Source organism: Bombina bombina, chromosome 4 (assembly GCF_027579735.1).
Source record: "Bombina bombina isolate aBomBom1 chromosome 4, aBomBom1.pri, whole genome shotgun sequence".
Lineage (NCBI taxonomy): Eukaryota > Metazoa > Chordata > Amphibia > Anura > Bombinatoridae > Bombina > Bombina bombina.
In genome coordinates this window covers 748,009,898-748,154,076 of record NC_069502.1, presented here as the reverse complement: position 1 = coordinate 748,154,076, position 144,179 = coordinate 748,009,898, and positions in this window count along the sequence as shown.

The window sequence follows — 144,179 nt, the reverse complement described above, 5'->3', positions numbered from 1 at the left end:
GGAGTGGGAGTTCCTATAAAAGGTTACTCAGCCTATCACTACTTACCTGATACCTCTGTATGCTTACCTTGTTCCAAAGACCAAGCGTACTTACCTTATACCTGCGTATGCTCACCATGCTCCTGAAGCTGTTGTTACATGTTATCCCTTGACGGGACAGCCTCACCAACAGTGCCTTTACATTGCAGTCTATGTGAACTGTGTGTTATATATATTTATGTGTAAATATGTGTATATACATATATAAACACATAAATATATATATACATAAACATATATATTTACATTTGCTGCCCATCTCTGCACAACTTACCCCTTCACTGCGCTTAAGTTCTGTGCCATATATGACGGCATCAGAACGAGGCTCCCATTGGAAGCCTTGTGAGCGCAAAGCTTCCGTGCAATGCGAATGCGAGGTCTTATTCGCATTGCACCTAACTTGTAATACCAGCACATATTTGCGTGCGCTGGTATTACTAAGAATAGAGCAAATATCCACTTGTAATCTAGCCCTAAATGAGCAGATGCTAAATATAGCCACAGGCATTGGCAAACAGCTATTTCCTGCACCTGATTTATTATTGTTAAATTGCAACACACAAATATCTGTATTTGCACAGATATTTATGTTTTGCACTTTAACACTAATAAAACCAGCGTAGAAAATAGTTGAATGCCACTGCCTGTTGCCATATTCAGCATTTGTTTGTGAAATGAATTCCGAATAAGAAACTAATGCACATGCTTACTAGCCAACAAGATCAATACAATCTTACATGAGAAACACAAAAAAAGCCTGATTGGAGTTTGATAAAATGCATGTTGACAAGCCACAGTCCTTCTGGGAGAAAGTCCTTAGGACAGACAAAACAAAGAAGAGCTTTTAGACAAAGCACAACAACTCCATGTTTACAGAAGGAAAAAAGAAGCTTTGAAAGAAAAGAATGAAAGATGGAGGAGGCTAAGTGATGTTTTGGGGTTGCTTTGCTGTCTCTGGCACTGGGTGCCTAGAATCTGTGCAGGACACAATGAAATCAGAAGACTATCAAGGCATTGTGGAACAAAACATACTGCATAGTGTCTGAAAGCAGTGCCTCAGTTGCAGGATAATGACCTAAAACATACCTCAAAAAGCACCCAAGAATGGCATGAGAAGAAAATTTGGGACCGTTCCGAAGTTGCCATCTATGAGTCCAGACCTGTGGAAAGAGCTGAAACTCACAGTTGAGAAAAGGCACCCATTAAACCTGAGAGAGCTGGAGCAGTTTCCTCAAGAAGAGTGGGCCAAAATCCCAGTCAAAATGTGTAGAAATCTTATTCAGAGCTACAGAAAGTGCTCAATTGCAGTTATTGGGGCATATTTATCAAGCTCCGAATGGAGCTTGAAGCCCCGTGTTTCTGGCGAGCCTGCAGGCTCGCCAGAAACAGCAGTTATGAAGCAGCGGTCACAAAGACCGCTGCTCCATAACCTGTCCGCCTGCTCTGAGCAGGCAGACAGACATCTCCGGAAATCAACCCGATCGAGTATGATCGGGTTGATTGACACCCCCCTGCTGGTGGCCTATTGGCCGCGAGTCTGCAGGGGGCGGCGTTGCACCAGCAGCTCTTGTGAGCTGCTGGTGCAATGCTGAATACGGCGAGCGTATTGTTCGCCATATTCAGCGAGGTCTGTCGAACCAGGCCCGACAGACCTTGATAAATAGAGGCTATTGTCACTAAAGGCTGTGCTACAAAATATTACATTAAGAGTACCAATATTTTTGTCCTTGACATTCTCATTTATTTACTGTTTAAATTAATATGTGAAGTCATTAATCAAAAGTTTTTGTTCTATTACTTTTGAAATAAAGAATGGTGGATACCGAAAACGTTTGTCAATTTTTACTTAGTGGTGCGTTTTTCTAAAAAGTGGATGGTTAGATTAAGCAAATATGCCAAAACATTTTCCTACTGCTAGTATCAGGCCCTGTGCAGGGTGACAAATTGTAACCACACTATACGCACATACAAATTTTACACAATTATGAATTATTTTTATTAAGACATGTAGATGAATATCACATCACTTACATACTGTAAACATTTTTAATTAAGACATTTAAATAAGATGACAACATAAGTTTAATGTTAAGTCATTTTCCGAACACATTTAATAGGATGATGATACTGGATTCCACCAGACTCATATCAGATGTTTATATTCAGATGATTTGTTTTTTTAAAGAATACCGGAGATATGAATAGATATAAAGCTTTCAATTTTAAACAACTTTCCAAAATACTTTCATTAACAAAGTTTGCACATTCTTTTTATATTTACACTTTTTTAGTCACCAGCTCCTACTAAGTATGTGCAAGAATACACAGACTATACATATATGCATTTGTGATTGGCTGATGGCACATGATACAGGAGTGTAAAAAGACCTGACATTTAAATTTGTCAGAACTTTTTTGCTCATTTCTGGGAGTTGCATTGTCTTGTTAGCATGCATTTGTTGATTATGCAAATCTACTGTATGTACTGGTCCTTTAAAGAGACATTATGGTGAATATTTGGTGGTGGCACTGGTACATTAATTATTAACATGTTAACATAATTGCAAAAAATGTATCCTGAAAATGTAGCATGTCAGGTAATATATTTATGTAAATAAATATAGCAAGTGCATGTTAATGCACAAAATATACCTTTGTATACAAGTATTAATTGCCTCATAGGAGAAACGTCATCAAATAAGAACTAAGTTTAACTTATTTCAATGGCAATATTTTTAAAGTAAGGTAATTGTATTACAAATCCATAATGCATGGAACTCATGGAATTCTAAAGTACAATGTCTCTTTAATAATAATGAGTGCAAGTCAATTGCACTTGGTCAGAAAGGGCAAGAATCTACTGTAAAAAAATGGGGAAAAAAATATGGAAGTACATATATTACAAAGTGAATGTAGGCAAGTTTCAGAGGGGCGACAGCACCACTAGTGAGCAAACAATTGACCACCACCATTAAATACTTTTCATTTGACCATAGATTAGTTTTGTACAATTCATACAATTCATAAACATGTTAGCAGAACCACTTTATATAAAATTTTCCAAAGGATAAAAATGTAATAAACATCCGGCTTAAGTTGCATGGAATATATGTCAACTTTATTTGCAGGATAAGCCACTCATCCCCCATAGTCTGAGTTTAAACAAAAACACTCTATAATACATAATAGGAGGTTATTGATTTTTTTGAGCAATTAAAGACATAGTCCATGATGGTTAATTGCATGGATTATATATATATATATATATATATATATATATATGTAGGTATAGATATATATTGTACCACAATACCATCAGATATATGTAGAAATATGTATTTATAAATAAATAGAACATATTCTGCTATGTGAAGAACATTGGAATGTGAAATATTCATATTATCATGTCAGTATAGCGTACTTGAGAATATGCAATTGTGTTTGCGCGCGAGTAGGATGTTGCTTTTCCCACTTCTTTTGCTCCATTGACTTCTATGAGGAATACGTTATCGCGCTATACTAACTTTGGCTTTTTACCGGCATTGGGGCAAGCAAAACCAGTTTGCTTTCAACATGTAATACAATCGCTACCCGACACGCGCAAAAAGCTTACTTCTAGCGGAATTTAATACTGCTCCACTCGTAAACTGGCCCTAAATGAGAAATAGAATTTGGGGATTTGCATAAAGTTGTTGAATGTATTTAGCTAAACTGTGTGAATGAAGATGATTTGTATGAAGAATTTTGTTGTACCAAACTGTATCAAACTGTAAAATAAAAATGTTTCCCCCCCCCCCCCCAGTAACTACTGTATAATTTGCCAATTTTCATTAGTCTCCCTTATTTTCTTCAAAAAAACTTGGAAAACCTACTCATGGACATTGCTGACATCAAATGGTTCAACACATGATATTCTTCAGAGAAAAGAACCATTAGCAACATGGAAAAACTATAATTGCAACCACAATGCTTTAGAAACAGGTTTGCAAAAGTACTTCTGTAAATGCATGTGATTATTAAATATTTCCCTGTCTCTTTTGTTATGCGAAGGTCATGTAACTGGGTAGGACATCATTTGCCTTGGCAATCTCAAAGACATGAACAAGAGGATGACCTTGGGCATTTGGGGATGTTCCATAGCAATATCAAGGTGTGGTTGAAATTTTTAACTTATATTGTTAGAGTGGACTATAGAGAAAGTTGTTTTTTTTTACTTATTTTTATTTGTTTTACAATGTTTTAAAAACATTTTTGTGATCCTGGTATCTTTGACATTTGAAGTTGTTCTATTTAGTCGGAATATAATGGTTGCAAGCAAAAAGTGACTTCAAAATAATATACATAAAGGAATTTGAAAGCGTATTCTTAGAGTATTGCAGTTATAATTGTTGTTTTTCTGAGTTGCTATTGGCTCATTTGTGAAAAATGGTATTGGGTAGGCCAAGAGGGGCACCCACCTAGGGCCCCCCACTTAGTGCGGCCCCGCATTGTCAGGGGTGAATGCATGAGAAGGTACAATGTACATCCTGTATTTAGTTCATGAAGAAGTGTTTATGGTATCAGGAGGTGTGATTTATAGCGCTATTCTTTATATACGTAACAATGAATGTGGGACAGGGGTGGGCCATACAGGGAACAGGGCATACAGGGGCCCGACAAATTTGTCTTGTCCAGGGCCCCACAAATGCTAAGGGTGACCCTGTGTATTGGGCACTTAAAATACAATTAAACCATAGATGTATGTAAGGAATGCCCACTGTAAAGGTAAGATATATAACTATATAATTTTGCCAGAAAGATATTGTCATACTATAAACTTAACATATACAATAAAATTTAGGATTTATTTATCACTAAAATGTGTAGCATAAGGTAAGTGTATGCCAGTCACTGTTCTAGAACTTTAAAATGTAGGAAGACACAACACACATAATATATGGAGCGCACTGCCTGTCCTTCATTGTTCAACTGGGGTGCTACACATGTTTGGAGGTGCATAGCCACTAGTGTATACAGTCAGCCAGCTAGCTCACAACCCATGTACACGCAAGTCAGGCTTTAAATAGATCTCTTATAGAACCAATTCAAATATTAACACAAACATTTGTCAACAAGTTTCTTTTTGATCAAACAATCTTCACTACATTTGTACAAGGTCACTGAAGTGACACTTTTTTTCTAAATGAAAAATAATTTTTTTTTTGCTATAAAAAAAACTTTCTTTTATTTGAAACCAAAAACAATTTAGGTTGGTTTTGTGTGCTTTTTGGGATCATAAAGCACAGTAGAATGTCTTAAGCTGAAGTCCCGCACCTAAAGGAAATAGAATAGGAAACTAGAATTAGAGATTTTTTACAATATAAGAAATTCTACATATTTAAAAGAAGAATCTACGTTTTAAATACACACATATACACATACAGATGCACATACAAACACATATCCACATAAACACACACAAACACATGTACGAACACACACACACACACATATGCAGATATGCACATACACAAATGGATAAATACAAATACATATACACGTACATACACACATACACAAATGGACATACACAAACACATATACACGTACATACACACACACACAGACATATGCAGATACGCACATACACAAATGGACATACACAAACACATATACACGTACATACACACACACACATATGCAGATACGCACATACACAAATGAACATACACAAACACATATACACGTACATACACACATATGCACATACGCACATACACAAATGGACATACACAAACACATACACACGTACATACAAATACATATGCACATACACAACACATACACACATTTACATACATACACGTGCATACACAAGCACGTACAAACACAATAACTTACAGTTGGTAATTTTTTATTAATATTCTTTTTGTTGTTTTTAAACCTCAGTCGTCTGTCTATGGCAGCGACCTCTAGTTTGAGTGAAGAATAGTGTTTCTGGATTTCTTTCATTTTGTCCTCCAAAAATGTAACGCGTTCTTCACTTGTCATGTTCTCTAGGACAGCTAGAAATATATTACAGATCAGTTTACAAAGTGCCATTTTTCAGTATATAATATGTGTTTTTTAGTTTAAATATTTCCTTAAATTTTCTTTAGCACAAAACTGTATAAGCTACCAGGAGAAAAAGCAGAAAGAATGATACCTGTAACATTGACTGGAGGACAACAGATAGCAGTGTATAGGGTGTGCAGATAAACATGTTTACACTACCGCTGCTCTGAAGCTATTTTATATTTATTACATTAGGGTGTATGTCAGGAGGAAGTAAATTATCAGGGGTCTATGCAAATTACTAATAATATCTATGTAAAGACTTATTTGATGTAGGGGTTGATCACAATGGGACAATTTCTTTTAGCCAGAAAAGTGCATTCTCTTTTACATTATTAATATTGCGCATTTTCAGCTATTTCCAGAGCCGCAATCTCTTTTTTGGCTTGCTGGTTAAAACTCTATTTTTTAACATAGAGCTGAAAAGTTCTTGGCTATACATTTTTTAGATACTTTTCAACAGGTTTTTACTCATCAAATTTGACATCTTTGCAAGTATTGTAAGGCAATTTGGAATCATTCTATTATGTTGCACATGTGCAAGACACTAAAATATAGCCAGAGGATGCATGTTAGAGATGTATTTGTATACATGGTATCAATCACTTTTGTATAGGTCGTCTGCAGTGGGCAGGGCGCACATATACATATATATATTGACAAGGTACCTGGGCTTTTCCCATTTGGCCAGATGCGGTAACTAATTCTTCCATTGCTGCTTTTTATCTTAGTTGAGAGCTTGTGAGTGAGTGCTGGACTTTTTCTGTGTGTTTATATTAAAATATAATTTTTTTGTAATTTTCCCTGTTTGGGCCTTGCACCCAGGCCTGACTTGGGTTAACTGCCTGTGACTGTGGTGACAGTGCAGCTTCCTGAGAGTGCTGGTTTGCACCCAGGGCTGTGCATGTTGCAGGGTCATAGGATGTGTACCCGGTCCGGCCTGAGAGTGCTGACCCCACCCCATGTTTTGTATATATATATATATATATATATATATATATATATATATATATATATATATATGTACCGAACATGTGACATCCTGAACAGCTAAGGGGATCTGCATGAAAGGTGAGATTAAGATCCAAAAAACAATGGTTAAACAAGATCCCTTTATGTTTGGCTTTCAAATGGGATTACACCTTTGTGACCATAAAGTAAAAAAAAATTCACTAAAGTGTTTTTTCCAGTTCTTGCACGTACTTTATTGAACTCCCAGTCACAAAGGCGCAATGCCAAAACCAACTCAGCTGTTCTCCAATCTAGAGTACAACAATTCCACCAATAATCTCCAGTGCCCTTCAACAGGTAAAATAATCTGTATTATATTCATGGACTAAATGATCCTTAGGTAGAGAGCCATCCTCTTCCATCTAGGTCTATACCTAGTTATGAGGATTGTTCCCAAATTAACATATCTAAGAATAAATTAACAAATATATGAGATGATAAGATCACCCGGTGGTTTAAGGCAAGACCACTATGTTTCTTTTTACCTTATAGACATTAAGATCACTTGGGACAATGGAAGTAACTTTTTCTATAGATAATATATCAAAGCTTCTAAACCTATCTGCATTCCTTAAAGGAACATTACGGTCAAAATATAAATGTACATTTTTCTGTGCACATGCATGTGAAGCATAGTTAGATATTCTCAGTGCACCAGCATTTTAACTACTTCAGCTGTTCAAGGTCGCCAGTGGGGGCTTGCATTTTATTAGCAATTCAGGCTCGCCGGAAACAGAAGTTATGAAGACCACTGATCCATAACTTGTTCGCCTGCTCTGAGGCCGCGGACAGAAATTAACCCGATCGAATCTGATCGGGTTGATTGACACCCCCGAATCTGCAGGGGGCGGCATTGAACCAGCAGTTCACAGTTCACTTCGTATCATGTTCGCTCGCACATTGATAAATATGCCCCATTGAGTCATTACAGGATGATAAAAGTACATTAGGCTCACTGAGCAAGTTCTGTGTTGAAAATGATATGTACTGTATATTGCAAAAATGTTTCTCTTCAAAATTGAAATGCACCCATGTCCATTCCAATTTCGTCTGGAGCGTCCCTTTTATGGGACATTAAACACTAAATACCTTTCATGCACCTCCTCTCTATTATGGGTGCCACCATTTTGGAACCTAGGTTTCACTGCAGGTATCTGAAGGAGATTTTGCTGCACATGTGCAAACACATCAGCTAGATTGCAACATCTAATGCTTATAAAATGTATTTAGTGTTAAATATCCCTTAAAGATATGGAGAAAAGCTTTGCATTCTTTGAATTACATTAATGAAAGCAAAACATTTCATATGACAAATGTTTTTTTAACAGGGCAGATTAGAAAACTTACACTGATCAAAATTCCAGCTGTAAACCTTTGGCAGACTGTCCTCATCCGAGCATTGCTTGTAACCTAAGAAGTTAACATTGTCAGTTACCTTATGGAAACACATTATAAAACATATACTAAGAACTATTCTAACTAAATAAATTAAATGTTTGCCTGTATGAAAAAAACAAAAAACAAAGTTATAAAACAATTAAAATCTGTAATTTAGTTTTAGACACATACATTTTATATAAATACTGTGTTAACAATTTTTACCTTTCTCCTTTTTTATTGAAGATCTCTTTGCTTTTTTGACCGACCCTCCTTCCTCACCTGCAACAAATTAGCAAAGTCTGATTTATTATTATTATTAGTAGAAGTGGTATTAATGACAAAAAAATATTTGTGATTTAATTTTATATGCAAAACAAGTTAAAGAATTTTTAAGTGAGCTATACAATATTATTACACAGGATCTATTACCTTTATGTGATTCCACAAATGTAACCAAATTATAATCTTATAGGGGCATATGTATCAAGCTCCGAATGGAGCTTGATGCCCCGTGTTTCTGGTGAGCCTGCAGGCTCACCAGAAACAGCAGTTATGAAGCAGCGGTCACAAAGACCGCTGCTCAATAACCTGTCCGCCTGCTCTGAGCAGGCGGACAGACATCGCCGGAAATCAACCCGATCGAGTACAATTGGGTTGATTGACACCCCCCTTGCTGGCGGCCTATTGGCCGCGAGTCTGCAGGGGGCGGCATTGCACCAGCAGCTCTTGTGAGCTGCTGGTGCAATGATGAATACGGCGAGTGTATTCAGTGAGGTCTGTCGGACCTGATCCGCACTGTCGGATCAGGTCCGACAGACCTTGATAACTAGAGGCCATAGTTGAGCCAAAACTTTGACAAATAAACTGTATGTTCCTGGTACACACTTTATTGTGTCAGAGTTTATAATTATACTTAAAGGTACAGGAAGCCCCCAAATTTTCATTTATGATTTGTATAGCACATACAATTTTAAACAACTTTTCAATTTACTTCTATTATTAAATTTGCTTCATTCTCTTGTTATCCTTTGCTGAAGAAACAGCATTGCACTACTGGCAGCTAGCTGAATATATCTAGTTACCCAATAACAAGAGACAAATGTTTGCAGGTACCAATCAGCAGCTAGCTGCCACTAGCGTAGGATATGTGCGTATTATTTTTCAACAACGGATACCAAGAGAACAAAGCACATTTGTAAAGAGAAGTTAATTTAAAAGTGTCTTAAAATTACATGCTCTATCTGAATTATGAAAGTTTAATTTAGATTTTCCTATCCCTTTAAAGGGGCAGTAAACTTACAAATTTATGTTATATAATTCTGCACATAGTGCAGAAATATATAACATTAGCTTACCGGCACATTTATACTTTAAAGGATTGCAGAGAAATTGGATTTTACACAGCGCATCTCTGCAACACTGTGTGCCCAGTCGTGCCTTTTAAATTAATTTAGCTCGCTCCTGCTCTGGTCTAATAGCGGGAGCAAGCTACATTCATTTTAATGGCGCCACCGGGCACACAGTGTTGCAGATATGCGCTGTGTAAAATCCAGACCCGCTCAGTAGAGCAAGGAGCTGCGTTCTGGTAAAAGGGGGTTTTAGTTACAATTTCTCTGCAATCCTTTAAAGTATAAATGTGCCGGTAAGCTGATGTTATAGAATTCTGCACTATGTGCAGAATTATATAACATTAGTTTGTAAGTTTACTGCCCCTTTAGCCTTTATTAAAATTGCTTATCAAGTGTGATGCCACAATATGTAAAAAATACATTACGATAACATTTGTAATGTTCTATTTTAATTCTAATATTTAGGACACTTAACGCATAATGTAGAGAGATGGGAATTTCAATAACTTTTCTATAAGTCATGATTTTACGTAAAGGGGGAATACCGGGTTAATGTAAATAATATATTTGCTCATTGACTTATATACGCAATTTGTCCTTAGATTGATAATATTTACTACAGTTGTTATTACCCAGTAACTCTCCATAAAGTTTCATTAGCCCCAACTCGTATTCATGCTGATATAGGGCTAGATTACAAGTGGAGAGCTAAATTATTTTGCGCCCGCAAATAGGCAAATTTGCCTGTTTACGGGCGCACAATAAATAACTAGCCATTACAAGTGGCTGGTTATTGCTACAGCGAGTTTGTGGTAGGAATTACCAATCAGAAAATTAACTAGAGATTAGATCTCTTGTTAATTTTCTAAAAGTGCCCCAAATGCCCTCAAAATAGAGGGCATTATAGTTATTTATTTTAAAAAAAAGTAGCATTTTGCCGTTAACTATTATCAGCCCTTCTTTCTTTTTAGTTCTTTATAATATAGTTAGCCAATAAAAAATAATTAAGTGTAGTATTCTACTCATTCAGTTGCAGATACTGGGAGTCTACTGTTTGCCAAAGTGTTGGCTCAGGTAAAAGATAAGTTATACAAATGTATGTTAATTTCTAAAATCAGCATTTCATAATTTCTTGTAATGGTCTTTTATCTTAAAAAAAATATTTGTTTGCATATTGAAAGGTCCAGATAAAAAAAGCTAAATAATATTTTTGCATGAAAAAGGCCAAGTTAAAGAACCACTAAATACAGCAGAATATAATAGCTGACAAATACACAACAAAAAGACAATGCAATAGCACTTTGAATTTGAAATCAGCAGAATATTTTCTGGCAAATTTCAGAAGTTGATCCAAATTTTCCTCCCCCTATACCATGTGACAACCATCAGCCAATCACTAAATGCATATACACTATGCCCTTTTGCACATTCTCAGAAGGAGTTAGAGCTTCAAAATGTGCATAAAAAATGTGCATGTTTTGATAATGGAGGAATTTGTTTTAAATTGAATGCTCTGTCTAAATCATAAAACTTTAAAGGGATATCGAACCCAAATTATTTTCATGATTCAGATAGAGCATGACATTTGAAATAACTTTGTAATTTACTTCTATTATCACATTTTCTTTGTTCTCTTGGTATCTTTTGTTAAAAAGCAGGGTCATATGCTTAGCAGCCGGCCCATTTCTCGAGCACTATATGGCAGCAGTTTTGCAAGAATGTTATCCATTTGCAAGAACACTAGAGGGCAGCACTATTTTATTACCATTTAGTGCTCCAGATGCCTACCTAGGTATCTCTTCAACACACAATAGCATGGGAACAAAGCACATTTGATAATAGAAGTCAATTGGAAACTTTTTCAAATTGGTTTGCTCTGTCTGAATCACAAAATAAAATTTTTGGGTCTCATATCTCTGTAATTTGGACTTTAGTGGCCCTTTAAAGCTATTTAAACTGATCTGTAAAACTAGCAGCCACAGACATGGCCCCCAACAATCCTATCTGTGCTGATGGAGGAGAGATAAAGAGATCCGGGGTGAGGGAAGGGAGAGAAAACACAGGAAAAGATAACTGAGGGGAAAAAGACCAAGAAAGGAAAGTCTGAAGTAAAAGTGTAAGGATGTTAAAGCAACAAAGGGGGAATAAAAAAAGAGTTTATAGGGTAAGAAAAATGAATTAAGGTAAAGAATAAAAACAAGGCTGGGGTGTAAGGGGGTAAGTGGAGAGAGAGAAGAGGCAAGTACATGTTCTATTCAGTATAAAAAATAATATTTTTTTAATACAGTGGCCTCTAGTTATCAAAGTCTGGCAGACCTGATCCGACAGTGCGGATCAGGTCCGCCAGACTTCGCTGAATGCGGAGAGCAATACGCTCTCCGTATTCAGCATTGCACCAGCAGCTCACAAGAGCTGCTGGTGCAACGCCGCCCCCTGCAGACTCGCGGCTAATGGGCCGCCAGCAGGGAGGTGTCAATCAACCCGATCGTACTAGATCGGGTTGATTTGCGGCAATGTCTGTCCGCCTGCTCAGAGCAGGCGGACAGGTTATGGAGCAGCGGTCTTTCTGACCGCTGCTTCATAACTGCTGTTTCTGGCGAGCCTGCAGGCTCGCCAGAAACACGGGGCATCAAGCTTCATACGGAGCTTGATAAATATGCCCCATTATCTTGTAGGTGAAATCAAAATAGAAATGGTTGCAAGACCCCTGTAAAACCCACCTTTTATGTAGACATCAATACAAGGGATATTGAGCAAATCATGTGTTTTGTATGAAGCTAAGTGTGTTAGTCAAGTGTTATCAACATCTGTTAGAATGAGCCATGAAAATGAGCTCATTTATTGTCAGACAGAGAGTATTACTATCATTTTGTTACATTATAATATTTCATATGCCTGTATAAATATATGTATATAATCCTGATCTGGTAAATTACATGTTGATTTTCACATCTAAATGCACATTGTGTTTACTAAATTTACCATTGTTGTGAGTCACTGAAGGCTTCTTTCTTTTTGTTGCAGAGTTATCAGAAACACCTGCAACACTTCCTTCTTCTGATTGGGAACACAAGAAAGATATTGTTAATGTAAATTATATTGTATAACCAGGTCATCTATTACCCGTTGTCAGAAAATGTTAAAGCAAAAATGACACATAAAAGTAGCAATAATTTGTTATTATTATTACTATTTTGGTGTTCAGAATATTAAAGGGTCAGTAAAGGTTATAATTCACTTTTTCCTCAATACTATTCTTAATCGTATGAATTCTTTCTTTCACCAGTTCCACCCTATGCTCCCATGGTGGCAGCTTTTGTGAGCAGCGTCACCCAAACAAAAGGCGACCAATCACTGATTTACTACAGCGCACTTAAGGTGCTGTGTCCTTTGACAGTCAGAGTAAACCTACAGCGCATGTATGATAGCAGCTCCAGAAAATAAATTGGGAGGGCAGTGACAGACAAAAGAGTATTTTCAAATTAATATATATGTATGTGTTACGGTTAAAGTCAGAAATCCAGGTACTCCTAAGATTACCTAAGCAGCTCTGGGTAAAGCCCGATTTAGTGTAATTCCCCATCTACATTGTCTTTTTGGCTCTGACTGGAGGAGGTACAAGGAAGGCGCCCCTCCGATCCTCTGGCATCCACCCCAAGTGAACTTTGGGGAATGAGGTTTATAAGAGGGGCTTCGCCTCCCTTGAACCTGCCGAGTGGAGGCAAAAAAGATAGTGAAGAAGTGGGAATTACAGTGCATTGTATATATGTTTGATAAATGTATTTGTCATTGAAATATGCTGAAAAGCAGGTAATTTAAAAAAAAAAAATCAAATATATAGAAGATGTGGGAATGACAGTGCATTTTATATATGTTTGATGCAGCGACTCAATACACTGTGAGTAGATTTATGATGTTACTTCAGATTTTATCCACAGCACTCTGAGTAGATTTATGATGTTACTTCGGGCTTTACCCAGAGCTGCTTGGGTAATCCTAGGATTACACGGGTAATGTAAAGATTTCCCAATTTCTGACTTTACCAGCAAGATACAGTATATATAGCTTATTGTTCTTTTAGCACTAACAAAATGTGTTTGTTATTTACATTTTTTTTATAAGGAGATAATTATAGAGGTTTTTTTTAGTGTTAACTGCAGAACTTTGTTTAGCATGTTATATAAATGTGTATGGTATACTTATTTAGTTATGCAAGTTTAGTCCTAAATGATACAGAAAAGCCCTAGTTGATAAGGATCATTGCTTATTATCTGATAAAGAAAAACCCTCACAGCTTACCACAAGCCACCACATGCATGAAAATAGTGTTACTCAGGAGGTAGGTATCCACATTTAAAAAAATTGTGAAACTTATATAATTTAAAACGTTCCATTGTAGATGCAACAAAGAGAAATTACTTAAATGACCCTTTAGAATCCAACCATAGACGTGAACTGCATTGTGTTGTGAGTGTAGGGAGGGCAGAGATAACAGAATAAAAATTGTGTTTTTTATTACATTGATTAAAACAAGATTTCTACCTACCCATATCTATATTGCTTTCCATTTGGACAATATCACTCATGGAGCAATTTCTTATTGACTGTCTTGCTTCTCCTCCCCTAACAGACAGAACCTTAAATCTCCTGCACTACTATTAAGCCTTCTCCACTACTATGACATCATGTTCTACTAAGTTATCACTTTCGACTCTGTTCTGGTACATCTTGTTGCCAAGTTACAGGAGAGTACACAGAACTGCCAGATGATACCTTTAAAAAACAGCAGTTAAACGACAGTTGAAAATAAAATTGTATAGTTATGGACAAATAAAGGGTATTAATGTCCCCTGTTAAATGTTCTTAATAAATAAAGAGTTTTACACACAATCTTACTGATACAAAAAATTAAAAAGTTTAATAGGGTGACTCCAGATTGGTTAGAAATTAGTGTAATATAAGTCCTAGGACACATGTGCAATCTTTTCCAGGTTCCTAAATGAATTACCCTGATTGATAACACAGATACATTTTATTCTGAGATGTAATAAGTCATCTTAGTAGTAGACATTATATTACACAACTCATATTCATTTCAAGTTACCCCACATGATTCCTGCAGATTGACTATTGAAAGCGCTGATGACTTTAGCTGTGTTTCACAGAGATTACAAGTGTTACATTATGGCTCAATCTGGTGCGTTATGGCCATAACGCATACATTTCCATACCGCAGCCATTACAAGTTTGAAAAAAACACCATAGCGCAACAAAAATCCCCATTTACACACAAATCCATTCCGCTATCCAAGACCTGTAGTTATAGCTATATTGCAACCAAAAACCTTCACTAATCACTTCAAAAATATATTACAAAGTACACTTATACTCATATAAACACTGTCCAATAAAAAAAATTTTTTAAAAAAATATTGCACACAAAAATGATAATGGATCAAAGATACGAAATCTCGGGTGCTAGAAAAAAAATGCAGACAAAGGCATTTTACATTGACTGACATAGACAAACATGAAGATACAGTAATTTAGCTAGATCTCCGTACAAATATCATCACATACATACATAATTATCTACATACAAACAATATAGAGCTGATTACGTTCACAAAACATTCTTGCAATATGAAATATTCACAATTTCATGTACTATTTTAGAGAATGACATGACGTCATTCACTTTGCGCACAACAGCAGTGTTTAAAAGATGTTTTTTCCTATTTGTTTCCTTTATTGACTTCTATGGGGAAAACGTGCTTGTGCACGCGATCTGCCTCTTTCGGCTACAATCCGTAACGCAGGTGAAAGGGAACTAGTTTTTCAACTCGAAATACGGGAGACATATGTTTTGCGCAAAATTATAAATTCTTGCGTAGGTCCCGCAATGACAAGTAGATCACGAAATCTACTTTTTGGCACATTATTTTATTTACATGCTTGAAACATCAGGAGAATGTCAAAATCATTTCCGAAATTACATTAGATCAAGTATAAATCCCGATCTATTGTATTATGACAAATATGAAATAATTATCAATAATTTACACATATTTAAGATCAGGATTTAAACATAATATACCATTAGGAACTACGTCATATTCAAATATATCATTATAAAATATTATATATATATATATTTATCTTGTTTTTTGAAGCAACATCAATGCTATACTGCTTTCTATAAATGAACACATGTGGGAGATAATCACAACACATACATATATGTAGATAACACACATCACACAACAACAAAACACACATTTATATTTTTAATGATCACACATTAATAATGCTGCAAAGTATAAAAAAAGAACGAAGATTTTGAAAGTCGACAGGCATGTAGTTAATATGATTACATCATTCTAAGCTTTAACCATAGAGATTCTATCATTAGGACTTTACTGCCCCTTTAATCAGTTTCTCACTCAATCTTACATACGTAGACAAGAGATTTGGAAGATTTACATTATTATTGCAATTTCAATGTTACATGGGAAAATATTAAAATATCGCCAATAACTTATTGTCCAATGTGGATCCAGCACTCGCTTTAACAGGCAATCAACCTCCGGGGTGCACTCAAACCAACTTCTATATAAAATAACAAAACGAGGCACTCTTTGTTTTCAACTTAACGTGAAATTTACTAAGTGAATGTTTTCAGGGTTACATACAATAATGTGAAGGGGACGCAATTGCATATATGGAAATATTTTGAGCTGAATAATAGTATAAATCACTATTAATGTATAGGCAAAATAGCCTCAATTAAGTTTAACGATTTAGTGGTGCAGACCCTTGAAAAAATGTAGCATGAGTAGACCAGAGAGGCGGCCTCAGGAATGTAATCCTGAATAAAAGACAGGGAAATTCAGCACTCTTTTTTTAAAAAACAGCTCGTCTCACATAATTAAGTGAGGTGACAAAATTTGGACGGGTAATGACGTTCCCCCCTCCACTCCAAGAAAGGCACACACAGACTTAGTTTGTAAATTAATAAGTTTTTATATCAGTGATTTATAATAGAATACATAAACCTAACGAAAATTAATAAAACAGAACTGAAAATAAGCAAATCAAAATAAACCTGACCGGTCAGGGGTACATGCTTAGTGATAGGTGGAGCGTCAACAATACAATAGTGATTTGCTTATTTTCAGTTCTGTTTTATTAATTTTCATTAGGTTTATGTTTTTTAAAAAAAGAGTGCTGAATTTCCCTGTCTTTTATTCAGGATTACATTCCTGAGGCCGCCTCTCTGGTCTACTCATGCTATATATATATATATAATAATAATTAATAATCAAGAGAAAAAATCAATATAATTCAGCACAGAGATAAAAGACTATATATATATACTTATAGTTCTAAATTCTTAAGTCCCATATAGCAAAGATAAAAAATGAAAAAAAAAAAAAAAAAAAGTCATTATGACAATAATATGGCTGGTAAATGGTTTTCTTCTTTCCAGAGATTACCCCAATCATATGAGGTAATGTATGAACAGGAGAAAACCAATGCTGTTATGATCCTTGATCAGTAATAGTTCTCCTCTGTTAATCCTTAAGGTAGGGACATCTTCTAGGGCTCTTGGCTGGTGTGTCCCAGGAGGCTTTTTAATCACACTTTTCTGGTAGAAACTTCCAACTCTCCCTGCGATGATATATCTTGGTATCTCCCAGGAGTATGGTATTAAAATAGATATTCCTTGGCAATGGATATTCTCAGCAAGGTATAATGAAAAAGATAAGGAAAAGACTCATAGTGTAACTCTGTTATACAAATTATTTATTGTGTTCAAAGTAAAACGATTTGCACATACATTTAGTGCCCTTAATCCTTAATGAGGTAAGCATTCAAGCATGTACATGTAATAAATATACCAATAAATCACAAAGTAAATAAACGTGAAATAAATGTGATAACAGAAAAGAATGGATAAATAAACTAAAAGTTTATGGGTTCATTTAGAAGGATATGTTCGCTCTCCATAGAGTTGCCAGCCGTTTGTAATCTTCAGCTCGTTCTCAAAAGAAAAGAAACAAAATGCACAACATAGCGTAATTCTGTAGCCCACTTGAAGAAATTGATACACTTGTTAACAAGTGATTACTCACATTTGATGGAGCCAATCCAAGCTCAGGGTAATGCGCACACCTACTTTATACTGGTAGGTAAACAGTTTCTCTCACGCAAATGTTATAAAATATGATATTTATTAAAAACATATAAAAGCGTCACAAATGCCCAGCTAACACCATAAACAGAGGACTAGTGAGCAACAATACATAGGTTATCACTCAAAAGAGCAGTCCCAAACACTGGATGGATGCGGATAGAAAAGCAGAAGCTTAACCGCTAACCATCCGCACTCTAATAACAGCAGGAATGGCTCCTCCCCCAGGTGTATAGGCAGATGAAAGACGCGGTGGTGAGATTAGAAGTTACAGTTCCGACGTACGTTTTGCTTAATCAGCTTTATCAAGCATGTACATCGAGATAAAGTGATACTTTGCTGGTATTGTAAGTAGTTGTCCACTTCTCCAATTTGTAGGTTATTCAGACCCAATAATATTTACTTTTGGTAAAATTCATAGTGATTTAAAAATAGTTGTATAAAAATTGCACCATGTCATATGCTATATAAAAGTCTTATGTGGTGTCCTTTTACAAAAGGGGTGCAGGTATAAAAACAATAGGATGCACCAAGTTGTGGTCTTCCACGAGTCTGTTCTTAATCAATACTAATGCAGTGCACATGCAATATCGTGATACTACAAACAGTTACCCAGAGAGACAAAACAATATATACGGCTTAAAATCAACAAGTTCAATATAACTGAAAAGCCAAATACCACTATATACTGCCGGTATCAAGGGCTTAGAAATTAGCATATGAGTCTGTCTAGGTTTAGTTTCAACTAAGAATACCAAGAGAAAAAAGCAAATTTGATAAAATAAAAAGTAAATTGGAAAGTTGATTAAAATTACAAGTCCTATCTGAATAATGAAAGTTTTGCTGTCCCTTTAAGCATTTGTTACGCATATAAACAAACATTAGGAAGACTGTATATGTTATATTTTAGAATTTAACACTTTCACATTACAATTTATTGGTCAAAAACATAATTTCAACAAACAGACCAAAAAAATAACGCCCACTTTGAAAGCATTTGCGCCGCTCAGATACAATCAGGTGTATACAATCAGTAATCATAACAAACACGCTACTATTGTACATTTTGCACTATAAATCACGCAAACACTATGGCCAATACGTTCCTTATGATCGACATTGTATCAGATCGCTCTTGTGTGTTTGATTACATTGTTTATCATTGTGTGTTTACTTTGCTATTTGGCTAGTGCTGCTTGGCTCTGCAAATAAGGGCAACCCTCAGTTAGACTCAGACACAGACTCAGACGGGCCAGGCTTCTCCTGTTCATAGGGTAAGGCTCACCTTGGACAACATGAGCGATGCCCAGGTTTTTGACATGTATCAGCTTAATAGGCAGCAGCTATTGAGCCTTTACGATGTACTAAAACCTTATTTGGAGCCACGCAAGTGTATGCGCAATGCTATCCTTGGCATGTCCAAGATGCTTTGCTGCATACATGCTATGGCCTCTGGAAACTTTCAATCCACAGAGGGTTACTTGTCCGGCATGGCTCAAGGCACCTTCTCTGTGGTTTTTGACAAGTTTTTGAACTCCATGAAAATAACTTTTTTGTCAGCTTTTTATAGGATTCCCTCAAAATGAGGACAATTGGAGACAACTCAAGAGTGAATTCTATAATATAGCTGAAATGCCTAATGTTTTGGGAGCAATAGATTGCACCCATGTTGCTCTGCGTGCTCCAGTAGTACAGGAGGTTCATTACCGAAATCACAAACACTTTCATTCTTTGAACGTGCAGTTCATTTGTGGCGCACGGATGCAAATTATGAACGTATTTGCGAATTTCGGGGGCGTCAGTCACAATGCCCATATCTTCAGGCAGTCTTCAGTCTGACGGCAGTTTGAGGGCAGACAGTTACCCCACGGGTGGCTCGTTGTTGAGTCCTTGTGCACAGCACTCCTACGCCTACATTGGTTAAGAATTTAGACAATTGACACTGTAATGTTCTAAAAAAGTTGTGTTTGTGTAATGTGCAAAATGGGCAGATCTAGAATGTTTAGTCATTTCATTGTCTCTCTTTCTGCAAATGTGTAGGTTTAGCTCAAAACAGATATTTAGCAGATGATAGTCAAAATGTGCAGATATAGAATGATGTTTAACCATTTCATTGTCTCTCTTTCAGAAAATGTTTATACAATTAGACTTTACCCCCGAGTGTGGGCATATGATTTCCGTATCTTTGCCATGAGAACATAGGTACAAACTCCACCATAAAGACTTTTAGATCTCATGTAGGTTGTGGTATTATTCATGATGGGGGTATATTTTAGAATACAAGGGTATGGTGCCTTTTGCTAGACCATATATGTTAGGCAACTAAGATATCATTTATCTAGTATAGGGCTGGAATCAGGTTATGTAAACTAATATATTCAAGCCTAGAAAAAAAAGGAAATTCTTAAGGGATATTTTGGATTATAAGGAAGATAAAGTATATGAGTATGCTACCAGATATACTTCAGAATCCCCAGAATCAGAAAGATCAGGATCAGAAAGAGGAAGAGGGAGACGCCAACATAGAAGAAGGAATTTTTTGGCCTGGGGGAACCCGGGGGCCCCAGAAAAACCCATAGAGGGGGGAGGAAACCTAAGAAAGGAAAATGGGAAGAAGGGAGGTTACACATTACGCAGCTCACAGAATGTGGAGAATTAGGTAACACTCAGGAAGATGAATTACAAGTGATAAATGTATCTGATATAATCTTTGATTTTGCAATAGAAAGATAATAACACGCTCTTGATGATAAAAATTAGCATTTATTGTAACATGATTAAAAGTTAACCAAGCCACCAATACAAAGTCTGTGAGAAGCGCAGCACAATGGCTTACGCGCTTCGGGAATATCCCGTAGTCATAGCCTAACCTGTGCAAGTCCTAATTGTCTTAAAAGTACTATACAAGTAAGCAATTGGTCTAAAAAGGGGGAGGGGAGGCGCTGCTCTACAGAGAACACCTGTGTGTTCCACACATATCGTCTAATACACAAACGAGTTAAACTGTCAAAGTGATTGAACGGAGAAACAGACATAAGTATTTGGGGAAAATAAATGTACACAGTGTGGTTACAAAATAGAAAACTGTTAATAGCATACAAAATGTAACTTATCCTAGTATTGTATAGACATGCCCTACAAACGTTATACTTCAGTAAAGATAAAAAGTTAAATACATAGATAAAGTCACAGTTACAATGAGTAGCTAATTTACGAGTAAAGTCTGGAATCATATGCGCATATCCTAAAGAATATACATAGTGCAGTGTGCAACAGCAAACACCAAACAAAATGTGCATAAGGCCTAAGAGTGTACACATAGAATAATCACTATATAGATGAACAGCGAAAATATAAGGTCTATCTCACACTGTCAGCCATATATCTGGATGGATGATATGCATAAATAGAATAAATCCACACAATATCGCTACAGAGATGTATCACTTATTAGCATACAGAATGCAGTTCTGTCAGAAAGATAAAGGGATCATTGTACATATATATGAAATGTTCAAACACAATGACACTATAATGAATACAGGTAGTTAAAAACACAGTCAAAATGATGAATAATTATTTGCGAACTCTTGAATACCAGGACAGTACACATACATCTTGTGATTTGCATGTTGGACCGAAAAGCTACTGCAACTGCTGAAATGATTGTTACCAAGGACAACTACAAAATATAAGTGTATTCTAAAGAGATGTACATCCTTGGACTCCTGATTATAGTTGATAATATCAGTTGCGTGAAGTGTATAGCCTCCAGATTTAAGGCCAGTTACTCCCAATAATTAATGATGCCGTACCTAGTGTTCAGGCCATCTGGATATCTTGTCTTTAGTTTAAACATCCAGAAAATTTCCCTCTTGGCCAGGAGTTTGTCCACATCGCCTCCCCTGTTAGGAGTTTTGACTTGTTCAATGGCACACCACTTCATTGTGTTTAGATTGCCATTGTGGATCTCAGAAAAGTGTTTTATCAGGGGGTGGAGGATATACCTCGGAGGTAAGTCCAATATATTGTATCTGGCACTGTATGCATTTAATCATGTAGATTACATTTTTCGACATGCAATTCATTAGTGTTTTTATTTGGAAGATTTCTCTAGTTACACAAGAACTGAACTCTTTCATTCTGTTCAAGTATTCGCAAGGTTTGCATTTATTGTGCCCACAGCCATACATGCCAGTACTCCTTAACCAGGTACTATCGGTAGGTAAATCCTGCCTCAGTTGTGTTGGAGATAGGATGGTACCTAGAGTGGGGCTCTTTCTAGAGCTGCATCTGACCCCTTGTTTCACTAAGCCTATTAGTTTTTCATCCACTGCTAGGATGGGGAAGTGTTTTTTTATTATTTGAACTATATGTGGATACTGTGCACTATAGCTGGTAATGAAGTTGACACCTTTAAACATTTGCTGTGATTTATTGGCACCTTTCAAGAATGATGTTCTCTGTTTTTCATTGATTTGTTTCCTGGCCTTAGTGATAATGTTCCTATGATAACCCCTTTCTCTTAACCTTAGTTCCAATTCATCTGCTTGTTGTTTATACTCTTCAGGATTAGAGCAATTTCTCTTTTGGCCACTGCAGCTGGTGTATGTTTTGGGTGACAACTCTTCCCATGTAAGAGGGAATTCCCTCTAATGGGTTTTTTGTATCTTTTAGTCACTATTCTACCATCTCCCAGACCTGTGAGGGTGAGATCAAGATAATTGATGGTAGAAGACTGTACCTCATATGTGAAACTTAGGCAAATTTGGTTATGATTGAGTATATTGATAAACATCAGAATATCCTCCTGTGACCCTCTCCATATAAACAGGAGTTCATCTATGTATCTCCTGTACATTAAAATATCCCTTTTGTAGGGGTTTCTATCTCCAAAGATGTGGGCGTATGATGGGGCAAACTTGGCCCCCATCGCTGTTCCACATCTCTGACGATAGAAAACCCCCTCAAACTGAAAAAAATTGTGGGTCAACAAAAACCTAGTCACCCTCAAGATGTATTGCTGGAAATCTGTGGTATAATCAGTGCAGTATTGGAGAAAAAATCCCACCGCCCTTACACCTTCCTCATGAGGTATAGAGGAGTAAAGGGATACTGCTCCACAGTTACCCAGCTATACGATTCCTGCCAGAATGTTCAGAATATCTTTGATTTGCCACATTTAAAACTTTTGAAGAAAGGGTTATCTTTCAGTCCACTGAATAAATTAGATAGATTTATAGTTACTAAAGATCTACATATGTCTGCAAGAAGAGTTGTTCTAAAGAAAATTTATCAAAATAAACCAGACATTGAAAAAATGGATATGCATGACAAAAAGACAGTAAAAGATTTGTAAGCTTTACTATCAGAAAATGATAATGATGACAGCCAAGAAACTGTCTCTATAGGTTTCAGTACCTTAAAACCAAAATCTAACTATATGCCGTCTCTATCCATGGTTTCTAATGTCTCTAATTTTGTGAAATTAGTTGAAAGAGATATTAAATCTCTGGATGACAATTTAACTTCTAAAAATAACCTATCTAATGATGAAATTCAAGCTATACATGAATTAATGAATGATAACAGTATCATCATTAAGCCCTTGGACAAGGGTGGCAATGTTTATCCTTAAAACCCAGGATTATGTGAATGAATGTCTTAGACAATTAAATACAACAACACAATATGAAGTTCTAAGAAGTGATCCAACAATAAAATATAAAATATATTTAGATAGTATATTGCTTGAGGCATTTAAAGATGGCACAATTAACAATAATGAATATCGTTTTATGAAAAATTAATTCCCTGTAGTACCAAACTTCTACACAATCCCAAAAATACATAAAAACAAAATCCCCCCTAGACCCATAGTTTGTGGGATTAATGGCCACAGTGAAAACCAGGGTAAATATGTTTACTGGTGTTTACGTCCACATCTATTGTCACTACCTTCGTATGTACAGGACACCAGAGACGTCCTAAGAAAATTGGATAATATTTGTGTCTCTCCAAATGTTCTCTTAGTGTCAATAGATGTGGAATTTTATATTCATGTATCCCTCATGCACTAGGAATTGAAGCAAATATTTTCTGATGCAAAGAGCTCCACAATATGAGCAACATACCAACTTTGTTCTATTGTTGCTTAGGTTCTTATTAGAACACAATTATTTTACTTTTAATAAAAAATTCTACAGACAGTTGATTGGCACAGCAATGGGGGCATGTTGTGCCCCCACCTATGCCTGCCTCTATCTGGGTAAATGGGAAGCTGAAAACATCGTTGACATACCAAAGGTTTTTGGGAAGTTTATTGATTTCTGGATACGTTATATTGATGATGTCTTCCTCCTATGGGATGGCTCAGTATCTGAATTAAATAGATTTATGAAAACTCTGAATAATAATTCCTGGAACCTGAAATTTACATATGAACATAGTATAAATAATTTGACTTTCCTAGACTTGAGAATTAAAAAAATGGGAGATAAATTCGTTACTAAATCTTTCAGAAAACCGACTGCAGCAAATACATTACTGTAAGCTAGCAGTCATCACCCTAATACACAAATTGAATCTATTCCTGTGGGGCAGTTTCTGAGACATTGCAGAAACTGTTCCACATTGGAGGGGTTTAAGGCACATGCTATGGATCAGACCAAATGTTTTAAAGCCCGTGGTTACCACACAAAATGTATTAAACAAGGGTGTCGGAGAGCAAGGGAGATGGAGCGAGAAACCATCTTATAAAAAGAAAAAGACCCAAAAAACCCATTGTAAGATACATTTCCACATACAATGACAGATGGAACGATATCAGTGCCTTCCTCAGAAAGCACTTGGATTTTTTCACTATTGATTCGGATCTAACGGATATAGTGGGCAAGTTTCCATCCTTAACTGTGAGAAAAGCTGTCATTGGGTGATAAACTAGTTAATAGTCATTTTGTGGATCCAAACCCCAATACTAATTGGTTGGCTAAGAGGAAGGAAGAGAATGGTTCTTTTAAATGTGGTAAATGTGTAATTTGCAAATTCATGATGAAAGGAAATAAAATAAACAATTTGGAGGGGAAACAATTTAAAGTGAAAAGACATATTAACTGTAAAAGTAGTGAAGTGGTATATTTAGTGACATGTACGTGTCCCAAGTTCTATAGTGGGAAAACCTACAGGGAAATCCACAAAAGGATCAAGGAGCATAGGAGGGATATACTCAAAGAAAGAATCAAAAGCAGTGGAATATCTAGACACTTTATGGAATGTCATTATAGTGGGGACCAAGATTTAAGATGGATGGGCGTAAAGTGTATTGACCTGAGATCTAGAGGAGGTGATATTGACAAACTGTTATTAAAGGCTGAGTGTAAATGGATATATAATTTGAACTCACTACAGCTAGCGGGATTAAATGTGGAAATTAATTATGCCCAATTTTTAACTTAGCTCATGCAACTTGTCATAATAAGCTGCATATCTATTTTCTTTGAAATGAACATTTACTAAAATGTATCATATATACACTCCAGAAATCTCTTATAGTCCCATCATCATATACACCAATGCAATATTAACTTTTGTTTTACTGATTCCTATAGGTATGGGTAAATCACACTCATAAAAAAATAATCTCCAATTGGATTCATATTTTTTTTTAAATTGTCTTCTTTTTCTTCTTTGTTTACCTATACAATAATATAAAATGTATATATTTTTTTCAATTCTAGGTGTGAATATTAATATATATATATATATATATATATATACCTTTTTGAAAATATGTCTTTATTTTGTCAAATGAATTTATTTGGTGATATTCCCACTCTCTCCTAGATACACATTTGATTGTATAGAATATAAGTATTGTAAAGATAATGAAATGTGAACCTAAAGGTAATAGAGCAATCCGATTGGTTTATTTCGCCTACTCCATTATGTGAGGGTATAAATTCTGTTTGCACACTTATCAACTTATGATGCTTGTGAAAGCCCTACATGAATTCTAAGGGTGAAACGCCCACCTTTCCTGTCTGAAGTTGGCGTGCAACTTGTGGAGGAGAGTTTGATGAGCTTCAAGGAATAAGCTTTCTTTTGTGATATCCAAGGAGGCGCTTACAGACAAGCAGTAGTATCTCTGAATACTTTGGATATGAGTCAGCGCATCTATCAGCGAAGCCTGGAGGAATTCCATGTAACAGTAACGGTAACTGTATCAATCCGGTGAGTGGATAAATGCAGGGGTGGCTTTGGGAGGACTCGAGATTGACTTTGAATTACTTTGGGTCTGGGGAGCTAAGGGAGTGATACACTCCGGAATCGTCCTTCCCCTATACCCATCATCACTCTAGGAGGATTGAAATGTTATCTCTTAAAATTGGCTGGCTTTAATTATCCGCTTGCATTTTCCTGCATTATGCTTTGGTACTACAGTTCTTAACCTGGACTGCTTTTGCATTAACGTTTTCTGTGCCTAAAGCTGTATGCATATTTACTGACTGACTGTGCAACTGCTTCTGTACCTTATTGCATTATGCTTCATTGCTACAGGTCTTAACCTGGACTGCTTTGCACCACACGCTTCTTGTTGCGAATCCCTAATCTAAAAAATAAAACCCACCCAATACACCCTTAAAAAAACCTAACACTAACCCCCTGAAGATCGACTTACTGTTCTGAAGACCGGACATCCATCCTTTAAAGAAGCAGCAGAAGTCTTCATCTAACCCAGCCGAAGTCCTCAACGAAGCCGGGAGAAGTCTTAATCCAAGCCGGGCGAAGTGGTCCTCCAGACGGGCAGAAGTCTTCATCCAGACGGCATCTTCTATCTTCATCCATCCGACGCGGAGCGGCTCCATCTTCAAGACATCCAATGCGGAGCATCCTCTTCATCCGGAGTCTTCTTACTGAATGACAGTTCCTTTAAGTGGCTTCATCCAAGATGGCGTCCCTTAGATTCTGATTGGCTGATAGAATTCTATCAGCCAATCGGAAATTAAAGTAGAAAAAATCCTATTGGCTGATGCAATCAGCCAATAGGATTGAAGTTCAATCCTATTGGCTATCCAATCAGCCAATAGGATTGAGCTTGCATTCTATTGGCTGATAGAATTCTATCAGCCAATTGGAATCTAAGGGACACCATCTTGGATGACATCACTTAAATGAACCGTCATTCAGTAAGAAGACTCTGGATGAAGAGGATGCTCTGCGTCGGATGTCTAGAAGATGGAGCCGCTCCGCGACGGATGGATGAAGATAGAAGATGCCATCTGTATGAAGACTTCTGCCTGTCTGCAGGACCACTTCACCCGACTTGGATGAAGACTTCTCCCGGCTTCGTTGAGGATTTCGGCCCGGTTAGATGAAGACTTCTGCCGCTTCCTTGAGGATGGATGTCCGCTCTTCAGAACAGTAAGTCGATCTTCAGGGGGTTAGTGTTAGGTTTTTTTAAGGGTGTATGTGGTGGGTTTTATTTTTTAGATTAGGGTTTGGGCTGCAAAAAAGCTAACTGTCCTTTTAAGGGCAATGCCCATCCAAATGCCCTTTACTGGGCAATGGGGAGCTTAGGTTTTTTTTAGTTAGTATTTTATTTGGGGTGTTAGTTGTGTGGGTGGTGGGTTTTACTGTTGGGGGTGTTTGTATTTTTTTTTTACCGGCAAAAATGCTGATTTCTTTGGGGCAATGCCCCGCAAAAGGCCCTTTTAAGGGCTATTGATAGTTTAGTTTAGGCTAGGTTTTTTTTTATTTTGGGGGGGCTTTTTTATTTTGATAGGGCTATTAGATTAGGTGTAATTAGTTTAAAGATCTGTAATTTGTTTATTATTTTCTGTAATTTAGTGGGGTTTTTTGTACTTTAGCTAATTTAATTTAATTGTTTTTAATTTAGTTAATTTATTTAATTGTAGTGTAGTGTTAGGTGTTAGTGTAACTTAGCTTAGGTTTTATTTTACAGGTAAATTTGTATTTATTTTAGCTAGGTAGTTAGTAAATAGTTAATAACTATTTAGTAACTATTCTACCTAGTTAAAATAAATACAAACTTGCCTGTAAAATAAAAATAAACCCTAAGCTAGATACAATGTAACTATTAGTTATATTGTAGCTAGCTTATGGTTTATTTTACAGGTAAGTATTTAGTTTTAAATAGGAATTATTTAGGTAATGATAGTAAGTTTTATTTATATTTATTTAAATTATTTTTAAGTTAGGGGTGTTAGGGTTAGGGTTAGACTTAGGTTTAGAATAGTGGCGGTGACGTTGGGGGTGGTAGATTAGAGGTTAATAAGTGTAGGTAGGTGGCGATAATGTCGGGGGCAGCAGATTAGGGGTTAATAAGTATAATGTAGGTGTCGGCGATGTTGGGGGCAGCAGATTAGGGGTTCATAAGTATAATGTAGGTGGCGGCGATGTCCGGAGCGGCAGATTAGGGGTTAATAAATGTAGGTAGGTTGCGGCGATGTTAGGGGCGGCAGATTAGGGGTTAATATTATTTAACTAGTGTTTGCGAGGCGAAAGTGCAGCAGTTTAGGGGTTAATATGTTTATTATAGTGGCAGCAATGTCGGGAGCGGCAGATTAGGGGTTAATAATTTTATTATAGTGTTTGCGATGCGGGGGGCCTCGGTTTAGGGATTGATAGGTAGTTTATGGGTGTTAGTGTACTTTTTAGCACTTTAGTTATGAGTTTTATGCTACCGCGTTGTAACATAAAACTCATAACTACTGATTTTCAAATACGTTAGAAATCTTGACAGGACAGACCTTTAAAATCTATGTTTCATATGAATCCTCTTGATTGACACAGAATATTTAACAACATCAGGTGGTGATGTTTATGCACAGTTAGATGATTTATGTTAGTGGCCATATGCCAATACGCAGGTCATACACTGTGTATATATTCTTTATGTGAAAAATTTGCATAGGTATATTAGTCTATTGTAGTGATGCATCACTGATTTATCCAATGTTTTTTTATCTGACTTAATAAATGGTCTCTGCATTACAGCATTAGTATGGTCGCCATTTTCTGGTTGTATGCGGTGTGAATGCCTCTCCCTCTGGGAAACTGTTTTGAGCAATAAGAGTGCTGAAATCCCTCTCTTTCTAAATATACACTAGTATATTTCTTTTCTTATAGTATAAATAATCTTATATTAATGTTAGAGGATCTGGACCACTAACATAGGGCGTTTAAAAGTACGCAGAGTAGTTTGTATATTTATCCAAATTTATTTGGATTGTTTACATATACTCTCTTCCAATATTTGTATTACTGTTCTATTAATTTTTATAAATGTTAAAAATACAGTATCATGAGTTTCAAGATTAAAAATAAAATGATCTATACCATGAATCTAAAATTAAATAATGACAGATAATGTCTGACAATTGATATCAATGCAAGCATACATTAAATGACTCAAAGGAACAGTCAACAACATAAATTATTTCTTGAAAACATACATACATGATCCATTTATTTCTAAATACCATTTTATTTATAAAAGAACATTTATTATAAAATACTTTTTAACTCTGTGATTAGCTTGTATCTAAGCCATTACAGACTGACCCCTTAATTATTTATTTTGTAGAGGCTTGCATTTAGCCAACCAGTGCCCTCTCACTTGTGAATCTATGGGCGTGTTCACAATATTATCTGAATGGCACACCTTAACTTATGCCCTCTAGCTGTTGAAAAGTGCAAAATGCATTGAAATAATATGTCCATTTCAAGCATATTGATAATAGCATATGATCAGAATTTGATTTAGCTTTCAACAAAGAATAACGAGATTAAACACAATTTGATGTTACAAGTGAACTTAACATTATGTCACAATTGCATTCCCTATGTAATTAATGAAGGTTTGATTCTGAATAAACTGTCCCTTTAACATGAGGCACACTTCAAATTATAATAAAATAACATGTGAGACTACCTAGGATTATGATAAAATTCCTGATAGCAACATAAATACAAAAATAATTTTAATCAAATTCCATTTGCCCTAAAATATAGAAATCAAAATAAGGACTTGACTAAAAATATTGTATTATTTGATTCACTGTCAATTTAACACATGGGGTCATTGATTCAAACTTCTAGTTCTCAAACAGAGATTTAAAACATTGAATGAAATCGTAAATATCAATCATTCATAAACATATATACCATTTTCACAATAGTTGTGATGAAGTTATTACTTAATGGCAACTACAAACTAGGAAATCATCTCTGCTCATTTATAAATACATTTTACAAAACAATGAACTCACATGTATATTTAAGACAATGTTTTACCTTGTCAAAATCGAATAAAATGTATGATTGTTAGTGTCAAAGTTATGATTTTTAATAATGATATCCAATCTTTAATATTTTACAGATATGGATGTTGGTGTTGGACCCTCAACCTTGCATTTGTCACAGTCTGTTATGTCTAATTGTACTTCACTCTTACAAATTTGGGCATAACATTGCCTAATACATTCACATTGATCTATAAGAACATGGATCCTCTAATTAAATGTAAAGGGTATTTAAAAAGAAAAATCATGATTCTGATATATAATTCCATTGTAAGCAAAATCAGAATTTATTAGAATTCTAAGATATTCTTCAGAATCTTGCTATCTTTAGTTGAATGTAATCTTAGGGGCTGGCCCATTTTGGATTCAGCACCTTGCTAGTGCTTGACAGTTGGTGGCTACATTTAGACAAGAATAAGAAATGTATACACAGGTGCTAAATATAACAATACACATCTCATATGCTTAGATTTCCTATTCTCATAATTAAGATAGAAAGAAAATTAAATATTCATGATGATAGGAGGAAATTATATATTAGATTGAAATTGCATGCTCTATCTGATTCATTACATTAACATATGGAATAGACTATTCCTTTAGAGGGACAGTCTCAAATATTGATATTGTATTTATATAAAGATACAAAATATCTTTCTTACCCATTGATTTAAATACCATCTTTCCCTTTAGGATTACCTTTATATATAAGCATATTCTAACAGCACCATGATGACATAGTTTTAAATATATCTTATGTCTTGCATTGTGATCAATATGTATTGTGTCAGCAACAACATTACTGTACATTGCACATTCTTATCTATATATCCCACATGTATTATCCTATAGTTGTCACCAGTTGTTATTCAAAGTGTTAATTGCCTGTCTGTATTGATTTTGAAACAGGGCCAAATCGATATTTTGAAATGTTCGATAAATGAATATCATAAGAATCGTATGTCTAATATTTTAAGAAATAGTTCATTTTTAAAAGACATCATTTTCTTTCCACTTACCTTGATGAACTAATAAATGTAATTTTCATATTAGTGGTCTAGTCTTCACATTTCAATAGATATTATTTTGACTTGTTTACAATAAGTTTTTATTCATGCAAAATATGTATTTTTAAAGCAGATGTACAAATTGTTTTACATAATTTATATTTATATCATTAATAGTTGAAGTTACTTTGACAATCCCTGAGGGATCCGGCACCATTGTAGCAATGCCTGAGCAGGATGATGGTAAGTCCATTAACTCATTCATACATCATTAAATGTATATTACCCAAAGATTTGATGATCATGATTATGATGGAGCATTCAGTTTGAATAAACCTTATAATTTACTCCTCTAATTATATATATTTTATTAGTTTAATAATAAAATCTCAAAGCTTGTGTAAAATAATCTCAAAGCTTATTAGTCTACACTTTTGTGCTTCAGAACATGGATAGCACATGGTGATTTTTGTATAAATTTAGACAACAATCATGAAGCGATACACACATGATAAGCATTAAATGTTCCGTGTACTATGCTTTTGTTCCTGATTTACAAAATACAGATAATTACATTTAAATATTAATCCTCGAAAATGATATATTTGCTTAAAATTGCAGGCTCCATCTAAATGATGAAATTCATTCATTTTGTTCAGTATCTCTTTAATGCAACATTGATTAAGCATAAGGCAATCAAGCTGCAGCTGCAGAACCATGGAATCCTGCATCATTCCCAGCCGCTGATGGCAACTCAGCATGGTTCCCTCCAATATAGCTAGAGCCCCTAGCATCAACCATTTTGAGTCACAACCTAAAAAAAAGAATTAATTCAAAATTAATATAAATGACAGAATCAAAATATAGCAAAGGGACATTGTACTAATTTAAATACAAATCATGATTAGAATAAAATATACTATATAGAAGAAGAATTACACATTAAATATGTTCTTCATAGATAAACCATTAAGATATAAAATAAAATAAAAGACAAGAAAAAGAGAAAGATTTTGGTGCGCAAGTCCTACCCCTGCATAAACACTACTCTGTTCCCAAAATACAGTGTAAAAAAGAGGAATTAGTTATAGAATGTGTGTAAATGCGCTGTGCAGCAATGGGGATACCTAAAGATGATAGATTTATATACTGTGTATGGATAAATTGATTGCACCTTTCCTTAATACAGGGTAAAAAATATATATATATTTAAAATTTATAAAGAGTAACATACTATGTATGAATATATCTATTGAACCTTTCCCTTGAATTGGGTTAAAAAATATATATTTGGTACACTCAAAAGATAAAAATAAAATTGCATATAAAAACTGACATAAAAGGTAAGAGTGAATGGATGCAATATACCAACTGATATGATAACACAATTTATTTAATCTGACAGTATAGTCTAAAAACAAACAAATAAATGGATCAGGTGATAAATGTGACCGGTCACTTTTCAGAATAAGAATATATAAAAATATATAAAAAGTCTTAGAAATTCTTCTTATAACTGTGTGTTTGGATTTATATAACCTTATAGGTATTTTCCACGGTAGCAAATTAATTAAAGAATAAGCAATCCTTGTATCTTTCTAAGTGTTTAGAATCGACTGAGAAGGCAATTACTGAAGTGAAATTTAGAGGGAGCAATCTTCCGTTAATGTTTATTATAACTGTTAAAAACCTTTTTTCCTTTTGTCCCAGTTGTTAAACTCTGTTATTAAAAATCATATTGTGTCGTTCTTTGGATAATGTGAATAGTCTTTGTGATGTGCCGTGTATGTCTAACCACACTTCCGGGCTGATACACTCTTGGGTGCTTACCTGCTCTTTGATCGGCACTTCCCAAATGTTCCTCTGGTAGCACAAGTGTCTCTACAGCTCGCGACTAGTTGGTGACATCACACGCAACATCCGGGGCTTTGAACAAAGTAGATCCGTCCGATATCCTTGCTTTTAAACTCTGCGCATAGTGTTTGGCTTTTGAAAGTAGTCCCACTTTGTATCCTCAGCAATCCTCTGTTTCCTTTGGTCTGATATACCTGGAAAGTCCTTTATTCTGTCTTACACTTTACCATCAACGCGTTTTGCCACTCTAGGTGGCTTTATCAAGATGGTTTTAATATGATAGGTTGCTCCCTTATAAATGCATTAAAGGATCGTAATTGGTTGGTAGAAAATGCCTCATTTTCATCTATTTGTTACTTAAGGTGAAATTGATACATGTCTCTTAAGGTGGAATCTTCAGTATTGCACATCTCCCTCATAATACAGGTTTGCACATGATATTAAAGATCGTAAAAGATTAGCTATTTGTGTTATAAATTGCTAAAACATTAGAATAAATCAAAAAATAATAAAAATAATAATCATGTGAATTTAAAAATGCTTTTGAGTATATATGGATCCATGATTATTCGCTTCTAACATGAATTAATCATGTGGTAATATATTGCATTCAGATATTAGTACATACTGGTTATTGATAAACCAATGTTTTTATATAGCCTATTTTTACTAAATCCTAATATATTGGTTATGTTTCGAGTATACTTGCTATGTATCTGAATAATGTTCAAAAGTGTAAAAAATGTATGTAGGTAGACATACATATATATATGGTAAACGATGCACATATGAAATACACGTTTTAAAATATATATATAAAAATGTATAAAAGGGTTTGGGCTGCAAAAAAGCTAACTGTCCTTTTAAGGGCAATGCCCATCCAAATGCCCTTTACTGGGCAATGGGGATCTTAGGTTTTTTTTAGTTAGTATTTTATTTGGGGGGTTAGTTGTGTGGGTGGTGGGTTTTACTGTTGGGGGTGTTTGTATTTTTTTTTACCGGTAAAAAAAGCTGATTTCTTTGGGGCAATGCCCCGCAAAAGGCCCTTTTAAGGGCTATTGATAGTTTAGTTTAGGCTAGGTTTTTTTTATTTTGGGGGGGGGCTTTTTTATTTTGATAGGGCTATTAGATTAGGTGTAATTAGTTTAAAGATCTGTAATTTGTTTATTATTTTCTGTAATTTAGTGGGGGGGGTTTGTAATTTAATTTAATTGTAATCTAATTTAATTTAATTGTTTTTAATTTAGTTAATTTATTTAATTGTAGTGTAGTGTTAGGTGTTAGTGTAACTTAGCTTAGGTTTTATTTTACAGGTAAATTTGTATTTATTTTAGCTAGGTAGTTAGTAAATAGTTAATAACTATTTAGTAACTATTCTACCTAGTTAAAATAAATACAAACTTGCCTGTAAAATAAAAATAAACCCTAAGCTAGATACAATGTAACTATTAGTTATATTGTAGCTAGCTTATGGTTTATTTTACAGGTAAGTATTTAGTTTTAAATAGGAATTATTTAGGTAATGATAGTAAGTTTTATTTAGATTTATTTAAATTATTTTTAAGTTAGGGGTGTTAGGGTTAGACTTAGGTTTAGAATAGTGGCGGCGACGTTGGGGGCGGTAGATTAGAGGTTAATAAGTGTAGGTAGGTGGCGATGATGTCGGGGGCAGCAGATTAGGGGTTAATAAGTATAATGTAGGTGTCTGCGATGTTGGGGGCAGCAGATTAGGGGTTCATAAGTATAATGTAGGTGGCGGCGATGTCCGGAGTGGCAGATTAGGGGTTAATAAATGTAGGTAGGTTGCGGCGATGTTAGGGGCGGCAGATTAGGGGTTAATATTATTTAACTAGTGTTTGCGAGGCGGGAGTGCAGCAGTTTAGCTCTTCCCCGGCAAAATGGAGAGTGGGTGGATGCAGGGAGACTTGAACTGCTGCAGCTGCTTAATCAGAGTGTCTGCAAACACTCTAGAGAAATGTAGAAATCCAAAAGAATTAAGGAATAGCGCAAAAACAGTCCAAAGACACCTGCTCTTAAAAAGTGTAAACATTTTAACAAGTGCTGAGGCATGAAACATGTTTGCAGACCAGGGTCTCTGTACACACTGAGTTACTTTTTAACTCTTATTTTTGTACTACGATGTCTTTTTATCTTGGATTATATTAAAATGTATACACTTTTTAAGAGCAGGTGTCTTTGGACTGTTTTTGCGCTATTCCTTAATTCTTTTGGATTTATATATATATATATATAATTTTCATATATATGGTTGTTAAGACCACAGGATTAATTATATATGAGACTATTTGTATCAGTTCTATTTACTGTAGATTGCAGTCCTCTCTGCCAAATGGTCTTGGTTGGGTGAGATACCCCCTTCTTCCTAATTAACATAGCATTTAAGAGTTCAAAAGAGAACATCTATATCATTACCTAGATCACAGGAACCCCTTCGTTAATGGAGTCAATAGTCTGTGTTTTGGTGGAAAATATGCTCAGGAGCCCTTTGAAATTTCTCAATATACTTTCTGATCTGAGAGAAACATATGCCAACAGACGTGATAATTTAACACCATGGCTCACTGAATTTTGTTTAAAGCTTGATTGGGCTCCTGAAAAAACAGATTCTGGCACACTTGGGTGTGAACTTTCCCCTGCAGAGTTTCCAATATGCAACCCCAGGCAAATTAGCATTGCAAGTCTCTGTATGACATAAAAAAAGAATGACTCTTACAAAAGTAATTGTACCTAATCTTCATGTAAGTGTAAGATACTCAAATGAATATATATATATATATATATATATATATATATGTATATATATGTATATATATATATATATATATATATATATATATATATATATATATATATGTAGAAAAGGTGTTTCTAACAGCGCTTGCAAGAGACGTTCCTCATGTGCATATGTAGATGTAGATACAAAAAGATACACATATCCAAAATGAGTAAAACTGTGGCTTATCACTGTTTAAGCCACAGTTTTACTCATTTTTGATATGTGTATCTTTTTGTATCTACATCTACATATGCACATGAGGAACGTCTCTTGCAAGCGCTGTTAGAAACACCTTTTCTACTACTACTACACTACCCTATTTATTCTCACTAAGGAGGAAGTGAGATACTACTAAAGGCAGCATACTTTAGATTTTCTCATTAGGCTCCAGCCTTTAAACCACCCAGTTCAAAGTAGACAAACACTCCAGAGAACAAGTCACAAGTGCCAGGGTGCAACAGATAGGCAAATAGAATAGAAGAGAGAGTGCACTCGCCAGAACTTTTCAGAATTTTATTCCAAATATGTGAACGTTTTCTGGGGTTTAGCCCCTTCCTCAGACATACAAAATAACAATGTCACATTGTTATTTTGTATGTCTGAGGAAGGGGCTAAACCCCCGAAAACGTTAACATATTTGGAATAAAATTCTGAAAAGTTCTGGCGAGTGCACTCTCTCTTCTATTCTATATATATATATATATATATATATATATATATATATATATATATATATATATATATATATATATATATATATGTATATATATTCAGACAACATATTAGATATGAATATACAAATCTGGGAGATTATCTAGGCCTAGAAAGTTGAAAACCTGAAAGTTAAGATTCCAGCATGTCTTAACCCATGTACTTTTGGAAGCATAGAATGTTTTAAGAATTTAAAATGAACATTTTTAACAACATTATTTCTTTCATTTCAGGCACCTAGTAAGTACACATATAATTGGTATTTTAAATAAATCCTATGTGTTTTATACACTCAAGAAGAAATATACAGATGTGAAATATTAATCTGTATGGGATAGTAGTCCAATGTAGACATAGTTGTGTGAATATGACCTATATTTGCTGATCTCAAGGTATGTGTGTCATATTGAGATGATGACTAAAAAAGTAATTAAACCCATCATGAAGATATTATAATCCTTAAATCGTTTCATAGAAAATATGATTTTAAATGCATTTTAATATATTATAAGTGGAATATATTCACGTTTGGTCTTAAAATTATCAGAGGAAGTGACACTGTGTGGACCATATATGAAACATATGATTTATTAATACAAGAGATTATAATATGCTGAAAATAACAATATAAGGAGATGTTTGGAATGTAGCAAAAATGAATGATAAGACTGCATTTACTGTTGTCTGCTGCCCCCTAGGGGATTGGAACTGGTATGACAGCCAAATAAATTGTCTATTAAAACATGCAAATCCAGATAACCAATCAATGTTCAGGATCCGAAGGGCCAATCCGAAAATACAAGCAACTGTGGTGCGTAACCAAAAAGATTCACCAATGATTAAAATATATAAGCTGAATGCAAGAGGAGAAAAAAAAGACTGCAGACTTTTTGCTAAGGTGTGAAAGCTGGCTGACTTTTGCTGAACTCTGGACTGATAACTTGGCGTTGGGACACAGTAACTTTTAAGCAAATTGGGCTATTTTTTTTCTTATCCACTTTGCAAATACCCTTATTTTCATATGAGGTGAAACAATGAATATTGGAATATTAAATTGGCTCATGTTGGTAATGTATGAACTCTATAATTTGATATTTATAGCAAATACATTAATTATTGCTACATTCAAACTGCAGTTAACAGATTTAAAAGAGCATTTTGTATTTTAGTTTGCATTCATGGTCCTGTATAGTCTTAACTAGTCACTCTTGTATGCTAAGTAATTCATTTATTTTAGAATTTGTCTTAATTGTAGATAAATAAAAAAATTATTTCAGTTTAGATAAATTGGCATTTAAACTGACTGTTTACAGTAAGAATATATATAACTTCTGGTGTTTTAATTAGAGTGTATAAAATCAGTTAGGGCTAAATAGTTTAAGCATATTTGTCTGGAGGTTAACAAACCCTACCTTGGCATCTCATTGTGATATTTAAATGCAAATCTGATTTGAGAGATTATTGTGAATAAGGTAAATTTTATGATTTTTGCATAGCATATTATAACAGTTTAAATGTGTATAGTTTGATTCAGGTCTGGCTTTCTACAAATATATTTCAATGTGTCTATAAATTTTAACTAATATAAAGAATTTAGGAATTTACATTAATTTTATTGTTTTGTATATGCATTTTTATTGGGGGTTTATTTTAAAGGATAATTATTAAATATATTGTATTATAACCCAGCCATATACTGACAATGCTATTGTTTGTTCCCAGGTTGAGCGCTTCTCTCTTTTCATTTATGCAAATTATGACTCTTAGGGAAGTCTCCCTAAGTGTGATGCGGGAATCCAGACGTGGACCCGTTGCTCAGTGTGCCTAGAGGGATATGGCTGCACCTCACTGACGAGGCCCACACTAGGCTGAAACATACATCTGGGGTTTTGTCATTTCCCTTGTTCAGAGAGGGATTGCCTGGTATTACGGGGCTGAACTGTACTGTTAAGTCAGGATCAGACTGATATGCTACAGGAAAGTTCTTCTCTGTGAAAAGCACATGTTGAGCAAAAAGAGGCTGCTTCTTGGGTGGTAAATTAGCCATAGAACAAGCTATTATGCTATTGTTCGTTCCCAGGTTGAGCGCTTCTCTCTTTTAATTTACGCAACCTATAGTAGTCTCCAGTATAGTGCAGCAGTTAGCAAATTAAAAATTTATAGTTGCCTTCGGATGGGCTTTTTCATCTGTATCATTAGCTGTATTTGTCTTTGCTCGATGCAAGGTGTAAAAACCGATTTTGCAAGGATTAATCTTGAAGCTCGTAGCAACTAGCAATAAGTGAGCAGTCATGGCCGCCGCCCGGAAGTTCCCCCTGAATACAGCGATCTTGGATAGATTCTAACTAAGATTCTTGAAAAAATTTAATATGCCCCCAACAGAAGTACTGGATTGGGTGCCGCACCTTCATGAAGTTTTAGGGGCTAGATTAGGTTTCTTATATTGTTTGGATTTATTCCAATTTGAAGAAGGTTTCCAGGCTGAGCCAGGGGTTTTATGGGAAGGGAGCAATTCTGTTCTCTGTTCTGATGAAAGGAACGAAAACGGTTGGGAGCCTTTGAGGAATTATAAAGGATACCTTATAATTGTTGCTAAAAACAATAAAACGCATGCGATTATAGAGGGCAAACATAAAAGAGCATCTGATGCGAAGTTTAGGGTGCACGGAGGGGGCATATCTTATATAGAAAAAAAGAAAAGGCACGAAAAAAACAAAAGAGATGCGCACTAACGGCGCGGTAAGATGAAGCAATATCCTGACCATTAAAAGGTGCTTCACAGTGAGCGTGCTCGCACGCATAATTAAAAAAATATAAGGTAGGAAGTAAAGGTCTTTGTAACAGCTCCTTACTCTGATATACAGCCAATCAATGCTTATATCATTAGTCTCTTTTATTTGATATATAAAAAATTAAGCCTGACTTATAAAATTGCCCTGTTAAAGATACCGCAAAAAAAACTTTGTTCATAATTCAAAAAATATAAAGTAGGAAATAACGGTCTTTGTAACAGCTCCTTACTCTGATATACATACATTCAATGCTTATATCATTAGTCTCTTTAATTTGATATATAAAAAATGAAGCCTGACTTATAAAATTTCCCTGTTAAAGATACCGCAAAAAAAAAACCTTGTTGATAGAGTAAAAGTAATAAGAGAGATATAGAGCCTGTCCCTGGGCCTATATAAACATATACATAGAAACAAACTTTAAGAATGGTGCACAACCATAGCTGTGAGTGTCTCATAAAGGAATCAACATCTTTATACTTACCTTTCAGACACTCGTCCGCTGGGAGACAGAAGATGAATTCCTGCGACCGAATTTACAGAGAGTACATGAAAAGATTTCCCAGAGGCGAAAACATGGTGTCATGAGCCAGTACTCCCTTCACTTGCCTCTGACAAGCACTGTACCCTGAGGGGAACCGGGCTTCATTATGCTCGGAAGTGCCTTTCACAGAAGAAATCAAGCACATCATGCTTCAACCACGTACTAAGGAGGCAACGTTTTAAACTGAGGTATGTGTGAGGTGGGAAGGGTATTTATAGGCTTTGTGGTTTGAGGAAGAAAAACACGCTACTTGTGCAAACATAGTTTGACATAGTTAAACACTTGAATATTGCATAAATAGAATTGTTTTCAGCTACTTGACTGCAAAGGGCTCCAATGCACTTATATATATATGTTAAGGTTACACAAAAGATAGGGGGAGCAGAGTTGTATTGAGCAGGTAATTCAATTATATTACTTCCCTTTGATAGGGTGTAAGTTATACTATCACAATATTTGTGGTAAAGAGAATTAAACCTGTTGCAGATGCCCAAACTGAGAACAGATAACAACTAGAAACCTAATTGTAAACAAGTATACAACTTAGTAAAAAGAGTTAGGCTCTGTGAAAATAATTGTTTGTAAACTCTGCAACACTGATATAGGTTATAAAGGATATTATTCCATACCATTCATACTATTAATCTTTATTGAAGTAACTAGGAATAATCATTCTTACATAAGCTTAGGCTAAGTTAAAAACACTTAAACCAAGAGGCAATAGTAGCATGTCTATTAAGGTAATAAATACTGATATGGTCAGCCAGCAAAGTATTATAAAAGGTAAACTAAGCCCTTACAATCCCAGGGCTGATTTAAGATTACTCTTGTATTTGCATGGCTGCTAGGCTGAAACTAACATAAGTAATTGGTAACAGAGACTGATTTTACATGACCATGGTAAGCTGATTAAAAAAAAAACCAAGGAGAGACAAAGCTACTCCTAGGGACCCCTGACACGCATTTCACAAAAAACGCTTCCTCAGAGGGGGTCACCCCTATATCAGTGCTGCAGAGTTTACAAACAATTCTTTTCGCAGAGCCTAACTCTTTTTACTAAGTTGTATACTTGTTTACAATTAGGTTTCTAGTTGCACTTATTATATATATATATATATATATATATATATATATATATATATATACAGGGAGTGCAGAATTATTAGGCAAGTTGTATTTTTGAGGATTAATTTTATTATTGAACAACAACCATGTTCTCAATGAACCCAAAAAACTCATTAATATCAAAGCTGAATAGTTTTGGAAGTAGTTTTTAGTTTGTTTTTAGTTATAGCTATTTTAGGGGGATATCTGTGTGTGCAGGTGACTATTACTGTGCATAATTATTAGGCAACTTAACAAAAAACAAATATATACCCATTTCAATTATTTATTTTTACCAGTGAAACCAATATAACATCTCAACATTCACAAATATACATTTCTGACATTCAAAAACAAAACAAAAACAAATCAGTGACCAATATAGCCACCTTTCTTTGCAAGGACACTCAAAAGCCTGCCATCCATGGATTCTGTCAGTGTTTTGATCTGTTCACCATCAACATTGCGTGCAGCAGCAACCACAGCCTCCCAGACACTGTTCAGAGAGGTGTACTGTTTTCCCTCCTTGTAAATCTCACATTTGATGATGGACCACAGGTTCTCAATGGGGTTCAGATCAGGTGAACAAGGAGGCCATGTCATTAGATTTTCTTCTTTTATACCCTTTCTTGCCAGCCACGCTGTGGAGTACTTGGACGCGTGTGATGGAGCATTGTCCTGCATGAAAATCATGTTTTTCTTGAAGGATGCAGACTTCTTCCTGTACCACTGCTTGAAGAAGGTGTCTTCCAGAAACTGGCAGTAGGACTGGGAGTTGAGCTTGACTCCATCCTCAACCCGAAAAGGCCCCACAAGCTCATCTTTGATGATACCAGCCCAAACCAGTACTTCACCTCCACCTTGCTGGCGTCTGAGTCGGACTGGAGCTCTCTGCCCTTTACCAATCCAGCCACGGGCTCATCCATCTGGCCCATCAAGACTCACTCTCATTTCATCAGTCCATAAAACCTTAGAAAAATCAGTCTTGAGATATTTCTTGGCCCAGTCTTGACGTTTCAGCTTGTGTGTCTTGTTCAGTGGTGGTCGTCTTTCAGCCTTTCTTACCTTGGCCATGTCTCTGAGTATTGCACACCTTGTGCTTTTGGGCACTCCAGTGATGTTGCAGCTCTGAAATATGGCCAAACTGGTGACAAGTGGCATCTTGGCAGCTGCACGCTTGACTTTTCTCAGTTCATGGGCAGTTATTTTGCGCCTTGGTTTTTCCACACGCTTCTTGCAACCCTGTTGACTATTTTGAATGAAACGCTTGATTGTTTGATGATCACGCTTCAGAAGCTTTGCAATTTTAAGAGTGCTGCATCCCTCTGCAAGATATCTCACTATTTTTGACTTTTCTGAGCCTGTCAAGTCCTTCTTTTGACCCATTTTGCCAAAGGAAAGGAAGTTGCCTAATAATTATGCACACCTGATATAGGGTGTTGATGTCATTAGACCACACCCCTTCTCATTACAGAGATGCACATCACCTAATATGCTTAATTGGTAGTAGGTTTTCGAGCCTATACAGCTTGGAGTAAGACAACATGCATAAAGAGGATGATGTGGTCAAAATACTCATTTGCCTAATAATTCTGCACTCCCTGTATATATATATATATATATATATATATATATATATATTTATGTGTCTACAGTATATGTGTATAGATGTACAAAAATACAATCAGATATATTTAGAAATATGTATTTATGAATTAATAGAACATATTCTTCAATGTGAAGAATATTGGAATGTGAAATATTCATATTTTCATGTTGGATTAGCACACACGAGAATATGCGATTGGGTTTGCATGAGAGTAGGGTGTTAGGTTTTTTTCCACTTTTTTTTTTCTCCTTTGACTTCTATGAGGGAATAGGTGAACATGCACTCGATATTTTAATTTTGGCTTTTTGCGTAAGTAAGGTTAGCGCAAGAGCAAAATCTGTTTACTATCAACTCAACCCGACGAGTGCAAAGAGCTTACTTCTAGCACAATCACCGTTTGAGCGGGAGCGTTAAATAGCGCTCCACTTGTTATCTGGCCCTATCTCTTCTTATAAGTTTTCTGATTCTAGTACAATAGTTTATTCACTAACGGTTCCTTGTTACTGTTTATTGTTGCTCTCATATATTTATGTAGTCTCTTCCCTTTTTGACTACCTATGATATCACTTGGCATCTACTGGGAAATTGGTAAGAGAACCAAAAAGGTTTAGGGTTTAATTAGCACTCATCCCTAAATACGTAAGGGTTAAAAAATTGAATTTTTAATGAAGACCAAAGTAAAAACAAGGATATACCTTGATAAAGTACCCACACTAAAACTGTACACCTAGCCCCCCTGTTTCCTGGCCGATAGTAGCTCCCTCGGCTTCAGGTGTCAGGGACTAGGGACAGTGTTAAAACCAACAAATAGTGCACAACAAAGTGCTTACTGCAAGCACAAACGCGTTTCGGCTGTATTATTCAGCCTTTCTCAATGTGATCGTTCAAGCCGAGGCCCGGGTGCCACCCTCTTAAGTAGTGCAAGTGTGTAAGTTCTTAGCCAATCCCTATCCTGCATGACAAACCGCCCAGTCAGTAGCCAATGTGAAGCGGTATGTAATGGGCGTAATTGCCGTTAACCAATGTGTGTCATCCTGATGTGGAGGCTTACTGACGTATTATCATATGGTTCGTAAGAACCTAATTCCCACTATGTTAATCTTATTCCTTGTCCGTTACATTAGCACGCTGTATTTTACATTAGGGCTCACCCTCGTCTGTCATATGTGAGCTGTCGATAACAGATTGATGATTTATATGGAATCATGTCTCCAAAACACATTTTTTACCATCCCTCTCATAGGTCACCATAGCTTAATAGGATTTACATGAGCGTCAAGGGGTTTATATTAACTCAATATATGATCGCAACAAAATATATATATATTGTATGGACAGTGTGTTCACTTATAAGCAGTTATATCACATCCATTTAGTTCATACTTAGTCTTTCTTTCCAAAAGTCTAATATAACATATTTGTCTGCTCCAATAGACTCCAGGGTCATTACTCATAAAATGAAGTTACACAGTGCACTATGTAAGTTGCGTATATTGCACCCTATGTAATCACAATGATTATTAACCCTTGTGAGTACACTGCTTGGAACACTTATAAGTGGTAGCTATAGAATTGCATCCCCACATTAATATTTTTGGTATATTATGCAAGTTAATATTCCAAGTGTTAAAGCTCAATAGTATCCCATAGTTAAGAGTGTGGTGTATTATACATTCTTATACCATTGGTTCATTATATGAACCTAATATACAGAGTAAATACTCTAATCTTCTGGCTTGAGCCTAGTTAGGCAAGTTTCATGGTAGAGTGTGGCTCATTTAATTGCATTAGTATGAAAATACATATGCATTATTCATGAAACACATTATGTATGAGACGCATTATGTATATGTAATGGTATATATTGTATATCTGAGGGTAGTGATGTGTATAGGAGTCAATGGAAGTTAGAATCCAATTTTGGCTGATATGGAAAATGGCAACAAGAACTTATTAAAAATAGCACTACGGGCGGCACTTCAGACAATGACCTGTCAATGTGTTTAAATTCAAAGATAAATATTGATAAATATAAAGCCCTTGTGTAATTATGACTTTTAAATATTATCAAACATACATATCTTTGATTATTGTTCCTTGATATTTGCAACCTAAAAATGTTGCCTATCATAGATGACACAAATGAAATCATTATCAGAGACTCACTCATTTCTGATTTATCTACTTATATTAGAGGAATACCCAATAATTATTAGCTTCATTCATTCCGTGTGGCATGACTGAATTTAGTTTAAAAATCCAGCCTGTTTCCTTTTGTAACAGAACATTTTCGGTGTTACCACCTCTAATACCTGGTTTAACTCTTTCAATGCCCCAACATTTGAAGGATGTAGTTTTACCTGCGTGGTGTGACAAAAAATGTCTAGCTACGCTTGTTATTTTTTTGCCTTCTTTTTTATCCTTTTGGGCATTGCATATATTACATAAGTGTTCTGTTATTCTTGTACTCAATTTACGTGTTGTCATGCCTGTGTATATCAAATTGCACGAGCATGATAGACAGTAGATGACATTATCACTCTGGCAGTTAATATGTGTTTTAATTTTCCATTTTTTGAAAATCTGTCAGTGATAAATTCCTTTTTACTCATAAATGGGCAGGTTTTACAATGATCACAGGGTGTGGAGCCTTGATAAATTGGTTTTTTATTCCTGTTTCTGTCAAAGTGACTTTGAGATAAGTTGTCATTGATATTCCTGGCACGCCTAAAGGTGAAAGAAGGCTTATCAGGTAGTAATCCCTTTAACCTTTCATCACTTAGCAGAATATGCCAGTGTCTTTTCATTATTGAGCTTACATGTTCGCTTTGATTACTATAGGTAGAAATAAATCTTAGAGTGTTTGCCTCTGATACACATTTTTTGTTTTTGGGTATGAGAAGATCAGACCTATCTTTGTTTAGGGCTTTATGATATGCCCTTGCTAACAGTTTTTTGCAGTAGCCCCGTTGAAGGAGTCTATCACGTAGTTCTGATGCTGCCTTTTTGAAAGAATATATATCTGTACAGTTATTTATTTATTTATTTATACCTATATCAAGGCTCCACACCCTGTGGTCATTGTAAAACCTGCCAATTTATGAGTAAAAAGGAATTCATCACTAACAGATTTTCAAAAAAAATGGAAAATTAAAACACATATTAACTGCCAGAGTGATAATGTCATCTACTGTCTATCATGCTCGTGCAATTGAGTACAAGAATAACAGAACACTTATGTAATATACGCAATGCCCAAAAGGATCAAAAAGAAGGCAAAAAAATAACAAGCGTAGCTAGACATTTTTTGTCACACCACGCAGGTAAAACTACATCCTTCAAATGTTGGGGCATTGAAAGAGTCAAACCAGGTATTAGAGGTGGTAACACCGAAAATGTTCTGTTACAAAAGGAAACAGGCTGGCTTTTTAAATTAAATTCAGTCATGCCACACGGAATGAATGAAGCTAATAATTATTGGGTATTCCTCTAATATAAGTAGATAAATCAGAAATGAGTGAGTCTCTGATAATGATTTCATTTGTGTCATCTATGATAGGCAACATTTTTAGGTTGCTAATATCAAGGAACAATAATCAAAGATATGTATGTTTGATGATATTAAAAGTCATAATTACACAAGGGCTTTATATTTATCAATATTTATCTTTGAATTTAAACACATTGACAGTTCATTGTCTGAAGTGCCGCCCGTAGTGCTATTTTTAATAGGTTCTTGTTGCCATTTTCCATATCAGCCAAAATTGGATTCTAACTTCTATTGACTCCTATACACATCACTACCCTCAGATATACAATATATACCATTAAATATACATAATGCGTCTCATACATAATGTGTTTCATGAATAATGCATATGTATCTTCATACTAATGCAATTAAATGAGCCACACTCTACCATGAGACTTGCCTAACTAAGCTCAAGCCAGAAAATTAGAGTATTTACTCTGTATATTAGGTTCATATAATGAACCAATGGAATAAGAACGTATAATACACTACACTCTTAACTATGGGATACTTTTGAGCTTTAAAACTTGGAATATTAACTTGCATAATATACCAAAAATATTAATGTGGGGATGCAATTCTATAGCTACCACTTATAAGTGTTCCAAGCAGTGTACTCACAAGGGTTAATAATCATTGTGATTATATAGGGTGCAATATACGTAACTTACATAGTGCACTGTGTAACTTCATTTTATGAGTAATGACCCTGGAGTCTATTGGAGCAGACAAATATGTTATATTAGACTTTTGGAAAGAAAGACTAAGTATGAACTAAATGGATGTGATATAACTGCTTATAAGTGAACACACTGTCCATACAATATATATATATTTTGTTGCGATCATATATTGAGTTAATATAAACCCCTTGACGCTCATGTAAATCCTATTAAGCTATGGTGACCTATGAGAGGGATGGTAAAAAATGGGTTTTGGAGACATGATTCCATATAAATCATCAATCTTTTAATGACAGCTCACATATGACAGACGAAGGTGAGCCCTAATGTAACACACAGCATGCTAATGTTATGGACACTGAACAAGATTCACATAGTGGGAATTAGGTTCTTACGAACCATATGATAATACGTCAGTAAGCCTCCATATCAGGATGACACACATTGGTTAACGCATGAGTTGCAGGGTGGGTTTTACAGCATGGATTTGGTATAGCCGTGTAGCCTTTTAGCCACTTGGTTACGGCACACGCAGGATTTAGAGAGCCCATTTTAACCTGACACATATTGCGATAAAAGTTGTGAACACCTGATTGCAACGTATTAATCGGAGGTGTGCATATGATGCAAGGAGAGTATAAAGGTTCACAGACAATTCAGTAACTGATTGTTGATACCGATCTGCTATGTTTATATCTTCTAACGGTTAGTGTTTTACAAGAAATTGATTCACAATACTTCAATGAGCACTTCTCTAGCATTGCTGGCTTATGATTGGTGTTTGAAACAGTTGTTAGATCCAATCATACCGCAACCGGCAATTACGCCCATTACATACCGCTTCACATTGGCTACTGACTGGGCGGTTTGTCATGCAGGACAGGGATTGGCTAAGAACTTACACACTTGCACTACTTAAGAGGGTGGCACCCGGGCCTTGGCTTGAACGATCACATTGAGAAAGGCTGAATAATACAGCCGAAACGCGTTTGTGCTTGCAGTAAGCACTTTGTTGTGCACTATTTGTTGGTTTTAACACTGTCCCTAGTCCCTGACACCTGAAGCCGAGGGAGCTGCTATCGGCCAGGAAACAGGGGGGCTAGGTGTACAGTTTTAGTGTGGGTACTTTATCAAGGTATATCCTTGTTTTTACTTTGGTCTTCATTAAAAATTCAATTTTTTAACCCTTTACGTATTTAGGGATGAGTGCTAATTAAACCCTAAACCTTTTTGGTTCTCTTACCAATTCCCAGTGTATGTATATATATTTAGGGTCAGCACCGGATTACATATCTATCTATTCCTAATCCAACTATTTCTAGTGCCAGTTTCTTACTCTGTATAATTAACTATCACTTGGCATCTATCATTATGTTGGGCTAAAACCTAAGCCCTGCATTACTATTTAAGGTGGGGAAAGACAAATGATCAACTCATATGGACATAAGGAGCAAGGTTGTACCCACCTGACTCATAGTGAGACAGACATGAGCTTTAATGACCCACACACCTCTGGGTCCCTAAAAGATAATTCTAATGAAAGGACACGTTCATGATGAGTGAATAAATAAGGGATCAAGAGTCTGTCAGAGAATTACTTTGATTCAGAAGTATGGGTTGGTCTGTGTTTACAAAAATTGTTTACACTACTATTGACTTAAAATACTGTTTACTGTTTGTTATCGCAAACTTTAATAAAACAAAACATATTTAAAAAAAACAGGGGAAGTATATACATACTAACTTGTACAGGAAATAAACTTTTTTTTTTGGGGGGGGGGGGGGGGAATGAAACAAATGACCTTACAATAACATAGACATTTACTCATGATGATGAAACACAGTAATAAATGTGCTTAAAATAAGAACACAATTTGGAAAGGAAAATGCACACAAACATATGTGTATATACTGTATATATACAATCAAATAGAAAGTATAGACTTATGGGATGATTTCATAAACTAAGCATCACTTTGCATACATAGTCCATGTCTATATGAGGTGCTTAAACCTACAACACTACTATTAGTGTAGCATTTGTTATTCATCAATGAAAATGCCATTTAATGCTGTAAAATAATAAATGTAAAAAAATATATATAATTATACGAAGAACAAACAAGGTTGGAACAACATTACAACTCATTTATTAATCTATTATAAATTAACAGAGAATGATAAGAAATGGTTAACTTTCCGTGTTATAACTAATTTTACTGGTTCAGTTAAAAAAAATACACTCATTTACATTCATTAATATTTAATCAATTACCTATTATATTTAACTTTTTCATTAACACCTTGTTTTATGTAGTTTTTGACATGTTTACATAATTCTAGTGGTAAAATAGCAATTTCCCTATTGTATCAAAGTAGTTCAGGATGAATAATTAATTCAAACTGCAGCCCACCTAATGAATAAAAACGTAAAAATTAAACGAATTGGAATGGGACCTATATAGATCCATGAGTATGAGTTGTGTAGTACAACGTCATGTGAGATGTCTACAACTAAGATGACTTATTACATCTCTGAATAAAATGCCACTGTGCTGTCAATCATTTAATAGGCAATTTATTTATGAACATAGAAAAGATTGCACATTTGTCCTGGGACTTAATTTACACTGATTTCTAGACAATCTAGATTAACCTTGATTCACCATATTGAAATTAAAATTTTTCATCAGTAAAATATTTTCTGTCCGATCTAAACACCTCTTCATTAAGAACATTTAACAGGGGACATTAATACCCTTCATTTGTCCATAACTATACAATTTTATTTTCAACTGTCGTGTTTAACTGCTGTTTTTTAAAGGTTTCATCTGGCAGTTCTGTGTACTCTCCTGTAACTTGGTAACAAGATGTACCAGAACAGAGTGGAAAGTGATAACTTGGTAGAACATGATGTCATAGTAGTGGAGAAGACTTGATAGTAGTGCAGGAGATCTAAGTTCTGTCTGTTAGGGGAGGAGAAGAAAGACAGTCAGTAAGGAATTGCTCCATGAGTGATATTGTCCAAATGGAAAGCAATATAGATATGGGTAGGTAGAAATCTTGTTTTATTCAATGTAATAAAAAACAAAAATTTTGTTCTGCCCCCCACGCATACACACAGCAAAATTAGTTTCATGTCCATGGTGCTCTGATGGATTCTAAAGGGTCATTAAAGTAATTTCTCTTTGTTGCATCTAAAATGGGGCATTTTACATTATATTAGAGTTTCACAATTATTTAAAAAACAGATACTTCACTCCTTAATAACCCTACTTTTATGCATGTAGCCTCTCCTTGTCTTTTAACAGAGTTGCAGGGTTGTCTTTATCAGATAGTAAGCTATTTTAAATAAGCAAAATGCATTGCTTCATCATTTTTTTATTTTTTTATTTTCCTTCAAAAATATTTAACATATTTAATGGCTGCCCTTTCATATGCATGGTAGACCATTTTGAGTATATTGTCTTTTTTAATAACGCAGGGCTTTCCTGTAGCATCTAAGACTTAACTTACATAACTAAGTATACCATATATATTTATATAACATGCCAACAAAACCTATAGAAATATTTTATTTATTAAAAGAAATGTAAATAGTACATTTTGGTTGCATTAAAAAGACAATATGCACATATGTATTCATTTGATTTACCTTTTTTGTCTGTCAACCCCCACTCCACCCACCCCGTACCCACAGCTTTTTTCTACTATAGAAAGCAGTGGGTAGTTCCTCCTATCAGGTGATGCCCCCCCAATTAATTTTCTGGAAGTTCTATCATGCATGTGCAGTAGGTTCCCGCAGCCTATCAAAGGACACAACACATAGAGTGTGCTGTAGTAAATCAGTGATTGGTCCCCTTATGTTTATTGAAGCTGTTCAAACCTGATTATTAAAAAAAAAAAAAAAAAGGCTGCGACTATAGGGGCATATGATAGAATTGGTGTAAGAAGGAATTCAGAGTTACTTAAAACATACAATACTGCAATTTAGAATAGTATTGAGATAAAGTAAATTATAACCTTTACTGTCCCTTTCATTTTCTGAACACCAAAATAGTAATAATAATAATAACAAATGATTGCTAATTTTAAGTGTCATTTTTGCTTTAACATTTTTTCACAACGGGTAATAGATGACCTGGTTATACAATATAATTTACATTAACAATATCTTTCTTGTTTTCCCAATCAGATGAAGGAAGTGTTGCAGGTGTTTCTGATAACTCTGCAACGAAAAGAAAGAAGCCTTCAGTGACTCACAACAATGGTAAAATGAGTAAACAAAATGTACATTTAGATGTGAAAATCAACATGTAATTTACCTGATCAGGATTATATACATATATTTATACAGGCATATGAAATATTATAATGTAACAAAACGATAGTAATACTCTCTGACAATAAATGAGCTCATTTTCAGGGCTCATTCTAACAGATGTTGATAACACTTGACTAACACACTTAGCTTCATACAAAACACATGATTTGCTCAATATCCCTTGTATCAATGGGGCCTATTTATCAAAGGTCTTGCGGATCTGATCCGACAGTGCGGATCAGGTCCGACAGACATCGCTGAATGTGGAGAGCAATACGCTCTCCGTATTCAGCATTGCACCAGCAGCTCACAAGAGTTGCTGGTGCAACACCGCCCCCTGCAGACTCGCGGCCAATGGGCCGCCAGCAGGGAGGTGTCAATCAACCCGATTGTACTCGATCGGGTTGAATTGTGGCGATTCCTGTCCGCCTGCTCAGAGACCGCTGCTTCATAACTGCTGTTTCTGGCGAGTCCGAAGACTCGCCAGAAACACGGCCCACAAGCTCCTTACGGCACTTGATAAATGGGCCTCAATGTCTACATAAAAGATGGGTTTTACAGGGGTTTTGCAAAATACCCATCGTGATTCCGATTTCATCTACAAGATAATGCATTACAGGCTTTTTAAAAAGGATACTCTTATACTGAATAAAACATCTTCTTCTCTCCCTCTCCACTTGCCCCCAGCCTTGCTTTTACTCTTTACCTTAAAGGGATATGAAACCCAATATTTTTTGTGATTCAGGCAGAACTTACAATTTAAAAAAAAAAAAAAAAGTTCCAATTGATCAAATTTGCTTCATTCCCATGGTATTCTTTATTGAAGAGATATCTAGGTAGGTATTTGGAGCACTACATGGCAGGAAATAGATAATAAGAAATCAAATAAAATCTGATAATAGAAGTATGTTAGAAAGTTTATTAAAATTGCGTGCTCTATCTGAATCATGAAAGAAAAAATTGGGGTTCCATATCCCTTTAAATTCCCTTTTATTTCCCCACCCTTTCCACTCCTTTACCTTCCCAACTATTCCTCTAACATCCTTACACTTTTCTTCACCTCATTTATCCCTGATCTCTTGCTGGGAGGACGTGTCTGCGACTGCTAGTTTTGAGATAAGTTTAAAATAGCTTTAACTTGGCATTTTTCATGCTAAAATATTTTTTTACTTTTGTAAATAAACTTTTTAATATGCATTATAAAATAATAATACATGTTTTTAAAGGGACACTGAACCCAATTTTTTTCTTTCATGATTCAGATAAAGCATGCAATTTTAAGCAACTTTGTAATTTACTCCTATTATCAATTTTTCTTCATTCTCGTGCTAATTTTATTTGAAAAGGAAGGCATCTAAGCTATTTGTTTGGTTCAGAACCATGGAAAGCACTTGTTCATTGGTGGATGAATTTATCCATCAATCAGCAAGAACAACCCAGGTTGTTCACCAAAAATGGGCCGGCATCTAAACTTACATTCTTGCATTTCAAATAAAGATACCAAGAGAATGAAGAAAATTTGATAATAGGAGTAAATTAGAAAGTTGCTTAAAATTGCATTCTCTATCTAAATCACAAAAGAAAAAAATTGGGTTCAGTGCCCCTTTAAGATAAAAGATACATTAACGGCTAGATTTAGAGTTTTGTCGGTAACGACCCGCGTAGCTAACGCTGGCTTTTTTTCTGGCCGCACCTTTAAAATAACTCTGGTATTGAGAGTCCACAGAATGGCTGCGTTAGGCTCCAAAAAGGGAGCGTACAGGCATATTTACACCACTGTAACTCTCGATACCAGAGTTGCTTACGGAAGCGGCCAGCTTCAAAAACGTGCTCGTGCACGATTCCCCCATAGAAAACAATGGGCTGTTTGAGCTGAAAAAAACCCTAACACCTGCAAAAAAGCCGCGTTCAGCTCCTAACGCAGCCCCATTGTAAGCTATGGGGAAACACTTCCTACATCTGCACCTAACACCCTAACATGTACCCCGAGTCTAAACACCCCTAACCTTACACTTATTAACCCCTAATCTGCCGCCCCCGCTATCGCTGACCCCTGCATATTATTATTAACCCCTAATCTGCCGCTCCGTAAACCGCCGCTACTTACATTATCCCTATGTACCCCTAATCTGCTGCCCTAACATCGCTGACCCCTATATTATATTTATTAACCCCTAATCTGCCCCCCACAACGTCGCCTCCACCTGCCTACACTTATTAACCCCTAATCTGCCGAGCGGACCGCACCGCTATTATAATAAAGTTATTAACCCCTAATCCGCCTCACTAACCCTATAATAAATAGTATTAACCCCTAATCTGCCCTCCCTAACATCGCCGACACCTAACTTCAAACATTAACCCCTAATCTGCCGACTGGAGCTCACCGCTATTCTAATAAATGTATTAAACCCTAAAGCTAAGTCTAACCCTAACACTAACACCCCCCTAAGTTAAATATAATTTAAATCTAACAAAATTAATTAACTCTTATTAAATAAATTATTCCTATTTAAAGCTAAATACTTACCTGTAAAATAAATCCTAATATAGCTACAATATAAATTATAATTATATTATAGCTATTTTAGGATTTATATTTATTTTACAGGTAACTTTGTATTTATTTTAACCAGGTACAATAGCTATTAAATAGTTAAGAACTATTTAATAGCTAAAATAGTTAAAATAATTACAAATTTACCTGTAAAATAAATCCTAACCTAAGTTACAATTAAACCTAACACTACACTATCAATAAATAAATTAAATAAAATACATACAATTACCTACAATTAAACCTAACACTACACTATCAATAAATGAATTAAATACAATATCTACAAATAAATACAATTAAATAAACTAACTAAAGTACAAAAAATAAAAAAGAACTAAGTTACAAAAAATAAAAAAATATTTACAAACATTAGAAAAATATTACAACAATTTTAAACTAATTACACCTACTCCAAGCCCCCTAATAAAATAACAATGCCCCCCAAAATAAAAAAATGCCCTACCCTATTCTAAATTACAAAAGTTCAAAGCTCTTTTACCTTACCAGCCCTGAACAGGGCCCTTTGCGGGGCATGCCCCAAAGAATTCAGCTCTTTTGCCTGTAAAAAAAACACATACAATACCCCCCCCAACATTACAACCCACCACCCACATACCCCTAATCTAACCCAAACCCCCCTTAAATAAACCTAACACTAAGCCCCTGAAGATCTTCCTACCTTGTCTTCACCTCACCGGGTATCACACCGATCCGTCCTGGCTCCGATATCTTCATCCAACCCAAGAGGGGGCTAGACATCCATCATCCGACGGCTGAAGAAGTCCAGAAGAGGCTCCAAAGTCTTCATCCTATCCGGGAAGAAGAGTAGATCCGGACCGGCAACCATCTTCTTCCAAGCGGCATCTTCTATCTTCATCCGATGAGGACCGACTCCATCTTGAAGACCTCCACCGCGAACCCATCTTCTTCCGACGACGACTTCCCGACGAATGACGGTTCCTTTAAGGGACGTCATCCAAGATGGCGTCCCTCGAATTCCGATTGGCTGATAGGATTCTATCAGCCAATCGGAATTAAGGTAGGAAAATTCTGATTGGCTGATGGAATCAGCCAATCAGAATCAAGTTCAATCCGATTGGCTGATTCAATCAGCCAATCAGATTGAGCTCGCATTCTATTGGCTATTCCGATCAGCCAATAGAATGCGAGCTCAATCTGATTGGCTGATCGGATCAGCCAATCGGATTGAACTTGATTCTGATTGGCTGATTCCATCAGCCAATCAGAATTTTCCTACCTTAATTCCGTTTGGCTGATAGAATTCTATCAGCCAATCGGAATTCGAGGGACGTCATCTTTGATGACGTCCCTTAAAGGAACCGTCATTCGTCGGGAAGTCGTCGTCGGAAGAAGATGGGTCCGCGGTGGAGGTCTTCAAGATGGAGCCGGTCCTCATCGGATGAAGATAGAAGATGTCGCTTGGAAGAAGATGGTTGCCGGTCCGGATCTACTCTTCTTCCCGGATAGGATGGAGCCTCTTCTGGACTTCTTCAGCCGTCAGATGATGGATGTCTAGCCCCCTCTTGGGTTGGATGAAGATATCGGAGCCAGGAAGGATTGGTGTGATACCCGGTGAGGTGAAGACAAGGTAGGAAGATCTTCAGGGGCTTAGTGTTAGGTTTATTTAAGGGGGGTTTGGGTTAGATTAGGGGTATGTGGGTGGTGGGTTGTAATGTTGGGGGGGGGTATTGTATGTTTTTTTTTACAGGCAAAAGAGCTGAATTCTTTGGGGCATGCCTCGCAAAGGGCCCTGTTCAGGGCTGGTAAGGTAAAAGAGTTTTGAACTTTAGTAATTTAGAATAGGGTAGGGCATTTTTTTATTTTGGGGGTCTTTGTTATTTTATTAGGGGGCTTAGAGTAGGTGTAATTAGTTTAAAATTGTTGTAATATTTTTCTGATGTTTGTAAATATTTTTTTATTTTTTGTAACTTAGTTCTTTTTTATTTTTTGTACTTTAGTTAGTTTATTTCATTGTATTTATTTGTAGATATTGTATTTAATTAATGTATTGATAGTGTAGTGTTAGGTTTAATTGTAGGTAATTGTAGGTATTTTATTTAATTAATTTATTGATAGTGTAGTGTTAGGTTTAATTGTAACTTAGGTTAGGATTTATTTTACAGGTAATTTTGTAATTATTTTAACTAGGTAGCTATTAAATAGTTAATAACTATTTAATAGCTATTGTACCTGGTTAAAATAATTACAAAGTTGCCTGTAAAATAAATATTAATCCTAAAATAGCTACAATATAATTATAATTTATATTGTAGCTATATTAGGATTTATTTTACAGGTAAGTATTTAGCTTTAAATAGGAATAATTTATTTAATAAGAGTTAATTTATTTCGTTAGATTTAAATTATATTTAACTTAGGGGGGTGTTAGTGTTAGGGTTAGACTTAGCTTTAGGGGTTAATCCATTTATTAGAATAGCGGCGAGATTCGGTCGGCAGATTAGGGGTTAATAATTGAAGTTAGGTGTCGACGATGTTAGGGAGGGCAGATTAGGGGTTAATACTATTTATTATAGGGTTATTGAGGCGGGAGTGAGGCGGATTAGGGGTTAATAACTTTATTATAGCAGCGGTGAGATCCGCTCTGCAAATTAGGGGTTAATAAGTGTAGGCAGGTGGAGGCGACGTTGAGGGGGGCAGATTAGGGGTTAATAAATATAATATAGGGGTCGGCGGTGTTAGGGGCAGCAGATTAGGGGTACATAGCTATAATGTAGGTGGCGGCTCTTTGCGGTCGGCAGATTAGGGGTTAATTATTGTAGGTAGCTGGCGGCGACGTTGTGGGGGGCAGGTTAGGGGTTAATAAATATAATATAGGGGTCGGCGGTGTTAGGGGCAGCAGATTAGGGGTACATAAGTATAACGTAGGTGGCGGTCGGCAGATTAGGGGTTAAAAAAATTAATTGAGTGGCGGCGATGTGGGGGGACCTCGGTTTAGGGGTACATAGGTAGTTTATGGGTGTTAGTGTACTTTAGAGCACAGTAGTTAAGAGCTTTATGAACCGGCGTTAGCCAAGAAAGCTCGTAACTACTGACTTTTTTCTGCGGCTGGAGTTTTGTCGTTAGAATTCTAACGCTCACTTCAGACACGACTCTAAATACCGGAGTTAGGAAGATCTCATTGAAAAGATAGGATACGCAATTGACGTAAGGGGATCTGCGGTATAGAAAAGTCGCGGCTGAAAAGTGAGCGTTAGACCCTTTCCTGACTGACTCCAAATACCGGCGGTAGCCTAAAACCAGCGTTAGGAGCCTCTAACGCTGGTTTTGACGGCTACCGCCAAACTCTAAATCTAGGCCTAAGAGAATTTAGAAATTCTGAAATGCTGAATTTAGAAATTAACTGTAGACGCTCAGTACCTGCAACTGAATAAGTAGAAGATCGAAAGTGTATTATTTTTTTCAACTGGCTTACTATATTATAAAGAAATAAAAGCAAAGATGGGCTGTTAACAGTTAACAGCTGATATTTCAAAGTGCCCACTACGGCCTTGTTTCCATTGAGGTGGTAAAGTTTGGAAACTGGTGAAAGTATCCATAGACTTTAATGGAAATAAAGGTTTTTATCACTAGTTTCCACAATGTTCCACCTCAATGGAAACAAGCCCTATATCAGTGTAAATATCAGTTGGGGGAAATTAAACAATATGGAGGGTTACTGGGAAATAGTAAATACTATCAATCTTTATTGAGCAATAATTAGGGTGACCATATTGCCGCTTTAAAAAGGGACACATATGAAAAATACATATGTCAGGGTTCTTATACAAAACATTTCTTTCAACAGCCCTGACATATGTATTTTTCATATGTGTCCCTTTTTAAAATGGCAATATGGTCACCCTAGCCAACATTAACCCAGTATGTATTCTGCGTGAAAAGCACAACTGGGCTAAACGAGGCTGCTCCTAAGTGGTAACTCACCATAGAACAAGCTACTAAGGTGTTTTTCATTCCTGGTAAAGCGCTTCTCTTTCTGTGTGCATTAAACCAGTATTTCCCCGTACATAAAATTATGACTTATAGGAAGACAAAGTTATTTAAATTCCCATCTCTCTACACTATGGGGTAGATTTATTAAGCACCGGATGCTGCTATCTACCCCTGTAGTTTCCAACTCGCCGGAAACTAAAGTTAAGAAGCAGTAGTCGTAAGACCGCAATCATCCCGACCTGATCTGAATGATTGACACCCCCGGCTAGTGACCGATTGGCCTCAAATGTGCAGGGGGCGGCATTGCACAAGCATTTCACAAGAAATGCTTGTGCAATATTAAATGCCGACAGCACATGATGTCGGCATTTAGCAATGCCGGGCGGACATGATTCACTACAGCGAATCATGTCCGCTGGCCTTTAAAAAATTGAGCCCTATGTGTTAATTTTCCTAAATAATAGAATTACAACAGAACATTACAAATGTTATCTTAATGTAGTTTTACATATTGTGGCATCAGGCTTGTTACAACAGAATATTTTAAATTATTTTAATAAATATTAACTGTAAACTAAGACACAATAAAGTATGTACCAGGAACATACAGTTTGTTTGCCAAAGTTTGAGCTCAACCATAAGACTATAATTTGGTTAAATTTATTTTCCATATATAATGTATATCACAAACATTGTTATTATGGTTTAAAATTCTTAATACTACTACTACTGCTATTAAATAATAACAATAATAAATCAGACTTTGCTTTGCTTGTTTGTTTGTTTGTTTGTTTGTTGCAGGTGGGGAAGGAGGGTTGGCCAAAAAAGCAAAGAAATCTTCAATAAAAAAGGAGAAAGGTAAAAATTGTTAACACTGTATTTATATAAAATGTACGTCAACAATCTATATTAATTTTTTATTTTTTTTGCAGGCAGGTAAACTTTTAATGTATTTATTTAGAATAGCTTTCAGTATATGTTTTATAATGTGCTTCCATAAGGTAACTGACAATGTTAACTTCTTAGGTTACAAGCAATGTTCGGATGAGGACAGTCTGCCAAAGGTTTACAGCTGGAGTTTTGATCAGTGTAAGTTTTCTAATCTGCCCTGTTAAAAAAAAAATTGTCATATGAAATGTTTTGCTTTCATTAATGTAATGCAAAGAATGCAAAGATTTTCTCCATATCTTTAAGGGATATTTAACACTAAAAACTTTTTATAAGCATTGTATTGAGGTTATTCCCTGCATCATGGGTATCGCCATGTTAAAATCTATCACTGCATTCCAGTGCTGATGTGTTTGCATATGTGCAGCAACTGTTCTTCAGATACCTGCAGTGAAACCTAAGTTCCAAAATGGTGGCACCTATAATAGGGAGGAGGTGCATAAAAGGTATTTAGTGTTTAATGTCCCTTTAAAGAATTCAGACAGGGTTAGTATCTTTAATATACACTTCATTACTGCGTAAAGGTATTACTTACATTAACTCTTTGCTCCTGATACAGCATTTAACATTCTGCCAGTGGCACATGGTACGTCGCGGTCATTAAGGGGTTAAACAGCGAGCCAAGAAAAGAGATTGTGGCTCTGATAATAGCTGAAAATGCGCAATTGTAATCATGTCAAAGAGAATGCACTGTTCTGGGTAAAGCAAATCGTCTGCTGGATTGTGATCTACTCCTATATCAAATAAGTCTTTACATATACGGTATATTACCTAATACCCCTAATGTAAAAAACATGAAATTGCTTCAGAGCAGCGGTAGTGTAAACATGTTTATCTGCACACCCTATACATTTCTATCCATTGTATAAGCCGACCAGTCAATATTACAGGTATCTTTCTTTCTGCTGTTTCTCCTGGTAGTTTATACAGTTTTGTGCCAAAGAAAATGTAAGGAAATATTTAAGCTAAAAAGCGCATTTTAAAAAGGCACTTTGTAAACTGATCTATAACAATTTATTTCTAGCTGTCCTAGAGAACATGACAAGTGAAGAACGCGTTACATTTTTGGAGGGTAAAGTGAGAGAAGTCCAGAAACGCTATTCTTCACTCAAACTAGAGGTCGCTGCCATAGACAGACGACTGAGGTTTAAAAACATCAAAAAGAATATTAACAAGAATATACCAACTGTAAGTTATTGTGTGTGTATGTGCGCCTGCATATGTGTCTATGTGCATGTGTGTGTATGTGAATGTGTGTGTGTATGTGCATGTGTGTATGAGCAGTATGTGTGTGTTTTTATGTGCGTGTATGTGCATATATGTGTGTATGTGCATGTATGTGCGTGCGTATGTGTGTGTGTATGTGTATATGTGTTCATGTATGTGTATCTTAATGTGTGTATGTGTTTTTGTATGTGCATTTGTGTGTGTGCATATGCGTCAGTATATGTTTGTATTTGCATATGTATATTTGTGTGTGTGTATGTTTGCGTATGTATGTTCATGTGTACATCTTCCTGTGTATGTTAATGTGTGTATGTGCGTGTTTTTGTATGTGTATTTGTGTATGTGTGTGTACGTGTTTGTGTATGTTATTGTGTATGTGTGTGTATGTGTTTGTGTATGTCTATGTGTTTGTGTATGTTATTGTGTATGTGTGTGTACGTGTTTGTGTATGTCTATGTGTATGTTATTGTGTATGTGTGTGTTTGTGAGCATATGTGTTTGTATGTCCATCTGTATGTGTGTATGTGTATATCTTTAAAACCTAGATTCTTATTTTAAATATGTAGAATTTCTCATATTGTAATAGATTTCTAATTCTATTTTCCTATTTTATTTCCTTTAGGTGCGGGACTTCAGCCTAAGACATTCTACTGTGCTTTATGATCCCAAAAAGCACACAAAACCAACCTAAATTGTTTTTGTTTTCAAATAAAATAAAGTTTTTTTCTAAAGCATACCATGAAGTATTCCACATTGAAAAGTTTATTACATGACTCTCTCTTTATTAAAAAAAATATATTTCATTTAGAGAAAAGTGTCACTTCAGTGACCTAATATAAATGAAGTAGAGATTATTTGATCAAAAACTTGTTGACAAATTGTTGTGTAAATATTTGAATTGGTTCTCTGAGACATCTATGTAAAGCCTGACTTGCAAGTTCATCATGAAATAACCATAAAGCAAAAAAAAAAAAAATGGGCACAGCACTCAGGAGCAGCAGCACAAGGAAGTGGCTGACTAAGTCCAAGGGGCCTATCTATCAAGCTCCGAACCTGCTCCATAACCTGCTCCATAACCTGTCCGCCTGCTCTGAGCAGGCAGACAGACATCGCCGGAAATCAACCCGATCGAGTATGATCGGGTTGATTGACACCTCCCTGCTGGCGGCCCATTGACCGCGAGTCTGCAGGGGGCGGTGTTGCACCAGCAGCTCTTGTGAGCTGCTGGTGCAATGCTGAATATGGAGAGCATATTGCTCTCCGCATTCAGCAAGGTCTGGCGGACCTGATCCGCACTGTCGGATCAGGTCCGCCAGACCTTGTTAAATAGAGGCCCAAAAGTCCATGTATAAACAAAACAAATCTCCCAACTGCAGTTTATAAAAGTGACCTTTATTAAAGCCACATAGGCTCCAAAATTAGCAATGTTTTGGGCTCAAGCATGAATAAGGGCATGCATTGAGCCTGATACATTGCTGATTTTGGACCCTATGTGGATTTAATAAAGGTCACTTTTAAATGGGTTGAAATTATGCTTATTTGGAGCTTTTATTGTAAATAAGGTTAGATCTGTATAGGTTGAACTCAATGGACTTCTGTCTTCTTTCAACCTCATCTACTATGTTACTAAGTTATATGTCCAGTACCTTACCCCCTGCTAGCGGGCGATTGGCCGTAAATCTTTAGGGGGAGGCATTGCACAAGCATTTCACTAGAAATACTGTCAGCATTTAGTGATAAAAATGTTCAATTCGTCCCACTTTGCAGCTCAAGACTCAGACGGCACAATAATACAGTGAATATTTGAAATGAAGGGACTCACCCGGTACTTCACAGTAGCAGATCACCTATCGGGACTCCACTGTCGCGGTTGCGGAAGCTTGTACTCTCTTGGGAACTACCCTCCTGTTCCAACCGAGGTTAACACTCCGCCAGCCCCTGGTTCCAAGCTCTACTGCAATCCGGGTAGCCAATACCAGGTGAGTAATCACGCTCTTCCAAGAGGCCGCTACAGCCTCTTTCCTGTATGGTAACTATACTGCCGTCGTATGCGTCCTGACGTCATCAGTTGTACTGCAGGTTCGGAATGCTTACCAAGGCTCCGCTGGAAACGGTAATCAAACAGCATAGAGACAAATGCCAGCGAGCCTCAAGGTAATGCAAAAGAGTTCTTTATTAGTAAAAGAGAAAATAAAAAAGCACAAGCTTAGATCCCAAGCATAATGGGTTGATACAGGTCCTACGCGTTTCGGCAGCCCCCTGCCTTATTCATGGACATAAAATGTAAGGTAATCTTACGCCTTAAATACACCTGTGTCCCCAGGTGTTGTTACCACATGATGCCTACAATTAAAGGGATATTTAACTCATTGTTAACACACTGCGCTTATTCACATGGAATTAATATTGAAGACTCATATATCTCTGAATTATAAACTGAGAATCAAATTAAAGAAATCAGATATTGGATTATATTAAACCGCTAAACCAGCAGAAAGTCTCCCTCCATTCAAGTGACCTACAAGATGTATTATAAACCTAAAGTGCCCACCCCAAACCTAATGTGTGTATAGGGATGGCATTAAAATCTAACGTTTGCACAAAAATGTCAAATTGTATCTAAGTGACCTACCTAATAGAGATTACCACTAAGTTTAAATAAGTCTGGTGGTTTCCAATTCCAATAAAAACAAGGAAGGACTACTACATAAATCAATTCTATTTTCGAAAGTGTTGATAAGAATACTGAGAAATAACAGTTTCAGGTGCATAAATGGCAAGAATACCAGATGGATACCAATAGTAATAATTTTAATCATATAACATGTCACCCCAATCCTCTGGGGCCTGGAGGTGATTCCCAATGTTGTCTGTTTATACACTCTAGAGACAAGAGAATGGCTTCCTAGGGTATATATGTAAATAAATAAATATATACAAAGATCATATAAGGGTTATTAAAACCTAATTTCATAATAATCTACCATGCAATATGTAAGGTAGAAATATATTGTTCAGAAATGGGGACCCACTGATCTGGAGCCAATCAATGGAGGGCCTAAGATACCTAGGTCTGCTATGCACAGATATGCGTATTGACTCATGCATATGTGCAGATGTGTAAACGCAACAATGGCCACCAAATCAAGCCCATGGCTCGGGTTACATCAAACCACTGACCTATATTACCAATACACCAATTCGTCATGACCAACTATAGAAGAGATGGATATATAGCTAAATGATCTAGAAAGAGGCCCTAAAGGGGATAGGGATTAATTACTAAACATGACAATGAGGAAGCGCTATTCCAAACTGGACTAGCGCTGATGTGTCCAAAAATTAATGACATCCCCATCAATGTTAAATCCTTTAGGCCTTCTGGTCTCTAGTTTAAAGATCCAGAAGGCCTCCTTGTACAACAATTTAGCAGATCGATCTCCCCCACGTACACAGGGTTTAATGTGATCAATAATTTGCCATTTAAAAGTCACAACCATCTTGTTATGGACATGTATGAAGTGTCTCACTAGGTCTGAACATTCTATACCGTTTTCAATGTTCTTCAAATGTTCCCTAATCCTGCTTCTGCACTCACGAGTGGTGCATCCAATATACTGTTTCATGCACTGAGTGCAATCCACCAGATATATAACAAATGTTGTACGACAGTTGGTATAGGAGTCCAAGCTATAAATCCTTTGGGTCACATAAGATTGAAAATTCCGCGTCACCTTAGCAAAACCACACGAAATACAATTTCCAAAGTGGCATTTATAATGCCCTTTAACCTCCAACCAACTTCCTCTCCTTGCAGAAGACTGTCGTAGCAGGCTAGGAGACAACAAATTACCTATTGTGCACCCTCGTCTGGGTACAAAATTACAGCCCTTAGACACAAAGTCTTTTAGGCTGTCTTCAGCCGTAAGAATAGGCAAATGACGATTTAGTGATGTCGGGCTGACATGATCCGGATCATGTCCATCCGACATTTAATAATTCGTCCCCTAAATGTTTCTTCAGAAATACAACACACAACCCAAACAGTTTTATTCATTATTGTGCTTACCACCTTTAGAATATAGAGAAGCCAACCTATTCTTATCAGTTAGACGTCAACAATAGGCATTATCTATAAGGAATCTTTTGCAATGGGGGTTTTATAATAATGGGACAGCCACATAAGGATTTAGTTGTCCCTAGTTCAATTACCAATGCATATTATTTACATTAAATATAGTTGACGTTTAGTTGATCCTAGTGTTATTACTTGGTTAGTGAATGTATTCTTATGTTTTTAATTGATGCTTTTAAAGGGATGTTAAAAAGTAAATACATGCTAGACATAATGGTGTTTTTAAAGCAAAGATTAGCCTTAGAATAATATGTGTTTTTTACAATAATTTCCTAGATCACAATCTATAGGGTGCAGCATTTTTAGCTCTTTTTTGGCCCGTAAAGACTACTTATCATTTTGGCTTGATCACAATAATGTGTTTTTAGCTGATTCTCAAACTCACAAATGTGATTTCAGATTCTCAAAAAAATCATTATTTCTCCTATAGAGCTAGAGAGTTTGTTGATCATAAAACATCTACAAATGGTGTGACTGAATAATTCGTTTTTAATATTTGATTTTAAATCTCACTCCCACTATTGTGATTGTCACAAACACTACTAGCATTATTAAAATAATGTTTTTACAGGAGATGGCTTAATTTCAGCTTTCACAATTAACTATTGCAAACTGTTTCCATCCTCACCACTGCTAAACTATCTAAATGCAGATCTAGTAGGGCAGAAATTTCATGAGCTGGCAATGCCATCCTATAACATTACTATGTTTTAAGTCACTGAGCTCTTAAGTATGACATTGTACTGCCAATGTCTATCTATGGAGATTTTGTGGCCTTCTGCTGTTTTTTTGCACCTGTTAGCTATGGGTGAGGCTGAAACACCTGAACTGAATAATTAGTATATATATATATTTAGATTTAATTGTAGGGGCAGGGAGAGAGTGTAACCCTGTGTTATAATCTATACACAAATGGTTAAAATGATTTACCTTATTCAAAGGATTATTGGTGCAGACCCTCAAAAAAAAAAAAAAAAAAAAAAAAAAAATATATATATATATATATATATATATATATAAGGCTCCATAACATCCAAAGGAGGAAGAAACAGGAACTCCGGACTCAGAAAACTTGTGCAAAAAGTTTATTCAGCAATGTTGCTCATAATGAGGTGTGTAACCTAGAATACACCTGACGCGTTTCGCGCATGCGCACATGCGCTTCATCAGAGGTAAACTATATATATATGTGTGTGTGTCATAGTTCTGACATACCTAGAACTAAGACACAGGTTTTTGGTTTTTATTTTAAAAAAATTAGATATATAATATTTAATAATGAAGACATTGGCAGACATCCAAGATTACACTAATTTAAGTAAGTGGTCTACCACACAATAGGAGCAACTGCATCATCACAGCTTGAATCAAAAATGTTAAAATCTGACATAAACTCTGCAAAAATCAGCAGCTCACCCAAAAGCAAGGAATATTAAAGTGATATTAAAATTAATTTCAATTTGAGGGGCGTGTCCGACCAGCAACCAAGATGGCTGATTTCTAATTCTGGCTGAACGGGGGAGCTGCTAAATCCATTGTTTATCACTCCTTATACCATGCACCAAGTCTTTCCCCAACAATGTGATGCTCATCTATACATGTGGAGCTGCCTTATACAAGTTTCATCTTGGATTTCAGCCAAGCAGACTGGAATAGAGGAGGTACACAATAGAGGCCTAGTAGCGGCCTGGACCTTCAACTACCCCCCACTATTCTGACAAGTCAGATTAGCCAGCCATTTGTGCTGAAGAACGGCACTGACTGAAACATCATACCACTTTACTTGGATATTGGAGCTAATAACATCCCTCTTAATATTTATAGATACTCTATACTAAATTCCTTATCTCATACCACGGAAGACATCCCGCTAGTGCTACAGGCTTTTTTTTGAGGATTTTGAACTGCGATACTACAAAGCTTAGATTACCTAACGCAGATAGCCCAGCCTAAGAATGTGCAAAACCCTGATTCTATGAAGCAAACCCTAAATGTGCAGATATCAATAGCATAACAGTGGCAACATATTAAAAATCTTGAATCAGTCTATGATGACTGGGCCTCATGGGAACCGGCCAATCCCGTGAGACGGAGGGCAGAGCATTTAGCTAGCAAGCTCAAAGATTCAGATGCTATTCAGGACACCTCTCAAGATAACTGCTGTTTCCGGCAAACCTGAAAGCTCGCGCGGAAACAGGGGCATCAAGCTCCATTCGGAGTTTGATAATTCAGCCCCTGAAACTCTAAAAATGATGTACCCGGGCAGATGGAAGATTTCTAATATATTTTTATTTAGTTATCTATTTAATTCTTATTTTTAAATCTTACATATATACCAGATTTATCTACTAGGTGGGAGTAAAATGACAATTTCAGATTTACAAGTGAGGAAGGTCTCTATCTTTTTGACTGTACACATATTAGATAATGAATTAGATATCTGAAATAGCCCATGTAAAGTTATAGAGTAGCCCTAGCAAAGAATACAATATTTCCTCCCTGCTACTTGAGATTTAAGCACTGTAGTTGATAATGTATTTAAATTGACCATAAATAATTTGAATACTAGTAATAAAAACCATTACCATATATTTGTTTGATGTTTATTACGAAACTGTAGGGGTAGTTAAATATATATACCTGATTCTACAGTTCATTTTCAGCTTCAAAAGTTTTTGTTATTAGCTAGACTAACAGGTTTCAATATAAGCTCCAAGTGAAAGGAACATATCCTGTAAAATCTATTATTTTGACACAATTGGATAGGCTTCCCTCCTATATACAATTATTGTTTAGTCTAACGAGACCCAAGAGTGGCCATTTCTAGTTTGAGGAAGGCAAGTTACTCTTACAGGCCCATTTATCAAAGGGCTTGCGGACCTGATCCGACACTGCGGATCAAGTCCGCAAGACCTCGCTAAATGCGGAGAGCAATACGCTCTCCGCATTTAACATTGCACCAGCAGCTCACAAGAGCTGCTGGTGCAACGCCGCCCCCTGCTGACTCGCGGCCAATTGGCCGCCAGCAGGGAGGTGTCAATCAACCCGATCGTATTCAATCGGGTTGATTTCCGGTGATTCCTGTCCGCCTGCTCAGAGCAGGCGGACAGGGTTATGGAGCAGCGGTCTTTGTGACCGCTGCTTCATAAGTTGTGTTTCTGGCGAGTCTGAAGACTCTCCAGCAACACGGCCCTTCAAGCTCTGTACGGAGCTTGATAAATGGGCCTGTATAAGTATAACTAAAAATGATATTACTAATGAGTGCCTATTAGAGGTTGAATGTACTTACATTGATATTGAATATGTACGTTATACCTTTTCTGTACTTCTGTGTAGATACACTTGATTACTCTATTTCATTATATTGTATACAAACTGATGTGTATGACACTTATATGTATTGCATTCTATGTATAAAAACGTGTAGTATATATCTTCAATAAAAATATATATACTGTATATATATATATATATATATATATATATAAAAAATAATTTCAATTTTATTATAAAATTTTCATATGCACAAAAATAAAACAAATCATTGCAAAATTATATGTATCATTTTACAATTTTTCTAAGCATTTATATATTGTTAATTTGATAGCAATTGTATTTGTTTTTCTTCAGTATCAAGGACCCATCCCTTGAAAAGCTTCTCAAGTATGTTATCTTTCCTCTTTTGCTGGTCAAAATATATATAACCGATCCCCTACCCTGATCTAAACATTACAAAATTCACCAATAGAGATCTCCAGCTTCAATTATCTCACCAGCCTCTCTAGATTCATACTGCTCTGCTGCCCATGTTGTCTTTGGCAAATAATTCTAGAAAAAAATGATGATCTTCCTGGAGCCATTCTGAAGTAATCAGTGACTCTGGACTAGTCATCAGAAGCCATCCTGAAGTATGCCCACAGGCCGAAATATTGAAATGAGATGACTCTAGAGTCATTCATTGGCTGTTCATGCTTGTGAAGTAATCAGTAAGGGAATCTGCTAATCATTCTGAAGTCATCACCCAGAATTTTTTACCTTAGCTGATGACTTTACAAGCCTGATGATGTCTGATGATGTGCAAATGACTTATTGCGGTAGATTTATTAAGCAGCGGATGCTGCTTTCTACGCCCAAGGTTTCAGTTCCGTCTGATACCTAAGTTAAGAAGCAGTGGTCTTAAGACTGCTGCTTCTTTACTTCTCCGCCACCTTTTAGGTTTCAGACTGCAATCATCCCAATCCAATCCGAATGATTGACACCCCTTCTAGCGGCCAATTGGCTGGGAATGTGCAAGGGGCGGCATTGCACAAGCATTTTACATGTCGTGCGGACATGATTCGCTATAGCGAATCATATCTGCTCGACATATGAAAAATCTACCCCATAAAATAGTTTGATCATCATTAAATTACTCCAGGATGGACTCTAAAGTAATCCTGTTTGTCTCGTGAACTCTCTAAAGCTCTCTCACCTATCAGTTCATTATTTAATAAGCTACTTTGAATATATAAACTGCTGAAGCTACACAGCATGGGGATTCCAGTAAAGCCAAATATGTATGATGTTAGTCAGTCAAACTTTAGCATACTTAGAATGTGCAATCTGTGTGAAGGACTTCTACCATTATCTCTTCTGACTTAGCAATAGCCCTGTATACTCTTAGATCAACCAACCAGGGGCTGTAGAAAATCATGTCCGCCTGACATTGCTAAATAACGACAGCATACGCTGTCAGCATGTAACATTGCACAAGTATTTCTGGTGAAATGCTTGTGCAATTCCGCCCCCTGCGCGACCAATCGGTCACTAGCAGGGGGTGTCAATCATTCAGATCAGATCGAGATGATTGCGGTCTTACAACTACTACTTTTTTGAGTCATTTCCAGTAAACAGAAAAGCCTTTCCTGACTTTCAAGTAACCATTAAAAGGAAATTTATTTATCGTTTAGAGACAAATGCATTTTGTTATTGCTATATTTATGTATACAGCATGTGTGTAACAAATTGTAAATTTATTTATTTTTTATTAAAATGATTATTAAATTAAAAATGCTTTTATAGAATCAAAGTGAGAAAAACACAGAAGCTTAAATCATCATATTTTGATAAAGTATAAACATATATATTATTTATTGTTTAGTATTAAAAAAAAAAAAAATTAAGTTTGTTCAAATGTGATGATTAATTTTGAAAATTTTATTGGCATTTATTTAAAGATGTGAATATACATTTATTTAAAGATACCAGCTATGCTAATCAACATAAATTTGCATAAAGAATTACAAAGAAACTAGACCAGCTAGGACTGATTTTAAAGGGTTATTTGTCCATAATTAAATTCCAACACACATAGAAGACAGGTCCTTTATTTCTATATTTATTTATGGGTTTTTTTTTTTTATTGAGGACTTGTAATACAGAAACAAGCATTTATAAAAGACAAATTTCAATACTCAAATAAAATTTGCCCTTCATATCTTTACAGTACTGTACATATTACATAGTAGTCCCCATTTTCCCCCTTTTTGACTTATATAGGCCACTCTTGGATATTATAAGTATTATTTATTATCTGGGGTTGTTATTATAACCTGATGGCCTGTTTTGGACCATTTGCATATAATTAAAAAAAAAAATGAACAAGAAATTAAAGTCACTCATGGACCAGTTATAAAACTAAATTAACTTTGTTTGAGATTCTAATTTACTACCTTATAAAGAAAGGAGATGTGCATGAGGTAAAACAAATATTAACCATCATTTGTAGCAAGAACTAAATAACTAGATAACCACAAGGGCTGTAAAGGTTCTGAATAAAGATTGACAGTTCCATATGTTCTATTATTATTGTGTTTGCATATATTGTATATTAAAATAGTAGGAGGTAATACAAATATTGATATAGCCTCAAGCATTGAGTAATATATTTGGGTAAGGTGTTATATGCAAGAAATTATATACATATCAGGAAGTAAAATATATGATATATAGCTCGTACAGCAAGAAAAAACGAAATAAAACTCATAGATGGGCACTATAAATGAGTATGTAACTTTAAATTAGCTGGGAGATTAGTATAGCACTCAACTTTGAGCCGCAGCCTTGGCCGCCGGTCGCAGGGCAAAAGGAGGAGCACATGCATACCCAAAAATAAATATTACACACAAATATCCATATGCGTAGCCAAATCTTCAAATTCTAGCTCTACAGACATTTTGTAACTGTGATCAACTAATACATTTGTTTATGTAGTCTAGGCAGAAACATAATGATCTTAATATATAGGGTTATGATAAGCCTATGCTAAAATTGTTACCATACATCTTAAGAAAACAAACTTATAATATAGAAGTGGTTGTAACAACGTTAACTGTTTGCTGAATGGGTATGGTTAGTAGTTTTTAGTAGTTATCCTTCTTCTGCTGTCTTGCTTCCCTGAGAATTGGGAGAATGTGTACACAAGAGGCATCGATCAATGGAAAGGCAGTAGAAGCTTATAGTCTCATTATAAGCACCATTGAATTTGAGGAAAATATCTTTGGCCCAATATGGAGAAACACAAAATCCTGTTTTATCGGTCATCTGTAGGTGCTGCATGGCTACAGGCTGTGTTTCAGTACCTTAGGGAGCCATGGCCTTAACTAGTGTGTTGAATTGTGAAGCGTCCCAGTCCGGTATAGACATTACCGCAAACATCGGTGTATGTTCAGTAACCGGGGAGGCCTGCAAGTCCCGATCACACACGGTTGATGGGAGCATCCATGTTACAACAGGGCCCATTATTAAGGTTTGTCCGGCTGTACCCATACTTTGTTACTTCAGTATTGTCGGATTGTAGTGAGAGTTGGTCCTTTGACTTGTATAGTCTTCGGAGCTAAACACCAAACTACCCATATAGACAGGCAGCTTCAGCAGTGCTGGCGGATCATGTAGGAGGACCGGTGGTACGTTCATAGGGGCTATATGTTCAACGGATGGCAAGTATGTGCCACGTGGCAAGTTCGTGTTAGCTTTCACTTCCAATGAGCTATTGATATAAAGATTTAACTCATGCTCTGAAGGTGCTTTGTCGATTAGGATTTTCAAAAGAGCCTCTACCTTAGCAAATTGTTGATCCAAATGAGTTAGGAACTCGGCGCTCCCCATGGCCATGTCTTCCTTCATCTGTGAAGTGAGCTAAGTAGTTTTTCAAGTTGATGTAGTTGGCCAAATTAGCTTTGTGGATGCCTAAATAAATAGTAGATCCTGGTGTTCTCTAAGGATAAGGATTTGTCCTGCAGTGGCTAAGTTCCCCCAGAGTTCTGGGGAAAGGGGGTGCACTGCCTGATAATATGCCACCACAACAGGCCTCAACTGTCCGATTCCGGCTCAGTAATCATAAATACAGCAATCCAAATATCAGATTTGTTTGCTAGATGCTAGTTACACAGCAGGGCTGTGATGTTTGTCAAATGCTGGAAGATAAGAACAATAATCGGTGGATTATTGCGATTTCTTCTGGAGCTCCAGAAAATGCGACTACTCAAAGCCTCTGCTAGGACACGTCCCTATATATATGTTTATCTATATTTACCTGAACCTTAAAAATACCAGCCTTGCCAGTAAAACACCAGCTAGTTGGCAATCCTACATACAGTTGGATGCCAATGAAATATTTGCATCTGGGGAAAACTTCAAGATAATGGTTATGTTAAGTCATGACATCATGGTTTTAAACACTTTTTTTATCCTAATGTGATCTGGCTTTAAACATTCTGGAAAATGCTTTGTCTGTTCACTGACTTGATTGAGCTGATATGTAGCGTTCACGCTTTGAAGGTGGGTTGGAGCATCTTGTAGTCTGATGCTGGTTTAGAAACAGTGAAATGTGCAGGTTAATCTTTCCTATCTTATCTCTGTATTAATATTTGCCAACAAATAAATAGAAAGAAAATTAAAAGTCTTCTTGTGCCTGCTGTCAAAAGAAGTGTAATATAACCATTTCCAACAAGATCGCAACATGATATGAGAAAAGGGCCACAATATGATTTTATCTGCCCCTCCTCCACCTCATGCCACATTGAGAAGATCAATGAAACCTGTATATCAGAAATAGGAAAAAGAAAAAAAGAGGGCGCTCCAATAGCATAGTAACTAAGGGTATGGACCCTCAGGTGAAAGATCCCCCCTTAGTATGGAGAATACTCACAAGATATGAGCATGTATCACAAAGTGCAAGATAGTGCAGTCTGGGTCATTAAGAGCTCCCCAGCTAGCTGTTTATATATAGTTTCTGATATCAGAAATACACTTAATCTAATGTATTCTTACTTTTCCTGAGACTGCATGTAGAATCTGCTAACCTTTTAGTTACTATTTCCTCTCTAGTGGGTTTTAGTAAATAAGGACACTGCTTGTTAAAATAATTATGTTTGTTGTTTGACACAAAATAAGAGAGAGAGAGAGAGAGAGAAAGAGAAGGGAAAAGACCAGGGAAAGGGGGAGAGCGTCAGTGAGGAGAAGAGCCTTTATACAATGGTAACTAACTTATATATATAGTCATTCATTCTCTTACACAGCCCAGCCCACATATAGCTGCCAAATCCTATGCCATTGGCATAGGCGTTGCTACAGGGGCCCCCCTGCTGAATTAACAAAATTATGCGGATCCAGGGGGGCGCAAACTGACAGTGACTGTGTGTTGCAGCAGCAACATTATAATTATTATTTTTACAACTGCGGCTGGGTACTGGCTCAGAGAGTTGCCTTAAGTTGGCACACGGCACGCGCCCAGGGCCGGATTGGGCCGCCGGGATACCGGGAAAAATCCCGGTGGGCCGGGTCGGCCTGGGCCGGCAGCTGCACAGAGAGTGTGTGGAGAGCACTGAGCAGTAGAGCACAGGCAGCACAGTGTGATGGAGCGCAGCGCCGGGCCGGCGACCTGCTTGAGCAGCACAGAGTGAGCAGGTGAGGGAGCAGAGCGGCCGCCCTGTTTTGAGCACAGTCAGTACTCAGGAAGACTCAAGCAGCTGCTGCTCAGTATGCATAGGCAGGGCTGTTTTTAGGGGCGGAACGCACAGTTTAGTTTTCAGTGTACACTGCCTGCTGGTGACAGCCCAATAGTTGTATTTTCTTTTAATTTTTTTTTTTTTTTTAATTGAAATACTTTTTATTGATTTTCTCATAAACATTATACAAATCATAGGTTATGAAGAAAAGGTGATCAAAAGTATGCACATACAACAAGACAGCAGGTACTGTGACTTTCTTACATTTACATCAGGTATCTCATCTACATCATAAAGAGTCCCGTAGACATGACATTACCTCACCTTATAGATTATAATAAACAAAACACTCAAAACTTTAAACTTAACTTCTCCCTCTCCCCTCCCCCCCTCCCCCCCCCCAGGTGTTTCCGTATGTTCCAAATGTCTCTCAGCTATTTATTAAAACATGTCATCAAACTATTGCTAAAGAAATCAAATATGTTTCGGTCGTCCAGGTATTCTTTGTCAATCTTTAGGGGATCTCCTTTCCCCCCCCCTCTTTTCATCTATCTTACTGTCCTACCCTCTCTCTCTCTCTTCCTTCCTGACTTATATGTGGTCTAGTGTAACCTTTCATGATCCAATAGAACCATACCTTTTGAAACTGTTCAGTGGTCCCTTGAGTCCATGCCGCCAGCTCTGACATTGAGTAAGTATCATTTATTTTATCTATTACTTCTATCCAACTTGGTGCCCCCACTTTCCAGTGTCTAGCTATACAGATGCGAAGGCAAGTACATAATGACTTGATAAAGGTGTTAATCGCTGAATTCAGCGGCTGCACCTTCTCATGTAAAAGCGCCTGGGACACAGTCAGCTCAATTCTTTCATCTAGTGTATCGCTTAGCAATCTCGAAAGTTTCTCCCACAATGATCTTATTTTTGGGCAGTCCCACCACATATGTCTATAGGTCCCTCTCTCCCCACAACCTCTATAGCAGACTGCACTATTCAAGGAGGGAATGTGAGCTGTCCTTTCTGGCGTAAGGTACCATCTAAAGGCCACTTTCAAGCAATTTTCCCTCATGTCTGCACTAAGCAAACCCTTCCCGGTTTCAGATAAGATCTTTTCCCAAGTTACCTTTTCCCTTATTTCCCCTACATCACTTTCCCATCTTTCCATAATGGGGGCCTTATGTGTGGTTTTCTTTTCCTGCAGCATCAGGTAAATCTGAGATATCACATGTTTGCCCCTAGATTGTGTGCTGCAGATCCGTTCTAGGGGGGTCAAGGATTGGTCTAGTCTGTTAACTATATACTTAGAAATAACTGACGCGATCTGTAGGTAGAGAAACCAATTCAGTGTGTCTGGTTGGATCTTATCCCGAATCTGATTAAAAGTAAGTGTCGTGGTTTTATCTAGAAAATCCGCAACCCTATACAATCCCTTATTTTCCCATTTCCCCACTCGCTTTCTAAGTTCTCTGGGTAACAAGAACTTTAAGGGTAGTAATAATGAATGGGGATGAAGAAGATGCGTCTGTTTGGTTATCTTATGCCAGGTATGTAACATCTCATGAGTCACTGGTGACCTGTATGTGAGTTTTTTTTCCATCCCTGACGGATCCCATAATATATCTGCCGGACTCTCACAGCCTTCGATATCTGATTCTATCTTTGGCCAGATAACCCCCTGAAAGTTTTTCCCCAAGGTAACATTTTGTGCTAATCTAGAAGCGTAATAATAATCTACCAGATTTGGTACTCCTACTCCTCCCATCTGTCTATGTTGTTTGAGCAACTGTGACGCTATTCTTGGTTTTCCGTCTCCCCTCAGGAAACGAAATAGATCAGACTGCAAGGCATTCAGGTCTGCTAGGGGGACCCCAATCGGCAGAACTCTAAAGAGGTACAGGATCCTTGGAAGGACATTCATCTTTATGGCCGAAAATCTCCCATACCATGAAAATCTGCCCTTTTTCCAGTTATTAATGTCTCTCCTAATGGCTTTATAAATAGGTATATAGTTTAACCCATAAAGGTCTGAGAAGGCACTATTTATCTTAACTCCCAAATAAGTAATATGAGTGTTTGCCCATGTGAGGTTGAAATTTAGTTCTATCGTCTTTTTTGTATGTGAAGGGAGAGAAATCGGCAAAGCCTCGCACTTATCTAGGTTGATTTTGTAGCCTGAGATCTCCGCGAATCTCCCCAAGATGTCATATAAGTTAGGTAAAGAAATCAAGGGTCTAGTTAACGTCAATAATACGTCGTCCGCGAATAGTGTTAATTTGTATTCGTCATTTGCTATTTTCACCCCAGAAACATCTATCGAGTGTCTAATAAGCGCTGCAAGTGGTTCTATACTAATGGCAAATAAAAGTGGCGAAAGAGGGCACCCCTGACGAGTGCCATTTAAGATATCTATGGATCTAGAGATATAACCTGCCGCTCCCACCACTGCCGTCGGTCTTGAGTATATAGCTGTGAGTGCCCTCATAAAGGCTCCCTCAAAACCCATTTTTTCTAAAACTCTAAACATAAAAGACCAATCCACCCTATCAAACGCCTTTTCCGCGTCGAGTGATAGAAGCAGCGACGGCGTTTTAGTCTGCATTAGATAGTCAATTAGGGTCAGAATTCTCCTCACGTTGTCCGGGGCTTCCCTCTCCTTAATAAATCCCACTTGGTCTTTATGAATTAGTGTCGGTAGAATCAATTTAAGTCTATTAGCTATAATTTTAGTAAATATTTTGAGGTCTGTATTGATCAAGGAGATGGGCCTATAATTTTGACAATGCTTAGGGTTTTTCCCTGCTTTGGGTATTACCACTATTTTTGCTTGTAACATCTCCCAGGGTAGTTCCCCTCCCGCCAATATACCATTACAAAAGGTTAGCAAATGGGGTAATAACTCTGTCCTAAACAATTTGTAGTATTCCCCTGTCAGTCCATCTGGGCCCGGCGCCTTTCCTGATTTAAGGTCTCTAATTACTGCTAGTATCTCCATGGCTGTGATATTTGCATTAAGAGCTGTTAAGTCAGTTTCTTGGATTATAGGTAATTTAGCCTGGTCTAGTAGATCGTTTGTCTGCCGAGTGAGGTCCCCACTAGACACCTTCTTCCCATCATAGAGCTTTTCATAATATTGAGCAAAAATTTCAGTTATCTCCTGCGGATTTGAAGTAGGGACCCCGTCCTGTTTATGGATAGAGGGTATTGCAAAGAACTTAGTTCTCTCCCTTAATTTATATGCTAAATATTTGTCTGGCTTATTTGCGTACACATAGTAGTGTGCTTTTAGCCGCAAAGCTGCTCGCATCGAATTTTCATTTAATATGGTGGTCAACTCTCTACGCTTAGATTGGAGGGACTTATAAATCCCTGAGGATAAGGTGCGCCTATGTTCTAGTTCAAGTGTTTCTACCTCTTTCTGGAGTGTATTCACTGTTAGTGTAGATTGTCTTATCGCTATTGCTTTTTCTTTTATAAGCAAACCTCTCAACACCGGTTTGTGTGCTGCCCAAATCAGTATCGGGTTACTTGTGGTCCCTTCATTTAACTGCCAATATTCCCTCAGCGCTGTTCTAATCCTCTCGTGTATTCCTGGATTCTTAAGGAGTGTTGGATTATATGTCCATGATCTTGGTCGTGAGAAATTTAAGATGCCTGACAATTCCAAAATTACTAGTGAATGGTCTGGCCAAACACATGCTTGTGTGCATGATGTTACTAAATTTGGGGTCAGTATTTGACTTACAAAGATATAATCTAACGTTGAATATGAATTATGTGCCGGAGAGTAATATGTGTAGTCATGTTTAGAATTACCAACCGCCTCCCATGAGTCTACTAGAGTGTGTGCTCCCAGTGAATCTCTAATTGATTTAACAATTGCATTATGACGGTGCTGTTTACTTGACTGACCCTTAGTTCCCTCCCCCCTGAAGGAAATCATGGGAACATTAAAATCCCCCGCCAAAATTATTCTGTCGTATGACCAATGGGTAAGGTGTTGCGATATTTTCCCAAAGAAGGCATTCTGTGTTTCGTTGGGTGCATACACGTTGCAAAGAGTAACTTTAGTATTTTGAAATGTGCCCCTCACTATCACATACCTGCCCTCTTTATCTCTAATCTCACTGTCCAGTATGAAATCCAAGGATTTATGTAGTAAGATAGTCACCCCCCTTTTTTTAGAGTCTGTCGTGGAATGGAAATGATGGGGGAACTGGCGTGCCCAGTACTTTGGGACAGTCTGGGATACAAAGTGCGTTTCCTGGAGAAATATAATATTTGCTTTTAACTTCAGGTAATGTGTCATGGCTGTTCTCCTTTTAATGTCAGTATTCATCCCCCTAACGTTGTGGGAGATTAGTCTGATGTTATGCGACATCGGAAGTTCTCCCTGTCTCCCTCTCTTGTTTCCATGTGTGTCTTATCTCAAATAATCTATCAAGGTCCCCCCAAACCCTCCAACCCTCTTGAAGCCTTAGTACCTGGTACCTTCTACTACCTCGAGACCGCCACTCCATCCCTTCTCCAATTCTATAAGGAAACACCTGGTCTAAAAAATAAAAATTAAATAACAAAAAAACATTGAACATTGAACATATAAACATATATTTTGTTAATCCCAACAGGATTCTAACACATTGTTTACCTGAGTGCAGTTATCAACATCACTTAAACATTATGGCATGATACTCGTTTTAACCTATTTAAACCATGGGCAAGAGAAAAGCCAAAGAGAAAGAGAAATCATCCTGCAAATGAAAAAATTAACTATTTGTGAGTAATACAGCGTGTCATTCATGAACAAGTCCCGTAACATTTTGTCCTTACACAATGCCTGTGGGGGTGGAAGAGTGACCAGAACCAAGAGAACTGTCTGACTATTCAGGCATGGCCTCGTACTTGTAATGGTGAACTCCTGGGCAGAGACCCCACAAAGAAAACTCTCTCCCCCTTCCGGGCCAACGTAAACAGGAGAGTGCAAATAATAACGTTCAAGACTGTTACAGAATGTCATTATACTTATCTGATCTCTGGTACACGACCCTACGGACTGCAAGAGTTCAACATTAATTCTTCTGATTCCGCCAGGTTATATCCAGAGGGAAGGGACTCAGTCTCCTTATGTAAATAAACCTTCCAAAAGCTTTAGTGTGGTCAGGTTTTACGCTTCTTCTCCGGTATCTTGGACCATTGCTTCTGACGAGGTTTGCTCCCCTGAATGGTTTGATCAGAAGTTACTTCATGATGTGGTATAGCTGGGGGTTCTATCTTCATCCTACGACATATATCTGGAATCTCTTGAGGATCCTTGATAAAAAATGATGTGTTTTCCCACATTATGTGAAGAGCAAAGGGGAAGCCCCACCGATATGGAACTTGATTTTTCCTCAGCAAGGAAGTAAGTGGTCGGAGAGAACTTCTTCTCTGCAGAGTCCTCAGGCAAAGATCCTGAAAAAACTGAATAACGTTTCCTTGATACTTAAAAGTGGGGTGCTTCCTTGCTGCCGCTAGTATTTCCTCTCTCTCTTGAAAGCGCAGCATCTTGATAATGACATCTCTGGGGGGGTCTTCCCCTTTAGGTTTGGGCCGGAGAGCCCTGTGAGCCCTTTCCATTTGATATTTATCATCACCCTCCGAGCCAGTAATACTTAGGAAGAGGTTGTGCAGATATGAATTCAACTCTTTGGGACCAATCGATTCTGGGACTCCTTTCAATCGTATATTAGATCTTCGGCTACGATTCTCAAGATCCTCTAATTTATCGTATATATCTTCTATTTCTGTTTGTTGAGAGGTGACTTTATCAGTTACTGCATTCAAATCTTCTACCATTGAGTCACCGCTTTCTTCCAGAGAGTTTACACGTGATCCCAAATCAACTATTTCTTGTTTCAAATCTGCTATGCTGTTAGTCACCGAGTTTTGCAGAGTCTCCATTTTTTCTAGCATTCTTTCAAAATTTACATTAATATCCTGTTTGGAGACAAGATGGTTCAGATCAGCCTTAGTGATTGGCCTTGAGTCCTCCATATTATCTTTAGGGCCCTCATCCTCCTCCCTCTCCTCATCTGAATTCTGCATCTGTGTCTCCGCTAGCTTATCTCCTCTCAAAGGTTTGAAGAAGAGGTTAGATGGGGGCTGTTTATTCAGTGAAGGTGTTTTGGAATTTTTCCTAGCCGCCATCTTAGAATCCTCTTGTCACTCTGTCAGTTTTGGCGCACAATGTTGTACTGGGGGCAGTTTGACAGTATGTAGATAACAGTCTAAGTTTGTATTCTCCGCTGAGTTGCAGATAGAGTTCCCACTAGTGTTTGTCAGAGTATAAAGTTTCCCAAGAGATCAGCATACCACCTCAATGTCTGCCTATATTTATAAAGTTTATCCTCTTGCCAGAGGAGTGTAATAAGAATCTTCTGGCTCCGTTGTAACAAGTAGGGAGAATGTAATATAGAGTGTGGGCCTCCAAACAGTCTCTTTTAAATTTCTATGAACATGGTAATTATGTGACCCTTCTCATCTGCATTATAGTGCAACCCTTTTCGCCATCTTAACTTTAGCCCTCAAGTCTAAATCCTCATCTTCTCTATCTTGACTCTTTTCAGGCTGTATTTTGTTGGTTTATTTCTAGACTTATGTCTAATTTAAATATTTGAGTCTCAGTGTCATTTTTATTAATATATGGCTGAGGGAATACTAAGACTAGGGTCTGCTGACAGATGAAAAGAAAAGTGAAGCCAGGCAAAAGGAAAAAGTCACACACTCTGTGCCCTTAAGCTCCACACAGCCTGCTGATACTTTATGGGCATTAAGGAACAGCTTCTCCCCTTACTGCGTGATCTCCTGTATTGGTTATAGGCTTGTTTTATTTATGCCGCCTCCTTACATTCCCTCTATGTATTGTGCGGTTCCTGACCCCATTCTCTCAGGCCAGTGTGAGCAGGCCTTCCCTGCGTACCTGTTACTCCGGGGCTCAGGAGCTGCAGAAGCCTGACCCTCTCAATCCTCTCTCCCGTCACAGCTCCTCTTCCCTTGCTTAGATGCGATGCTCCGCTATTATTCTGGTAGCATCTCCTTCCGTTTTCTCCTCTGAGCTGAGCGCCCGCTATGAGCGCCGTATTACTTGTAGCGCCACGTGGGCTGTATAGATGGCGGCTGCCTCGCCGCTGCCCGATCCTCCGCTGAAGGGTCTCTATTTCCCAGAGGTTGCTGATCTCCCTCAATCCATGTGGATTGTCTGTATGTCTCCTCACTTATACTCTCCTTTTTGCTAGATCGTTTGCCCCCAGCATCTATTTTGTGCCAAAGTCTCTAATCTACTGCACGGAGCGTTACACCTAGGCTGCCATTTCACAGCTCCACCAGGCTCCGCCCCTTTTTTTTTTTTTTTTTTTTTTTAAATGCGCGCTAGATTGCCTGAGGGGGAGGGAGTTTAAAAAAATGTGTGCGCTTTGCTAGTACTACACAGTATAGTACTACTCAACTAACCAATATGACAGAGCAGGGAATCATTTAAGTTGCAGTTCTGACGAAGGCAGACATGGGATAAAATTATCACTCTGCCTGTGCTGGAAATAATGGACAACGGTAAATGGATAACTTCTCATGGTTAGTAGCAACTGCAAGTGGGCTCATTAACTGGGAAACTAAAATGTAATGCACACTATTTTTTTTACAGCAGTACGCTCTCATACTGCTCTTCTTTTGGGGCGCATACTTACAATATCGAAATAGAATAGAAGAGGTGTAAGGTAAGAGCATGCTGCTGTTATAAAGATATTATATATGTAAGTAAGATCTGTATAAATAGTGTTTATCAGACCAGTAGAGCTTTTTTAATTAGCTGTATATTTTGGAGCGTGTGTACTACTACTGGCTGTCATTTCAAGTTTATCTGCAGGGCAACAGGCACTACCTTTTATATTCTTTTAAAATTAATAGGGTGTTTTGTTGTTGTTTTTTTTTTAGCAATTTCTAAATGTTTTTGAGCAATTTCCAAATGGTTTTTAACGCTCTTATCAAAAATAAATTTGTATCCAACTTCATGCTCTGTATTTAAATATATATTATTTATGTTTTATATATTATCACTTATGCATCATATAGGTCATATGATATACCTAAATGTGGGGGATTCAAGAAATATTTTTCCTAAATCGGACTCACCACTCCGCTATAAAAGGAGCGCTATGGACAATAGTCAAACCAGAAGCTTGAGAAAGGTCTAATACCGAAACGCTTTGCTTCTGTTCTTGGCCCAGTCAGGCTACCGTAGTCTGATACGTCAGACCTCTGCTTTTACTTCCTGGAACCAAGACCGGACGAAATATCTCAGCAAACGCCAGCCGCGGCGTTTCAATCGAGCAGTTCAAGGCAAACCTAAACTGTAAGTTTGGATAAGCACTTCAAGTGTTAAATATAAATATACTTCTGAGAAAAGTTTCTTTTGCATTCTATAGAACACCTAAAGGAAGCACTGTCAGAAGAGTATCATTTACGCATAGCATTGGATTACCCTGCAGAAAGATAAAAGTTTCACGGATCTGTCTAAAGTGGATAGTAACCCCTTCTTTTGACCATCAACTTTCTGCTATTGCTTGCAAAAATCTCTAAACCTCTAAACCCTTTACGCAAAACTCTATCTGCTTATATTAGAGCTGTATCTGCTTGCACACAGGCTAATTTGCAATCTATATGAAAGAATTTTGTACTATATAATCTTTGAACCCTTTATGGATTTCTATGTATTATGCACATTTTGTCTATATAAATATTATTAACTTTTTTGGTAGTAAAATATTAAATAGATCTATTTTAATTATGAATCAATTTTTTTATACCCACCCCTATAGTTTTAGCGTTAGTCTCAGGATTTTATTCTGACCTTTAGCGCAGGAAAAATATTTATCTAAATATCTATCTCTCAATATTCCTCTGGGGACTTTTGACATCATCCTGTTTTCTTGTGGTGTGGTATTTCCTTCTCTATCTTCAGCGCTCTCTCATCTCTCTATTTCTAGATAAAAAGAGCGCAAAATAAAAGTTAAAGTACTCACAAATCTATAACTCACACATCTGATATTGCCGAGAGGTCAACAGTGTGAGAGCGAGCTGCTGTGGTAATATATTTGTGTGGGTGATTTGTGATCACTTTAACTTTGATGCTGCCGGTTTTCTGAATTATTTCTTGCTTTACAGACAAAAGCACACAATTTGCAGGCTACGTATTAGCTGCAGCTTTGTTTAAAGGGACATAATACTCATATGCTAAATCACTTGAAACTGATGCAGTATAACTGTAAAAAGCTGACAGGAAAATTTCACCTGAGCATCTCTATGTAAAAAAGGAAGATATTTTACCTCACAATCTCCTCAGCTTAGCAGAGTAAGTTCTGTGTAAAAAGTTATACTTCACCTGCTCCCAGCTGCAGGTAAAAAAAAATAAAAAATGAAGAAATTAACAGCAGCCAATCTGCATCAGCAGTGCTGAGGTCATGCACTCTTTAACTGTGATCTCATGAGATTTGACTTAACTCTCATGAGATTTCATTGTAAACGTCCTTACACTGAATAGGGAAATAACATGAGAGTGCATGAGGCTCATCCCTTCAGCTGTCCCAGGACAGACATACTAATATGCTGCTAAGAAATCCTTTACAATGGGATGTAGCTACTGAGGAACTTTTGAGGTAAAATATCTTTCTTTTTTACATAGAGATGTTCATGTGATATTTTCTAGTCAGCTTTTTACAACTATGCTGCATCACTTTCAAGCGTTTAAACATTTGGGTATTATGGCCCTTTAAGTTTGGAGAAAGAAACAGAAACAAATCAATACAAACAACTGCTTGCAGAGAGCTAAAAGATAACATCCAGATCACAGTTTAACCCCTTGGCTGCAAGAGAGGGCTGCAGTGTATTCCAGTGCAGTGTACTGTAGCCCTTTATGGCAGCCATGGGGTTAAACTGTGCACCAAAAGTTATGTTGTCCTGAAGAGGTGAGGAGGTTATGTGGATGGTCTGATATTATTGATTTAAAGCCCTTAGCAATGATGTATGCGGTAGTCAGTGTAAGCTCTGATGTATTTTCACATTCCTAAGCATTGAAGGTTGTTTAATCATCAATTTTAAAAATAACAGATTAAATAAACTAAGATGTGTAAAATCAATTATAAAAATAATAATATATATATATACAGTATATGTGTGTGTGTGATATATATATATATATATATATATATATATATATACAGTATATATATGTATATATATGTATATATATATATATATATATATATATCCACACACACATATACAATAGGCATGTATATATGATTTTCTTTACGGTGCCCTCTGCTTTCAATAGTATATAGAACTCTAGAGTCTTCTGCCTGCCTGAAACTGTGTGACAGAGATGTCTTTAGACTTAGATTTTATATATATATATATATATCATCCATGTAGAACATGCACTCACTCAACTCTTGTAGTCGAATTGCCCAGGTGACTCCTCAAATGATCACATAAAATAAAGAATGTAGGAGGGCACTCACAGGTCTTTCAAATGTAGAAATATTCCTTATTCTTAGAAATCACAACATGAAAAAGTCTTTTTCATGTTGTGATTTATAAGAATAAGGAATATTTCTACATTTGAAAGACATGTGAGTGCCCTCCTACATTCTTTATATATATATATATATATATATATATATATATATATATATATATATATATATATATATATACAGGGAGTGCAGAATTATTAGGCAAGTTGTATTTTTGAGGATTAATTTTATTATTGAACAACAACCATGTTCTCAATGAACCCAAAAAACTCATTAATATCAAAGCTGAATAGTTTTGGAAGTAGTTTTTAGTTTGTTTTTAGTTATAGCTATTTTAGGGGGATATCTGTGTGTGCAGGTGACTATTACTGTGCATAATTATTAGGCAACTTAACAAAAAACAAATATATACCCATTTCAATTATTTATTTTTACCAGTGAAACCAATATAACATCTCAACATTCACAAATATACATTTCTGACATTCAAAAACAAAACAAAAACAAATCAGTGATCAATATAGCCACCTTTCTTTGCAAGGACACTCAAAAGCCTGCCATCCATGGATTCTGTCAGTGTTTTGATCTGTTCACCATCAACATTGCGTGCAGCAGCAACCACAGCCTCCCAGACACTGTTCAGAGAGGTGTACTGTTTTCCCTCCTTGTAAATCTCACATTTGATGATGGACCACAGGTTCTCAATGGGGTTCAGATCAGGTGAACAAGGAGGCCATGTCATTAAATTTTCTTCTTTTATACCCTTTCTTGCCATCCACGCTGTGGAGTACTTGGACGCGTGTGATGGAGCATTGTCCTGCAAGAAAATCATGTTTTTCTTGAAGGATGCAGACTTCTTCCTGTACCACTGCTTGAAGAAGGTGTCTTCCAGAAACTGGCAGTAGGACTGGGAGTTGAGCTTGACTCCATCCTCAACCCGAAAAGGCCCCAGAAGCTCATCGTTGATGATACCAGCCCAAACCAGTACTCCACCTCCACCTTGCTGGTGTCTGAGTCGGACTGGAGCTCTCTGCCCTTTACCAATCCAGCCACGGGCTCATCCATCTGGCCCATCAAGACTCACTCTCATTTCATCAGTCCATAAAACCTTAGAAAAAACAGTCTTGAGATATTTCTTGGCCCAGTCTTGACGTTTCAGCTTGTGTGTCTTGTTCAGTGGTGGTCGTCTTTCAGCCTTTCTTACCTTGGCCATGTCTCTGAGTATTGCACACCTTGTGCTTTTGGGCACTCCAGTGATGTTGCAGCTCTGAAATATGGCCAAACTGGTGGCAAGTGGCATCTTGGCAGCTGCACGCTTGACTTTTCTCAGTTCATGGGCAGTTATTTTGCGCCTTGGTTTTTCCACACGCTTCTTGCGACCCTGTTGACTATTTTGAATGAAACGCTTGATTGTTCGATGATCACGCCTCAGAAGCTTTGCAATTTTAAGAGTGCTGCATGTCTCTGCAAGATATCTCACTATTTTTGACTTTTCTGAGCCTGTCAAGTCCTTCTTTTGACCCATTTTGCCAAAGGAAAGGAAGTTGCCCAATAATTATGCACACCTGATATAGGGTGTTGATGTCATTAGACCACACCCCTTCTCATTACAGAGATGCACATCACCTAATATGCTTAATTGGTAGTAGGCTTTCGAGCCTATACAGCTTGGAGTAAGACAACATGCATAAAGAGGATGATGTGGTCAAAATACTAATTTGCCTAATAATTCTGCACTCCCTGTATATATATATATATATATATATATATAAAAATAATCTAACAATCAAATGTCTCTGTTTACATTGTTAGGTGGCACAAATCTTTTGTGATTTCACTTATTTTGGTTTTGCACACCACTACAATCAAGATAGGGGTGCTGGTTTATAGATAGATTATGTGTTAATATGTATATGTAGGCCCATTGAGTTTTCACATATGCTTTATTCCAAGTATTTTTAAATTCCCTTAAACTATGTATCCTACTTTTTGTTAAGGGATTCTTATGCAAATCTCTCCTTAATCTGCAATTATCCACTATAGAAAATATTTTGCAACTGTGAAAAAGTGGCATAGATGGAATTGTGTTGTAGGGCGCTTTATATAATAAGAATGTGACATTTACTTTCTTTACAAATTAATATCAGTTCATTATGGAAAAGAAAATCCCAGGGAAGGAGTATCCCACTAATGTCCTTAAAAAGATGTGCCGTGTGTGTTCTATGGATTCAACAGACTACAGGGCTGGCCTTTACTTTTTCCAGGGCTGTTTTTTTCCCCCAGTCCTGCCCTGCACGCGCCCCCTCCAATTCCCTCCCAGTTCTGTTTCTTCTAATAATGCAGCACCTGGAGGGAGTTGACCGGAAAGTGCAGCAGTGCAGGAGGAATCGAGCGGGAAAATGGATCAGCATGAAGAGCTGAGCTGCAGCTTGCTTGAAACAGTTAAGACACAGAAGATATGGGCAGGGGTAAGTACACTCAGTGGCGGACTTCATTCTATAACAGCACATACAGGGCAGAGAAGTGACCATCTCCACTGCCTTGCAACTTCATCCAACTATTTCATTACTTCATTCCTGTTTACTTCCAGCTGATCATCACTCCTCTCTCACACTGATCCATCCTTCATTTTTAATATTCTTAGCGCTTCTACTTCTCATTATTTGTAGCTTTCAGCTTGATCTATGACTTTAGCGTTCCTGCAAATCCTTGACTATTGTCACTGTCAGTTAATACGTTTATTATTTGATTTTCTTTTCTCTTCTCAGTTGTATGCACCTAATTTGCTTTCATCTTACCGTTTCTGTTTCTCCATGTATGTTCCCTGAGCCATTCTCAGCAGATTAGATTTGTAATCACATGGGAAACGTTTGTGAGGCTGCAAATTTGAAATCTGTTACTTAGCTGTGAAAGGCTGAGAGGAGAGCAACTGGTGATGTAAAAGCAATGAAAGCTAGAAGTGAGTGTCACCCCTCTACCAAACAGTGACATATGCCACCCAGTCCACAAGTGACATAAATGTGCCACCCATAAAACAACATGCTTATATGTATACCCAAAACAGTGACATATGCCACGCAGTTCCCAAAATTACATAAATGTGCAACCCATAAAACCACATGAATATATGTATCCCCAACGTCTCAATGAGAAATGTCACCAAACTTTAAATGGCATGTATATTTCCAGATGCCAGAGAGTGACACATTGCCACATCATTTAAGCTTATAGTACCCAAACATCACAGTGGCTAATACGTTTTTACTGAACCTATCCACAGAAATATACATGTCATCTTGTTTATACAACACATGTATTTTTTGTCACCCTCATCACCTTCATCAGTTTCCCATCTCTTATTTGTTCAAAATGCACATGCAAAGTGAGTGCATGAATCAATGAGTTGCTTGTGAGCATATTGGTATAAAGTAGAGACTGGATATTAATGCATCACAAATCTTGTTACTGAATAATTCAATTTAGTTATTTTGTAATTGAGAGTGACAAGTAGTTTAGAAATGGTCTGGCCTTAGGCTAATATCTTTTAAATCATTAACCAATCCATTTAAAAATAAACCGATTGTCACTCTCAATAACAAAATAATTAAATTGTCTCAGAGAAATTATAAAGGGACAGTCTACTCAAAATTAAACTTTCATGAATCCACTAACAAAGTGTTCAGATTTTTTATATGTACACTTTTTGGGGGGTAGTTATCAACGTTTCAACTTTCCTGCCTTCGCCGGCCCAATACACCCGCCTAAGCTCGCCTCACATCGCCGCCGCGGACCTGAAAAAATTCACCTAAGTTATCAAATAAAGCTGTCAAAAAGCCGCGGGGCGATGAGCAGCGGACTGTGAGAGTTATCACTCATCCGATCTCGTTGCTCTTCGGCTTTTTCCCCTATACCGGCGCCCCCGGAGCCCCCCGCAACTAAATAAAGTTACTAACCCCTAAACCACCGCTCCTAGACACTGCCGCAACTCTTATAAATGTATTAACCCCTAAACCGCTGCTCCTAGACCCTGCCGCAATTCTGATAAATGTATTAACCCCTAAACCGCCGCTCCCGGACACCGCTGCCACCTACATTATACCTATTAACCCCTATACTGCCCCCCTATACCGTCGCCCTCTATAATAAAGTTATTAACCCCTATCCTGCTGATCCAGCACCTCGCCGCAAATAAATAAATAGTTTAACCCCTAAACCGCCGCTCCCTGAACCCGACGCAACCTATATTAAATTTATTAACCCCTATCCTGCCCCCCCTACACCGTCGCCACCTATAATAAATTTATTAACCCCTATCCTGCCCCCCCTACACCGTCGCCACCTATATTAAATTTATTAACCCCTATCCTGCCCCCCCTACACCGTCGCCACCTATATTAAATTTATTAACCCCTCTCCTGCCCCCCCTACACCGTCGCCACCTATAATAAATTTATTAACCCCTATCATGCCCCCCCTACACCGTCGCCACCTATAATACATTTATTAACCCCTAATCTGTCCCCCACTACACCGCCGCCACTGTAATAAAATTATTAACCCCTAAACCTAAGTCTAACACTAACCCTAACACCCCCCTAACTTAAATATTAATTAAATAAAACTAAATAATATTTCTCTTATTAACTAAGTTAATCCTATTTAAAACTAAATACTTACCTGTAAAATAAACCCTAATATAGCTACAATATAAATAATAATTATATTGTAGCTATCTTAGGATTTATTTTTATTTTACAGGTAACTTTCAATTTATTTTAACTAGGTACAATGGCTATTAAATAGTTATTAACTATTTAATAGCTTACCTAGCTAAAATAAAGAGAAATTTACCTGTAAAATAAAAACTAACCTAAGTTACAATTACACCTATCACTACACTATACTTTAATAAATTATTCCTATTTAAAACTAAATACTTACCTGTAAAATAAACCCTAAGATAGCTACAATATAATTAATAATTACTTAAAATTGTTGTAATATTTTTAAAATGTTTGTAACTTATTTTTTTTTATTTTTTGTAACTTAGCTTTTTTTATTTTTTGTACTTTAGTTAGTTCATGTAATTTTATTTAATTGTAGTTATTTGTAGGTAGTTTATTTAATTTATTTAATGATAGTGTAGTGTTAGGTTTAATTGTAACTTAGGTTAGGATTTATTTTACAGGTAACTTTGTATTTATTTTAGCTAGTTAGAATAGTTATTAAATAGTTATTAACTATTTAATAACTACCTAGCTAAAAGAAATACAAAATTACCTGTAAAATAAATCCTAACCTAAGTTACAATTAAACCTAACACTACACTATCATTAAATAAATTAAATAAACTACCTACAAATAACTACAATTAAATAAAATTACATGAACTAACTAAAGTACAAAAAATAAAAAAAGCTAAGTTACAAAAAATAAAAAAAAATAAGTTACAAACATTTTAAAAATATTACAACAATTTTAAGCTACTTACACCTAATCTAAGCCCCCTAATAAAATAACAAACCCCCCCAAAATAAAAAAATGCCCTACCCTATTCTAAATTAAAAAAGTTCAAAGCTCTTTTACCTTACCAGCCCTTAAAAGGACCTTTTGTGGGGCATGCCCCAAAGAATTCAGCTCTTTTGCCTGTAAAAGAAAAATACAACCCCCCCCAACATTAAAACCCACCACCCACATACCCCTAATCTAACCCAAACCCCCCTTAAAATAACCTAACACTAATCCCCTGAAGATCATCCTAACCTTTTACAGGCAAAAGAGCTGAATTCTTTGGGGCATGCCCCACAAAAGGTCCTTTTAAGGGCTGGTAAGGTAAAAGAGCTTTCAACTTTTTTAATTTAAAATAGGGTAGGGCATTTTTTTATTTTGGGGGGGTTTGTTATTTTATTAGGGGGCTTAGATTAGGTGTAAGTAGCTTAAAATTGTTGTAATATTTTTTAAAATGTTTGTAACTTATTTTTTTTATTTTTTGTAACTTAGCTTTTTTTAATTTTTGTACTTTAGTTAGTTTATGTAATTTTATTTAATTGTAGTTATTTGTAGGTAGTTTATTTAATTTATTTAATGATAGTGTAGTGTTAGGTTTAATTGTAACTTAGGTTAGGATTTATTTTACAGGTAATTTTGTATTTCTTTTAGCTAGGTAGTTATTAAATAGTTAATAACTATTTAATAACTATTCTAACTAGCTAAAATAAATACAAAGTTACCTGTAAAATAAATATAAATCCTAAGATAGCTACAATGTAATTATTAATTACATTGTAGCTATCTTAGGGTTTATTTTACAGGTAAGTATTTAGTTTTAAATAGGAATAATTTATTAAAGTATAGTGTAGTGTTAGGTGTAATTGTAACTTAGGTTAGTTTTTATTTTACAGGTACATTTCTCTTTATTTTAGCTAGGTAAGCTATTAAATAGTTAAGAACTATTTAATAGCTATTGTACCTAATTAAAATAAATTCAAAGTTACCTGTAAAATAAAAATAAATCCTAAGAGAGCTACAATATAATTATTATTTATATTGTAGCTATATTAGGGTTTATTTTACAGGTAAGTATTTAGTTTTAAATAGGATTAACTTAGTTAATAAGAGAAATATTATTTAGATTTATTTAATTAATATTTAAGTTAGGGGGGTGTTAGGGTTAGTGTTAGACTTAGGTTTAGGGGTTAATAATTTTATTACAGTGGCGGCGGTGTAGTGGGGGGCAGGATAGGGGTTAATAAATGTATTATAGGTGGCGACGGTGTAGGGGGGACAGATTAGGGGTTAATAAATTTATTATAGGTGGCGACGGTGTAGGGGGGGCAGGATAGGGGTTAATAAATTTATTATAGGTGGCGACGGTGTAGGGGGGGCAGGATAGGGGTTAATAAATTTATTATAGGTGGCGACGGTGTAGAGGGGGCAGGATAGGGGTTAATAAATTTAATATAGGTTGCGGCGGGTTCAGGGAGCGGCGGTTTAGGGGTTAAACTATTTATTTATTTGCGGCGAAGTCCGGGATTGCGGCGGTGTAGGGGGGACAGATTAGTGGTGTTTAGACTCGGGGTACATGTTAGGGTGTTAGGTGCAGACATCTCCCATAGGAATCAATGGGATGTCTGGCAGCAGCAAACTTGTACTTTTGCTATGGTCAGACTCCCATTGATTCTTATGGGATCCGCCGCCTCCAGGGCGGCGGATTGAAAACCAGGTACGCTGGGCCGGAAAAGTGCCGAGCGTACCTGCTAGTTTTTTGATAACTAGCAAAAGTAGTCAGATTGTGCCGCACTTGTGTGCGGAACATCTGGAGTGACGTAAGAATCGATCTGTGTCGGACTGAGTCCGGCGGATCGAAGTTTACGTCACAAAATTCTACTTTTGCCGGTCTCTAGCCTTTGATAACTAAGGCGAATCAGCCTCGCCACAAATACGCTGCGGAATTCCAGCGTATTTGAGGTTGACGGCTTGATAACTAGGCCTCTTTGTGTCACAAGCGTCTACTTAGCATGTGTAAGAACTGACATCATATACATATTTTGTGATTGGTTGATGGCTGTCATATGATAGATGGGGAGTAGACATAACTTTAAAACTTTTCAGAAATAAATGTCTTTTAAGTATTTGGTTAGTACAATAAAAAGGTATCATTGCATACCCCATTACTCTGGTATTTTGGAATCTTATTTATATATATTTATTTAGGTGTTTTTGAGAGGTATGATTTAGTGGTGAAAATTATTAGTGCCCCCCAGTTTTGACTGTGGTATCTTATGTGCCCCCCCCCCGATATATTGTTCCTAGAGTTGCCACTGATCATTGGTGACGTCCATTGGCCAGTGGGGTTCGGAGCATCGAGTCTTGGTGCCTGATTATCTAAAGTTCTTCACTCTGGTGAGATTATCTAACATCTTGCCAGTACTGTGAGGTCCCTCAAAGAATTTTAGGAAGGCAAATTTTACCTTAGCCGCTGTTTATCTCACTTTGCAGGGTTCTGGGTTTGAAGAAGATACATATATGTAACAATATAATGCTTAAAAAAGCCCCCAAAGATTTTGCATAAAGAGTAACATAGAATTACAGCAAAGGAAGAGTGTGTTAACAAGACTACCAGAGAATAACTTACCATCTACCTGTTATTATTCTTGATCTTAAAGGGACAGTCTACTTCAGAATGTTTATTTTTTTAAAAGATAGATAATCCCTTTATTACCCATTCCCCAGTTTTGCAAAACCAACACTGCTATATTAATACACATTTTACCTCTGTGATTACCTTGTATCTATGCCTCTGCAGACTGCCCCCTTATTTCAGTTCTTTTGACACACTTGCATTTTAGCCAATCAGTGCTGACTCATAAGTAACTCCACTGGATTGAACACAATGTTATCTATATGGCACAGATAAACAGGGATAGGCACAGACAAAGGCTGTGGCGGACATTTTCCAAAGTACAGACCTTAGTGAAGGACACCAAGGTATATTTGAAATTAAAAACATTATTTTATAGTGCTTGGTGTTATTATACTGATGCAGATACCACTAATCGAATATCCAGCCCTCCTCTAGCTATACCCATGTGCCAGTGTCACTACTGTCTCATTACATAGTGCTGGGTGTTATTATACTGATGCAGATACCACTAATCGAATAACCAGCCCTCCTCTGGCTATACCCACGAGCCAGTATCACTACTGTGTCATTATATAGTGCTGGGTGTTATTATACTAATGCAGATACCACTGATCCTATAACCAGCCCTCCTCTAGCTATACCCATGTGCCAGTGTCACTACTGTCTCATTACATAGTGCTGGGTGTTATTATACTGATGCAGATACCACTGACCCTATAACCAGCCCTTGTCTGGCTATACCCATGTGCCAGTGTCACTACTGTGTCTTTGTATAGAGCTGGGTGTTATTATACAGATGCACATACCACTGATCCTATAACCAGCCCTTCTCTGGCTATACCCATGTGCCAGTGTCACTACTACTGTGCCATTATATAGTGCTGGGTGTTATTATAAAGATGCAGATACCACTGAACCTATAACCAGCCCTCCTCTGGCTATACCCATGTGCCAGTGTCACTACTGTCTCATTACATAGTGCTGGGTGTTATTATACTGATGCAGATACCACTGACCCTATAACCAGCCCTCCTCTAGCTATACCCATGTGCCAGTGTCACTACTGTGTCATTATATAGCGCTGGGTGTTATTATACTGATGCAGATACCACTGATCCTATAACCAGCCCTCCTCTAGCTATACCCATGTGCCAGTGTCACTACTGTGTCATTATATAGTGCTGGGTGTTATTATACTGATGCAGATACCACTGATCCTATAACCAGCCCTCCTCTAGCTATACCCATGTGCCAGTGTCACTATTGTGTCATTATATAGTGCTGGGTGTTATTATACTGATGCAGATACCACTGATCCTATAACCAGCCCTCCTCTAGCTATACCCATGTGCCAGTGTCACTACTGTGTCATTATATAGCGCTGGGTGTTATTATACTGATGCAGATACCACTGACCCTATAACCAGCCCTTGTCTGGCTATACCCATGTGCCAGTGTCACTACTGTGTCATTATATAGTGCTGGGTGTTATTATACTGATGCAGTTACCGCTGATTCAATAACCAGCCCTCCTCTAGCTATACCCATGTGCCAGTGTCACTACTGTGTCATTATATAGCGCTGGGTGTTATTATACTGATGCAGATACCACTGACCCTATAACCAGCCTTTGTCTAGCTATACCCATGTGCCAGTGTCACTACTGTGTCTTTGTATAGAGCTGGGTGTTATTATACAGATGCAGATACACATCCAGGATTTCCCTCAGGCTTTATTTATTCCATAACTTATCACCCAATATCGCTAGCAGTCTCTTGACAAGCCACTAACTTTATTCACACTACATATTTTTTTCTTCCTATTATTTAATCAGAAAGAAAAGATATACTAAGGTTGTGGCGGACACTGCAAGGGCTAGTCACGGACACCAGTGTCCGTGTACGGACACCTTGCCTATCCCTGCAGATAAACTAGCACTGTCTAGCTGTAAAAAAATGTCAACATGCACTGAGATAAGATGCGGCCTGCAAGAGCTTAGAAATTAGCATATGAGCCTACCTAGGTTTAGCTTTCAACAAAGAATACCAAAAGAACAAAGCACATTTGATGAGAAAAGTAAATTGGAAACTTGTATAAAATTGCATGCCCTATCTGAATCGTGATAATTTTGACTAGACTGTCCATTTACTCCTACTTTTTCTGTCAAAAGCCTCTTCTTCAAGTTTTCCAGTCCAATAACATATCTGGAATCCTGTCAGCAATGCGCTTTTCACCTGTCATTCTTTTGAGGTCAGCTGGAAATAACATGTATGCAAATTGCCGTATTTTCAGCAAATCACCTCTACTATGCTCCAGTCTAGAGCAACATGTCCAGAAATCACTTTGTCACTGGGATTATCCTCAGAAAATAAGAATAATGTGTAAAGATTTATATTTATCAAACACTTTAAGTCTGAGCTCTTTTGTAATGATCAATCAACGAGACCACATGAAACAAAAATCATACCTTATATAAATGAAAAATGGCATAAATGTCCATGTTTTATAACATTGTTGTGGCATCAATTAATTATCAAGCAACAAACAGCAAAAAATACCTCACAACATGCAGGGCTAGGTATTAGGTACTCAGGAGGTTAAGAGACTATTACTGTTTTGTGGGCATAGCCATGCCAGGAGGGGCACATAGTGGGCAGGATCATGGGCCTATCTGGACAATTGGTGTGTGTGCTTTGGCAAATCTATGGTATTTTTTATTTTTGTAGTCTATGGGTAGGGCTAAGCAAAATTCTGCAAATAGGAACATATGACTGTTTTAGAGGGGCAGAGCTTTGAATTAAGGATTTTCCCACTCAAATAGGGACAGATGGTAGATCTAAAAATATAAAATAATGTAATATATTATTTATAAATAAAGTGATCATGTATTAAATAACTGACACTTATAGGTAATAAATTAGTAGTTGGTTAACAGGGAAATTGGCCGTGTGCTGTTTTTGTAATATAACAAAATGCCTTTGCTGTTACTGGGCAAATGGTAAAGTCTTTGATTTGTATGCCATTTTCTGTTTGCATATTCCCCAGCTGTTTATCGTTTGGGGTAAATAGGATTTGAAACAATTTATACAAAAAAAACAACTTTTCTTCCCATTTTTATTACCAGTATATAAAGATGGGTTGTGGATATCTACATCTAATTCTATGTTGTAGGTTCAGCTCTTCATAACAAAGTTAGAAAGTGACTTAAAGGGCCATAATACCCAAATGTTGAAACACTTGAAAGTGATGCAGCATAGCTGTAAAAAGCTGACTTGAAAATATCACCTGAACATCTCTATGTAAAAAAGAAAGATATTTTACCTCAAAATATCCTAAGAATTCAAGCCCAATTGCAAATGACTTTAAGCAGCAAATCAGTACTCATCTTATTTCCCTATTCAGTTTAAGGAATTTTACTATGAAATCTCATGAGAGTTAAGTCAAATCTCATGAGATCACAGTAAAAGAGTTCATGACCTGAGCACTGTTGATGCTGATTGGCTGCAGTTCATTTTTTTAAAAAATTTGTTTTACCTGCAGCTGAGCAGCAGCTGAATTATAACTGTTTACACAGAACTACTCTGCTGAGCTGAGGAAGTTGTGAGGTAAAATATCTTCCTTTTTTACATAGAGATGCTCAGGTGATATTTTCCTGTCAGCTTTTTACAGTTATACTGCATCAGTTTCAAGTGATTTAGCATATGAGTATTATGTCCCTTTAATTAAGAAATGATCTTCTATCTTCACTGAGGTAGATGTATGATTTGTTTGTAATGTAATTCTTATTTTTCTAAAAATGTTGTACTGATCCCTCTTGTCTTTGTTCTCGGTGTCCCTTTTGTCCATAGACTTTAGGCCCAGTTCACTAGAATATCTCTCAACATACAAATCCTTTTATGTTTCCAATCCTCCCCTTATTGTTAACCCTTCTTTCTATGGTAAAATGTATGTGTGAATCAATTCCACTTTTTCAGTGATCTGTTCTTCCTTATCCTGTATTAACTTTAAAAATATCTAGCAAGTTACATTGTTTATAATTAATACCTTTCTATTCCACTAGGTGTCATTCTTATTCCACTGTATTAATTTAAATTAAACAGCCCAACCAAATTTGACTTAAGTTATTTTGGTTTCATCTTATATGGTAATTGTGTGACATATTCTCAGATTAGAATGTACGTTTTTAAGATTTTAGATTAAATACCTTAGCATTAGGTGCCTCTACAACCTTTACAATGTATGTATGGGAATGAAATGAGTTTGTGTCTGCACCAGAAACTTCATAATGGTATTTTGCCTTTTCTAAACTACAAAAATGTGAATTTTCTGATCAGTAAGAAAATGTTTGTTTTTAGTCAGGATACTCTAAAAATAAGAACTGAATTCTAAGCCATATTAGGAATATATGTGTTAGCATGCATGTGCATACAAAAAAAATAATACAAAAATAATACAGGTGGCCCTCGGTTTACAACGGTTCAATTTAAGCCGTTTCAGAATAACAACCTTTTTTTCCAGTCATGTGACTGCTATTGAAAAGCATTGAGAAGCAGTGCATTGATTCATATAGCCAGTAGGTGGAGCTGTCCGCTTGTGTTGCAGCAAAGATATGCAAGCCAAGCAAGCTGAAATTAATTTGTGTAACTAGACCTGAGCTATCGAGCAGTTTTCAAAGGAACAAGATCTTCCTGTCTATAAATCAGTCCAGATTGAAATGCATAGAAAGAACTGTTTGCAGAAAAATGCAAGTAAATTCTGTTTTGCTGTTTAGCAAATGTTTTTGTTCATTTAACTTAGTTTAATTATATATTCTGTCTTGTGTGATTATTTTATTAGGTTATAATGCTGTTTAGCATTTAAAGTCTTTATTTCAAAGCTTTAAAAATAATGTATTAGGTGTTACTTATGCCAATTTTGAGAGGGGCCTGGAACCTAACTCCCTCACTTCCCATTGACTTACATTATAAACTGGGTTTCAATTTACAACGGTTTACCTGGCGTAAACTGAGGGCTACCTGTAATTAGATAATAATATAATATTAAATCAATTTAACATTTTTACCCTATAAAAAAACCTCTACCATTCTCCAATTTAATTTACATTGTTGCAGATCATTAGAAAACGGTAATAATAGTGCTTCACATAATCCCCCATTGGCTTTCATTTTCCATAATTTACATAATTTTTATAATGTTTAACCAGCTCCCATAAAAATTAGCAGACGATGATTGCAAAACGGCTATTTTCCATATATTTTCCATGTATATGTGAGTAACCAAGGCATTAAAGATTTTGTATAGTCCATCAGTAGCGAGCAGGACGGATGTTTACTTATGTTTATGTAGGCTTTTGCCATTGTTTTTTTTTTTACAGATGCAAATTTGTGACGAAAACACAAAACGAATATCCAAATGAAATGAATATCCAAACTAAAAAGCCTTATACTGATAACAGGAAAGCTGCACTATTCCCGACAAAGAAACATTTACTTTAGTTTTAACGAAAGCGAATGTAAATGCGTCACAAATATTCAGTATTTTTTCCAATATTCGTTCTGAAAGATTCTATGTATTTGTATTTACTATATCCATCATATCTTGTAGCACTAACAAGATTTCTAGGAAATATTAAAAAATGGAAATCACAACAGCAGCATCTAAAACTGTTGTTGGGAATCCCATTCTTACAATCTTTTTATGTATTTCACATTTTTGTGATTATAAGTTACAGTAATTTCGTCTTTTTAAATGAGATTTCTCTTGGCAATCATGTTGCTCTGAACAGGAATTAAAGGGACACTGAACCCAAATTTTTTCTTTCATGATTCAGATAGAGCATGCAATTTTAAGCAACTTTCTAATTTACTCCTATTGTAAATGTTTCTTCATTCTCTTGCTATCTTTATTTGAAAAGCAAGAATGTTTAGAAACCGGACCATTTTTGGTTCACGACCTGGGATGTACTTGCTGATTGGTGGCTAAGTGCACCCACCATGAAACAGGTGCTGTTTGGGGTCCGAACCAAAAATTAGCTGGCTCCTTAGCTTAGATGCCATCTTTTTTAAATAAAGATAGTAAGAGAACGAAGAAAATTTGATAATAGGAGTAAATTAGAAAGTTGCTTAAAATTGCATGCTCTGTCTGAATCACGAAAGAAAAAAAAAAAAGGGTTTAGTGTCCCTTTAACCTTTTGCCATTCTGTCTTGTTTGTTTGCATCTGTGATCTTCTTCACAAGATTTTACTGAAAAAAAGATGTCCCAAACATCGTGTTTTGAATAATCACAATTTACATTATCTCGAACCTTGTATCTCTATCTACAGTAGTAGAAATGCTTTAAAGACAAACGTTGTTCTGTACAGTGAGGGTTGGATGATATTTGTAATATCAAATCTCATAACATAGCGGTTTTACAATTTACAGTATGAGAACTGTTAAAAAAACATTTTAGAAGATGAGATCAGTTGGGGCCAATTTTTTTCGTATGCAAATTAATTTCCCACACTGTTCTTGATTTAAGATAGAAATCTATGAAAATCGCAAAACGATGTTTGCAGAATCAGTGGTTGATAACACTTTAAAGAATACTTTCAAAATATTAAAAATTGTACAACATAATCAGTGAGCAAAAATTCCCTGTATACCCATCATGCCCTATATACAAATGGCATTCATATTTATACCAGTAATCAGGACAGATTCAGATTACAAAAGGTTAATTTTACACATGTAAATAATTGTTTTCCTTAGACACAAAAGGATTAAGACAAACACCACAATGTTTAAAATCTTTGTTTTGTGATATATTTGCACACATTTTTTGCCAGCTCTTTGTTCCTTAAAGGGACATGAAACCCAAAAAATTTCTTTCATGATTCAGATAGAGAATACAATTTTAAACACATTTCTAATTTACTTCTATTATCTAATCCGTTTTATTCTCTTGGTATTATTTGTTGAAGGAGCAGCAATGCACTACTGGTTTCTAACTGAACACATGAGTGAGCCAATGACAATCAGTATTTATATGCATCCACCAATCAACAGCTAGAACCTAGGTTCTCTGCTGCACATGAACTTGCCTAGATAAACATTTCAGCGAAGGATAACAAGTGAAAGAAGCAAATTAAACAATAGAAGTAAATTGGAAAGTTGTTTGAAATTGTATTCTCTATCTGAATCATGAAATACAAGTTTTGGGTTTCATGTCCCTTTAATATCTTGTTGGGTAAAGCACAAGTTTTGGTGAATGTTTTACGGAGGTAAAACGATAATTTGTACAATGTAAACGGAGTGCAAATCATTGTTTAGAGGTTTCAATTGATTTCAATAGAAACCACAATTAGTAAACCATGGGTTAACGGCAACAATAAAAACATGGCTTTAGATTCTAGCACAGCCACCAATCATCTTGGTAGGTAGCTCAGTTGATTTATTCCCTGACTACAAAAGCCTGTTCAAAGATCCAAAGGTCACAGGTTCAAATCGATAAAATGAGTACCATTAAATTGGGTAATAATAACAACTATTACTATTCAGCTGCCGATTTGGTTAATTCCGAGAACGAGCGCTGAAAAAGCACTTTGAGTCCCACTGGGAGAAAGACACTAAATAAATACTAGTTATTATTATCTTCAGTGCATTCAGTGCTGGATTGGCCCACCGGGATACCGGCCTCATCTTTTAGGGTATTTAGAGCATTGACAAGGGGTGCTCCCAGGATTGCCCTACATTATTTTTTCCCCGATGAACTATGCTGAACATAAAATATATCACAGAAAGCAGTGTCTTTCATTTCAACCCCTGTGCACTCCTAAAGGGTCACATGGTGAGTATTTCACCATTATGGAGCTTCTTTCCATTGAGACGTAATTAGGTTTGTGCTAGGTTGCAAACCGATAAATATGCTGTCGGAAGCTATTTCATGTATCAACTGCTTCTGAAGGCGCGTTATACAACAATATCGGCAGCTGGGGTCCGACTGCCAAAAGTATTTTCGAGTCCTATAGAAAGAATTAGAAGCAGTATCTAATGAAAGCTCAAACATTAATACACTGTCGGAGTATGTCGATACTGTGAAAAAAATGACACCCAGCTAAACTATGTGTGAAAGAGGAAAAAGGAACTATTTGAGACCTATTTCCCGTTGAAATTTGAAAACTTGCAAATTTAATTCAAGAGATTCAATGTAGAAATAAAATTGTAATATGTAATATTTATTGTTGTCCAATGTATGGGGATAGTTGCACCTATGTTCTTATGGAAATATCAATATGTATTTACATATAAAAATATATGCAAGCACATATCTACAAAATTCAAACTAGACCTATGCCTAGGGCAGCTATACATAGTACATATATTAATAAAGTATAAATTATAATAAAAAAAATTGTATTTGCTTATAGTTAAAATATATCTATTATAAATAAGTGTATCTTTGTTTTTGTTTCTCTTAAGAGATGATCACAGGTAAGGAGCGCAGACGTTAAAGTGATGGTAAATTCACCTAAGTAATTTAGCATATTTTGAAAGTATTTTTAATTATAAGCATATTGATGTGCTTATTTATGTCCAAACACAATAAATCTTTTTGTAAGACCCTCTTTTTATTCAGCCCCGTTACCTGCATCAGTGCTGCCACTGTCTCACAATTTCTTATACTTCCATTTGACAGGCAGCTGTTGCAGCTACACCAAAACGTCCTTTGTAAGCTACTGCCAGCACGCTCCCGTGCTGGTAACTTGAAGCTAACTTAGCCGTGAAGTAGAATGGCGCGCTATGGTAAAGCAGATTCACTGCTTAATCTGAGCAAATAGCGTAGCGAACTGTGCTTGCGCAGTTCCACTTCATGGCTGAGTCTGCTTCAAGTTACCAGCACGGGAGCGTGCTGGCAGTATCTTACATAGGGCATATGGTGCAGCTCCTATTGGCTGCAACAGCTGCCTGTCAAACTGAAATATAAGAAATTGTGAGACAGAGGCAGTATTGAAGCAGGTAACGGTGCTGAATAAAAAGGGCGTCTTACAAAAGATTTATTGTGTTTGGGACATAAATAAGCACATCAATATGCTTATACTTAACCCCTTAAGGACAGGGCATTTCAGACAAAAACTTCCCCAAAAGACCAGAGCATTTTTAGCATTTTTGCCATTACTACATTTAAACAGAAATAGAGCCTTTTTTATATTTACCTATCAAAACTATATATTTTAATTTTTAGTAGACAACCCAAAGTATTGATCTAGGCCCATTTTGGTATATTTCATGCTACCATTTCACAGCCAAACGCGATCAAATAAAAAAAAAAAGTTTACTTTTTCACAACAGCTTGTGCAATCATGGCACAAATGGTTGTAAATGCATCTCTGGGATCCCCTTTGTTCAGAAATAGCAGACATATATGGCTTTGGAATTGCTTTTTGGTAACTAGAAGGCCGCTAAATGCCTCTGTGTACCACACTTGTATTATGCCCAGCAGTGAAGGGGTTAATTAGGTAGCTTGTAGGGTTAATTTTAGCTTTAGTGTAGAGATCAGCCTCCCACCCAACACATCCCACCCCCTGATCTCTCCCTGACCCCCCTCAAACAGCTCTCTTCCCTCCCCCACCTCACAATTGTCACCACCATCTTAAGTACTGGCAGAAAGTCTGCCAGTATGAAAATAAAAGCCTATATATATATACATACATATATATATATATATATATATATATATATATATATATATATATATATATAACCTCCATGTGTGTCTGCACTCCCAATGCAATAGGAACGTCAACAAGGGTGCTAAGTTGATGATACAAACAGTCAATAACAAAAGAGGACTGCACTCGCTGGATTTAGTTTCAAAAGAAATAATAAAAATTTATTAAGGTGACGTTTCGGAGTTCGTAGACCCCTTCCTCAGACCAGATAACAGTGCAAGTGAAACAGTGTGCAATATAAAGCAACTAAGCCCCACCCATCAAATCATTAGTGAAAATTGTGCCAAAAAGTATGTAACTATGGCAACCTGTACATCACCCAATCAGCAATAATAACACCATATAGTGTATGCTAATTGCATAATAGTAAAGTGTGCAAATCATATACATACATATTATGTACAACATCAAAGAAAACAATAAAAACATGTCAATGCAAACAAGAGAAATCAAGTGCCCACATGCAATAATATATCTACTATACTGAAATCTCTACCAGTAAGAGTCATAAGTACACGGATAATCAATATGCCCACATTTAGAACCTGCAAAGTTGATTGTAGTACATAGATCACAAATCCACATCAGACACTGGTGCCTCTCAAACAGAACGTTAAAATAGGTACAAATAAATCACGTTTACAGGGAATCCAGAGTAAAAAAAGTATGGTGTATCAGTACATGCCAAGCAGTGGGCCGTGTTATAAATACCATAGGAGATACCGTCCTAAGTATAGCAATGTGGAGACAGTAAACCATAACTCATGTGCGCTCACAGACTAATGTGTGCAAAGTATACATCAGTGTATGTATTGCCTACAATAAATCAGAATGACTGTGGTAAATAAATCTGTGTAAACAAACTGCATTTAACAAATACGAGTTTCAGAGATAACAAAGTACGTTAAACAACTTACATGTCATGATCCTGGCATTAAATGATGGTGGCATATCGTACATGCAGTGAGCGTGACGCTGGGGATGTAACTCCAGCTAAGAAACCCGATGTGAGTGTGTCTAAAACAGGCGCGGATCAGCAGGATCCGGCGTCTGCGTCAAATGGTGTCTGAGAGCATGGCTGATTAGCATAGCCGCCTGACGTCATCCAGAGGTTGTGTATGGCAGAAAGTGTGAGCAGTTGACAGCATACCACAGCTGGTGGGGGGAACCTAAGTTCGCTCATGCAGGATGTAGAAAGGAAACCCATTCTGTTAATGTGCTAGAGAGGGGATACACGGTATTGTCCTACATCTATCATGGGTATATCATGTGTGTGCTCAACCCAATTAAATGCACCATGGGAAGAATCAGATCAATATTGTATATCCTTATAGTGGTAACAATTGAAGAAATGCCGCAGATCAAATATATACCATATATAGCATAGACTCATCCCTGTTAAATACACACCTCACATTTATTCCAACCTTCAGCAATGATGGTTTTGATACTTTTCTGGACATACACAGATTTCAAAGGAATCTAAAACTCAAGGAACACTTCAGGGACTTAAACAGCACCTCAGAGATAAAAAGATTCAAACCCAAGAGTAAATTTGAGCCAAGTACTTGTGGTACAAGCATTAAAACTTTTACCAGGCTTATCTCAAGTGACTCAGACAGAGCCAAGATTCTGATTTATTGTAGGCAATACATACACTGATGTATACTTTGCACACATTAGTCTGTGAGCGCACATGAGTTATGGTTTACTGTCTCCACATTGCTATACTTAGGACGGTATCTCCTATGGTATTTATAACACGGCTCACTGCTTGGCATGTACTGATACACCATACTTTTTTTACTCTGGATTCCCTGTAAACGTGATTTATTTGTTCCTATTTTAACGTTCTGGGGGTCCATCCGATAAAAATCGTCGCCCGCAAAAGCCGGTGACGCCAATATTTGCGCGGGTTTGGTATCACATATACGGCGTAACCTAGAAGTTACGCGCGTAAATTTCTGCCGTCGCCCGTAGTTTTTTGGGCTATAGGCAGGTATACCAAACCCGCGCAGTTTGGTATCCAATATGCAGCGTAAGGACTTACGTGGCGAAAATGGAGAAAACTTACTCCATTTTCACCTCGCCACAAAAAGCAGCCGTAAGAAGCCTTACGCTGACTATTGGAGCCCCGTAACTCCCTAAACTGGCTGCTAAAATAAACCTAACACCTAACGCATGCGCAATGTCTATCTCCCTGTCAACCGCGATCTTCTAAAATAAACCTAACACCTAACGCATGCGCAATGTCTATCTCCCTGTCAACCGCGATCTTCTAAAATAAACCTAACACCTAACGCATGCGCAATGTCTATCTACCTGTCAACCGGGATCCCCCCCCCCCCCGAAATCCCTAATAAAGTTATTAACCCCTAAACCGCCGCTCCCGGACCCCGCCGCCATCTACATAAACTAACCCCCTACTGTGAGCCCCTAAAACCGCCGCCATCTACCTTATCTATCCCCTAATTAGAACCCCTTACACCGCTGTCATCTACCTTATCTATCCCCTAATCTGACCCCTTACACCGCCGCCACCTATATAAAAATTATTAACCCCTAATCTAATCCCCCTATACCGCCGCCAGCTATATTAATATTATTAACCCCTAATGTAAGCCCCTTACACCGCCGCCATCTCTATTAAAATGATTAACCCCTAAAGAATCTTGTAATCTTTTTTTATTTTTTGTAATTTAGTGTTTGTTTTTTTTTGTAATTTAGTTTAGTTAATTTAATTGTATTTTTAGATAGATGTTTGTAGTTTATTTAATTTATTGATAGTGTAGGTGTATTTGTAACTTAGGTTAGGATTTATTTTACAGGTAATTGGGTAATTATTTTAACTAGGTAGATATTAAATAGTTAATAACTATTTAATAGCTATTATACCTACTTAAAATAATTAACAATTTACCTGTAAAATAAATATTAACCCTAACATAGCTACAATGTAATTATTAATTACATTGTAGCTATCTTAGGGTTTATTTTATAGGTAAGTATTTAGATTTAAATAGGAATATTTTAGTTTATAAATGAATTAGATTAATTTAATATAAATTTAGTTAGGGGTGTTAGGGTTAGATAGAGTTAATATAGTTAATATAAATACTATAGTAACTATATTAACTATATTAACCCTAATATAATTAGGGTTAATATAGTTAATATATATAATGTAATACCTATATTAACTATAATATACTTAGGGTTAATATAGATAATATAGCTGGCGGCGGGGTAGGTAGATTAAATAAGGGGTTAATCATTTTAATAGAGATGGCGGCGGTGTTAGGGGCTCACTTTAGGGGGTTATAGATATAATATAGCTGGCGGTGGGGTACGGGAGCGACAGTTTAGGGGTTAATAACTTTATTAGGTTGCGGCGGGGTACGGGAGCGGCGGTTTAGGGGTTAATAGCTTTTTTATTGTTAGGATAGTGAGGGGGGATAGCGGATAGAGGGTTAGACGTGTCAGCCTATGTTAGGGAGGCGTGTTAGACGTGTCGGGCTATGTTAGGGAGGCGTGTTAGACAGTGCGGGTGTTTTAGACTTTAGTCAGGTTTTATAGGCGCCGGCAGTTTCTAACGTGCCGCAAGTCACTGGCGACGCCAGAAATTTGTACTTGCGCAGATTTCTGGACATCGCTGGTTTGTCAGACTTACGGCACGTTAGCATCTGACGGCGACTTATATGGGATAGCTTGAGTTGCGTACTGAAACTGCGGGCGACGCCGGTTCCCTCGCTTGCGCCGCAAACTGCGATCTATATCGGATCGCGCCCCTGTTTGAGAGGCACCAGTGTCTGATGTGGATTTGTGATCTATGTACTACAATCAACTTTGCAGGTTCTAAGTGTGGGCATATTGATTATCCATGTACTTATGACTCTTACTGGTAGAGATTTCAGTATAGTAGATATATTATTGCATGTGGGCACTTGATTTCTCTTGTTTGCACTGACATGTTTTTATTGTTTTCTTTGATGTTGTACATAATATGTATGTATATGATTTGCACACTTTACTATTATGCAATTAGCATACGCTATATGGTGTTATTATTGCTGATTGGGTGATTTACAGGTTGCCATAGTTACATACTTTTTGGCGCAATTTTCACTAATGATTTGATGGGTGGGGCTTAGTTGCTTTATATTGCACACTGTTTCACTTGCACTGTTATCTGGTCTGAGGAAGGGGTCTGCGAACACCCGAAACGTCACCTTAATAAATTTTTATTATTTCTTTTGAAACTAAATCCAGCGAGTGCAGTCCTATTTTGTTATTTTGTTATATATATATTTGCTGCAGCGTAGGTTCCCCCCCCCACAGAGTGGCCCTCTCTGCATCAGTAACTCTGCAAATCTATTTCTGCAGTGCCACACTCATGGGGCATGCAGAAATAGCGCAATCTTGCTATTTTGAGCAAAATCGCGGAAGAAAGAAGCCCAGGACTGCAGCGACGTACAGGGTACGTTGCTGGTCGTTAAGGGGTTAAAAGTACTTTCAAAATATGCTAAATTACTTAGGTGAATTCACCATCACATTAACATACATTTTATAGTGTAAGGTTGAGTAACCATATCAACTAACTTGCTTTACAAGAAATCCGATGTTGGATAGAGGCGTTAAGACAACACAACACCTACACGAAAAGAACGACGACACGCAATGCACTAAATATTTCAATGGAAACCTGGTACTTAAATGAAGCCGTAAACTACTTTTAGCTGTCTGCAACTTTGGTAGCTTATGGCTCCCTTTCTATTGCTTTAATGGAAACAAGCCCTAAGTTGGTCCACTGCTCAACTTTCAATTCACCCCCCAGCTCAGAATCTGAGCTTCAATGATATGTGGTGTGTCACATGGATAGTGTGATGTGAGATGCATTACTTTAAGTGTGTGTATCTGATTGTGTGTGCGTATGTATGGATGCATGTGTGTGTATGCATGCATGTGTGTGTATGTGATTGTGTGTGCATGTGTGTGTATGCATGCATGTGTGTATGCATGTGTGTGTATACATGTATGCATGCGTTGCAATTTCAATCTGTGAATTAGATTAGGGATTCAATTCCCAGAAAAGCCTCAGCTAAGACTAAACTTAAATCTCATGATAAATTTAAGAACATTAAATCACGTCAGCCACGTTCTGACATTTCAAAGCTTGCTTGTCAAAGCAGACTCAGACTCAGACTCTGAGAGTGATTCTAACGTTGTTTTTACAAAGAGAATAAATAGAAAAAGAAAATATATTATTCAATCAGATTCTTCTGATGATTTGGATACTTCCAATATGCAAATTGAAAAATATAATTTTGATTCTGAAGAATTTTCTAGAGAATCTTTATCACAAGATTCTCTTGATAAATGTATTTCTTCTTCATCTGAAGATTTCCCTAAACCCAAAAAATCTAAACGCCTATCAAAATCTAAGAAAACAAAGCTTGTTAATAATTTTGGGAATCCTTATACGGACCCTAATGAATTAGAACACCCCAGATCCTCTCAATGGAGACCTTCTAGAAGGGTTTCTAAATTTCTGGATTATTATATTCGTAGGAATGCCCTCGCCCTAAGCTTACACATAATACTCATTTAACCCCTAACATTGACCTGTTAAAACTTTTGGGTAACATAAATGCCAATCTCAGAAGAGGTCCTGACAGGTTCTTAAAATCTTAACAAAAAATAGCCTAGGAACCCAAACAATGTAGAAAAAAGCAATAATGTGACAGCAAGTGACGTTTATTCAGTAGTTACATAGACAAAAATACGGCCGTATTTTTTGTCTATGTAACTACTGAATAAAAGTCACTTGCTGTCACCCCCCCTTGCTTTTTTCTACAAGGTTCTTAAAATCTTGTCAGGACAAACTCCTTGATTCTTTAGGCCCTGTTACTAAACTCTTCGAGCTCTCTGAGGAAGCAATTGCTAGCAACTCCATGTTAGACCCTTATGCTTCCAGGGAATGGATTCAGAGATTAGTTTATATTCTTGGAGATGCTAATACTTCTCTGTCTACCCAAAGAAGGAGGTTAATTTTAAGGTGATTTTGCACCTACTGAAATGGGTCCCAAAGTGGACAGATTATTATTTGGGGATGCTGGGCTTCAACAACTAAGCTCTTATGTAAACACTTTTTAATAGTTTTAATAAAATTAAAACTAATACAAGAATTTTTTTTTATCAGTCTCAGCCTCAAAATGTTTTCAACAGGACTGGAAAAGGAAGAGACTGCTTTTCCAGCCAATATTCAAACATCTCCAGGTCTCATTTCCATAACATTGCTCCCTCCACTTCCACGCATGCAAACTTTTTTCCATCAAGGCCTACAATGTCCATCAGCAGATCATTTAGATCCTTCAGGAATCCCAGGAGGCCCTTCCAAAGTAAGTTCTCCCACCTTTATTTCCACAAAAAATTTTTTATCCAAAAATAGGTTGCACTGCAGACTTATGTACTTTATAACAGAATGGCAGAAAATAACATCAGATCCATGGGTTCTTCAGCCAGTATCCGGCCTTCCATTGGATTTCGTTCACACTCCCTTTCAGAATTCCTGTCCTATCCCAATAAAATGTTCTCAAGAAGATCAAATCCTGTTAGACACAGAGATTTCAGATCTCATAGAAAAGAATGCTGTAGAAATCGCTCCTTCTCCAGAGGGCTCTTTCCTCAGCAACATGTTTCTTGTAAAAAAGAAAGAAGGATCATTCCGTCCTGTTATAAATTTAAGAATATTAAATCAATTCCTGATTTTCAATCATTTTAAGATGGAAGGTATTCATATTTTAAGGGATTGTCTCTACAACAAGGATTGGCTTGTAAGATTAGATCTGAAGGATGCATACCTTTCAGTTCCTATTCATTCGGATTTTAGGAAATACCTAAGATTTCTTTGGAAAGACTCTCTGTGGCAATTTTCTTGCCTCCCTTTTGGCCTCTCTTCAGCATCTTGGGCCTTTACAAAGATTTTGAAGCCAGTCACTACTTGGTTGAGGAAAAGAGGAATTCATCTGATAATTTATTTAGATGATATTCTTCTTATTCACCAATTATTATTATTATTATTATTATTATTATTATTATTATTATTATTCTTTATTTATAAAGCATCCAACAGATCGCCTCTTATTCTGAAAGATCAATTATCCCTCACTATACAATTTCTCCAGAATTTAGGTTTCATCATCAATTTAAAAAAATCAGCTTTAGTTCCTTCCCAGAATTTGGTGTTCCTTGGTTCCAATATAGCCACTATCTCAACTTCTCTCAGTCTTCCACAGGAAAATATCAAAAGAATAAAGAAAGAAATTATTTATCTTCTAAAGAAAGATTTGTTTTCTATCCGTCTTTTAGCCAGAATCATAGGTCTTCTTTCTTCCTTCATTCAGGCAATCTTTCCAGCTCCTCTTCATTACAGAGCGCTTCAAAGATCGAAGATATTTTATCTTCGGAAGGGTTTTTCTTATCATCACAAAATCTCCTTATCCAGGGAAGCTTCGGAAGAATGGAATTAAATATAATAGAGGCATGGAATGGGAAAGCAATTTTTGGAAGCTCTCCAGATTTAGTAATAGAGTCAGATGCAAGCAAATCGGGTTGGGGTGCAAGATGTGGTTCTCTGATTACAGGAGGGAAATGGTCTCCTTCAGAGAAGGACCTCCATATCAATTGAAAAAAGAAAGCAGAGACAGGCGCAGCCCGATTCAAGTGCAGCAAATTTTATTAGAGGTAAGTGCACATAGACAAATGGCTACTTACAGGATTAAACAAGTAAAACAGCATTTAAAAGCTTGGTATCAAGACTGTATTTCACTGATATGGTGGAGGATGTCCTCTGTGCAAAATTAGAGCCCAGCTGTTGTTAGAAACCAAATGTGGCAGGAAGCTGATGGGTGACCCTCCGTGTTACAGGATAGACACCGGTAATCAATCTGGAAATCTGGACCTTGTTTCCAGATTGATTACCGGTGTCTATCCTGCAACACGGAGGGTCACCCATCAGCTTCCTGCCACATTTGGTTTCTAACAACAGCTGGGCTGTAATTTTGCACAGAGGACATCCTCCACCATATCAGTGAAATACAGTCTTGATACCAAGCTTTTAAATGCTGTTTTACTTGTTTAATCCTGTAAGTAGCCATTTGTCTATGTGCACTTACCTCTAATAAAATTTGCTGCACTTGAATTGGGCTGCGCCTGTCTCTGCTTTCTTTTTTCAGCTTGTCTCTCCTTGGATGTGATTGGCGAACACACATCCCTATACTGCAGGCAGCGTCCACCACTACAGCAACCCAGGAAGGAGAATCTCACTCCATTTACAACACGCAACTTCATTGGTTTCATTTCCGGCTCAAGAGAGCAACCGGCTTCCATACACATTGGACAGCTTTTCAGTTTTGTTTGCCTCCATATTAATTGTCTAGAGCTTTTAGCAGGAGCCTTTGCAGTTCAGAGTTTTGTAAAACACGATTTTCCTATAACTGTTCTTCTTCGGATGGACAACGTCTCTGCAGTTCTCTATATCAACCGTTTGGGAGGTACTGCTTCAAAAATGTTATCAGATTTAACAAAATTTTTTATTCACGATTGTTTATCGCAGAATATATCTATTCAAGCAGAATATATTCCTGGCCTAAACAATCAGATGGCAGATTGGGGATCAAAATACCTCACAGATTTCAGCGATTGGAAGTTGAATTTGTCACTTTTTCTGAGAATTCTATCTCTAAGGGGTCTTTTATCAATAGATATGTTTGCTTCTCATCTGAATCATCAGATATTTCCCTATTTCATTTGGAGACCGGATCCTCAAGCTCTAGCAATAGATGTGTTTCTTCAGCAGTGGCAGATCTCAGGAGCGTATGCCTTTCCCCCATTCTTGTCAAACGTCAACAGATTTCCCTTCTGATAATAACTCCCTTTTGACAGACTCAGGTTTGGTACCCTCTTCTTCTGGAATTGTCGTTCCTTCATCCAATTCTATTACCAACTCAGTTGGATCTTCTAACAGACCCTTCAGGCAATTCCATCCTCTAGTGCTTCAAAACAAATTACAACTTATTGCTTGGATGATTTCAGGGGATCCTGGTCTGGTGATGGATTATCGGAAGAAGCTAGACTCCTCCTTCAAGACTCTTGGGCCCTTGGAACCAATAAATGTTATTTATCCTCCTGGCTTAAATGGTCTCGCTGGTGCAATTCTAGGCACCTGGATCCCATTTCAGCACCTTTGAACGAAGTTATACATTTTTTGTCTTCACTCTTTCAAGCTGGATTGGCTTACAGGTCCATTAATGTTGCTAGATCAGCTATTTCTGCTGGACATGAACTACTTAGTAATATTCCTATAGGTCAACATCCTACTGTTTGTAGACTCTTAAAATCTATTCAACTTAAATGTCCTCCATCTTCCAAATATTATTTATTTTGGGATGTAGATTTGGTCATCTCTCTTTCTAATTCTTGGCCTGATAAGGAATGCCTTTCTCTCAAACAGCTTACTGTTAAATTGACTACTCTGTTATGCCTTTTGTCTTGTAAACGTGTATCTGACGTCAAAGCTATTGACTTTAATTCTAAATGTTTTTCTCCCCAAGGAGTAATTTTTTCCATTTCTCGTAGAACTAAAACTTTATCATCATCTATTTTTATCCTTATTTTCCTGAACACCCAAAACTTTGTGTAGTTCTTTGTATCAAGGAATATGAACAAAGAACCTTATCCCTTAGATAAGGGGTCGCCAACCTTTCGGACCTCAGGGACCATTAAACTCACAATTTTGAATCCCGTGGCCCACTAAATTTTAATTTATTTAAAAAGGTACAAACCTCTATAGTGTGTGTGTGTGTGTATATGTGTATATATATATATATATATATATATATATATATATACTGTATATACACACACATACTTTACATAACTGGTATAATCATAGCTAAGTTTACATTATGTATATATTTACACATTTTTAAGAATTATTTTTTGGAATTAACTAATTGAATTACAGAACTGAGAGAATACTTCCAAATAACAGATGAAGGGTGAGTGCCAACTTTTGAGCTGGAAACAGAGGCAGAAATTGGGAAAAAAAAGAATAATGTTTAAAGGGACCATAAGACTTTCAAGTTACCTCCCCAGTTAGGAATTATTCAAAACTACTTATGATCATGGACAGACATTGGAGTCATAAATTAAGTTTATATCAGAAAGCTCTCAATATGGATGTGAGCTGACCATGACTAAAGTTACTGGCAAATACTACAATACTGGTGGGATATGGCTGATCTACTGGATAGCAATTACTGGAATTCAGGTGGAATAAAATTATTAGAATGAAAAATAATTAATATTTAATAAAAAAAAGAAGATGGAGAGGAGGAAGACAAACAAACAGTGATGTAAATCAATCTGAAGGAATTAGGAAAACTACTACAAAGAGACAGGTAAAGGGAAGAAAATAAATATAAGAGAATTATTTTTTTAAGATTTTCCTTTTTTTATATACTTTAATTCCACTATTTCAAGCCAAGACTATACCAACCTCTGCTGGCTTTAGAATGGAAGCATCTTCCTCTGAGCAGCGCACCGGGCGGGAGGAGTTAAAAATACAATCTAGCTATGCAAGTTGCGCAGTACTACACAACGTGCCAAGGGGAAATTGTAATGTAACTCCTCCGTTAGTTTTCACTGATGGCATGTCCAGCCAAGCACTGTAGGGAGTTGCGGCACGACGGGGTGACACCATCAGAGGAGATTAATTCCTGCTTGATGGTGTCAAGATCCACCAACATCTTCTTGTGGACCACCAGTGGTCCATGGACCACTGGTTGGCGACCGCTGCCTTAGATCATCTTCACATATTCAACTTCTTATTTCCTATGCTTCTCCCCATTTACCTGTTTCTTCTCCTACCATTAGTAGATGGGTTATATGGGTTGTGACCCAAGCAGGTGTGGATAGTAATTTTTCTTCCCATTCTATTAGGGGAGCTTCAGCTTCTAAAGCATTTTCAAAATCGACCTCTCTTCAGGATATACTTAAATGCTGCTGATTGTTCCTCAGATAAAGTTTTTAGACAATTTTATTTTAAACCTATTCATTCTATTCCATTTAATTTAGTTTCATAATTTATGTTACTTTAAACTAGCAAAATAGGAGTCTCTGTCCTTGCAATAAAATTCCGATTATCCTAGCTTTGTGACAGAATAATCTAGATTTTATTAAAGAGACAGAGACGCATATTTTCCCTCCGCAAATTGTTATATAATTTTCCCTCCCTATGCTTACATTTACTTTATATATGATTTATTAATTTTCATTATTCATAATTCCAGTGTCAAACTCTTCTTCAGGTTTTCAAGGAAATTTCTACGGCCAACAGTGAGGTTCTTTAATCAAGTTCGTCCAGAATTGATTCGTCTTCAAGCAAGTTTTCAGGTTCTTCAAGATCAAAAAGATCGTTTTTCTTCAATCAACCGTCTTCTTCAGTTGTCCTGTTCTTGTTTTTCAGCCTTATGCTTTTGGGACTTTTGTTATATTTTTCTCTAAATGTTTTTGGAGTTTTTCGCATCAAAGATCAAAGAGAAGGAGTGTCTACATACTGGTCAATTTATGGATACTTGGACTTCTCTCATTGATCCTTTATTTCTAGACCATCTCAAGTCTTGTTCTCATTGGTTTCTATGTTATATTCAATGTTTTCTTTGTTTTTTCTGTAAAGTTTACTGTTCGTTAAAATGTTGTCTGCAGTAAAGTGAAAAGATATAAAGCAAAATACTTGTCTCTGTCTCTTTAATAAAATCTAGATTATTCCATCACAAAGCTAGGATAATCGGAATTCTTGCACATGCTCGGTGGGAGTTGGTGACTCAAAAGCCTAAATATAAAAAGACTGCGCACATTTTGTTAATGGAAATAAATTAGAAAGGTGTGTAAAATTGCTTGCTCTATCTTAATCATGAAAGTTTAATTTTGACTTGAGTGTTCCTTTAAGGATTTTGAAAACTATATGAAAAGTCATTCTAACCAATACATACTGCCATTCTAATGCAATGAACAGACTCTAACGCTTTGGTTTCCATACTATAAAAAAAGGAAATAGAGGCCAGTCTCATATTTCTCTCTCCCTCACTGCCAATTTATTTACTAATCCTTTTAGTTACAAAACATCTGTATATTTTTTTCAAAGTACTTTGGACCCTGTAATAGCTTTTAACCAGAAAATTAAAGTACTTTGGACCCTGTAATAGTTTTTTAACCAGAAAATTAAAGTTGAGTTTCAACAAGTCTTTTCTTACTGAGTGATTGGCCTTATTGTGTTTGGTTAAAACCCCAACATAAAAGCTATTTGCCATATTTTAAATTGACTTTGCTTATGAAACAATGTGTAAACGAGAACAGATAGGTCTCCCAACATTAGCCAAGCCAATTTAAAATTAGGTCTGTATCGATGCCATTCCAGCCAAGTATTGCGTGTTTACTTCTCTGCATTGGGCTGCCTTTTTTATTAGCTAATTGTCTGTAAAGATTCATATTCTTTGATCTTTAGCCAACCTCACAAATCTTATTTGTTTCTTCAAAATTCCGTCCTACAAATGATTTAGAACTTTCTTTTTGTTCTTTCTGTGTAGTAAGTAAAAAAAAAAAAAAAATTACGAAAACATGAAAAGCATCACTGAGCACAAATAATAACAAAAAATATGGCATATGTTATGGATACTGTCCTATTGATGTTTTATCAGATGTTATAAATTCTTTTCTTTGTAAATTTGATATCTGCTGTCTATAACTATAGACTCTAACGCTTTGGTTTCCATACTATAAAAAAAGGAAATAGAGGTCAGTCTCATATTTCTCTCTCCCTCATTGCCAAGTTTTATACTAATCCATTAAACTTTTTGGGGTCCAAAAATGCCCATTTGTTTAGTTACCAAACATCTGTATAAAAACAAGAATATATATTTTTTCAAAGTACTTTGGACCCTGTAATAGTTTTTTAACCAAACTGACTTTTGTCAAAGAAAATTAAAGTTGAGTTTCAACAAGTCTTTTCTTACTGAGTGATTGGCCTTATTGTGTTTGGTTAAAACCCCAACATAAAAGCTATTTGCCATTTTTTAAATTGACTTTGCTTATGAAACAATGTGTAAACGAGAACAGATAGGTCTCCCAACATTAGCCAAGCCAATTTAAAATTAGGTTTGTATCGATGCCATTCCAGCCAAGTATTGTGTGTTTACTTCTCTGCATTGGGCTGCCTTTTATTTTAGCTAACTGTCTGTAAAGATTCATATTCTTTGATCTTAAGCCAACCTCACAAATCTTATTTGTTTCTTCAAAATTCCACCCTACAAATGATTTATAACTTTCTTTTTATTCTTTCTGTGTAGTAAGTATATAAAAAAAAAAAAACGAAAACACGAAAAGCATCACTGAGCACAAATAATAACAAAAAAAAATGGCAGATGTTATGGATACTGTCCTATTGATGTTTTATCAGATGTTATAAGTTCATTTCTTTGTAAATTTGATATCTTTGCTGTCCATAACACATAAATAATGTGAAGCATTAAATGGGCCCCAGGAATTATTTAAAATAAATTAACACTTTTATTTTCATAGCTGCATTACTACAGTGAGCTCCCAGTTGCACACATATTACAAGTTTAAAGTAAAACATTATCGCAAGAGTGAAATCTGATAACAGCTAACTTCAGGACCACGAACATGCTATAAGCCCTCAACATTTCTGACATGGAGAACTGATAATACAGTGTTGTAATTATGGTAGATTTTAATTAACACAAAATAAATTGGACCAATTCGACTAGGAATAAAGCTAAGGAAGTTTTTTAAATATGCTCAAAGACAACTTAATGTAAAAATTAATAGAGGAGCCAACAAGGAATAAAGACATTTTGGATTTAGTGCTATCAATCAATACAGAAATAATATCAAACTTAGAAGACTATGGGCTTGTTTCCATTGAGCCTTAATTAGGTTTGCACAAGGTCGCAAACCGATAAATATACTGTTAGAAGCAATTATGTGTATTGACTGCTTCCAATGGTGCATTATAACACAATCCTATATTATAAAAGGCCAAGTATGTTTGTCCGAAGCTCTCATGCGCAGTAGAGACTACACAAGGACAAACATACCTGGCCTTTAACCGCAGCACAAGATAGCTTCAGAAAGCTCCAGCACTCTCAGCTGTTAAGTTACAGCCGAGAGCTGGAGCTCCTGAAGTTCCAGGAAGTTCTATAGGGAGATAGAGATAGAGGGATAGAGATAGATGGATAAAGGGATAGGGATAGATGGATATAGATAGGGATAGGGGGATAGGGATAGAGATAGAGGGATAGGGATATAGGGATAGGGATAGAGATAGATGGTTAGAGGGATAGAGATAGATGGATAGGGATAGAGATAGATGGATAGAGGGATAGATAAATAGAGGGATAGATGAATAGAGGGATAGGGATAGAGGGATAGGTATATTTCTTTCCTTAAACATGTTGGACCGTGTACACAGGCTTTAACACTAGTACTAAAACAAAAGTGTAGTAAAAATTATTTTTTTACTTAATGTATTTCCAATGACGTGTTATACAAGCAGCAGGGTATACAATGTACGATAATTTGCTTCTTTAGGTTTAATTTTGTTTATGAAATAGCTGACTTTGTTCTTTCACACCTCAAATGTGTTGAGCTTGCAGGGGAATTAGATCTTCTTATGTTATTACTTTCTGTACAAACAGATGCTTTCTTATCTTGCCTCTGTTTGCATACCAAACCCCAATACGTGGGGCCTGATATTCAAAACCTTGCTGGCATGGAGAGAAATCCTGCAAAATCTTTGGGATTTGTTTAAGACATTTCTCAAGATAAAGTTTGTGTTTCTACATTTTTTAAAGGACATTGCCGTACAGACGAGACTTTTTAGACTATCTCACCTGAGCAGCGAAGTTTTGAATATCAAACCTTTAGAAAGAACAACTGTAAATTAACATTGTATTACTTATCTCACCTACCTCCCACTGAGAGTATAGTTTCTTCTGCTGGCTATGTTTACACAGCTTTTTTTATAGCCAATACATAAGTACAGAAACTATCATTATAGGTAGGGAAACCACAGGCAAAATTAGCTTTTCCAATTGCTCACCTAAAGGTAATGGAGCCATTTGTAATCAATTTAATACACTCCAGCAGATAAAATCTTTGGGAACAAATTAAGGGAAGAAAAAAGTAGGGTAAACTGTCCATTTAAGTATATACAAAAAAGAAGGAAACTATTGGTACATTAAAATGTGAGAAGGGTAGCATGATTTATAGTGACGGGATAAGGGTGAGGTACTAAACCATTTCTTTTCTTCGGTATACACAAGAGAGGAACCAATGGGAAACACATTGGAACTATCATTTGTGCTGTAGGTGCATTGCACCAGGGTCCATAGCAGCTTGTCTATACTTTGGCGTGTGCTTATGTGATCATTATCTCTGTATATATACTTTTATATCATCATTATACTGTGCAGCATATACATCAGTGTATAAATACTCATATTATTATACAGTCTAGCGAAACATGTATATTATTACTATTGCTTATTACCTTTGAGGGTCCAAATAAATGTTTGCACCAGGGTCCTCTATTAAGAAATTGTGCTACTGAGAAGTCCATACCAATAACTGGGTAATCTCTAGATGATAACAGAAAAAAATATAATATTAGGTTAAATTGAACTCCAGGGGGCCGATTTATCAAGGCCCCTGATACCCTGTTTCCACGCGAGCCTTCAGGCTCGCCGGAAACAGCAGTTATGAAGCAGCGGTCTTAAGTTATATATATATATATATATATATATATATATATATAGTCTATATCCAATAAAGGACTGCACTCACTGGATTTAGTTTCAGAAACCTTCAAATCTTTATTGTGGTAACGTTTCGGGGTTCGCAGACCCCTTCCTCAGACCAGACAACAGTGCAAGTGAACAAAGTGTGCAATATATAGCACTAGCCCCACCCATCACAAACATCAAAATTGCGCCAAAAATCCATCACCATGGTAACACACAAACAAGGCCCCATGACCATACCACCAGAAAACACAATCAAAATACAAAATAAAACAAACTGCATATGCAAGTATTTTGCATAACCTCATAGTTGAACACTAATATGTACAATCATCAGTAGTAGTAGATATTCAGTAGTTACAATAGAATCACTGTAATTAGTTACTGATCCAGTTTAAGTAGCTTAAAGTATATTTAGACAAGCAATGATGGAAAACACACTAATCAAATAATCAAATAATCAAAGTAAACATCATGCAAGAAGAGGAATCTATCTATTAGTTGCACTGTTTAAAAACATATCCACCTCCCTGTATCCAGTTACAGGACTCAATCTTAAGGAAATATACACATAAGCCATATCATATAAACATTGCAATATAGATTAGGCATTTAAACTTCTAGCATTTGAACTAGATGAAAAATAAACAAATAATAAAAGTCAATCAGATATATATAGATATATATGAGGTCTGTTACTGCTAATTCAATGTCCCCCATATTTATCCCAAGGCTTGCTATGACCAATCCTATGTAAAAGTATGTGAGCTATAAGTACTAATCTGACATTCTGGCAGATACAAATATACAAAAATACAAAATTGTCAAGCCCCCTGGGCGCGCAGAGCAATGTGTTGTGTCCCATGCGAGTTGAATATAAAAAAAGGCCCGTAGTTCCCAGTGTCAGGGTTCTATGCAGGATGTCTTAGCCGGTGTATTATACCCTAGTGTTGGGAGCTAAGATAGATGTAAACATGGGTGCGTGTATTTACCTATGTAGCAAGTCTGTGTACCGAGTCTGTAGTGCATCAGTGAAACAGGCGCGGCTCAACCCGGTATAGCGTGAGTGAGCTTGGAGCACGACCGCATGGCTAATTAGCATAGCCTGTCAGTCAGTCAATGGGCGTAGCTAGGTCACGGAGTGACAGCGGAGCCTGTGATTAGAGTTATGCCGGGCTGCTACTATACCTATCTCAACTGAGCTTCTTTGTGAGCCCCAAGAAAATCAAAGCTAGTAAATCAGGCTTATATTAAATGGTCACATAGGTCTTAAATATGGTCTATTGTGAATAAGTATGTATAATCATATGTGTGCCTAAACATCAGAGCATTTGGTGGGAGCTATCAAAAACCGCTGTGTGCGTGATAATGGGAGGCAGGCAGATTCAGGATAAGACGAACCTAGAGCAACACGGATTTACTGCTTAAAACGTGAATCATTAGAAATTAAAAGATAAAAAATATAAAAAATTAAAAATAACCAAATTAATATTAAACCGTTAGTGAATAAATTAAATTAAATCAATAGCCAGCCTGCATCACAGGCCAAGTAGAGAAAAAAGGGGGGTAGTTGGGTACGGCCATCATGGGTCTTACATGCTCATAAGAGCCACTAGGGTGTAATTTATATGAATGTTAGATCATGCACCACAGATATTATTAAGGGGTAATTCTATTTAGAATAGGCACCATAGTAACAGTTTGACGAATGGTATACCATAGTTCAATGGTCTAATACCCCTACAGGTCCTCCCAAATGTAACATGTATAAAACATACTTGTGCCCGAGAAGGTCACTCGTACAGTAGGATCTCAATACAGATATCATTGACCCCCTGTATACATATGGCAATCAAGTTGAGTTAGAGAGACACAATCAAAAGAGGGCACGCTACAGGTAGACATTTCAGTTGAGCCAAAATTTGCAGAGAATAGCAAAAGACAGAAAATATCAAAAAATCTAAAAATATATATCAAGGCAATATCAAGATGCTAAATGCACAGCGCCTACGGGTCACCATATCAAAAATGTATAGTACAAGTGCACCCTAACCAGCATATATAATACACTTAGTGCTGTCAATACGAATACATTGTTGTGCACAAGGACATATACAACTGTGGTGAGTCAAGGCATCAGAGGAAACAGTGCCAATCATTCGACATGTTTAATCCTCTGGGGTAGATGGTATCTAGTCTATGGATCCATCTAGCCTCCATCTGCAAGAGTGGCCTGCCCCGGTCACCCCCACGCCTGAGGGGGGGGACGTGGTCAATTAAAATGAAGCGTAAATCTGTTACCTTGTGGCCTGCTTGCAAGAAATGTCTTGCCACCGGTTGATCCGAGGTCCCTTTGTCGATAGCAGTTCTTATCGCCGAGCGATGGTTTGCCATTCTTAAGCGTGCGTTGTCTGTTGTTTTGCCAACATAAAAACGTCCACAGCAACAGCTCAGTAGGTATACGACATGGCTTGTCGTACAGGTGATGAAGTGCTTTATAGTGAATTTCTGGGTAGTATGGGGGTGTCTGAATACTTTGCATGGGATCATACCGCTGCAAGTTGTGCAGCCCTTGCATCTGTAACAACCCATTTTGTTAGTTCTAAGCCATTTCTTGGTGTAACTATGTTGAGGATCTGTTTGCATAAGTATGTCCCTTAGACTTCTACCCCGTCTATAGCCCATGATTGGTGGATCCATATGCCCAAAGGGTAGTGTCCGGTCTGTGCCCAGAATCTCCCACCTGTTACGAATTGAATCTGCCAATGGTTTCTTTCCTCTGTCAAAGGTGGTTGTAAAGACCATCCTTGGGGTCTCTTTCCTAGTGATTGCTGGAGTGTCTTGTGCCATGTTTGTTTCAATTTCCTCTCTCACCTTCTTAATCAGGTTATCCTTATATCCCCTTTGTTGGAATTTCTCAGCCATCTGGTCCAGTTGGAGATCTCTATTTGTGGTCTCCGTGTTGTTTCGTACAACCCGTATCAGCTGTGATTTAATTATTGCCTTCCGGGTATGTGGGGTTGATTGCTTGTGGCTTCTAGCAATGAGTTTCGGTCAGTAGGTTTAGAGAAAAGGGTTGTGAAAAGTCTATCATGTTTCTTATAAATCCGTAAATCAAGGAAATCTATCTTCTCTGGATCATATTTCAACTCAAATTTGATTGGGTTTGGTAGTGCATTGAGTTCGGTTACCCATTCAGTGAGGAGTCCCACTGGTCCATGCCACACAAAGAAGACATCATCAATGAACCTTCTATAGTGTCTTATCATTCCATGATTGAACACATCCATGACGTCTCTTTCAAATTGCTGCATGTAAAGGTTTGCATACGACGGTGCCATATTAGATCCCATGGCTGTCCCTGTCAGTTGCTGGTAGAAAGTATCTTCAAAGCGAAAATAGTTCAATTTTAGACATTTCTCAAGAAGATTTAGGATAAAGGTTGTGGGTGGTCCTATGTATGGGTACTGGTCCAATGCTGCTGCAATTGCATTTATACCCCCGGCATGAGGGATCACCGTGTACAAGCTTCTCACATCCATAGTTACCAGGATATCATCCTGGGTGATACCCTCCACAGTGTTAAGTATCTTAATAAGTTCACCTGAGTCTTTGATGTAGGAGTCCATGGATCTAACGATAGGTTGTAGAACTACATCAACATATTGAGCCAATGGTTGTAGCAGAGAGCCCCTTGCGGAGACTATCGGTCTTCCAGGTGGGTTTATTTGGTCCTTGTGTATTTTTGGCAGGGTATAAAGTATCGGATGGATGGGATGTATAGTGCAGAGGAAGTCAAATTCATCCTGATCAATCCACTTAAGTTGTAATGCTTCTGTCAGTGTTGTATCAATCTCCATTTTGAATTCTTCAGTGGGGTTCCAGGTGAGTTTTTTGTATGTCACTCCATCATTGAGTTGCCTCAGTATTTCTATTCGGTACTGCGTATAATTCATAATGACAATGGCCCCACCCTTGTCAGCCGGGCGTATGACAATATCAGGGTCAGAGGAGAGTGTCTTTATTGCCAATCTCTCTGTCTTGGTTAAGTTTGGACGATGAAATTCATTGTTACATTGTCCAGAATCCTTGGAAATTAGCCTAGTAAAAGTTTTGATACTAGTTCCACAGGTGTTCAAATTTACTTTTGGCTCTAAATCTCTTGCGCTCTGTGTCCGCATTTAGATCTTTGAAATGTTCTTTAAGTTTTAGATTCCTCTGGAATTTTTGTATATCAAGGTACGTATCAAAGTCATTGTGTTTAAATGTGGGGATGAAGGTAAGGCCTTTGTTGAGAAGGCTATTTTCATCAGCCGTCAATGTCCTGTCACTGATGTTAATGACAATATCCAGTTTCTCTACCTGGGTGGTAGGGGTGGTCTTCTTGCCACAGTAGTTCCCCCTCCTCGGGTGCGGCCTCGGCCTCGGCCTCTTGTGTTGGCTGATCTGGTTGTGACCCCTAAAAAATGTGAGTTAGAAGTAGATGGTACCTGATCTGTATTTCCTTGTTCCACATAGTTAGCCTCATTATCTGATCCTGAGCTGCTGTCTACTGTGTTTAAGAATCTGGACCGGTATTGTCGCTGTCGTCTTGGTCTTTGTGTATTTCTCTGTTGATTGCTACCATGTAGCCAATAGTAGACTTTTTTCTCCTTATAGTCATTGTCCACAGTGGTGATCTTCTGATTCTTAAAGGCCATGAGTTCTTTCTTGTACTCATTTACTTGTTTGCCGATCTTTTCCATCCATGCATTGTCAGGATCATCAATGAGTACTTGCAATTTCTGGTTGTTAAATATAGTTCTTCTCTGACTGTAGCCAAAATGTTTGTACATTCCTCAATGACAAGTAGAATCAGGTCCATTGAACATTTGTTAAGAATCTGACACCAGCGTAGGCAAAAGTTTTTATTATTCCTGCCTATAGTTGGCTGGTTCCTGATCCTGAATCCCCTTGGTATCTTATTACTCTTGTAGTATTTAGAGAGGTATACAGTGTGGAGTTCCAGGTCTGTCTCTCTCTTCCTCAGTCTCATTAGATTATTGAACACCGTTAAAGTAGTTTCAGTCTGTTCATTTTCAATCAGTTCTGAATCCACCAATATTCTTAGCGCATCCTCATTGGTAAATGCAAATGTTTTGGTGGTGAATTCCTCCTCTTGTGGATCCAAGTCACCCAAGGCCTCAGCCATTGTAGTAATGGTGTGTGCTTCAGTTATTGCTTGTACTTTACTTCACTCTATGAGGTAGCAGTGCAGAAATAAACACCAGTGTGTCCCAAAGTAATGCCTCACCTAGGCCACAGTTTTGTAGTAGTAACTATATATTGCACACTTTGTTCACTTGCACTGTTGTCTGGCTGAGGAAGGGGTCTGCGAACCCCGAAACGTTACCACAATAAAGATTTGAAGGTTTCTGAAACTAAATCCAGTGAGTGCAGTCCTTTATTGGATATAGACTGTATACTTGTTTGACTTTGCACCCTGGTTGATGACTACACAGCATTGGGAGTGCAGACACACACGGAGGATATATATATATATATATATATATATATATATATATATATATATATACACAGGGGTGGATACATATCACTATGGTTTACTAGTCAGGGGTTAAAAGCTACTAGCCCAGAGGGTAAAAGTTACTAGTCCACTCAATGTTAAAGATAGATAAGTCGTCTGCAGCAATTTCTAAGTCATCCAGGACCAGTGGACTGGAAATTTGCAAGTCGTAACAACAGCCCTGAGATAAGAGGGGCATTCTGCAGAGGCTTAGATACAATGTGGTAAAAAGTATATTAATATAACTGTGTTGGTTATACAAAACTGGGGAATCGGTAACAAAATGGGATTATCTATCTTTTAAAACAATCACAATTTTGGAGTAGGCTGTCCCTTTAAGCCCATACCAATAATTGGGTTATCTCAAGATGATCCAGCTTGTGTGCAAAATAAAATCCAAATTTATTAGGCTTAGTTAAAACGCCAAATAGGCTAAACAAACAGCATAAACAGGAAAGGTGTGTGAGCGTGACACCAAGGCTTACATGTTTCGGCCCTCAGCCGTAATCATAGCCATAGGTGTCATGCAGGTGAATGCATACTTAAAAAGTTAATGATACAATATAATTGGACAAAAAATATATACAAAACACGCCCACACTCCACAGGTTGAAAAGGAGTTAACCCTTAGTTCCCTGGACCTGAACAACAGTAATACACTTTCAAGTTAATACATATGTGAAATATTGTACTAACTAAGAGAATACACACTATAATAAATGGTTAAGAATAACTAATAAGTATAACACATAATATATCAAGCGATAAATATTCTATACATAAGAAAAACACTAGCCATAATAACCACAATCTGTATTAGATGCTCGATATACTCTGTATGATAAAATAGAGAGAATGTATGTTATATTAAATGTCCCCCATTGGAGGTGTATTATACCACAGGATATCTGACAAGCATATACACAATTGCTAGGTATAGGTAAAACTTCAACCTACCAGTTATATGATTACAAAATGTACTCTAGCATCTATGCACGTATGTGAGATATACAAATATAATACCACAAATATAGTGGTAATATGTGAACCCTGTGTATATAGAATAGTGTAGGGCAAGATAGGTGAATAAGGGAAAAGGAAAAATACAAAATTCAAAAATCAAAGTTCAAAAAGCACTAAAGCAAGATGTATAAATGAAATGTATAAGTAAGTTCACTAAATTGTATCATCCTTATATACATCATATTTGTCCTTGTCAGAAATATATGACACTTGTATACAAATACCGGAAGTGGAAAAATATTGGAAAATATGTGTAGGGAACATATGCACACCCATAAGTGCATATTTCTCTCTATATATAAGGATGCTATAGAAAATAAGATTTGAGTAATAACTACGAATTGGTTGATGTGAAGTGGATGTAGATATAAATTATATATTGAGGGATATGAATATTGTAATATCAGAGGAAACCTCTAAGGCTATTCCCAGAAGTTGATTAAATCATATCTGGAGTTTAATCCTAAAGGTAGCCTTGTTTTTAAAGTGTAGATCCAATACACTTCCCTTTTGGCAAGTATATTCTCAAGATTGCCACCTCTCTTGGGCACCTTGGCTTGTTCTATTGCCACCCATTTGAAAGAATTCAAACTACAACTGTGTTTAGTGGCAAAATGTTGAACCAGGGGTGTGCTGGACGTACCTTTGGTAATGGTCGAGAAGTGTTCCCTGATGCAGGAGTTTATATCCCTAGAGGTTAACCCTACATATTGGACATTGAACAGGGTACATATGATGATATATATGACATCAGTACTTTGGCAATTAAGGCAGGTTTTAATGGGGTATGTCTGACCTGTTATTGTTGAGGTGAATTCTTTAGTAACCCAGACAAAATCACAGGGTTTACACTTTCTGTGCCCACATTTGAACATGCCTAAATGTTGTAACCATGAGCTAGTATGTCGTGATGTCTGTTTCAGTTCTGTCGGAGACAGAATAGATGCCAATGTTGGGCTTTTTATGTACGAACACCTTACCCCTTGTTTTACGGTTTCAACCAGCTTATCATCAGCTGCCAGTAAAGGGAAATGTTTCCTAACTATGTTGCAGATCTGTGGATACTGTGTACTAAAGGTTGTCACGAAGTGTACACCTTGAAAATCACTGTGTATATTTTTGGGTTTATCTACCAAAAGTTGATCCCTATCAACAGCTAATCTAGCTTGTCTGATATGTCTATGGGCATATTTTCTCTCTTTGAGTCTCTTCTCTAGACAACCAGCCTTCTGCACGTAATCCACAGTGTTGCTGCAGTTCCTCTTAAGCCTGGTAAACTGGCCTTTTGCAACAGCATACAATGTATTCTTAGGATGGCAACTGGAGGCGTGCAGGAGGGTGTTGCCTGAGATGGGCTTACGATATACTTTAGATGTGATTTTACCACTGCTTTCTCCTGTAAGACATAGGTCTAAATAGTTAATGGAATTTGAATCCGTAGTGTAGGTAAAGCTTAAGTTCAAATTGTTAGTATTGATCATCTCAATGAAGGTCATAATATCTGCAGGTGAACCTGACCAGATAAAGAGGAGGTCATCAATATAACGTTTAAAGAAACAGATGTGTGATCTATATGGGTTACTATGGTCAAAGATGTTATCTAGCTCCCATTTGCCAAGAAATAAATTTGCATAAGAAGGGGCATATTTCGCCCCCATGGCCGTTCCACATCTTTGCACATAGTATTGCCCTTCAAAAGTGAAAAAGTTATGAGTCAATAGAAACTCTAAAATTCTTAGGACATATTTTTGAAAATCCAATGTATATTCTGTATGCGTAGTCAAAAAATACCTTACTGCCTCGATACCTCTTTTGCGTGGGATTCTGGAATATAAAGAGACCACATCAACTGAAAGCCAGTGGTAGTTCGTTTGCCAATTTATGTTAGTTAGAAGATTAAGTACATGCTTTGAATCTCTAGTATATGAGGGTAATTGGTTAACTAATGGTTGTAAGATGTTGATAAGCTGGATAGGGATCAACTTTTGGTAGATAAACCCAAAAATATACACAGTGATTTTTAAGGTGTACTCTTTGTGACAACCTTCAGTACACAGTATCCACAGATCTGCAACATAGTTAGGAAACATTTCCCTTTACTGGCAGCTGATGATAAGCTGGTTGAAACCGTAAAACAAGGGGTAAGGTGTTCGTACATAAAAAGCCCAACATTGGCATCTATTCTGTCTCCGACAGAACTGAAACAGACATCACGACATACTAGCTCATGGTTACAACATTTAGGCATGTTCAAATGTGGGCACAGAAAGTGTAAACCCTGTGACTTTGTCTGGGTTACTAAAGAATTCACCTCAACAATAACAGGTCAGACATACCCCATTAAAACCTGCCTTAATTTCCAAAGTACTGATGTCATATATATCATCATATGTACCCTGTTCAATGTCCAATACGTAGGGTTAACCTCTAGGGATATAAACTCCTGCATCAGGGAACACTTCTCGACCATTACCAAAGGTACGTCCAGCACACCCCTGGTTCAACATTTTGCCACTAAACACAGTTGTAGTTTGAATTCTTTCAAATGGGTGGCAATAGAACAAGCCAAGGTGCCCAAGAGAGGTGGCAACCTTGAGAATATACTTGCCAAAAGGGAAGTGTATTGGATCTACACTTTAAAAACAAGGCTACCTTTAGGATTAAACTCCAGATATGATTTAATCAACTTCTGGGAATAGCCTTAGAGGTTTCCTCTGATATTACAATATTCATATCCCTCAATATATAATTTATATCTACATCCACTTCACATCAACCAATTCGTAGTTATTACTCAAATCTTATTTTCTATAGCATCCTTATATATAGAGAGAAATATGCACTTATGGGTGTGCATATGTTCCCTACACATATTTTCCAATATTTTTCCACTTCCGGTATTTGTATACAAGTGTCATATATTTCTGACAAGGACAAATATGATGTATATAAGGATGATACAATTTAGTGAACTTACTTATACATTTCATTTATACATCTTGCTTTAGTGCTTTTTGAACTTTGATTTTTGAATTTTGTATTTTTCCTTTTCCCTTATTCACCTATCTTGCCCTACACTATTCTATATACACAGGGTTCACATATTACCACTATATTTGTGGTATTATATTTGTATATCTCACATACGTGCATAGATGCTAGAGTACATTTTGTAATCATATAACTGGTAGGTTGAAGTTTTACCTATACCTAGCAATTGTGTATATGCTTGTCAGATATCCTGTGGTATAATACACCTCCAATGGGGGACATTTAATATAACATACATTCTCTCTATTTTATCATACAGAGTATATCGAGCATCTAATACAGATTGTGGTTATTATGGCTAGTGTTTTTCTTATGTATAGAATATTTATCGCTTGATATATTATGTGTTATACTTATTAGTTATTCTTAACCATTTATTATAGTGTGTATTCTCTTACGGCTAGATTTAGAGTTCTGTGGCCAAAGGGGTGTGTTAGCTACGCATGCTTTTTTTCTCCCGCACCTTTTAAATACCGCTGGTATTTAGAGTTCACAGAAGGGCTGTGTTAGGCTCCAAAAAAGGGAGCGTAGAGCATATTTACCGCCACTTCAACTCTCGATACCAGCGGTGCTTACGGACGCGGCCAGCTTCAAAAACGTGCTCGTGCACGATTCCCCCATAGGAAACAATGGGGCTGTTTGAGCTGAAAAAAAACCTAACACCTGCAAAAAAGCAGCGTTCAGCTCCTAACGCAGCCCCATTGTATCCTATGGGGAAACACTTCCTAAGTCTGCACCAAACACCCTAACATGTACCCCGAGTCTAAACACCCCTAGCCTTACACTTATTAACCCCTAATCTGCCACCCTCGCTATCGCTGACCCCTGCATATTATTATTAACCCCTAATCTGCCGCTCCGTACACCGCCGCAACCTACATTATACCTATGTACACCTAATCTGCTGCCCCTAACACCGCCGACCCCTATATTATATTTATTAACCCCTAATCTGCCGCCCCCAACGTCGCCTCCACCTACCTACACTTATTAACCCCTAATCTGCCGACCGGAGCTCGCCGCTACTCTAATAAATGTATTAACCCCTAAAGCTAAGTCTAACCCTAACACTAACACCCCCCTAAGTTAAATATAATTTAAATCTAACGAAATAAATTAACTCTTATTAAATAAATTAATCCTATTTAAAGCTAAATACTTACCTATAAAATAAACCCTAATATAGCTACAATATAAATTATAATTATATTGTAGCTATTTTAGGATTAATATTTATTTTACAGGCAACTTTGTAATTATTTTAACCAGGTACAATAGCTATTAAATAGTTAATAACTATTTAATAGTTACCTAGTTAAAATAATTACAAAATTACCTGTAAAATAAATCCTAACCTAAGTTACAATTAAACCTAACACTACACTATCAATAAATAAATTAAATAAAATACCTACAATTACCTACAACCTAACACTACACTATCAATAAATAAATTAAATAAAATACCTACAAATAAATACAATTAAATAAACTAACTAAAGTACAAAAATAAAAAAGAACTAAGTTACAAAAAATAAAAAAATATTTACAAACATTAGAAAAATATTACAACAATTTTAAACTAATTACACCTACTCTAAGCCCCCTAATAAAATAACAAAGCCCCCCAAAATAAAAAAATGCCCTACCCTATTCTAAAATTAAAATAGAAAAGCTCTTTTACCTTACCAGCCCTGAACAGGGCCCTTTGCGGGGCATGCCCCAAAGAATTCAGCTCTTTTGCCTGTAACACTAAGCCCCTGAAGATCTTCCTACCTTATCTTCACCACACCGGATATCACACCGATCCGTCCTGGCTCCGATGTCTTGATCCAAGCCCAAGCGGGGGGCTGAAGACATCCATCCTCCGGCTGAAGTCTTGATCCAAGCGGGCAGAAGAGGACATCCGGACCGGCAAAACATCTGTATCCAAGCCGCATCTTCTATGTTCTTCCATCCGATGACGACCGGCTGATCTTCAAGACCTCCACCGCGGATCCATCCTCTTCTTCCGACGACTAGACGACGAATGAAGGTTCCTTTAAGGGACGTCATCCAAGATGGCGTCCCTCGAATTAAGGTAGGAAAATTCTGATTGGCTGATGGAATCAGCCAATCAGATTCAAGTTCAATCCGATTGGCTGATCCAATCAGCCAATCAGATTGAGATTGCATTCTATTGGCTGTTCCGATCAGCCAATAGAATGCGAGCTCAATCTGATTGGCTGATCGGATCAGCCAATCGGATTGAACTTGAATCTGATTGGCTGATTCCATCAGCCAATCAGAATTTTCCTACCTTAATTCCGATTGGCTGATAGAATCCTATCAGCCAATCGGAATTCGAGGGACGCCATCTTGGATGACGTCCCTTAAAGGAACCCTCATTCATCTTCTAGTCATCGGAAGAAGAGGATGGATCCGCGGTGGAGGTCTTGAAGATCAGCCGGTCGTCATTGGATGGAAGAACATAGAAGATGCGGCTTGGATGCAGATGTTTGCCGGTCCGGATGTCCTCTTCTGCCCGCTTGGATCAAGACTTCAGCCGGAGGATGGACGTCACTCTTCAGCCCCCGCTTGGGCTTGGATGAAGATTTCGGAGACTCTTCTGGACAGATCGGGACCAGGTGTGGTGAAGACAAGGTAGGGAGATCTTCAGGGGCTTAGTGTTAGGTTTATTTAAGGGGGGTTTGGGTTAGATTAGGGGTATGTGGGTGGTGGGTTGTAATGTTGGGGGGGTATTGTATGTTTTTTTTTACAGGCAAAAGAGCTGAATTCTTTGGGGCATGCCCCGCAAAGGGCCCTTTTCAGGGCTGGTAAGGTAAAAGAGCTTTTCTATTTTAATTTTAGAATAGGGTAGGGCATTTTTTTATTTTGGGGGTCTTTGTTATTTTATTAGGGGGCTTAGAGTAGGTGTAATTAGTTTAAAATTGTTGTAATATTTTTCTAATGTTTGTAAATATTTTTTTATTTTTTGTAACTTAGTTCTTTTTTATTTTTTGTACTTTAGTTAGTTTATTTAATTGTATTTATTTGTAGGTATTGTATTTAATTAATTTATTGATAGTGTAGTGTTAGGTTTAATTGTAGGTAATTGTAGGTATTTAATTTAATTTATTTATTGATAGTGTAGTGTTAGGTTTAATTGTAACTTAGGTTAGGATTTATTTTACAGGTAATTTTGTAATTATTTTAACTAGGTAGCTATTAAATAGTTATTAACTATTTAATAGCTATTGTACCTTGTTAAAATAATTACAAAGTTGCCTGTAAAATAAATATTAATCCTAAAATAGCTACAATATAATTATAATTTATATTGTAGCTATATTAGGATTTATTTTACATGTAAGTATTTAGCTTTAAATAGGAATAATTTATTTAATAATAGTTAATTTATTTCGTTAAATTTAAATTATATTTAAGTTAGGGGGGTGTTAGGGTTAGGGTTAGACTTAGCTTTAGGGGTTAATACATTTATTATAGTAGCGGTGTGGTCCGGTCGGCAGATTAGGGGTTAATAATTGTAGGTAGGTGGAGTCGACGTTGGGGCGGCAGATTAGGGGTTAATAAATATAATATAGAGGTCGGCTGTGTTAGGGGCAGCAGATTAGGGGTACATAGGTATAATGTAGGTTGCGGCGGTGTACGGAGCGGCAGATTAGGGGTTAAAAAAAATATGCAGGTGTCAGCGATAGCGGGGGCGGCAGATTTGGGGTTAATAAATATTATGTAGGTGTCGGCGGTATTAGGGGTAGCAGATTAGGGGTACATAGGGATAACGTAGGTGGCGGCGGTGTACGGAGCGGCAGATTAGTGGTTAAAAAATTTTAATAGAGTGGTGGCGATGTGGGGGGACCTCGGTTTAGGGTTACATAGGTAGTTTATGGGTGTTTGTGTACTTTAGAGCACAGTAGTTAAGAGCTTTATAAACCGGCATTAGCCCAGAAAGCTCTTAACTACTGACTTTGTTCTGCGGCTGGAGTTTTGTCGTTAGATTTCTAACGCTCAGTTCAGCCACGACTCTAAATACCAGCGTTAGAAAGATCCCATTGAAAAGATAGGATACGCAATTGACGTAAGGGGATCTGCGGTATGGAAAAGTCGCGGCTGCAAAGTGAGCGTTAGACCCTTTCCTGACTGACTCTAAATACCAGCGGTAGCCCAAAACCAGCGTTAGGAGCCTCTAACGCTGGTTTTGACGGCTACCGCCAAACTCTAAATCTAGCCCTCTGTTAGTACAATATTTCACATATGTATTAACTTGAAAGTGTATTACTGTTGTTCAGGTCCAGGGAACTAAGGGTTAACTCCTTTTCAACCTGTGGAGTGTGGGCGTGTTTTGTATATATTTTTTGTCCAATTATATTGTATCATTAACTTTTTAAGTATGCATTCACCTGCATGACACCTATGGCTATGATTACGGCTGAGGGCCGAAACATGTAAGCCTTGGTGTCACGCTCACACACCTTTCCTGTTTATGCTGTTTGTTTAGCCTATTTGGCGTTTTAACTAAGCCTAATAAATTTGGATTTTATTTTGCACACAAGCTGGATCCTGCCTTCTCTGTGACTTTTGCATTTACACCAGCTTTGGATCCGCTTTAGCCCCTGTTTACCTGTAATCTGTTGCAAACCCAGGTGAAGAGAGAGCACCGCCCCCCGACCGGAGATTCCCGTTACATCACGATCGACGCCAGAGTGCACGCTTGGAAAGCCAGAAGCGCTGTTGGAGCCTTATGCGAGTGCCGGAAGGTTTGGAGCTATCAGCCCACCGATACGTTTTCGGTTTGACCGTGTAGGTCCCCCCGCATGTCCAGAGCTCCTGCACAGAAGGACTGCACAGCACACCTAAGATCATCAGGGGGCGGTTAGAGCTCATTTGGGGTAAGTCCCGGGTACAACAGTAAAAGTTTGTTTGCATATTTGTCTGCATTTTTGGTCCGCATGTTTGAAGAGTACCTCCTACCTTTTTCATATCACTATCTCAAGATGATATCAGAAAAAATAACATAAATATCAAGTTAATTAAAACGCCTGGTCCATATCAAATACATCCAAGAGTTCTAAGGGAACTTAACACTGTTATAGTTTAAGACTAATTATAATCAGGCCTAGTACCCCAGAAATGGTGTAAGGAACCTATAAATCAGTAAGTCAGACACCGGTAGTGGGGAAGATACTGTAATGGACTTTAATCATGAGTATATTCATGTAGACAAGATTATGGGGTCGATTTATCAACCCGTCAAGCTGCTAACTCCGCGCTAGCCTTCAGGCTCACCAGATCCAGGAGTTAAGAAGCAGCGGTCGTAAGGCCGCTGCTTCTTAATTTGTACCCCACCTCTGAGGCGGTGGACAGCAATCGGATACAATTGGAATGGTTGACACCCCCTGGCGAATGTGCAGGGGGTGCTATTGCACAAGCATTTCATGAGAAATGCTTGTGCAATGATAAATGCTGACAGCGTATGCTGTTGGCATTTATCGATGTCCGCCTGCACAATGATAAATCGGCCCCCATGAGTTCAATTCAGCATGGGTTTATGAGAAATAGATTATGTCCAACTAATCTTATTAGATTTTACAAGAAAGTAAATAAGAATAGATTTTGCAAAGGCTTCTGAGAGATTATTGTACAAAATAAAAGGGACAGGGAAGAGTTGAACATGTTAGCTCATGGATAAATAACTGGATAAAAGACAGGGAGCAATGAGTTGTAGTAAATGGATCATACTTAGATTGGACAAAGATCATTAGTGGAGTCCCCCAGGGATCAGGACTGGGCTCTGTTTTGTTTAATATTTTTATTAATGACTTGAAGAAAGGGTTAAACAGCAACATCTCTACTTTTGCAAATGACACAAAGCTGTGTAAGGTGATTAATTCAGTGGACGAACTTGCTTTGTAAGGGAAATTACAAAAAAATGGAAGAATGGGTTGGTAAATGTAAAATTAGATTTAATACTGGTAAATGTAAGGTTCTACATTTTGGAAGTAAAAATAAGCAGACAGACTATTATTTAAATGGGAATAGATTTAGCAAAACAGAGGAGGAAAGGGGTTTGGGAGTATTTATAGATAACAAGCTAAGAATCGGTGTGCAACTCAGGGCAGTGGCTTCTAAGACTAATGAGATACTAATATGTATTTAAAAATGCATTAATGCGACTTCCTTTAGGTGGAGCAACTGGGCGGCAGCAAAAAGAATGGGCTCCAAAGGCAAACAAGCTGACAAAAAGCTACGACAAGCATCAGCTATGCTAACTGCCTAACCACATGGTTTTGTATGTCCACATACTTTTTTAGGGAATAAAGTGATCTGTTTTTTCTATCACTTTGGCTTCGCATTTGGAACTTTCTTTATTTATTGCAAGCATCAGAAATGCCTGCACAAAGCAACCTCTCACAGGATAACCCTGCAACAAGCGACAATACTCCACTCCTGCAGGAGCTGAAAACCTTCTTCCTCCCGAAGATGGAATCCCTGCAAGCAGGGATGGACACTCCCACCACAGAGATCCAGCAGTACTCGACTAGGCTAACACAAGTGGAGCAGAGGAACTCAGACATTGAGGACAGACAAATTTCAAAATCCAACTCCATAAGCCACTTGTTGCAGCAGAACTAGTATCTCCAGGAAAAGTGGAAGACCTGGAAAACAGGAGTAGATGCAACAATATCAGAATAGTTGGGGTACCGGAAACCTCCACAATATCAGAATAGTCGGGGTACCGGAAACCTTACAGAACAAAGATATTTTGCACTGACCCTCCTGAGGCTCCTTGGCATGAATCCTGACAGGCTACCACTGGACATTGAGAGAGCCCACAAAGTAGGACCGGAGAGAGAGTATTACACAGCCCAGCCACTAGGCCTCGTCAAGTCATTTTCAAATGCTTGAACTACCAAGAAAAGCTATCTCTCATCCGAGCTTACAGATCCCAAAAACCGACCCTACTTTTCCAAGACCATAAACTGTTAATCTTCCAAGATTTCTCAGCAGAGGTCACCAAACCAAGAAAGAACCTTGCTCCAATGTGCTCCAAACTGTATAAACAGGGCAGACAAGTGTCCCGTACAAATGAGGGCGGATTTTGTTGATTTCCCAAGATCATTGAAAGGGACCTTTTTGCCTTGGCAAGATATTTAGAGGGTGACAGCAAGAAAGGTCATGGATCTAATATAACTAAAGAGCAAAAAACTGACTGCCCTAAGCCGTTTTGCAAAACAATAAGAATCTTATAATTTCCAAATCGGATAAGGCTGGCTCCATTGTTTTCCAGGACAGGTCTCAGTATGTTACAGAGGCCAAAAGACAACTTAATGATGTAAGTACTTACAAGCAGATCACCTTTAATCCGAGGAATTGAATATCTTTCTGTCTCAGGCATAAAATAATGGTCATCACACAAAACACTGAAGAATTTTTAATGGTTCATAATCCACAAATCCCTGTATTTAAACACTTACCTAAAGTTCACAAGACCATCATATTTCCCCCTTGTAGGCCCATTATTTCGGGGGTAGGCACACTTGGTGAGAAATTGGGAGCATACGTGGACACAATTTTACAACCCATAGTAAAGCAATCACCAGGGTATGTGAGAGACACTAAGCATCTTTTGTCTATGCTGAAGGATGTAGTTTTACAGGAAAAGATATACTTCTTAAAATCGATGTTTCCTCATTTTATTCCTGTATCCCACATGATCATGGGATTGAGGTGTTGACACAGATGCATACTCTCTATAGGGATTTTGATGAACAGTATATCAAATTTATAAGTAACTGCATATTTCTTGCTTATCCACAATTTTTTTTCTTTCGAAGGCCAGTTCTATGTACAACAGTGTGGCACCGCCATGGGTGCAAGATTCGCACCTTCCTATGCAAACATATCGAAATGCCTTTGAAATAGAAAAAATGTGTACAGCTGCAAATCCATACAAAGACTGCATCAAATTTTAATCAAGATATATAGACGATTTGCTGCTCATTTGAAATGGAGGTAAATCTGTAATCCCTGACTTTGGTAGTTATCTGAATGACAATAACAAGAATTTAAAATTTACTTTTGAATTCTCTGAAAAGGAAATTCCTTTTTTTGGATTTACTTATCACAATAGATTCTGAGAGTCAGGCAGCAATTACTCAATATATAGGAAAAATATATAAGGCTAAGGCAATACCATCTTAAGAGCCAATTCCCATCATCCAGTACATCTCAGAACAGCAATCCCTAAAGATCAATTAATCCGCCTGAAACGCAACTGCACTAAGCAGGATACATACAGTAAACAGACTGACAAAGTGACTGAAAGGTTAAAAGCCAGGGGATATGATCAGGGCTCTTTGTGTAGTATTTGTGATGACATTGACAAATTAGAAAGGTCTGCTCTATTAAAAGATAAGATTAAGTCACAGGTAAAAGACAAAAACAACACATTCAGGTTTATTACTACATATAGTAAACAATACAGATAGATATGTAGCATTGTTCAGAGGGTCTTACCAATTCTCGAAAAAGATTCTTCGAGAAAGGCAAGAACCCTTGAGAATGTCCTTAAGAGGGAATTTAGTAGCACAGGTAGACCCAACTTATAGTAGGGAGTACAGCCAAATATGTGATATTATTAAAGTTGCACTAGAACTGGCAACACTATGAATGAAATACTTGATTTAGGTCTCACATTTGTAAGTAGGAAATCAAGAACATTGGGCAATATGTTGTCACCCTCCATGTTACCCTCAGAGAATAAAAAGCATTTTTGGAGAACCTACGAGCAATTGAGGATCCAAAATCAACTACACCCATAGCCCAGCATTTCCACAAATTTCATGAATAGTTCATTACTGAAGGTACAAGGTATTGAACATGTACCAAGACACCCCAGAGGGGGTAATAGAATTAGATCATTAAAACAACAGGAAGTTTTTTGGATATTTACATTGAGAACTAGGATCCCTGCAGGTTTAAATAGTGAATGGGATGTACACTTGTTGGTTGACTAAAGTTATGTATAGTATGTTATTTATTACCTTAATGGGATGTAAAACTTTTTTTAGACTTAAATTCTAAATAATCTGTTAATTGTCATCTCAAGTGGGTAAAATTGCATGCTTAATCATGGAAATAATGTTTATTCCAGCTTAGCATTTTTACTCTTTTTCTTTTGGTTTTATTGTTTAAACATGTATTTGTAAACTATAAGACGTGTATAAAATAGTTCTCATTTAGCTTAAGTATTGTATAAATGTAACTATGTGCATATATATGTCCTACACAGTAAACTGTAAACATTAATTAATAGATTAATCAGTTGGATATAAAAGTAGTGTTAGTTATGAATGAAATAATTGATTTAGGTCTCACATTTGTAAGTAGGAAATCAAGAACATTGGGCAATATGTTGTCACCCTCCATGTTACCCTCAGAGAATAAAAAGCATTTTTGGAGAACCTACGAGCAATTGAGGATCCAAAATCAACTACACCCATAGCCCAGCATTTCCACAAATTTCATGAATAGTTCATTACTGAAGGTACAAGGTATTGAACATGTACCAAGACACCCCAGAGGGGGTAATAGAATTAGATCATTAAAACAACAGGAAGTTTTTTGGATATTTACATTGAGAACTAGGATCCCTGCAGGTTTAAATAGTGAATGGGATGTACACTTGTTGGTTGACTAAAGTTATGTATAGTATGTTATTTATTACCTTAATGGGATGTAAAACTTTTTTTAGACTTAAATTCTACATAATCTGTTAATTGTCATCTCAAGTGGGTAAAATTGCATGCTTAATCATGGAAATAATGTTTATTCCAGCTTAGCATTTTTACTCTTTTTCTTTTGGTTTTATTGTTTAAACATGTATTTGTAAACTATAAGACGTGTATAAAATAGTTCTCATTTAGCTTAAGTATTGTATAAATGTAACTATGTGCATATATATGTCCTACACAGTAAACTGTAAACATTAATTAATAGATTAATCAGTTGGATATAAAAGTAGTGTTAGTTATGCACATATGCTTTACAAAGTGAACAGTAGCCAGAATCAGTATAAGGAAGTTTACTCACATTTAATTGTGAAATTGTATTTGATCAGTTAAAGGGTTAATCCTAATACTATACAAGGGGGTGTGTTTATTGCCCTATATAAGCATGTAAGGTAGTTCCTTATCATAAAGGTAATTGAGGAAGTTACGTTATTACAGACGAAACATGTTTGACCTGATTGCTTCCACTTCTGTCTGATCTGATACATTGCTGCTGTTTTTATGTATTAATCTATGTCATTAAAGAATACCTTTTGTTTTTACACACATGGAGTTGGTGTGTGTTACTCTATACCTCTGAGTGCTAGGATTACCTCGTTGTTGGATTTATCTTGTTTGGGAGGCATGGGTGAGGCTTCCCTACCCTTTTCCTTTCAGCACCGGACTGGGCGTGCTTGCTTCTTGTTCCCAGAGGAACTCCTTGACTGCAGGACCGGGCAGCGGAAGTGACACATGCGAAGAATGTCAGAAGACACACAGAGGAGAGAGGAAGATTCCCGGAGCTCTTACCTTCTTTTGTCTATTAGACCCAACAAGAACTGGCTGAATCCGAAAAAGGATTTCTTTAAGTGTGGAACTTGCCCCCTATAAGAGTTGCGAATATGTCTTCAGAGGAGAAGACTTTACCTCTAGTGTAACAGGGAGATCATATAAGATTCTCAATCATCTTACATGTAATTCTAAGTCTGCGATATACTTGATCACCTGTAAGGTATGTTTAAAACAGTATACAGGGCGTACTACCCGCCTTCTGAAAGATCGCATTAGGGAACATATCAATTCAATAGGAGCAGATCCCCCAAAAACACCAGTCACCAAACATTTTGCGAAACAAACAAACTTATTCCCCACAAAGAGGAGACCTTTTAAATGCACCTGTTTCCACTGTATGGCCAATAATCTATTGCGATTTAGTCCATAGCTATTATACCTCTTACCGGTAAATACATGGGAATACGTAGTGCACCTTATGTGCTTTTCTTCTACTTATCCCCTCTCTTCACAGCCTCTCTCTCTCATGTCCGTCAATATGTTGAAAGTTTTAGGGAGACCACTCTCCTGGGCTGCGTACGGTCTTGTCGGTAGTTCCTGGTTTGGAGGCACTCTACTCTAACAAGCCTTCCGCCTTTCTTAGTTGCGGCTCCGACGCCATTTAGGAAAACATCCTCCTCCACTGTTGACGTAGAGAGATATGCACACTCACGTAGGCCGGCTTTTTTTTTTTTTTGCTACACATAAAGGAATTAATATGAGCGATATGTTCTCTTTCCAAGCTATTGACTGTGTCCCTAATGATATCAGGGGTGGGGACAGACTAGTAAAGTTGAATCGTAAAGAAGCCTATTGGATTTTTGCATTACAAACAGGCACCCCCTTAGGCATTAATATGATCTGGGACCTCAAAGCGTACACAAGTGCCATAGTGAACTATATGAGTTTGGATTGTGTATCTAAATATCCCTATTTACCTGATTTATTTTATTTTATTTTTTCTTTATTTATTCTTAAATATGCATATGTGTATAGAGACCTAATTTATCATGTCTAAATTACTGGCAACACTGTATTGGTTGAGAAGTGAGCATATGCGATACACATGTGTTTCTTTCTTTTATACAATGTATACTCTTGCCTTTCGGTATACATACCTTCTAAAAACTTGTTACTTTGTATTTACTTCCAAAGCTCTAAATGATATCTTTGTTGTGCTATAGCACAATATATATTACACTATGTTAAAATATCAGGAGTGATATTACATACATGATTCTGGAATAATGTCAAAATACCCCGACTAACTGATGCCCAACGTAATAGCCTCAACTCACCCATACACACACAGAAAGTCCTCCGAGCCATCTGTAACTCCAAAATAGGAAAAGCAGCAGGTCCAGACTCCCTATCAGTCTCCAACTACCTATCAGGCCAATTAACACCAGATACAAGGTTTACAGATGCACACATCTACATCCTTCCAAAACTGGACAGAGATCCTATGCTAACCTCCTCATACAGACCTATCGCTACTCAACAGCAATTACAAACTGTTTGCCAAAATTTTGGCAGACAGGCTAGCTGAAGTATTGCCAGATCTGATACGCTCCGACCAGACTGGATTCATTAAACACTGCTCTTCAGTAGTTAATATCAGGAAAATCCTGGCTGTCATTTCTTACTATAACAATGCACAGCATACAGACCCAACTAACTCAAACATAGACGCCTGCCTTCTCTCGATAGACACAGAATAGAGTCTGACCATCTCTACACTTCTATGGCCAACTTTGGCATATCTGGAAATTTCTTAATAGCGCTCCAACAATTGTGCAAATCACCCTCTGCCTCCCTAATTATTAATGGTCATACCTCCCCCTCATTTCTACTAGAGAAGGGAACTAGGCAGGGATGCCCCCTGTTCCCGTTGCTCTTCAACCTGGCAATAGAGCCCCTGGCCTGCTTTATCCGACATCACAGCGAAGGACTAAAACTACACAAGCAAACTATACACCTGTCTCTATGCAGACAACTTTCTTCTATATGTCCCCAACCCACATATCAATATATCCAGACTATCAAACATCATGGACCAATTCAGCAGCATCTCAGGCTATAAAATAAATATTGACAAATCCGAGTTAACATGGCTACTCAATACCAAAAACTCCCAATTACGTGGCGTAGACTTGAAAAGAACTATAGGAACCTTTAAATATCTAGATATGTATTAACACATAGACACAAGTCAACTATATAATTTAAACATTGGCAAATCCATCACTGACATCCAAAACTTGGTGAAAAGGTGGAGAGGCTTGCCTCTCTCCCTCACAAGCAGAATCCAACTCCTCAAAATGATCATCCTCCCAAAACTATTATACTCTCTTCAAATGCACCCTATACTTCTAACAAAACGAGACCTAAGTAACCTGACAACTCTACTCGGCACATTAATTTGGCAACAAAAGAAACAAAAAAATCATTAGAACCCATCTAGCAATGCTGATTAAATCTGGCGGACTTAGCCACCCTATCTTACAGTAGTATAACTAGGCTTCTTTAGCTAAATTGGTAGTGGGGTGGTTAACTCAGTCGGACTACTTTTGCCTACCTATAGAATGCAAACTATTGGCATCCATACATCCTGCATTCCTGCTGCATATGGCACTGTCATCATTACCCCCATATTAAACAAAATATCTTATTCATAGATCCACTAAGAGCCTGGGCCATATGCACACTATGGAAGGTAAAATTCACACTTAGTAAATACTTACCTCTCCAGGGAAACCCAAACTTCATACCTGGATATACCACAACTACCTTAAAACATTGGGAACACTAAGGCCTAACATCATTGGCTCAGTTAATTAATCCTGCTTCTCGTCAGTTGCTTTCCTTCCCAGATCTCAAAACACAATACACCCTTTCTAACACCCACAGATTTGCCTATTTCCAAAGTTGCCACTATGTCCAAACCCTACTGACTGAAGGACTAGTATCTCTTGACATAACCAACATAGACACCATATGTAACCTGGCCACACAAGGCTTGCATTCCATCTCGCCTATCTACCAGCTAATAGCAACATGCCATGAAGCACAAACCATACAACACATTCTAATTAAATGGCAAGATCAGCGTGTTCCCGATATTACACAAGAATACACATATCGCAAAGTATAACTGCAACAAGAGAAGCTACCTTATCCTCAAACCTACACGAAACCCAAATAAAATTCTTGCATCATGCATATATTACACCTAAACTATGTTCCAAATGGGTCCCAAACACAAAAAACATCTGCACCAAATGCTCAGTTCCTGCCCCAGATTTGGTTCATCTAGTATGGGACTGCCCTAAAATGCAAAGATTCTGGGGCAAAGTGACATTCTGGCTTTCAAAAATACTTAAAACTAAAATAACTCTAACAGCAACATACATATTCTTCTTTCAAGATAATGCAACACCCCCCATCACCATAGATTCCTGAACATGGTAGTGTTAATTGCAAGGAAACTAATATTGCAATACTGTGCCAAATGAAGAGATCCTCCCTTCAAGAAATGCACCAATGCACTACATCATCAAATTCTAATAGAACAAGCTGATGTTCAAGGTAATCGGGATACTAGAATAAAACAATTCATACGCAAATGGGAACCATTCCTACTATACCTACCTGAGGGCCTGAGGACCCCTTCACCCCTTTCGACATTCCCTATTTATCCTTAATGAAAACTTACATGGCCGATGGTGCATACCAACCCCTGACCGAGACACCTGACTAACCCTGACGTACTTTGAAGGAAAACCCACATCCTGACGGAGAGAATGGGGATCTGAGACTGCAACCACTCGCCAAAGCTTGATTTCACTAGCTCAGGTAACTCCTTTTTCCCACATACCAAATGTGTATGCTTTTCTACCTGTACACTACCCCACTGTCCCACTAACTCCAATTTTTAGAAAGTTTTAAATGGTTATGTTTAGTTAGATTGTAACCTCCCATGGAATAGACTCCAAAGCTTGGGCGCCACACTATAGTCTTCTTGGGCACATACTGAAACTAATAATGGCTCCAATTTGTGATTTCTACATTTTTTTTTTATTGTTTTATTGAATAAAAAATAAAAGCAACATCAACATGTCTTGTCAAGGGTATTTTCATATCGTAATGTCCATATGCTGAGAGTCCAGTAAGTTAGGTTATGGTGTTAGACAGATGTTTAGTTTCTCTTCAGCAGCCCTTAGCTATAAATACAATGGTAACAATAGACCCAACAATTGTATATTTTTGTATTTTTTCTCAAAGTAGTCCATAAATAGGATTATTATAAAAAACTGTGTTAATGTGTTGTCTATGAGAACATAATAAATAACAAACAAATAAATTATAACATACTAAAAAGTGAATTAGTCAATATCTATCATTGAAGAAATTCTTCTATCATCTTTCAGGTGAAATATTTAACGTGTCTCAAAATGTAGATACCACACTAAGGCCTAGATTTAGAGTTTTGTCGGTAAAGACCCACGGTGCTAACACTGCTTTTTTTTTCCAGTGCACCCTTAAGACAATGCTGGTATTTAGAGTTGTCTGAATGGCTGTGTTAGCCTCAGAAAAGGGAGTGTTGAGCATAATTTAGCTCCACTTCAACCCTCAATACCAGCGTTGCTTAAGTCAGCAGTAAGCTGGAAAAACGTGCTTGTGCACGATATCCCCATAGGAAACAATGGGGCTGAGCTGGCTGAAAAAAAACCTGCAAAAAAGCAGCGTTCAGCTCCTAACGCAGCCCCATTGTTTCCTATGGGGAAACACTCTCTAAGTCTACACCTAACACCCTAACATGAACCCCGAGTCTAAACACCCCTAATCTTACACTTATTAACCCCTAATCTGCCGCCCCTGCTATTGCTGACACCTGCATTATATTATTAACCCCTAATCTGCCGCTCCGGACACCGCCACAACCTACATTATAGCTATGAACCCCTAATCTACTGCCCCTAACATTGCCAACACCTATATTATATTTATTACCCCCTAATCTGCCCCCCCAACGTCGCCGCCACCTACCTACACTTATTAACCCCCAATCTGCCGACCGGACCTCGCCGCCACTATAATAAATGTATTAACCCCTAAACCGCTGCACTCCTACCTCGCAAACACTATAATAAATAGTATTAACCCCTAATCTGCCCTCCCTAACATCGCCGCCACCTACCTACAAATATTAACCCCTAATCTGCCGCCCCCAACGTCGCCGCTACTATAATAAATTTATTAACCCCTAAACCTAAGTCTAACCCTAACCCTAACACCCCCTAAATTAAATATAATTTAAATTAATCTAAATAAATGTACTATAATTAAATAAATTATTCATATTTAAAACTAAATACTTACCTATAAAATAAACCCTAAAATGCCCTACCCTATTCTAAATTACAAAGTAATCAGCTCTTTTACCAGCCCTTAAAAGGACTTTTTGCGGGGCATTGCCCCAAAGTAATCAGCTCTTTTACCTGTAAATAAAAATACAACCCCCCCAACATTAAAACCCACCACCCACATACCCCTACTCTAACCCACCCAAACCCCCCGTAAATAAACCTAAGACTAACCCCCTGAAGATCTCCCTACCTTGAGTCGTCTTCACCCAGCCGAGCCGAATTCTTCATCCAAGCGGAGCAAGAAGAGGTCCTTCCTCCGGTAGAAGTCTTCATCCAAGCGGGGCAAGAAGAGGTCCTCCATCTGGTAGAAGTCTTCATCCAAGCGGGGTCTTCTATCTTCATCCATCCGGAGCGGAGCAGAGCCATCTTCCATACAGCCGACGTGGAGCCATCCTCTTCAACCTACGGACTAACGACGAATGACGGTTCCTTTAAGGGACATCATCCAAGATGGCGTCCCTCGATCAGCCAATCGGAATTAAGGTAAGAAAAATCTGATTGTTCCGATCAGCCAATAGAATGCAAGGTCAATTCGATTGGCTGATTGGATCAGCCAATCGGATTGAACTTCAATCTGATTGGCTGATTCAATCAGCCAATCAGATTTTTCTTACCTTAATTCCGATTGGCTGATAGAATCCTATCAGCCAATCGGAATTCGAGGGACGCCATCTTGGATGACGTCCCTTAAAGGAACCGTCATTCGTTGTTAGTCCGTCAGTTGAAGAGGATGGCTCCGCGTCGGCTGTATGGAAAATGGCTCCGCTCCACTCCGGATGGATGAAGATAGAAGACCGGATGGAGGACCTCTTCTTGCCCCGCTTGGATGAAGACTTCTACTGGATGAAGGACCTCTTCTTGCCCCGCTTGGATGAAGACTTCTAGTGGCGGCAAGGTCCGGTCAGCAGATTAGGCGTTAATAAGTGTAGGTAGGTGGCGGCGACGTTGGGCGGGCAGATTAGGGGTTAATAAATATAATGTAGGTGTCGGCGTTGTTAGGGGCAGCAGATTAGGGGTTCATAGGTATAATGTAGGT